A 144179-nucleotide genomic window follows, 5' to 3' on the forward strand; every position below is an offset into this window, starting at 1 on the left:
CAGCAGAATAGGTGACGGCAATAACAGTCACAGCAGCAGGTACTGAGACGGCCAGGCACTAAACGGGCAGTGGGATACATGAGGGTCTGGACGCAGAGTTCTCCTTAGCGTGAACGGACTGTGATGTCTGCAGCGCCATAGAAACCCTGTGGCGACAGATTACCGGTCAGTCAAACATCCCAGGACTATTTATTTTAACAGGCCAACTGATACTTCTATGGGGCGGGGCGGGGGATGGGGTATGGTGGGGTGGGCGAGGAAATGTTTTAAATTAACCTGATTCATTCTGGAATTTTGGTACAAATGAGAAAACCGTAGGAACAGAGAGAAATGCTAAAGAGGTACTTTTGACATAAGGCAGGGTATTATTGTTTTATAAATGATAATTTCCTCTGTTGGAGCAGGCCAGACCTGCTGTAGAGTCCAGTTACTGAGGGAGGCTCAGGCAAGCAAGCACACACACACACACACACAGCGTTTTCCTTACACACCCCCACAGACTACCTTCCCTTATACCCCCCCACACCCCCACAGACTACCTTCCCTTATACCCCCCCACACCCCCACAGACTACCTTCCCTTATACCCCCCCACACCCCCACAGACTACCTTCCCTTATATCCCCCCACACCCCCACAGACTACCTTCCCTTATATCCCCCCACACCCCCACAGACTACCTCTCCTTACACACACCCCCACAGACTACCTTCCCTTCTACCCCCCCACACCCCCACAGACTACCTCTCCTTACACACACCCCCACAGACTACCTTCCCTTATACCCCCCCACACCCCCACAGACTACCTCTCCTTACACACACCCCCACACACACGCCTCCCCCGCAACTCAACAAGATATCACAAATTCACTGCAGCACCAGACATTCAGTTCCAGAAGTTTCTATTTACTTTAGTGTCAGATGTTTCAACTGACTTCTGTTATATGTTTCAGTTGTCTTTACGTCCAGAGTTTTCATTTTGGTTCTGGAAATTTTAATTTACTTCTGTCCAGGTGTTTCAAAGTTTCCAAACATTTCTGTCCAGACGCTTCAATTCACAGGAGTATACATAGCTCTTACAGGGGAAATAAAGACAAAGAGATAATACAATAAATGTATTCCACTGGTAAAGTTAAGGGTTACCAGGTATGCTACCAGGTCGGACTTACTTTACACTGGGATTTCACACCTATACGAATTGCCCATCCAAAACGCCCTAGCAAACTATCAGACTACTTGACTGCTATAGAGATCACCATCGCCGCTCGCGGACACTTTTCAAAGTATATATCATCGTTCTGGCGACCCGAGCAAACATATAATTTTGAAGTGGATCTCTGGTGACTCCGCTGGCACGTCACCAAGCCTATTAGCAGAGCTGCCACAGCCACTCGAACTACCCAACACTCTCTTAACACCAAGGCCGGTGTCAAGAGGACGATAAAGCGAAAAGAAAACGATGAATACAGATGAAAATATGTAATATGTCTGGCTGTTGCTCTGCGGCCGTGAGAGACCTTGTTGGGAGAATGGTTTGTTTTAACGAAAAGTAAATTCTGTAGAGGGAAGGCTCAGGCTGGAGGCTGTTTGTGCTTGTATTGGGTTTCCTCATCTGTGTAATACAATAATGTGGTGCATGGTGTGTGTGTGTGTGTGTGGGGGTGTGTGTGTGTGTGCATTCTACGTCTTGACCCCAAGCGCCTGCATGTGTGTCTGATCTTGTGAACCTGCCTGTTGGTATGTATGTGTTCGAGAGAGAGTGTGTGTGTGCAGAGGAAATGTGGGAATAACTTCGGAGTCAGGTCAGCTCATGCATCACACACCCACATGCTCCTGGCTAAAGGACACACTTCTGTCACGCGCACACCCACCCACACATTTACACACACACACACACATACACACCCACACACACTCACATACACACCCACACTCACACACAGATTGTAAGTGAAGCTGACACAGGATCTGGCAACACATCTGTGACAGGTCCTCTGTCGCCAGCATCATGCACCACCTTACTGTCATAGTGGCACACACAATAAAACATAGACAATAAAACACAATAAAACATAGACAATAAAACATAGACAATAAAACACAATAAAACATAGACAATAAAACACAATAAAACATAGACAATAAAACACAATAAAACATAGACAATAAAACACAATAAAACATAGACAATAAAACACAATAAAACATAGACAATAAAACATAGACAATAAAACATAGACAATAAAACATAGACAATAAAACACAATAAAACATAGACAATAAAACACAATAAAACATAGACAATAAAACATAGACAATAAAACACAATAAAACATAGACAATAAAACACAATAAAACATAGACAATAAAACACAATAAAACATAGACAATAAAACACAAAAAAACATAGACAATAAAACACAATAAAACATAGACAATAAAACACAATAAAACATAGACAATAAAACATAGACAATAAAACATAGACAATAAAACACAATAAAACATAGACAATAAAACACAATAAAACATAGACAATAAAACACAATAAAACATAGACAATAAAACACAATAAAACATAGACAATAAAACACAATAAAACATAGACAATAAAACACAATAAAACATAGACAATAAAACACAATAAAACATAGACAATAAAACACAATAAAACATAGACAATAAAACACAATAAAACATAGACAATAAAACACAATAAAACATAGACAATAAAACACAATAAAACATAGACAATAAAACACAATAAAACATAGACAATAAAACACAATAAAACATAGACAATAAAACACAATAAAACATAGACAATAAAACACAATAAAACATAGACAATAAAACATAGACAATAAAACATAGACAATAAAACACAATAAAACATAGACAATAAAACACAATAAAACATAGACAATAAAACACAATAAAACATAGACAATAAAACACAATAAAACATAGACAATAAAACACAATAAAACATAGACAATAAAACACAATAAAACATAGACAATAAAACACAATAAAACATAGACAATAAAACACAATAAAACATAGACAATAAAACACAATAAAACATAGACAATAAAACACAATAAAACATAGACAATAAAACATAGACAATAAAACACAATAAAACATAGACAATAAAACATAAAAAAACATAGACAATAAAACACAATAAAACATAGACAATAAAACATAAAAAAACATAGACAATAAAACATAATAAAACATAGACAATAAAACATAGACAATAAAACACAATAGAACATTCACAATAAAACACAATAAAACACAATAAGACATTTACTATAAAACACAATAGAACATATACAATGAAGCACAATAAAACACAATATAACATGCACTATAAAACACAACAAGACATTTACTATGAAACACAATAGAACATGTACTTTAAAACACAATAAAACACAGTAAGACATTTACTATAAAACACAATAGAACATATACTAAAAAGGACAATAAAACACAATAAAACATGTACTATAAAACACAATAGTACATATACTATAAAACACAATAGAACATATACTATAAAGCACTATAAAACACAGTAAAAAACAATAAAACATACACTAAAAACACAATAAAACACTATAAAACATTTACTATAAAACACAATTGAACATGCACTATAAAACACAATAAAAAATATACTAAAAAACACAATAAAACAAAGATGAGCTTACACTATAAAGCGCAATAAAGCATATACTATAAAACACAATAAAACATATACTATAAAACACAATAGAAAATGCACTATAAAGCACAATAAAACGTAATAAAACATATACAAAAAAACTCAATAGAACATGCACTATACAGCACAATAAAACACAATAAAACATATACAAAAAAACACAATAGAACATGCACTATAAAGCACAATAAAACAAAATAAAATATATACTAAAAAACACAATAAAACATATACTATAAAACACAATAAAACAATATCGAAGAAGCACTCTAAAGTGCAATAAAACATATACTATAAAACACAATAAAACATATACCATAAAACACAATAAAACATATACCATAAAACACAATAGAACATGCACTATAAAACACAATAAAACCCAATAGAACATGCAATATAAAACACAATAAAACACAATAGAACGTACACTATAAAACACAATAAAACACAATAGAACATGCACTATAAAACACAAAAAAAACACAATAGAACAGGCTACTGAGGGACAGACAGACACACAACAGTGGGACAGACAGACACTCAACAGAGGGACAGACAGACACACAACAGAGGGACAGACAGACAACTGACGGACAGATAGACAACTGAGGGACAGACAGACAGACATCAGAAGGACAGACAGACAGAAAACAGAGGGACAGACAGACAGAAATCAGAGGGACAGAGAAAGACAGACAACAGACTGACAGACAGCTCAGAGACGGACTGACGGACATTCCAGTATCAGGAAGCGTCCCCATTCTGTTCTATGGATCACCTGGGCTACTCTTCCTGCTGATGTGTTCACCAGCCCCTGACTCTTCTGGCCCACCAACTAACAGCTAATAGACAAAACATTACCTGATACCGTGACACACAAGCACACACACACACACACAAACACACACAAGCACACACACACATATCAAATTACCCTGGATTGAAGGACTACCATCCCCATTTTGTTCCTATCTAATTCACGCTGGATCAACCATTAGTATTTCTGCGTCTGTTTCTTTTTCCCCTGCTCGTCCCTTCGCCCTGGTCGTTAAAAACAAACTGCATCCCACTGTGGGTCAAGGCCAGTTAGCTGCCAGCATTCCCCTCCACAGACAAAAGTCATTCATGAGCAATAAACAGGCGACCATGTAGCATAATTGACATTGACAGTCCGCCGGCTGGCCATTAACCAATGGCTGCCGTGATTTAAGTGGGCAGCTGTGTGTGCTATTCCTCGGCTTTGCAGCAATTAGGTTGGGGAACATCCCCCCCATAAAAGGTGACTGCAGACCCCACTCAGTCTATCTGGGATTGCCTCTCTTATGAGCTTAGCGATCTGGTGACGTCAACACACGGTCTCACATTGGTGCTATCATAGATTGGACAGGGGCTTCCAGAATAATATGAGGAGCATGAAAGGCAGGTGTGTGTTGTGGCGTAGTGGGGGGGTTGGGGGGGGGGGGGGGTGAGATGATTTACGTTTCCCCTCTGTCCGTGGTCATTTAAAGGATATTTAGCATGTTAGATCTTATTTTCCACATACTTTTATTGTTGACACAGCACCCAGTTCCATTCTAGTTGCATGAACGAGCCACACACTGCACACACACTGAAAAAAAAAACATTTTCAAAAGACTCCCTGAAAATAGTTTAGTCTTTCGCATTTTACCTGATAGTTCGGAACACATATTGGGGGTGATTCCAAGCAGTAACTTTGACCTAAAGATGTCTGGATGATGCTTCAACACTAAAAGCCTGGGAAAATAATGTCTAACATGCCATAAAACCAAATACACCTTTAAGCTAGAGAGTTTAAGGATTCAACATATTTTTTGTGCACATCCCACAAAAGGTTTTGAGGGAAATAACGAAACTGCTCAAGTAGTTATCTTTTTGGGCCAAAAAGTGGGTGGTTTTGGTGTCCCAAATATCCAGTGGATTGACACTAACCAGACTGCCAAGCAGTAACGATGCGATGGTTAAGGAGTCAGTCAGGGTCTTCCTCTTTATTGACTTACAAGGGGATGAAAGGGCATGGGGTCAAAGACAACGTCCTGGGCATCAGCTGGAAGGTCAACTGGAAGCAGGATATTTGTGGCAGACACAGACTGCCTCACGGACTCAGACACAGACTGACTCACGGACTCAGACACAGACTGACTCACGGACTCAGACACAGACTGACTCACGGACTCAGATACAGACTGACTCACGGACTCAGACACAGACTGACTCACGGACTCAGTCACAGACTGCCTCATATACGCACGCTGTGGACCCTTGTGTGGTCGCGTATCGTTGTGCGGTCACGGTCACTGTCATCCTTGATGGAACATGTCAACGTGGTCCATATTGAGGACAACACGTCTCAGCGTCGGCCACATGCAGCTACAGCATCATTGCATCATGGTGTCAGTGGTATTTTAAAAGAAAAAATGATGTCTGTGTTGGTGTCTGTGGTGTTTTACTGAGCAAAAGATGACAATGTCGGTGTCTGTGGTGTTTTACTGAACAACAGATGACTATGTCGGTGTCTGTGGTGTTTTACTGAACAACAGATGACTATGTCGGTGTCTGTGGTGTTTTACTGAACAACAGATGACTATGTCGGTGTCTGTGGTGTTTTACTGAACAACAGATGACTATGTCGGTGTCTGTGGTGTTTTACTGAACAACAGATGACTATGTCGGTGTCTGTGGTGTTTTACTCGACACTAGATATGTGTTTCGGTGCCTAGAATCAAAACCAAAGTCCTAGTAATCTGGACAAGAAAGGCTGGACAAGAATTGTACTCTCTTCAGGGTTCAGAGAGAGATTCAGTCTACATCTTCACATTTTAAAGTTAATCCAGATTTTATACAGAACATGCATTTTGTTTTCGTTTTCTTGATCTGCTGAAGTGCTGCATTAGACTATTTGTATAAGACTGACTTTATAACAGGTGATTCATAGCCCCCCTTGGGGTTTGTTGGTCATAGATGCTGTAGTTTCATATTTTCTGGTCAGACTATGATTTATTAATCTTAAAGGAATCATGTGTAGAATGAAATCACCAATTTGAAGGAAGATGTGGTGAATTACAGCAACAGCAATTGGCATTCAAAACTACCTTCTCGAATGCACTTTTTTTTTCTCCACGCGCGTGCGTGTCTGTGCATGTGTGCACGTGTGTGTGTGTCTGTGTGTGTGTGCACGTGTGTGTGTGTCTGTGTGTGTGTGCAGCACCAGCGTCAGTCTCTGGAGGTAGGGGTGAAGGCAAGCCACACGTGTCTCAATATGTCCGCGCGTGTATGTGGCCACTGACTCCCCTTTAATTGGGGGAGTTGTTTGAGGGCAGAGGGCCTGAGAGGTGTAAGAGGCAGACAGCGGTCCTCTCCCCCAGCTCCCCCACACCTGCCCTGGACTCAGATTTATGGAGCCCAGGGTGTATACAAACAGCAGCTGGATCACAGGCTGTTCTCTTGGCTTATAGTGATAGTATGTAATACCTCCAATTGGTGTAATAAACCCTTCTCTCTTTCTGTCTCCCTCTCGCTGCCTCCCTCCTTTTCTCTGACTGGGTGTCTCTCTGTAGCTGTCGCTCTCTCTCTCTCTCTCTCTTTCTCAACCACACACACACGCACTTTGTCCATCTAGCACCCCCCCCCACCCCCCCACCCCCCCACCCCCGGCCCAGTCCCTCTCCCTCTCTCACTTCATCACCCATGTCAACTCTGGGGGACCTCATCAACTCTGAACTTTCCTACCAATCAAATGTGCTTTGGGGATTTGGGCCCTGTTTTGTAGGCTTGTATGGGTGGGCTGTTGGACTGGAACAGCGCGGGTCACCTCTCTACTTTTCACCTCTCATTACACCAAACAGCCACATTGGCAGTCAAATCCTGCACAATAGGCGACTCATTCATGTTTAACACATTAGCAGAATCAATTTTATTAAAGTAAACAACTGGGGTTTAATATGATCAGATTTTGAGAGCCAGTCAGACATGTCTCCTGTTTTAGCCTTTGGAAATTACAATGTTATTCTGCAAGACTTCAGACCTTTATGATCCAGCAACTCCAGGGCTTGGCCCAGCCCAACTTTCTCCAAATCCAGCCACAGTGACCTGTCTATAGGGTGGTGAGGATGGGGAGGGGGGTTAAAAGCAAACTAATGTCAGGAGTGGAGGTTGAGGGAGGGGGGGGGCGGGGGGAGAGAGACCTAACGGGTATGCTGTAGGTTGTTGAGACACTTAAGATATGAGCCCCTGGAATGAGATAGTAGAACTGGCAGCCATGTTCCCCAACACAAAACAAGGCCCCTTCAAGTGGACAAGAGCTGAAACGAGTCCTCTTACTTGGGTGGGTGATGGGTGGGCTATAAGAAGGGACGGGCCTTAGGACACATGATGGCTCCAAGAGGGAGCTGTCCATTTGCCCTTATTCTGCTCTTGAAGAAAGCAATGTCAAGATACAGATTAGGTCACTCATTTAGTCCTTCAGGCAGCTCACAGGGCCCTTGACCCCCAGAGCCATCCAGCCCATACCAGGACACCTAGTACCCATCTGTAGAGGCTTCTCAGTTTGGCCCATTGGCCCATTAGTGCTGCGACATTCCTGACATTCAGGAGCAGACCAGCAGCCCAGGGGCCGAGGCACCGCTTATATGCATGGAGACCCCTTCACCTAGCCCCCCCACCCCTACAGCCCACCCCCCATCCACCCACACACAAACTTTGAACAAATTTCCAAATCTTCCAGTTGGAGGATCCCTGAAATGGGCAGGAAACCAACCAGGTTGCCTTGAAAACCAGGAAATGTACAGAAAGTTCCCAGAATCTGACAATCCTAACCTATATGTATTCATTAGTGTTAACAGGCTTCATCCCTAAAGATATCATTTAGATCCACAGAGAATGCAGTCAGTCTTAAGGCTTTGGGTAAATGAAACATTAAGACAAAAAAACAACCATAAAAATTGGTCTTATTTTAGGCTTTGGGGCTTTTTGGGGGGAATGAGGAGCTTATTAAGGCAATGAGAAGGAAAAGAAGAGATTAGTTTGTAACGTTTTCCCATGCTATGCTGGGAGAACTGTTTATCTGCCAAAGGCATGTGCGTGCGCGTGCATGTGCACACACACACACACACACACTGAGCTGACTCCTGGACTACAACTTGCATGTGTTAGTGTGGGTACTAGGTAGAGTTAGTCAGTGTGGGTACTTGGTAGATTTGGTCAGTGTGGGTACTTGGTAGAGTTGGTCAGTGTGGGTACTTGGTAGAGTTGGTCAGTGTGGGTACTTGGTAGAGTTGGACACTCTATGTGCCTGTCCCTCTGTCTGTCTGGGTGTCTGCCCCTCTGTCTGTCTGTCTGTTTGTCTGTCTGTCCCTCTATGTATCTGTCCCTCCGTCTGTCTGTAGGAAGGGATGGGGGGTGAGGGAATGTGGGGGAGAGAGTGAAGTTGAGGGAGTGGGAGAGATTTTTTTATGAGGGGAGAGGGAGGGCTAAAAAAGGGTTGATGGGGGAGTGGGAGGTATGAGGGGGAGGATGGGGGAGAGACGGGGAGGATGGGGGGACAGTGGGTGTACTAATGTTTTTAGACAAATGCGTCTGTCTACATAAGTCCTTTTCTCCCTCTGTACATTCTGTCTCACTCCCTTTCCCTCCCTGTCTCACTCCCTTTCCCTCACTGTCTCACTCCCTTTCCCTCCCTGTCTCACTCCCTTTCCTTCCCTGTCTCACTCCCTTTCCCTCCCTGTCTCACTCCCTTTCCCTCCCTGTCTCACTCCCTTTCCTTCCCTCTCTCACTCCCTTTCCCTCCCTGTCTCACTCCCTTTCCTTCCCTGTCTCACTCCCTTTCCTTCCCTGTCTCACTCCCTTTCCCTCCCTGTCTCACTCCCTTTCCCTCCCTGTCTCACCCCCTTTCCTTCCGTCTCACTCCTTTTCTCTCTCCCTCCCTTCTCTCTAGTCCTCTCCAGATCATGCCAAGTTTACGTCATTTCTTTCTGTTCAACCCCCCATCCATTGTTTCACCAGCTTTTAATAAACTGAAGGGCAGATTCTTCAGGGAGGGGATGGGTATACACACACACACACACACAAACACACACACAAACACACACACATAAAGACACACACACACAATGGTGCATGTCAGGTGCTTAGGCCTGCCACTGTGTGCAAACACCAAGCGCACACATACACACACACTAAGACATAACTAAGTTGATTGCCCTTATAAAATCATACTTTTACTAACCCTAACCTTAATGCATGAACCCAAACTGTAATGCCCAACTCTAACCCTAACCTCAAATGCAAGTACTGCCCTAAACCTTACATTTGAGGCAAATACATTTATTCTTTTAAAAAATAGGGGACGGGGAAAATGTTATATAGTCAGAAACATGCGCACAGAAACACTGACCCATGGGCATGCTTCTCCCACTACACTGACACACTCTTCAAAGCTAAGCCCCGCACTAAATATACACCCTGGTGGAGATAAGACCTACAGTGTTCAGCCAATGACAGGCAGCCTGGTCAGCCTGGCTAAGTTAATGTTAGCTTTAAAATGTAGGCTTCTAAGAAACACAGCTAGCTAGACAGAGACATAGAGAGTGAGAGGTAGGGGGATGAAAGAAACAGACCTGCAAGTGAGTGAGTGTGTGTGTGTGCGCCTTAGGTGGTCCAGAGCACCCCTCTGATCCTGTTGTCCTGTTAACCTTGCTTTGATACGAGTGGACATCCTCATCCTGAGGCTTAGCATCTAAGACCCTCTCTTTGTGATCCCATTTATTGTCTATGATATAAATCCCATGCTGTCACTGTCTGATGATCACATCTATGTACCCAGCTACCTCCCAGAGGCCCTTCGGACTGGACACATACCCTCTGATAATATCAGAGCTAATTAGGTCCAACCTGGACTGAGCTTGGACATGCTGCCCAATTCTGAGGTCATTTGGTTTTTTGACCAATCACAACAGATGTCTTCACCTCAGATGTTTTTCATTTTCTGATTGTCCTGATTTTTCACAAGACCAGTTTCGATACAACATAAGAATGACGATGATCATAACAGATGCGTCATCGTTCATTAGCTAACTTGTTAGAAGTGTTTTTTAAACAAGCATATACAGTATCTCATAAAAGTGCGTACACCCCTCACATTTTTGCTAATATTTGATTATATCTTTTCATGTGACAATACTGAAGAAATGACACAGCTACATTGTAAAGTAGTTTACAGCTTGTATAACAGTGTAAATTTGTTGTCCCCCCAAAATAACTCAACCCACAGCCAGTAATGTATAAACTGCTGGCAACAAAAGTGAGTTACACCCGTAATGTCCAAATTGGGCCCAAAGTGTCAATATTCTGTGTGGCCACCATTATCTCCCAGCACTGCCCTATTGGGCATGGAGTTCACCAGAGCTTCACAGGTTGCCACTGGAGTCCTCTTCCACTCTTCCATGACGACATCACAGAGCTGGTGGATGTTAGAGACCTTGCGCTCCTCCACCTTCCGTTTGAGGATGCCACACAGATGCTCAATTGGGTTTAGGTCTGGGGTATACATTCAGCTTCTTTTGCAAGGCAGTGGTCGTCTTGGAGGTGTGTTTGGGGTCGTTATCATGTTGGAATACTGCCCTGCTACCCAGTCTCCGAAGGGAGGGGATCATGCTCTGCTTCAGTATGTCACAGTACATGTTGGCATTCATGGTTCCCTTAATGAACTGTAGCTCCCCAGTGCCGGCAGAACTCATGCAGCCCCAGACCATGACACTCCCACCACCATGCTTGACTGTAGGCAAGACACACTTGTCTTTGTACTCCTCACCTGGTTGCCTCCACACCCGCTTGACACCATCTGAACAAAATAATTTTATCAGACCACAGGACCTGGTTCCAGTAATCCTTATTCTTAGTCTGCTTGTCTTCAGCAAACTGTTTGCGGGCTTTCTTGTGCAACATCTTTAAAAGAGGCTTCCTTCTGGGACGACAGCCATGCAGACCAATTTGATGTAGTGTGCAGTGTATGGTCTGAGCACTGACAGGCTGACCCCCTACCCCTTCAACCTCTGCAGCAATGCTGACAGCACTCATATGTCTATTTCCCGAAGACAACCTCTGGATATGACACTGAGCACATGCACTCAACTTCTTTGGTCTACCATGGCGAAGCCTGTTCTGAGTGGAACCATTCCTGTTAAACCGCTGTATGGTCTTGGCCACTGTGCTGCAGCTCAGTTTCATGGTCTTGGCAATCTTCTTATAGCCTAGGTCATCTTTTTTCAGAACCTCAGAGAGTTCTTTGCCATGAGGTGCCATGTTGAACTTCCAGTCACCAATATGAGGGAATGTGAGATAACACCAGAGACCTTGTAACACTAACGAGTCACACAACACCAGGGAGGGAAAATGGCTAATTGGGCCCAATTTGGACATTTTCACATAGGGGTGTACTCACTTTTGTTGCCAGCGGTTTAGAAATTAATGGTTTTGTGTTGAGTTATTTTGAGGGCACAGCAAATGTACACTGTTATACAAGCTGTACACTCACTACTTTACATTATAGCAAAGTGTCATTTGTTCAGTGTTGTCACATGAAAAGATATACCCACCCACCCACTCAAAGATGTCAAAAGTTACAACAGAATTCTAACAAATTCGATCTTTGACTAAACATCTTGTAAACAGTGAATTGCATTCTGGGATCAAACCTTTGTTGATAAAACAATAAGCCATTAAGCATGTTGATCTTTGAGAGCTATCACCTGGATTTCATTTAAAGCACAGCGTGTAAATATTGAAAATACCTTGGCACATTTGAATTGTCTAAGACAGAAACATCTTAATTCTATATTTAGCAGAGCAAGACAAAAATAATAAACTAATGACAAACATACACTCATAGTGTATAAACCTGGCCACTAAGACACAGCTTAGGATGGTACTCATTTAAACCATCGGAGATGGCCGGGCCTCATGAGGTGGTATGGTAGTCCACTACTTCACTGTGGGTTGTGTCACTGTGTGACCCGGATGTTCTGATCCTTTCCATGGCATACTGTCTTTCACCAACCCTGCCCCCCCCCCCGCACTGCGATTTTGCCGTGGAGAAAAGGGAAAATACATGGCAATACTTTTAATATTGCAATAGGGCAGATAAAAAATAATAAATGTATAGCTTATTTCCTGCAATTATTTGGAAAAATATCCACCAGCTGTTTTCTGCTACTGCCTCTCAATAGAGCATCATTGTGTCGAAGGAGTCCTGCAAATGGGGGAGGAGATTATCTCAGCCCCCTCCTTGTTGGAGACTGGTAACTCTGGACCGGGGGTCTGCAAGCTGTTGTTGTTAGCTGAAGGACGGCTCTCCTACAAGCATGTTAGTTCCTGGTTCATTAATCACAAATTGGACAGGGGGAAATTAATAATTGGGCTGCCTGTTTGGTTGGAGCAGTAGATGTATCTTTGATTTAATGTTAGTATTTTTGATACTGAATATGTTGGCCAAAAAAACATATGAGCCCAGCTTTAGTATTGGAGGTGTTACAGTGAATTGTGTAAATATGAGCTTGGAGGGTTTATGTGGTCTTGTTGGGTGCAGACATTCACAGTTCGATGTCTCGTTTTTTTTGTGAATGTTCATTGGCAGTAAGACTATTTTTTGTAAGCCTGAACCAAAGGAGACCCTCCTAGAAAGACTTCTAAATCCACCCATTCATCCATCATTCATCCATCCACTCATCCACCACCCACCCACCCACAACCCACCCATCCATAACCCACCCAACCACCCATCCACAACCCACCCAACCACCCCACCCACCCACCAAACCAACCCACAACCCATCCAGCCACCACCTACCCACAACCCACCCACAACCCGTTAACCCACCCACTCACACATTACCCACCGACCCAACCACCCACAACCCACTCACTCACCCACCCACCAACCCACAACCACCCACAACCCACTCACTCACCCACCCACCAACCCACAACCAACCCACAACTCACTCACAATGCACAACCCACCCAACCACCCACCAACCCACAACCCACCAACCCACAATCCTCCCAAACACCCACCCAACCACCCACTAACCCAAAACCCACCAAACCATCCAACCATCCATCCACCCACCCACCCAACCATCCATCCATCCATCCATGTACGTTTTTCATGTTAACCGAAACACACAGACCTGTGAATAGAAGGCAGAAAATACTTAGCTAGTGACACATACAATCACAAAATGTGTGAACACCCAGACACACGCACACACACGCACACACATTCACACACAGAACTGACAGAAGTCTGAGGTAGAGTGTGACTTCAAAAACAACTCTCCTCCTATTCTTCTGTAAACTATTTAAGAACAATCTTTTCAAACCGGAAGAAGACTCACACAATGTTTTTGCACAAGCTGTTTCTTAGGTTGTGTCAGTGGCTTCAAACTGAAGGGAGATGTCTGAATGAATGTATGTGTTGTTCGTTCTCTCTTTAAGTGACTTTCTCTCAATCCATTACCTTCATATCCATCTGTCTTCTCCCTCCACACAACTCCCCCTTCTCTTTTTCTCCCTGTCTTTCTGTCTTCCCTCTCGTCCTCATAGATTATTACTCTGGCTCATCTCTCTACTCCTCAGAGTCCATTATAGCTGTCATCAGCTCTACACAGCATGAGGCCATAACCCAGGTACTAATGAATCCCGACACACATTCATTCACACACACACACACACAAACAAACCCATACATACATGCATGAGTGCAGGTTCGTGCACACACGAAAATATGCACACACTACAAACAACTGTCCCTAGGCTACACACACACACACATTTTCCCTCCACACCAAACACACATTTGGTTTTCTATCCTTGTGTGGACCAGAGAAATGATTCCCCATTTTCTTCATCCGCTGACTCTAATTCTAATCCCCACCCTAACCATAACATGAACCTAACCCTAAAATAAACCTCAATAACATAACCTTCACGTCTAAACTTAACCTAACCCCTAATGCCAAACCAAAAATAGCCCCAATTCTAATACTAAACCACATGGCATGTTTTACCCATACACATAACTTCGTAGAACAATCCATGCTATGCTCAGCTTGGAAAACCTACTTGTTTTAATGGGCTTTTTAGGTTTTTACTACTGCCAACACAGATTTCCTGAATGAGTACACACTTCTCAAAACTCACACCATATTGATCAAACCCAAGACTTAAACAGACTTAAACTTTGAGTATGATTAAACACCAAAGTCCAAATACGTGACACGTTCAGCGTTTGTGGTGAACCATGTGCTTCAATCAAAAGCAAATGAAACCTTTCCTGAGGTAAAATTGTCGTCACTGTGATCATGGCGATATTACAGGGCCAGAAAAGGAGAGATAGGACCAGATGAACAGTACATCTGCATCAAACACGTTCTACACACGTATGTTGAGATTCATTGGCTACTTCATTGGTTAGACCGGTCTTTACACTGGCTTCAGAGGATATAACAGGACCTGTGTGAAATATTGGCACATCAGCGAACATTGCCAGATTATATGCGTTAAAGGTCTAGGAAGTCTGAAGTCCAAACGTTTTTTTTTTAAATACAAGACCTCTCCCAAAGTTACTGCGTTTCAGCCATTCCAGAGGTTGAACTAGCACTAGAATATTTCACTAGTGTTTTTACCTCCATAGCTGATAAACATGCCACTTATACAAGGATAAGAATCAAGTACAGATTCAATCCCTGGTTTAAGTCTGAAATATCAGATGCTTCAAAAAAAGAAATGTGCTAGAAAAACAACTTCTTGCTTGAACCGGAAGATATTAATGTATAAAACGTATTAATACTATGTATTAGAAAAGCAAAAGCAGACTACTATGTAAAAACAGTATCTACCTGTAATGGACATCCTTATTAATTCTGGAAAACAGTGAAAACCGTGAAAAACATTGCTGCCACTGGACACAACAGACACTGTTGGACTCTACCTATTACTGATCAAATGCAATTGCTGACACCTCCAATTGCCACTTTATTTGGGCAGATGTTTTTGAAGAATCCTCCATACCCACCCCGAATGACAGAGCAATACATGATAGAAAAATAAGTAATTATGCGGGAACGGGATTTTAAGAGTTTAGGGTTTTAGTTCAATCAAGAGGTCCTTGATTCATTGATAAAAATCGACATAAAAAAAATCACAGGGGCTGATATGCTGAATCCAGGCTTGTTGGTGAATACAGCTCCCGTTTTACTCTGGCGCTCTAACTTGGTAGCGATTGATGTAGCAGGACACATGCACAGGGAGACTGGAGGACATTTATTAAAAGGGCAATAACTATAACTAAAGGAACACTGAACATCAAGACAAGCCAGAACAACCGTAATGTAAGGAACTAGCCAAACGAAGGCCGACAAGACACACTAGGAAAAGAGGAACTTTAATAGGGACAGTGATTAGGGAAACAGATGAGGGCAATAAACAAAAGAACGAGTGTCCTTGATCCAAATGACAGAGAGAGGGCGTTGGATCTCACTGGACATGACAAATCTATGTATTTTATCCACAACCCCATTTCCAGAAAAGTTGTAAAATGTAAATAAAAACAGAATGCAATGATGTGCAAATCATTTAAACCCTAAATTTATATTTAATAGAAAAAAGTACAAAGGCACCATATCAAATGTTGAAACTGACTAAAGTTATATGTTGTCTTTGTACTGTTTTCAATTAAATATAGGGATACATTATTTGCACATCATTGCATTCTGTTTTTATTTGCATTTTATGCAGCATCCCAACATTTTTGGAAACGGGATTGTAATATTAATTGTAAAAGTGATCCCTAAAGTCTGGAAAAATGTGCTCCCACAGTACAAGTGTGTGGACACTAGTGTCCTTGACAACCACCCCCTGTCTCTAAATTGTCATCCCTGGCTAAAATCCTGGAGGCATTGGTTAAAAAAAACAGTTACATTCCTGTTCATCAGAAAATAGCATTTTGAACATTTCAATCACAGCAAATTATAAAATCACAGCAAATTAAACTGTCAAAGCCTTAGATGAGAAATAAAGATGTCATGCTTTGTTTGTTGACCTGCCGAAGGCTTTTGATACAGTAGATTACCAAATCTTATTGAAAAAGCTGTGTTCATTGGGCCTGGCCAAGGACACTAGCCTCTGGTTTCAAAATTACCTTAGTGACAGAACCCAGGCTATTGTAGCTGATGGAATTACATCTTATATAGTCCACAAAGGAGTTACACTGGGTTACAAATTTCACTATAAATATTAATGAAATATATAACTCTTTAACAAATTGTGCATTACATTTTCATGCTGACAACACAGTACTACTGTATAATTCAGCACCTCTTGAACAAGCTGTTGAACACCCGAAGTGTGATTTCCATCTGTTACATAAATAACTTAGGTTGGTAATAAATGCTAATATAACTAAGTATATGCTATTTTCCAGGTCACAGGACATAACTTTTGATGACCCAAAAATTATTACAAATTTGGTTCTTCTATGGAATGTATTTCTTCTTACAAACCCCTTGGGATTTGGTCAGATGAAAATATGTCTTTAAATTTTTTTGGATGATTTGGTAAAAAAGCTAAAGATTAAATTTGGTTTGTTTTCAAGGAGTAAATCATGTCTGTCACAATAGCATAGAAAATATATTATCCAGGAAACGTTTATGTCGCTGCTATGGGGATGTATTTTATATGCATGCCTCAGCTTCTGTACTTAAATCTCTGGATGCAGTCCATCATTTGGTCTTGCATTTTAACATTGGTGCAAATTTCACAAATTTGCACACTCATCACACTCTGTTTAATGATTCAATTGACTGGAAGTCACTGACCTCTAGAAGGGCCAGACATTGGTTGTTGCTTTTATATAAGACAGTCATACAAAAACCTCCTGACTATCTAACAGAGAAAATGGGTTGGAAGAACAGTAGTTATCAAACACACTCTCAAGACTGGCTGCAGATACTGCAGGCCTATTCAGAACTGGGTTAAACTTATTTAGAATATTTTCCCCCACACTCAGAGAAAGCCGTTCAGAGTGATCTTAATAAGGTGCCTACCATAAAGGACATTTTTATTGTCAATTGTGATTATTTCTCTTAATATATATTTTGTAAAAAAAAAAAATGCATTCTTATTGTTGTAAAACAGACTTTTGGTCTCAGTTGATTTCTCTGTATAAATAAAGGTAAACAAAAATAGAAATAAGTAATTCTAACTGTTTTTTAAAACATATATTTCTAGACTTTCAAGGAGGAGTGACAAGATTTGGAGCTATGGCCTTGCAAGACTAGCCTAAACCTGAATTTAACTAGAAACCTTAACTTTACACTAAGCCAGAAAAGGTATTTTTTCGAGAGGGGGTCCTGTTAATAAAACAGTTTACTATCTTTGTGGGGGACTTATGGTCGCTACATGTGTAGGAAAACCAGGATTGCACAAACACCCACACACAGACACACACACACACACACACACACACACAGACAAACAAACACAAACAGGGAGTGCTCTGCTGTCCCACTATTATTTCTAAGTCCACCTCCAATAACACAAATTGAGTCGTTAACTCCAAAAACAATCCCCCGCATTCACTTTAATATTATATTGTGTTTTAGATAAAAACCTTTCTCTTTTGGGATAATTTTGCCTGACCATACAGAACAATTGAAGCATGTAGAATGTCAATTTTAAAGGCTCTATTATTTCCCAAACGTAAATGCTTAATCTATTGCAACACGCATTTGGAAACAATGCGCAGCTTCAAAACACCTCACTTTCAGTTCATGCATCATCCCTCAGCCTCATCCCTCAGCCTCATGCCTCAGCTCACCACGGTAACTGTGGCGTTGCTCCAGTGGACCAGAACATTGCCTGGGCAAGACGCAGAGAACGGAAATACCTCAGGGGAATCAGAGATCGTGCATACCTGAGATAGCTAATGGCTGGATGACTACGCAACGAGCTGACGCAACCGGGCAGGTTCTACACCCACGTCTGAACCTTCATGTGCTGGCTTTGAATGTATGGAGCCCAGTCTATTGAGGTCAGCTATTCAGCTAATGTTAATATTAAATATTTATAGCCTAGTCCTGTTAAGGTAAGATAAATCTCACTTAACGTGTTGTAAGTATGCTTTGTTCAGTCAAAACGTAGTAATAAACTGCAATAATCTTTTTATTGGAAAATAGGATAACACAGTTACTCCATCTGTATAGTATATGGTTACCGAGAGCGCTTTGGCTTTAAACTAAAATATCGACCACTCTAAACTTAGTTTGAGCGTTATAACCTGCTAATATGGGCAATGAATGCCAGTTTTTAACAATACAACACCCAGAGATTGTGAGTGCCAAATCCATAGAAAGTGCACCAATGCAGGGCTGAGATTCGTAGGAACCCTGGCTCTCCTCCAGATCTCTGGTGGTCCATGGTGGTCTTACCTTCAACCGCCCACCGCAGACAGAAAGGCAGGAATATCCAACAGCTGCTGCCGCTCTAACACAGCCAGTGGAGTCTCTCCTTTCTACAATCGCTTTTCAGTTCCTCTGTCGTCTCTTTCACTTGCTCCTCTCCTCTTTTCGCCTCCCTCTCTCATGCAGACACACGCTGACTGATTGTGTTAGCTCAGGTCTCTCCCCCTCTCTCTTTCATTCGCTCACTTTCTCACTTTGCTCACCCTCCCTCCCTCCCTCCCTCTCTCTCTCTCTCTCACTGTCTGTCTCACTTTCTCTCTCTCTCACTGTCTGTCTCACTTTCTCTCTCTCTCACTGTCTGTCTCACTTTCTCTCTCTCTCACTGTCTGTCTCACTTTCTCTCTAACCAATTTTGGTAATTCTCTCTACCTATGTCTTTATTTCTCTTTCTTTACCTTTGTCTCTCTGTCCATATTTTAGAAGGAACCGAGAAGGGAAGGGGTAGGATGCTGTGCGTTTGAGGATGACCGTCAGGATGTGACATTGCAGTCATACATTACGGACATCACAGCAACCGGCATTGACACTATTTTACTACATATAGTAAATCCTCTCCACACAACCCCGCCTCCACACACCCACCAAACGCGCGCACACACACACACACACACACACACGCATATAACACATACCCTTCCTTCACACACACACACACACACACACGTAACACGTACCCTTCCTTCCTTCAAACACACACAAACTACACACACCCTTCCTTCTCACTCACACACACACACGCATACACCACGCAGCAAACACGCCGACACACTCCCGCAAGGCAAATGGGTATTCCAGGCCCAGTCTGTTGTGCTCTGCTTGCACCATCAGAGAGTTGACCAAAAGCCAGGGCTAGTTTTACGAGGTTGGGGTTATAAAACTGTTAGCAGAATTAGTTTATTTAAAAACAACTGGTCCCTCAGTTTTTGCCTTCACGCGCCTCCAACCGCTATAAGACACCAGGGGGTTGGGTTCTGAGGTGAAGAGCAGCAGGAGGGGCAGGCATTTACCTCGGCTGTATGGGTTGGCAAAAGTCACCGGTCACAAGTTAAGAGTCCTCCTTTCAGTCTCCAACATCAGAAAGAAAGGAAACCTGGTTTGTTTGCTTGGGTCATTCTTGAAATGCAGTGGTAGACTGTTGCTCCTTGACTTCTGCAGCGTGTAAAAACCCTTTAGTAAAAACACATAAACAGGCCAAAAACTACATTTCCATTTTTATTTCAGAATATGCGGCCTCCATTAAGGAACATCCTGTTTTAGCTCAAATGTCTCACTGTAAAGATAATTAATATTACCACCCTTTTCCCCAAAAAAATTATGTTACTGTTTGACCTAAAATGCATTGAATAGATTTTTGTCCTCTTGAATCTTCACACAACCCTTTGCTATGACACTCAAACTTTTGTTCAGCTACATCCTGTTTCCATTGATAATCCTTAAGATGTTTCTATAACTTGATTGCAGTCCATCTGTGGAAAATTAAATTGATTGGACATGATTTGGAAAGGCACTCACCTGTCTACATGAGGTGCATAGTTGACACTACATGTCAGCGCCAAAAACCAAGTTATGAGGTTGAGGGAACTGTCTGCAACTGGGGAGGAAAGGCCTTGGTCAGGAGGTGACCAAGAACCTGATGGTCACTCCAGAGTTCCACAGGACATTGACCCTAAGCACACAGCAAAGACAATGCAGGAGGGGCTTTGGGACAAGTCTGTGAAAGTCCTTGAGTGGCCCTGCCAGAGTCCAGGCTTGAATAAGTTTGAGCATCTCTGGATAAACCTGAAAATAGCTGTGTCTCCCACTCAACCTGCCAGAGCTTGAGAAGATCTGCAGAGAAGAATGGGAGAAACCTCCAAAATACAGGTCTGCCAAGCTTGTTGCACCAAATCCAAGAAGACTTTAACTGAAATTGTTGCCTCAACAAATTACTGAGTGAAGAGGTCTGAATAATAAAGTAAATATGATATTTCTGGTTTGTTTATAAATTTGCAAATATGTCTAAAAACCTGTTTTTGCTTGGTCATCATATTGCATTGTGTGTAGATTGATGATGAACAAATCTAATTCCAGTCATTTTAGAATGAGGCAGTAATGTGACAGAAAGTGGAGATTTGTTTTTTACGAATATGCTGGAATTAAGATACCATATTATGTGATTAAATAAACAAAGACAAATGTCATTCTTCGAAAATGCCACTGTAATTCACAGCGTTGTCGGTGCTTCATGTCATCTTGCAGTGTAACCGGGTTGTTGTCGAAAAAGAGAATTTAGAGCGGAGAAGCACTTTGTTCTTCAGTTTCAAACAGTCTCGATGGGTCGATGGACAGCCTGAAGACACCATGAGATGGCAGACAGTGAACGAATGATAGATGAAAAATGTCTTGAGACATTTTGAAAGAGAGACAGTCTTTATGGTGGTAGTCATACCTCCTCCCAAGGCGTACACAGATGCCGCCAAGAATATTCCATTTTTCACATCTTTTTTCCTATGGCATTTGTGGAATTTTACCACAAAGATCAGTATCATATGACCAGTACTGGCACCAGTAGGGAGAATGTAATCTGTTAAATGAGGTGTGGATCCCATTCAAAAAGACCAGGAATAAAGAGGGAGAGGGAGGGAGAGGTAGAGAGAGGTAGAGAGAGGTAGAGAGAGCGAGAGAGAGAGAAAGATGTCATCTTTGGATTCCACAGACTTTCAAGACTGGTATTTGAAACACTCTTTCACTTTTGGAGACAGCAAAGATAAAGAGAAAAATGATATCATAACAGAAGACGCTTCAAACAATAGGTGCCATAGACTGTGTGGGAATAACAACCAAGCCTAAATAAAGATGAGTATTATAACAAAAACAGCAAATGCCTGATTAGATATTAGAATTAATTATATTGCAGACTGACAGACCGGTATGCAGAATTTGTCTCTAAGGGAAAACTAGGGGGCGAGCCTCACTCACTAAGTATGGCTTAGGGGTCAAAAGCTAAGAAACACAATTATTCCTGAAAGACCTTAGCTGACCTCCAAAATGTCTTGCCTTCTGTCACCATTACACACCCACTTCACAACACACACGCACACATACACATCTCACTCACGCCTCTTTGGCAGGGGTGATTTATAAAGATTGACAGAGTGAAAAGTGACACTTCAGAAACACCTAAAAGATACTTCAGAGACACCTCAGAGATACCCTGGAGACACCCTGGAGAAACCCTGGAGACATCTCTGAGACACCTTGGAGAAACCCCAGAGACACCTCAGAGATACCCCAGAGACACCTTGAAGAAACCCTGGAGACACCTCGGAGACACCTTGGATAAACCCTGGAGACACTTCGGACACACCTTGTAGAAAACCCAATGACATCTCAGAGACACCTGGGAGACACTTTGGAGAAACCCCAGTGATACCTCAGAGACACCTTGGAGAAACCACAGAGACACCTCAGAGACACCTCAGAGAAACTCCAGAGACCCCTCAGAGACACCTTAGAGAAAGCCTGGAGACATCTCAGAGACACCCAAAGACACCACAAGGACACCTCAGAGACACCTTGGAGAAACCCCAGAGACACCTAAGAGACACCACAGAGACACCCCAGAAACACCTCAGAGACACCTCAGAGACACCTTGGAGAAACCCCAGAGACACCTAAGAGACACCACAGGGACACCCCAGAAACACCTCAGAGACACTTTGGAGAAACCCCAGAGACACCTAAGAGACACTACAGAGACACCCCAGAAACACCTCAGAGACACCTTGGAGAAACCCCAGAGACAACTAAGAGACACCTTGGAGAAATCCCAGAGACACCTTAGAGAAACACTGGAGACACCAAAGAGACACCCCAGAAACACCTCAGACACACCTCAGAGACACCTTGGAGAAATCCCAGAGACACCTTAGAGAAACACTGGAGACACCAAAGAGACACCCCAGAAACACCTCAGACACACCTTGGAGAAATCCCAGAGACACCTTAGACACTCCTCAGAGACACCTTGGAGAAACACTGGAGACACCAAAGAGACACCCCAGAAACACCTCAGACACACCTCAGAGACACCTTGGAGAAATCCCAGAGACACCTTAGACACTCCTCAGAGACACCTTGGAGAAATCCCAGAGACACCTCAGACACTCCTCAGACACTCCTTGGAGAAAACCCTGAGTCACCCCAGGGACACCTCAGACACTCCTTGGTGAAACCCGAGAGACCCCTTGGAATCACATCTAAGACACTCCAGGGACTCCTTGGAGAAATCCCAAAGACACCTCAGGGAGCGGGAGGGCAAGTCATGGGCCGCACTGAAGGCCACCAGGGACCGCCATCGGCCAGTAGGCCTTGCAGTGAACAACACTGTGACGAATCAAAATATACATCAAACGGTTTAGTTATGTTGAAAAGAAAATGTTATCCCACATGAAGGAAGTTCGCTACCTCAGAGAATGTGCTTTGGACAATACGTTATAGCAGGAGAGATATTGTGTGTGTGTGACTGTGTCCGTACGTGCACGTTTGCACATGTATCCTGTACAAAGCCTAGAAGAGATAGATGTGCTGTCAGAGGTGTTGACGGCCTGTTTCGTCAGCTGCTCAGTGAAAACTGTTAAAATGTCTGAGCACCGAGATACTCCCAGCACGGCATCCGCTAAAACCCAAACACCATTTTATACGTGCCTGCAGTCCTTCCCTGATCCTCCTTTGACTTTGTTAAGAGAAAATATTAGTCAGGGTGTGTGTGTGGAGGCTGGTTCAGGGCGGTGAGGGAGGGGAAGTTAGATGTTGAAGTGGGCTTCCTGACTCATCACCTTTCATGACTGGGTTTCATGTCGGGGTCACATAGCAGCGGTACCGACACCTGAGTCACTGATAATTTTCTTCGGCTGAGTCTCCCTCTCTTTCTCTCTTTTTTTCCCCCCATCATTCTTTCTCTGTCTTTTTTATTAAATAAATTTGTGTGTTAACTCTCTGTAGCAGCAGTGGGCCCAGGGGCACTTGGTATTGTGTGGGAGGAGCCGCGGCTGGACCTTTAACTCTTGGCCCAGATACACATTCAGTCTTCATTTAGAAGTTTGATTTCCAGCCTTATTTCAAGGTACAAGAAAAAAACAGAAAGGACCATAATTTTAAGAGATTTATGTCAACCGGTGTTCAACAGAAAAACAGGCCTGTTCACCTCCAAAATGGCCTCCACCGGGGAACCAGAGCCCAAATGAAAAAGTCCCCTAGAACTAATTTACAGCTGGTATAGAATAACTTCTTTCAGCTAGAATAATGTCCTGCCTTCACGCTGCCAAAAACAACCTGTGTGTGTGTGTGTGTGTGTGTTTCATGACTGTACCAGGTTCTGTGAAGTGGCGGAGGATGAACTTCTAGTGAACAAGTGTTCATAACATGTTAGGCGGAGGTCCTAAGGATTAAGTCTGTTTCGATAATAAAGTGGACAATATCAAAGGAAAATCTCATTGTCTGAAGTAGGGCATTTTTACGGATTTCCTGAGTGTTTATCCTTCACACTCACACACACACACACACACACACACACGCCTTTTATCCCCACACTCCACTCCATGCAGCTGTCCTGAGGGGAGGAATATTCACATAGAGAATGAACATAGAAGGAGCTTAAAGAGGAGGGAGAGATTGAGAGATAGGACAGAGTAACTGTTTACCCATGTGCACCTGGGGCATCGGTTGACCCTTTGAACATTTGGTTTTAATCCCCCCCCCTCCACTTCTACCAAACTTTCCTCTACACTCTGAGTCCCAATCCCTTATAGGCACTGTGGCAAGGCTGGACTGAAAGATGGTTACCAAGAAGGACAGCAGCTGATCAGGGTCTCTTCATCCTTCATATTTGGTTCGCCCTCATCATCATGCATTAGCTAGGCTGCTCTGATTCATCCTAACAATAAGCAATAACTAAAAGCAGTGTTGTTTCTTCATCTGCAGGGCCTATGTATGGACAATCAGTGCAGGTATTCTTAAGGCTTTCTTTAAGTGCAAATTCCATTGACACGTTTTGTTTTGTGACGTCCTGGTCAGGTTGAAGGCCAGTTGATTTTTACCAGGTTGTAAACTGACATTTTGCATATTTATGTCAGACAGATTAACCTATCACCTATGACCTATCCACAGTTCTCCAGAGGGCAAGGCGGTGTCACACAAATATGAAAATCAGCTGTAGTACAGAATGTCTTTGTACTTGTCGTGTGTATCCTGTTAAATGGTTGCTAAAGACTAGCGAGGGAAACTTTGGTTCACTGGGGTCTGTAACGACTCAGTCCTTACAGCGCAGGCCCTGGCAGCTTCAGTCATGCATTCCTCATGCCTCGCATCACGCTTACATTCTAGTCAGTTAGCTGACGCTTTTATCTAAGGTGACTTACATACATTGGTCACTCCATTCAATTCAGTGAGTAAAATGTTAAAGGGGAGGAGAGGGGAGTAATGAGCCAATTGGAAGCTGGGGATGATTAAACGTGGCACATACCAGACCTGGGATTAATTACAATTTGAAATATCTTAACTACATTCACATACATTAAACTCCAAACACATTTGGAAAGTGACACTTTAGTTTTTTTGGCACTGTATTCCAGCACTTTGGACTTGAAATAATGCAATGACTATAGGTTTAAAGTTCAGACTGTCAACTTTAATTGTAAGGTATTTACATCCCTTTTGAATCAACTATTAACAAATGACAGCTTGTACAAAGCCCCCACCTCACTTAAAGGTACCAAATGTATTCTGAAAGATAATTATTATGTTAAATACATTTGTAATATTAATTTGGTCATATCCTTTGCACATAAAGACAACCTGAACTGGGTGACCCATGAACGTCAAATGCAGCCATCTTCTGGTCCTGCTTACTGGGGGGCCTTTTGGCTTCAGCATGTGAAAGCCATGTTCAATTCAATTCACATCTGGTGATTGACAGTAAACACATTTTAATTTGTTGTCTCTGAAAATCTCCTCCTTGGTAGCTATACCAATATGTTTGGGGTTTTTTGTCCTGCTGAATGATGAATCACTATCCAATTAAACCTTCCATAGCCTGGTTACTTTTATGGCCTAAACCTTTCATAACCTGGTAACTTCTATGTTCTAAACCTTTCAAAGCCTGGTAACGTCTATGGTTTAAACCTTATATAGTCTGGTAACTTCTATGGCCTTAAACATCCATAGCCTGGTAATGTCTATGGCCTAAACCTTTCTTAGCCTGGTAACCTCTATGGTCTAAACATTGGTCTGTCTTTGTCTTTGGTTCGGTCACCGAGCCACATGGTGCACAGAGAGACAGTGGGGGAGGCAGGGGTGTGATCGCTCCTCACACTCTGTTTCGGGAGGCATAAAAGGCCAAGTATGAGCTCAGGCCTCCCCTCTCACCCCCCCCCCCCCCACCAGGGGGCCTGACGTGGAGCCTTTGTTTCAGTGCGGTGGCGGCAGCAGGCAGGAGTGTGTGAGACTCGGGAGGCTAATATTTTAGTATGTGTGAAAGTAGACAGTGAATACCTGACAATGCCCTTGGTGATGTCATGCCCTCTTTCTGTTCCTAGTGTTAGGGGGTGTGTGTGTGTGTGAGCGCACACGTGTGATTGTTCTGTCCTCTTACAGAGGGCAATTGAGTGTGTGTGTTTGTTAGAGGGATGTATTGGGACTTCTCTGTTCTCTGCTTAAGAGGTGGGGGATTGGCCGGTTGATTGGAGAATGTTTCGGTTATCCCCGGACTGGGAAATAGATCAGTGACAGCGTAGATGGAGGCTCTGATTTCAACCAACCTGCTGATCAACCTGTAGCTTTTTATATCCCGCAGTTCACCACCCAGACACACTCTTCAGGTTTAGCTATCCTTACGGGGACTGAACTATTCCCACGGAAAATCCTCTTCGCCCTAACCTCAGTGTCACTCATGGCTAAAATGAAAATGACCTTCAAAAGTCTGTAATGAATCTCAGTGTGGATTCCCCTGCCTTATCGCAAGCACATCTCCAAAGGTTGTTTGTGGGGTCGATGGGTCCATCGTTCCACTGCCTCCGGCACACATGTCCACACTGAAGGGTGGGTTCTAGTCCGGTCCACACATGTCCACACTGAAGGGTGGGTTCTAGTCCGGTCCACACATGTCCACACTGAAGGGTGGGTTCTAGTCCGGTCCACACTTGTCCACACTGAAGGGTGGGTTCTAGTCTGGTCCATACATTTCCAAACGGAAGGATGGGTTCTAGTCCGGTCCATACATTTCCACACTGAAAGGTGGGTTCTAGTCCAGCCCACTTCACTTTCAGCCTAAACTCTCCTCAGTCTTTCCACACTCTCCTATCCAATAAAGCATAGAAACACCTAAAACAATACCTTAAAAAAAATAATAGCATGGTCGATCCCCACTCAGGCTATTTCCACCCTTATCAACTCAGCACAGTGCAATGGAGGTTCTGTGTAATCACAATGAATGTGCGTGCCTGTGGAGGAAATATGTTTCTGGTTTAACGCCTAGTTTCCTAAAAGGAACCTGAGGCCCTCTCCCCGACACACAAGCACCATCACGTGTGAGCATGCGGGGATATGAATACACACACAAACACACACCCCAATGTTTTTAGGACCTTCTTTTTCCTTTTTTACATAACTATATAAATATTTTATTTGCACATGTGCGTTTCTCACACGTAAAAGACGTTAAAAAAAAAAACGCACACAGATGTTTTTCATTACAAATTTACTCCACATTCTTTAATTGAAAGAGGAAAACACATCCGGCAGGCCGGGAACTAATTGAGTTCATGGGCTGATGATCCAGTTGATCCGGCCTCTCTACCCCCGTGTTGGGTCGATTACAGTGTTAGGTTGGTGTTGGTCCCGACACTGCCAAACACATCTTCCAGGAGGACAGAGCAGTTGACGTCCTTTACCTCAGGGCCTCTGGCCTCCCTGCTCCCGTCCAAGTCAAACTGCGAACGATCAATAAAGCTGATTCAATTGAACAACATGACAATTAGCTCGAGAGATCGCGACACACATGACTGGACTAGGCCCATAGCGAGGAAGACAGGTGACTTGCTTGGCTTATGTGAAGCTAGCAACATCAATGAACCTAGAGGCGGCCATGGATCATGCAGAACAAAAGCATTCAAAAAATATTACAGCCTTGTCTTTGAAATAGTTCATTCTTATTGGGTAAATTCAAAAGGCTTTTTCAGTGAGGAATTGCAACTGAGGGTAGATGCCAGGCATTCGCAGAAGAAGCCAATCAACAAAAAACAGACCCTGACCATGGGCCAATCAACCTAAAGCAGTTTTCTGATGTCATCAATCTGAGACAGAAACATGAGGATATGAAGTCAAGACGGTGGCGGCCATTGTTTCTCCTCTCAGCTGTTGCCGTGGAGCTGGTTTAGAAAGGAAGAGTAGGCCAGCAGAGAATCAGTGACTAGTTTGGGCGTCAGACGGCACGAGGGGGTGAGAAGCTGGAGACCAGTGATAGAACACTGTTAGAGAACAAAGACAAAAAAAGAGCAAGCACACACACACACACACACACACGCACACATACACACACACACACACACACACACACGTCTAAACAGATGTCACAAGGCTTTTCCATTCATTCCATTTCCTTCTCTCACCTTCAGCACGTCGTCGGGCAGGATAGGAGGAGTGGGATCCACTCTCCAGTTGATCCCTGCCAGAAAGGCGTGGTAGTCCAGGTCCTCAGAACCCGCAGCAAACCTGGACACCCCACGATAAAACATTGGATTAACAAATTAGTACCCACAACCAGACACTGGATTAACAACACACTGCCCACAACCAGACACTGGATTAACAACACACTACCCACAACCAGACACTGGATTTACAATACACTACCCACAACCAGACACTGGATTAACAACACACTGCCCACAACCAGACACTGGATTAACAACACACTACCCACAAACAGACACTGGATTAACAACACACTACCCACAACCAGACACTGGATTAACAATACACTACCCACAACCAGACACTGGATTAACAACACACTGCCCACAACCAGACACTGGATTAACAACACACTACCCACAACCAGACACTGGATTAACAACACACTACCCACAACCAGACACTGGATTAACAACACACTGCCCACAACCAGACACTGGATTAACAACACACTACCCACAACCAGACACTGGATTAACAATACACTACCCACAACCAGACACTGGATTAACAATACACTACCCACAACCAGACACTGGATAAACAACACACTACCCACAACCAGACACTGGATAAACAACACACTACCCACAACCGGCAATACACTGTCTCTCTGTCTGTCATGTCTTACTTATGCAGGTGGGCCCTGAGTAAGTCATCAGAATACTCCACACCCAGCACAACCCTGTCTGTCTCTCTGTCTCTCTATGTCTGTCTGTTTGTCTCTCTCTCTCACTGTCTGTCTGTCTCTCTCTGTCTGTCTGTCTTACTTATGGATGAGGGCCCTGAGCAGGTCATCAGGAAGTGGCAGCTGGAAGGCCTTACAGATGGTCCTGACCTCCTTGGTGGAGAGACGCCCAGTTCTGCAACAGACCATAACAGGCGAACACAGAGATTAGGCAGGGGAGAATAGACGAACACAGAGATTAGGCATGGGAAAATAGACGAACGCAGAGATTAGACCGGAGCGATCAGACGAACACAGAGATTAGGCATGGGAGAATAGACTAACACAGATTGTTAATGAATGGCTTAAACAAAGATAAGGTTTATGTATGTGTGTGTGTGTGTGCGTGCGCGTGTGTGTGTATTCAGCTACCGTTGTTCTCCCTGTGTTGTCGAGGAGAGGTTCATGTCCAAACCTCTTATGGCACTGTATATTAGAGGGACCTTGAGGAGGGAGGAGGAGGGAGGAGAAGCGCGAGGGGGAGGGACAGTAAGACCCATGCAAAACTAACCTGGGGTAAATACAGTACAAAGCCACATAAACAAGCCCTGATGACTGACCCTGTTGAGTTGAGCCAGCATCCATTACCAACAGCTCTACTGTGTTTCAGTGTGTGCGTGTGTGTGTAGCTGCTGCATGCCACGCTGGTCTGTGGGGATCATCTGGCTCCAATGGTCCTTTCACATCCTGCTGGAACTAATGGCAGCTACTCAGGCTCAGGATCTGTACCCGCTGGCCAGCTGATTGACGGCTGACCGGGGCACTGCCTGTCTGTGTGGCTCTCTGTGTGTGCGTGTGTGTGGGCGCGTGTGTGTGTGTGTGCCTCCTAACTTGGGCTGGTCCTGGTGTGCGAAGGCTCTGCTCATATCAGAGAAGCTCTCAAAGTGTTTCTTGCGTAGGTGGTCCTGGGTCACTGCCAACATGAGGCCCACGTCCTCCTCAGGCTGCCGCCGCTCACAGTAACAACGACCCAGCGTCATCACTTCATGCTCTGATAGGCCGCACTCCAGACCCACCAGCAGACCCCTGGAAAACACACACGACAACTCACAACCAGTTCTGACTGCGTAACTACACAGCTGGTCACAACTACACACGACCGGTCAAACACACAGTTGGTTTATTCGCTTGATTAAATGAGGTCTCTTACCTGGGGTCGTGGGAAATCCGCCCAGTTTTTCCAGGGTCAAAGGTCAGAGGGATGAGAAAAGACAGGGGGAAAGGGGGAGAGGTGACGAGGTGTGACCTACCTAAAAGGTTCATAGGGTATCAGTCCAGTGTTTCCAGGGTCACTGAGGTCGAGGAACTGTTTGATCTCTTTGTGTTTGTCCTCAGGGAGGGAGCGGATCTTGCTGAGGATGGAGCCAATGTTAGCTCTGGGGAACTGGAGAGAGGAGAGATGTTACTGGAGGGAACTGGAGAGAGGAGAGATGTTACTGGAGGGAACTGGAGAGAGGAGAGATGTTACTGGAGGGAACTGGAGAGAGGAGAGATGTTACTGGAGGGAACTGGAGAGAGGAGTAGAGGGGAGAGATGAGAGAAGAGGTAGGGAAAGAAGAAGAAAAAAAATAGAGACCCAAAGAGACACTAGGAGAATGTTAACCAGGACCAAGAATGTTAACCAGGACTAAGAGAACAGAGCACATCACTCTGGTTCTTAAATCTTTGCCCTGGCTTCCAGTCAGTTACAGAATAGATTTCAAAGTGGTGGTTTTAGTTTATAAATCTCTGAATGGTTTAGGACCTGAATACATTTCTGATATGTTTGCAGAATATAAACCGAGCAGGGCTCTTAGATCAATGAACTCAGGTCAGCTAGTAGAGCCCAGAGTCCAAACTAAACATGGAGAAGCTGTGTTTAGCACTTATGTTGTACACAACTGGAATAAACTACCAGAAGATCTTAGACGTGCCCCAAACATATACATTTTCAAATCCAGGTTAAAAACGTTTATCTTCTCACGTGCCTATGACTGAGCACTTAAACTTAACCACACTGTTCAGCCTTATAGCTTCCCACTTTTAATCGTTAGCATTATAGCGTCCCACTTTTAATCTTTATATGTTTTTTTATTGTATTATTATTTTTTTTTATATATTATGATGTATTCATTTGCTTTGATGTTTTCATTTGAGTATTTTTTTTATGTAATTGTTTTCATATATTCTTCTTTGTAAAGCACATTGAATTGCTTCGATGTGTGACTTGTGCTGTATAAAGAAACTTGCTTGCTAGGAGAAGAGGTGAAAGTGTGTCCCACCTCGTCAGAATGCCGCTCCATGTAGTTAAAGACGTACTCATCAGCATCCAGCAACTGGAAATCCTGGTTGTTCAGGGTGATCCTGGCCCCCACGTAAAGGTCCTGTGCACTGAAATACTGGGACATCTCACTCTTGAACAGCTCTTGACCAGGCTTCTTCACCCTACCACGCTCCAGGAACCGTCCCCCCAACACACCTGGAGCACAGGGGAAGAGGTCGAGGACAGAAAGAGGAGTATGAAAGGATCATTTGAAGAGGGAAGCTGTCATCGCCACATGTCCGGTATAAAAAGAAGACACATCACCTTGTAGGGGAGAGTTGTGACTGTGTCTAACTGTGTCTTAACAGTGTTTTAGAGGGGTCTGTGACAGTGTCTAACTGTGTCTTAACAGTGTTTTAGAAGGGTCTGCGACTGTGTCTAACTGTGTCATAACAGTGTTTTAGAGGGGTCTGTGACTGTGTCTAACTGTGTCATAACAGTGTTTTAGAAGGGTCTGCGACTGTGTCTAACTGTGTCTTAACAGTGTTTTAGAAGGGTCTGCGACTCTGTCTAACTGTGTCATAACAGTGTTTTAGAAGGGTCTGTGACTGTGTCTAACTGTGTCATAACAGTGTTTTAGAGGGGTCTGTGACTGTGTCTAACTGTGTCATAACAGTGTTTTAGAAGGGTCTGTGACTGTGTCTAACTGTGTCTTAACAGTGTTTTAGAAGGGTCTGTGACTGTGTCTAACTGTGTCATAACAGTGTTTTAGAAGGGTCTGTGACTGTGTCTAACTGTGTCATAACAGTGTTTTAGAGGGGTCTGTGACTGTGTCTAACTGTGTCATAACAGTGTTTTAGAAGGGTCTGCGACTGTGTCTAACTGTGTCTTAACAGTGTTTTAGAAGGGTCTGTGACTGTGTCTAACTGTGTCATAACAGTGTTTTAGAAGGGTCTGTGACTGTGTCTAACTGTGTCATAACAGTGTTTTAGAGGGGTCTGTGACTGTGTCTAACTGTGTCATAACAGTGTTTTAGAAGGGTCTGCGACTGTGTCTAACTGTGTCTTAACAGTGTTTTAGAGGGGTCTGTGACTTTGTCTAACTGTGTCTTAACAGTGTTTTAGAGGGGTCTGTGACTGTGTCTAACTGTCTTAACAGTGTTTTAGAAGGGTCTGTGACTGTGTCTAACTGTCTTAACAGTGTTTTAGAAGGGTCTGTAACTGTGTCTAACTGTGTCATAACAGTGCTTTAGAGGGGTCTGTGACTGTGTCTAACTGTGTCATAACAGTGTTTTAGAAGGGTCTGTGACAGTGTCTAACTGTGTCTTAACAGTGTTTTAGAAGGGTCTGTGACTGTGTCTAACTGTGTCTTAACAGTGTTTTAGAAGGGTCTGTGACTGTGTCTAACTGTGTCTTAACAGTGTTTTAGAAGGGTCTGTGACTGTGTCTAACTGCGTCTTAACAGTGTTTTAGAAGGGTCTGTGACTGTGTCTAACTGTGTCTTAACAGTGTTTTAGAAGGGTCTGTGACTGTGTCTAACTGTGTCTTAACAGTGTTTTAGAGGGGTCTGTGACTGTGTCTAACTGTGTCTTAACAGTGTTTTAGAAGGGTCTGTGACTGTGTCTAACTGTGTCATAACAGTGTTTTAGAAGGGTCTGCGACTGTGTCTAACTGTGTCTTAACAGTGTTTTAGAAGGGTCTGTGACTGTGTCTAACTGTGTCTTAACAGTGTTTTAGAGGGGTCTGTGACTGTGTCTAACTGTGTCTTAACAGTGTTTTAGAGGGGTCTGTGACTGTGTCTAACTGTCTTAACAGTGTTTTAGAAGGGTCTGTAACTGTGTCTAACTGTGTCATAACAGTGCTTTAGAAGGGTCTGTGACTGTGTCTAACTGTGTCTTAACAGTGTTTTAGAAGGGTCTGTGACTGTGTCTAACTGCGTCTTAACAGTGTTTTAGAAGGGTCTGTGACTGTGTCTAACTGTGTCTTAACAGTGTTTTAGAAGGGTCTGTGACTGTGTCTAACTGTGTCTTAACAGTGTTTTAGAGGGGTCTGTGACTGTGTCTAAATGTGTCTTAACAGTGTTTTAGAAGGGTCTGTAACTGTGTCTAACTGTGTCATAACAGTGTTTTAGAAGGGTCTGTGACTGTGTCTAACTGTGTCTTAACAGTGTTTTAGAAGGGTCTGTGACTGTGTCTAACTGTGTCTTAACAGTGTTTTAGAGGGGTCTGTGACTGTGTCTAACTGTGTCTTAACAGTGTTTTAGAGGGGTCTGTGACTGTGTCTAACTGTCTTAACAGTGTTTTAGAAGGGTCTGTAACTGTGTCTAACTGTGTCTTAACAGTGTTTTAGAAGGGTCTGTGACAGTGTCTAACTGTGTCTTAACAGTGTTTTAGAAGGGTCTGTGACTGTGTCTAACTGTGTTATAACAGTGTTTTAGAAGGGTCTGTCACTGTGTCTAACTGTGTCATAACAGTGTTTTAGAAGGGTCTGCGACTGTGGGTCTGTCAGAGGCCAGGACATTGTACCGCTGTTCCTCTGAGGCGGTTGGAAAACAGAGATGGTGTCGTCACTGAGGTGGAATGAAATGATGAAGACTCGTTCAGCATCGATGGGGTTGTCAGTCACCATCTTCCCCATAAACCTCAGCACGTTGCTCTCCAAACCCTGTCTGGTAGGGACAAACAAACACACACAGAAACACACACAGGGAGAAACACACACACACACACAGGGAGAAACACACACACACACACACAAGGATAAACACACACACCCACACACACACAGGGAGAAACACACACCCACACCCACACAGGGAGAAACACACACACCCACACAGGGAGAAACACACACCCACACCCACACAGGGAGAAACACACACACCCACACAGGGAGAAACACACACACCCACACACACACAGGGAGAAACACACACCCACACACACAGGGAGAAACACACACCCACACACACACAAGGAGAAACACACACACCCACACAGGGAGAAACACACACACCCACACACACACAGGGAGAAACACACACACCCACACACACACAGGGAGAAACACACACCCACACACACACAAGGAGAAACACACACACCCACACAGGGAGAAACACACACACCCACAGGGAGAAACACACACCCACACACACACAGGGAGAAACACTCACACCCACACAGGGAGAAACACACACACCCACACAGGGAGAAACACACACCCACACACACAGGGAGAAACACAAACACCCACACACGGGGAGAAACACACACCCACACAGGGAGAAACACACAGCTAGATTTAGTCGATCCAACATCTAGCACACACTACCGGCTATAAACCCATTCTACACATAACAATAATAACCCCCCCGCCCCTTTAACCACAATGCAACGGTCTGGGAGACTTAAATAAGGGCTTCAGACGCTACACTGGCCTTGCTGTTGCTGGAATTATTCAAGAAAAAGTAATAAGTAAAATAATATTTAAAAAAAATACAAAAATCAAAAGGAAAACAACAACTGTCTTATGAATCATTGGCATGGAAAAACAGAATGAGCCATCCTAAGCGATATTTCTGGAGTGGTGATCACCTGTCTTTCTCCATGAGCTTGCGGAAGTCTTTCTGGGGGGGTTTGGGCAGCAGGCCCTGGCAGGAACACAGCGAGTCCTCCTCAGAGCCAAAGCCATTGTAAGGAGGGACTGGCCTGGGAGGTTCAGGGGTCAGGGGAGCCTTGTACTGAACTGGACTGAAGTCCTCTGAAACACGAAAAAGACATGGACAAATACATAGATGGACAGACATAAACAGACAGAGGAGAAGACTGAATAAGAGAAAGAGGGGGCGCAGAGAGAAAGAGTGAGACATAAACGGACAGACAATGGAGATTGAAAAAGAGAAAGAGGGGGCACAGAGAGACAGAGAGAGAGAGAGAGAGAGAAAAGGAGATTGGAGAAAGTAGAGTGAGACGACAGCAGAGATGTACAGAGAAGGCAACATGGGGTCAAGTGATCCGTCCTTTCAGAGCGGAGCCTCAGTAACCCAACCTAACCTCTGACCCCCTGAGGTCCCCAGCAGGCCCCTCCATCACTGCCTGTGACTAACACACGGAGCTCAGCCTAACCTAAGCAGAGTAGAGTCGGGAGGCCTGGCAGACACGCGCCCACATGTAAGAGTTAGGTTACCCCCCCCACCACCCCCACCCAAAAGAAAAGCTCCCTTCCACGTATAGTGGGCCTCTTTTTGATGGTAGAAGAAAAAAACAAAGGCATGAATCACATTGACGCTGATTGCGGCTTCATATCAAGGCTTCTCCCTCCGAGAGGTCAAGCGGCTGCCTGCGCTGGAGAGGGGTCGCCGGCAGGTGTCTGGTGTCCGCCAGTGACGGGGGGACCGACGGACCTCTTGGGACATATTCTAAATGACACATATCATTCCAGAGAGGCCATTTAGCCGCCCACCACTGATACAACTATGATCAGAGGAGTGGGCGGGACGGATGACATCACTGGGATGTCCGTGCCGAAAAAGAAAAATCTTACCACATCACAAGTCTGTTGATTCAAGCCGGGTTGCCAGATTACTGTAAAGCACTTTGTGACCAAAGCTGTCCCATAAAGGAAACATACTAACAAGGATTAAAAATGATTTAAACAATGTGATTTGTTTAAAAAATAAAAATGATGTTATTATTCATAAATATCATTTGTAATGTTATTATTAATATCCAGCAGGACACACAATCAGCCTTGACTAAATGTGAATGAGAAATTCAGAATCCGGGTTATGGAATATTATGGAATCTAAGGGTCTGTATGCATAACTCTGACTATGGACATACTAGACAGCAACAATGAAAACAGCTAAATATAAATAAGGTGTGAACAGGCACCCACTACGTTTAAGGAAGTGAAGCCTATACTTTACTGACACCTTGTGGCGACAGACTAAAACCGCAGGTGAAGGATTTAGGCATGGGGCCATTTGGTTGTGCGCGTGCATACGTGTTTGTGTCCATGCTAGTGTTTGTGTGCGTGTACGTGTGGTTTTATACTCACCGATGCCGTATTTTGAGCGGTAGTACTCCTTGGTGAAGTTGTCACAGTCACAGATGATGACCCTGCGGCCCCACACATTCATTACACCCCCGAGGGTCAGATCACTGTCCTTATAAAACTGTTGTGCCATCGCACCCGTCTGACATGGAATGAGACAGCGAGGAAAGGGAGAGAGTGTACGGAGGAGGGGGTAGAGAAGGAGAGGGGAGGCAAAAGGACGATAAAGGTAGAGAGAGAGAGGGGGAGACAGAGGGACGACAGAAAAAGCGAGAGAAGAACAAAGTGATATACAACAAACCTCAACCCAAAGTGTTGTCTCTACAACATCCCGTTACAGTCATATAAACCATATAACAGTCAACTTCCACAAATGGGACCATCATCTATCCTCCAGCCACTCCAGCAGGAGGTCACCTTGAGGCTGTCCAGGATGTAGCGTCCTCCCTGACCCATGGGACCAAAGACATTCAGCACAGTGCGGTCGGTGATCTCCCCTGGCTGATGGCTGCAGACAGAAGACTGGTGAGGGTTGGAAAACACAAAGATGGACAAGAGTCAGAATAATCACACACACACACAGACAAGGAAAAAGGTTATTTGAGTTCTTGAGTGATTGATCACCTGTGTTAAACTAATTTTGATGCTACAGCGTGATAATGTTGAATTGCCTTTTATGGTACATACTGTAATTACTGTATCAACAAATGGCAAAGACGTTTGAAGGAGACATACACACCAACAGCCACACACACACACAACACACACAGCAACACAACACCCACACACACGCCAACACAACAGCCATGCACTCACCAACACAACAGCCACATACTCACCAACACAACACACACACACACACACACCAACACAAGACCCACACACACAGCAAAACAACACCCAGACAGACTGTCTGGTACATGAACACAGACAGATCAAATCATTACAAAAGAAAAATGGTTCTTGAGGATTAGATTTAATTTTTATCTGAAGAGAATCATTACATTCCACTGGCTGGGAGGTTCAGCTTCAACCTTTCAGGATGACATTTAGGGAGAGACAACCAAACAAAATGAAAGAAAATGAATGAATGAGCGATGACCATCTTTCATGATAAGTTGGTGTCTGAACAGGAACTATAGGAGGGATGGGAAGAGATGGGCTGAGGGAGATAGACGTTACTACAGAGCTGTCAGAGTGGATGAGGGCTCTGTGAGAGAGGGGGGGTATGAGGGCTCTGTGAGAGAGGGGGGGAATGAGGGCTCTGTGAGAGAGGGGGGGAATGAGGGCTCTGTGAGAGAGGGGGGGAATGAGGGCTCTGTGAGGGGGAATGAGGGCTCTGTGAGAGGGGGGGATGAGGGCTCTGTGAGAGAGGGGGGAAATGAGGGCTCTGTGAGAGAGGGGGGAAATGAGGGCTCTGTGAGTGAGGGGGGAATGAGGGCTCTGTGAGTGAGGGGGGGAATGAGGGCTCGGTGAGAGAGGGGGGAAATGAGGGCTCTGTGAGAGAGGGGGGGAATGAGGGCTCTGTGAGAACGGGGGGGAATGAGTGCTCTGTGAGAGAGGGGGGGAATGAGGGCTCTGTGAGAGGGGGGGAATGAGGGCTCTGTGAGAGGGAGGGAATGAGGGCTCTGTGAGAGGGGGGGAATGAGGGCTCTGTGAGAGGGGGGGAATGAGGGCTCTGTGAGAGGGGGGGATGAGGGCTCTGTGAGAGGGGGGGAATGAGGGCTCTGTGAGAGGGGGGGAATGAGGGCTCTGTGAGTGAGGGGGGGAATGAGGGTTCTGTGAGGGGGAATGAGGGCTCTGTGAGAGGGGGGGGAATGAGGGCTCTGTGAGAGAGGGGGGAAATGAGGGCTCTGTGAGTGAAGGGGGAATGAGGGCTCTGTGAGTGAGGGGGGGAATGAGGGCTCTGTGAGAGAGGGGGGAAATGAGGGCTCTGTGAGAGAGGGGGGGAATGAGGGCTCTGTGAGAGGGGGGGAATGAGGGCTCTGTGAGTGAGGGGGGGAATGAGGGCTCTGTGAGAGAGGGGGGAAATGAGGGCTCTGTGAGAGAGGGGGGAATGAGGGTTCTGTGAGAGAGGGGGGGAATGAGGGTTCTGTGAGAGAGGGGGGGAATGAGGGCTCTGTGAGGGGGGGGTGAGGGCTCTGAGGGTAGGAGGGAAAGCTGGAGGGACGGGCCATCAAAGCATTTCCCATCTTACCTTGGGCAGTTTGCTGCGCCGCAAGAACTTGGGCGCTGCGTCTCGTCCCGAGTTGGGATGGATGACCTCCCTGATCTCTATGGTGTCATCGGCCAGGAAGTAGTGGAGGATGAGCTCTCGCGGATCCCCAAACATGTTGTCCGAGTCGTCCCAAAAGCAGTAGAAGCGCAGCACATTGCGGTCATGGTCCAGGAATTGCTTGAGTGTGTCCTGTCTCTCGTACGGACGCTGTGGCTTCATGTTCTCCTCCATCTGTGGACATAGTCAATGATACACATTACTGATAACACTTCATACTTTAATAACACACAACTTCCACAGTACACCGCGCGATAGTGATAACATCCGATAGATCTCAGTCATCCGTTTCCCAACAACTGGCATCAGTGAAGCTGGCCGATCCCTCTGTCAGTGGGCAACAGAAAGCCCCACCAATCACACCTGCTGTCGTAGGTCACTGTAGGGGTCTGGTGGAGGAGCAGTGGGGGCGTTGAGCCGAACCCCGATCTTCCGGAGAAAGTTCCTGGTGAATGGATCACAGTCCGTAATGGTGAAGGTCCGCGAGTGCAGCACCATGGGCTGGTTGACGTTGAAGTCGTGCACTGTGTAGCAGCGCTCGCCATCCGGAGGGGGCAGTGGGATGCGGTGACGGCGAATCAGCGTTCCTAAAAAAACAAAAGAAATACGAAAAATCTATGTACAGCTCAAGGCTTCATAATGAACAAATGTACAGCTCAAGGCTTCATAATGAACAAATGTACAGATCAAAGCATCATAATGTACAAATGTACAGCTCAAGGCATCATAATGTACAAATGTACAGCTCAAGGCATCATAATGAACAAATGTACAGCTCAAGGCATCAAAATGAACAAATGTACAGCTCAAGGCCTGGGAAAAATACCTCACCTTGTGGGATCCCACTGTTTTTTACCTCGGGCTCTACAACCTGGATGGTGTCATCTTCCAGGTAGAAATAGATCTTACACTTCCTGACACGGTACTTCTCCTCTTGTTTCTGAGGCACAGTTTCCTGAAAGAACGCATCGAAGCACAGCACCTGAGACAGCAGAGAGGTGATGAGAACGGAATAATCTGTTGGCAAATTTGTCTGTAATATGCTGCACATTTCAAAGATTATTTGGGAAGCAAAACTAAATTATTAGGACATACCTGTTTGTCAAAGGCCACCCATGACGGAGTTTCACAGCCTTGACCTTTGGGGAAGACAGAATAGTTTGGTCGAGCCTTTTGACCAAGCAACAACTCCCCTCCAATGCCTGGCTTCTCCAATCCCACCATCATAGGGACTCCGTTGGAATAGTCAAAATGCTGGGATTTGTGGAATTTTTCTTTTCCCAGCTGGAGAAGGAAGTCACAAGACAAAACACAACCGAGACAAAGCAAAATAATATAGATTTTGTGGTTGTAAGAGGTTCATTGGAGCCAACCAAAAGGCATTTTGTAAGGCGTTAACCAATTTCACCAAATGCACAAGAACCGGTGACGTATGCTAGTGATTACTTATTGCCTATGTATGTTGACAATTTTTTTGCTAGCTAAAACAAAGTTAAGTCTGTTAGAAAATATCGGAAGCGTCTGAAATGTATTCAGTAATTTAACATAAAGCGCTGCACAAAACTTACGTTTTTGTTGATATAATTGCCAGGCAGCATCGGAAGGGCCATAGTAGAAATAATTGGGATAAAAAAAAAAATCTGCACTACTTTTGTCTGCCCGTCCTGTTTGAAGTTGCCATGGAGCTTGCTGTTATCGTTCGTTTCCAGGCAACCGTGTAGTGACAGAATCTAGGGTTGAAAAATTCTGTTTAGATTTTTTTTAAATACCTTTACCACATAAGTAGTACTTAAGTAAGTGATATTTAACAAACTTTACGGAAGAGCCAAAACAAAATAGGACCAATACTCTTTTTTAAAGTTAGATCTTTAAGGTTTGTTGTTTTATTGTTTATTGGACATGATTCCACTTCTATTAATACAAAATAGAGCACATCGAGAGCTTTCATTTGATTTTATATATAGAACTCATATTTGTCCAAAATGTCATTTACGCCCCATAGCTTCAAACATAATGTGGCACCACGCGGCGTGGTATACATAGCCAATATATATCAAGATAATTCTTTTCAGAGCTGTCCTTAAGCACGTCGAATCACGGAGTGCCTGTAAACAGCGTGTGGTATTAGCAATATACCACAACACCCAGAGGTACCTTATTTCTTTTCTAAACCAGTTTCCCATCAACTAGAGGCGTAAAAAGTGATGTCATACCCGTTTCATATACCATGGCTATCAGCCAGTCAGCATTCAGGATTCGAAAAACCTGGTTTATAATGGATAACATACAAGCAAAATAGACTTTGTCATATTACTTTGTCTAAAACAAAATGTGTATTTTAGTCATTCATCAGATGCTCTTACCCAACAAAAAGCCATGATTGCTGCATATATTATTTTATTTGGATATACACAAAATAACACAGCAATGTAATTCCTGCAAAAGATAAGACACTCTAAGCAAATATCTCACTAATAATAAAAATAGTACAATATATACAGTCTACAGTTAATCCTGAATAACTCCAAGGAGAGACTGGTCACCTGGAATTCCAGACATATTTCAGATGGGTTGATCTAGTTCGACACTGCTGGCCTGCATAGTTACCTCAGCAACTAAATTACACGACTAGGTCTAGATACTGGCCATGTACGCGGACTAAAGTGACCCGAATACCATAACACAAGGTAAATTACATGTGACATGTCACAAACACAACAGTACACTGTTAATGGTCCACGTGGAAGTTGTTTGTAGACCACAAGGTATATTTCAATACATTCAGGACAGATAACAGGGAGATCGCTACCTATGCTTTTTGTGCAGTGTAATATCCGACACCAGCTCAAGGCTATTGGGTGCAGGAATTGAATATCTTGTCGTATCTTTCAGTTACGATTAATAAATGTAATCAGAGTGAGACAGGACCACTCGAATCAGTGCCCCTGAGTGTCGACGAGAGTCGTGTTTTCCACGAGACCCAACGGCTACTTACGGTACTGTTGGGTGGGGCCCAACTGCCTTGAGTCAGGTCTAAAGCACGGCTAGAAATACAGTTTTGTTGATCTGGTGGAGCAGCAGAAAATCTTGGTTCCAGTATCAGTTAGCATTAAATCATGCATTACATGGTATATACACAGGCTAGCTGTTCAGTAACAGCAGGTAAACATTACAGAGTACTTACAATCGTGTTAACTGTTTGCAGTTTGTTTAATTACACTTTGGCTCATTGTGCTCTGCATGTGTTCCTGTTTTCTTCCACTACCATTTTAAAAGGGCACTTCACAGCCGTAAGAGCAGAGCTCTCAAAAAAATAACAGGTCAAATGCAAGCCTCCACTGGCTGTCTTAGGATGCCAGACCGAGCAAGAAGCCTCCAAAGAATCCACTGGTGACGATAACATTGGTCTTTACAAACTCTGTGGACTATGAGAGATAGATGAATTAGCTTCAGTAATGGGTAATACATGTCATAAAATAACAGGTAAATAATGTCTGTATTCTTTTATTATCTAGTTTAATTCACATGATTTAGCAATGCAGAACCCCCTCAGCCTCTTGAAGAACAAATACACTTTTGTGAAATAAAACGTCTGAAAGTATGTCACCAAGCTAAAGTGGGCTACCTGGTCAATAAAAGAGTTGAGTTCTGGTACGGCCCTGTCAGCTTTCTTCTTCAGGTGCCTCTTCGCATTGTTAACATCTTTCTCCACTTTCTTCCAGTCAACCTGAACATAACCGCTGTGGTTGGCTATCTAGAGAAGACAATATACTAAAACCATTATAATTGTAACAAAGAAAAGACCTTGATAAACAACATTTATCCCAGTAATCCCTGACATTGAGTATTGTAACGATTTTCAGACAGTCCTATGCAGAACCGGCCCTAACCTTTTGGGGGCCTTAAGCCAAGTTTGATTTGGGGACTCCCTCTTCCCTATTGGTCCAGGGCTAGGGGACTGGGGCCCCCTAGAGGTTGGGGGCCCTAAGCAACCGCCTATGTCGCTTATTCCCCCTGGTCCTATGTTTATAAAACCATCAGATTTTAATTTACTACTAATTCCAAGTCCAAGCTTCTCTCTTGGAGTTGAAGCAAGTAATTTAGACATTGGACCTGTATTTAAAGTTACAGTTACAGTTTTATTACACTCAAATAAGAGGGAGACTAAAATCCAAGAGCATCCTAAATATCCTGAATATCAAGAAATAAATATATTAAAGTGTCAACATGGGAGCTAAGTGAAAGATGGCAGTATCTCTTTCAGTCAAAGCTGTTCAATTGGTATCAATATCACCTACCTGTAATAACAGGAATCCGCCACCAACAGCTGTGGCTGCAATCTTCCCTACCTTCTGGAAAAGATATCCAGCACACCTGCCAGCAAGATAACAGAGGCAATTAGATAACACGGCCTTCACATCTACAGAAGAAGCCATTGTATTTTGATGACACCATGAATAAAGTACAGCAGCATCAAGCTGCATGTGAATGAGATATTTTAAGTTCTGAGAATGCATTACTATAACAGTTCAGAGATATTATAAGAACAGTTCTGAGAATGCATAGTTACATTCACCAATACACCCTGGCCCTAAATTCACAACTTACCAGCCACTCACACCACCCAATGCTATTTGAGTAGCCACAGAATATTTCTCAGCAACAGGTTCAAAACTGTTACCAACAAAAAGGCGGCCCCACCACTGTTGACGCCTTGCATATTCGGTTAGGTCCACCACCTCATATCTGTCCTCTTCGTTTTCAGGGTCTTGGTGTAAGAAACAGAGCACTTGGCAATAGCAAAATCATGTTTCTTCCTATCAGACGTTAAGATTAATTGTACTGTATCATGCCATTGACAAGTCTCAAGGTCCAAGAGACATCCTAAACTACACAAAAACAATTGACACATTACAAAGAATGAGTTTTATAAGTATGCAGTTTATTACAGGGTCAGCTTAACAAAAGAATAACTATGCGTGGGTAAAATAATAACTGTCTATAACATAAAATAACGCAACTTTACAACATAAGAACAGTTTTTTAACAGTAGCCAATCTTGATAAAATCTATGACGTTGGATCACTGATAGTAAAACGTTCAGATCCTCGCCTCAAGAAAAGGCAGGCCCGCCACCTAATAACATCAACAGTATTTTTGTTTAATGTTCGGCAACACATATAGTTATAAGTTATTATCAGGTCCAAATATTGCGACATAAAGGTGATCTTTGGTTGAAAGCTACTTACCTTCTTCGCGATCCGCCATTTTGGAGTGTCTCGAGTTGATTGTTGACAAACGCTTGCCCATGCATGCTGGGATTCATCGTTTACGTAGTTTGTCAGACAGTCTGGAATTTCATGCATTATAAACAAAATATCAAGCTTATATAAATTAAGTTATTGGAAAGTCTCAATGTGGCGTGTCATTTAATGCAGCTGTCATGAAAGCAGTGTGTTATCAAATATTTATGGATGTTTAAATGTTCTGTATTGTCCACTGAAATACTTCAACATCATTTATAGACACTACAATTTGTGGTGTTACTGTATGTTTTAGGGGTTATTAATGTCGACAATTAGCTGATGTGTCGCGAACAAACGAATCCTCTTGAAAGGCACTTTTTATTGAACGTTGGAGTCCGAATCGCATTCGTCACGATTTCCTTATATGTTTTGCTAAAAACATTATTTGTAAGTAAGTTACACACATGATCACTAAAAGTTGTAAAACTACAGTTAATAAACAACAAGTCGGGGGGATCCCGTGTTTGTATTATATTAGCAGAGTAAAGTCTGGTGGAACAAAATAGACGAACTTAAAATTCAGATAGGTAAACTAATTGAATGTGCAGTCCATTCTCTAATATAATTCTAACCTACCTTTTCTGCTTCACGTTAGAGATTGGTACTTTTTGCATTGTTCAGGGTATTTTTAAGAATTTTAAATGAAGAGCAGTTCGAGAGCCAAATGAGCCGGCTCACCGAAAAGACCCGGAATACTCATCACGTGGCTGTGAAATAAGACAACAGAATGGGTTCTGGGAGGTGATGAAATTATGTTTCATCCTGTGGCCATATAATACAATCGCAGACAATTGTCAATTTTTATCAGACAGATTCTTATAGGGCAAACATTTATTGGTTTCTACAGGTTTCATGCAATGCTGAATTATTTAAACATCAAGCTTGGGTAAAATAGTACCCATACTGGACTTGCTGCTTTTATGTCTGATAACCACTACCCTTCAACAATTTAACTGAAACAAGGACATTGATTCGAACCAATTCGATCCCTTCCTTTGTGCCTCATACTTCACTGCTTCCTGTTTCGACACAATGACAGGTGGCCGTCAATCTCAGAAGCCATGACAGTGATGGCAGATTGACAGACCAGCCAATCTGTGGCAGCAGAGCAGAGATTGTGTCGGTATTCCAATAAAACTGCAGAGCTACCTTGCTCTGAGAAATCACTATAGAGCCCCATTGTCGGGGGACAACCATAATAACTAGCACATCGGGATCAAGGCTTCCCCTATAAGGTGTCAACGTTTAGCTCTTACAATACCTAAACCTTCAATTTATGCCATTATGGGTTGAACATTGAAATCAGGCCCAAATCCCCATGTCCTGTTTTGGGGTGATGTGCCTGTTTTGAGACCTCCATACGAGTATAACTCTTTCGATGTGTGCCCTTGAGCAAGGTACCTAACCTCTTGGTATGTCGCACTGGTAAGACCATCCGCTATGACAAGTTTTTTAGTTTTGAAAGGCAATAATTTACCTTAGGCTGATTATATATTGGGTATGCTTAATACCATGAGTGGGTATAGTGTGACATGTTTATGACTGAGTAGAACAATGTAAACTATATTACGGACCGTGTTTGATGCACTTTTCAACAAAAAACAAATATATTTGAATGAGATATATAAAACAATAATCCGCAGGATATCATTTAATAATTGCCACAGAGACAAAAATTGTTATAGTGAAGTATTTTTTATAATGCTAGACTTTTGTAACTCGTATACTTACACAGAGCACATTCTTAACAAAGTTATCGCAAAAAGTATCATAACTGCAACAATAGCATTCAGCATAACCCATGGCAACCAAAATCGCTGACCGACACCTCCCATACTAGCAACCCTGGAAAAGGACGTTTGCGTTACCTTAACCAATAAGAAACGTCAAAGTACAGTTACGTAATCATAATAAAACATGAAAAACCAATGAAAAGAATCTGAGGAGCTGCGTGAAGTTGATTTGTTTTTCACCCAACCCTCTAAAAAGTGTATGTGAGGAACGACACCCCACGAAAAATCTGGTCACATGATTACAAAGAAACACAGTCATTGGTCACGGAAAGAAGAGGGCGTTCCTACGGTGGCGGCGTGCGTTCGCTTGTGTGACACAATTACAACAACTTTGAGCTTGTGTGTGGGGGGGAAGTTTATGATATTGCTTAATAACGCTTTATCGTAAACTCTGCGTCTACCCTATTCTATGTATCATTTGGCAGTAGTACAAATGTAGTATTTTGTGTACAAACATGCGAGAAGAAGGATTTTATGGACGGCTCTTGTTTTCCTTGAGGATTTCTCAATCACTCGGATAAGCTACGTTTTCTTATCCTGGATAAGGTGCTGTACTTTCGTTCTCATTATATTCAGGTGGAGTTTCTCGCCCGCTTCCCTGTTGCTTTTCCATGAAATCCTGCGGAGTGTCGCCCAACGCTGCTGCCTCTGCTGCTGCTCGAAGTCTCGGCGCTGCTGGTGATGAGGAAAAGAAAATGGCGGCGGGAAAAGCGAATGAAATCGAAGAGGACTTTCCGAAACTAACAACGCAAGAGAGAGAGAGCTTGGTCGAAATTGACAGGTTAGCAAACTAACATGCGTCTACTTTCTTTCTTTCTTTTTCTATGTTGAGTTTTTATGCAATACATTTAAAAAAACGACATACATGTCTCTAAAGTAATACGGAACCGCCTGTGTTGTCCTCTACTTGCAGTTCACTGTTTGGATTTCAGAGGCTTCATGAAGATGGCGCCAGAACGAAGGCCTTGCTGTTAAAGGTATGTCACAGATAGGACCAACGTCGCCCCTCTCCGCTATCACTTCTGATTCGTCGATCTCTTAAAACCCAGCTTGATTGCTGGATATTTACTAAACTTATCCAAAATCATTGCATAGCTAGAAACCAGTCTTACGTGTGTGAGGATTACATAATTTCCCCTCCCAGTCACTGAATTATAGTTTATTGTTGACAGTATCACCATTCACCAAATCCAAATTTGCATAGACCAGACATGGAAAATGTCACTGTAGTTAGCTAGTTAATATACATATTGCTGGCAATGTGCATTATTTGTAGATATTGCTGGCTGGTGGCTGCACGCGCTGTTTGACAGCTGATCCGGCGAGAACGGTTCTAGCTGGAAGGCAATAAGTTTATCTGTAACTCATTCTTATTTACGCAGTCCACAAGCAGATCACCTAACTGGGTGCTGAAATAGCTGTCCAGGTAGCATGTTGTAATAATACGCACGCACCGCAGTCGATAATAGGTGACCCAGGTCGCGGCAATGTAATATTTCCTGCACCCCAAGTTAGCGTCGCCCATGTCCCGTATAGCGAGACAAGAGGCTGACTGGATAGCCAGTGTCAGTGGATACTTGGCTAACTCCTGTTAGCACAATAAACGGTTTCCCGTGGGTTCTGTGATTGGTTTGTGTAAGTGAGATACGATGTTATGTTAAATGAAAGTAATTAGACACTACTAAGTAAAGTAATGGCTGCGGATCAGCCCAAGATGGCGGGTTTGGAAGGAAAGGAGTTGGCTAACTAACGTTAGCCAGCTAGCCCAGATAAGGCTAGCTAGCTGCGATGTATATCAATAAATGTAATGCAAACGAAATTTAATATTTTTGCATGATATTATTTATGAGGGGCAAGCATACCGCTAAAGACACATGCAACAATACACGTCTTGTTTATCGCTGCTGTATTGAATATGCGTAGGTTAGTAGTTTGTAGAACTAATCTAGCCAACAAAACAACCCAGCTGAGACTGTAGAACGGCTCCTGTGTCATCATCAACATGTGTCTGTCATTACAATACCAAAGTATTCCGCAGACGGTGCAGTCATTTTTGCGCTTTCGATTCATCATATCGTCATGTCCTGCATTTGCAAAACAAACGCACCTGCTAGTTCGACAGCAGATAGGTTTAATGTCACTACTCGATTAGTTTTAGATGGAAACACGGGACCTTCTAGTAGTGCATGCACTGGTTACACAGACAAAGCACTTTGAAACGAGGTCTCTATTTGAAAGACTGGTTGCAGTGTCCGACAGTTTCCCTTTTATCAGGGCTCCGGAGTGGGACTGGTGCTAGTATTTCAGTTGGTAGCACCAGCATATGATGTGGTCACCCCCAAAAATGATATTACACATTAATGAGGGTAAAACATGTTTGGCATATTAATGTATTTTTATGTAATTGAGTAATTTTAGATTTTACGTTTAGACGGTTGTCCTTTACATCTATAATAAGGTAACTTGTGTTGCCATGTAGTTCTGTTTTCGTTAAGAATGCCATCGTGCTTAGACCTAATTGAGCAATTTTAGACAACATTAGATTGTTCTTGGGTTGATTTTTAGGGATGCTCTGATGATAAAATTACTGTCCAGTACGGATGGACAATATTCTTGTAACAGCGTACTAATGTCGATGCATATGTTTAGCCATTTTTGTACATGTATGCCCTAGCATTTAATAAATAACAATAGCTTCTGATGATGCTTCTAATTTCATGAAATTAGATACGAAACGTATCTTTCCATGTTCTAATTAAAAATACAGACACACTAAAATGAATCACAGTTAATGGAATATTTTATAGAAATGATATTATAAATAATGATTTTTTTTCTGTAATTACATTATACTATGCATGGATATACATTTAGTAAATCAGTATTTGACTTTATCAACTGTCCTGCAACATGGAAAAAGTAATAAGCATTCAACAATTGGACATATGACTTGAGCAAAACCAAAGCTTGAAATAATTGTCGGTTAATTTCAAGTAAATAATCGTCTGTAAAGCATCCTGTGACCCAATGACCGCAAAAGATAAACTGAAAACTTAGGTATAATTTTATATACTATCCTCTCTGTCAGAATTGATTAGGTTTTTACTGACATGTTTTAAGTCTTTGACCCTGTTTTTTTATTTTTTTTATTTAGCCCTCCCTGTCTTATAACAGGGAAAATCTCAAATAGTCTGCTATGTGATCAGAGCCAGGGTTTGGGTTTACACTGATGGTTAACTTTATGCTTACTTCTGTCTAGGCTTGTTAGTTGCTTGTCAAATTGTTTTTGTTGTGATATAAAGTAATTGATGGAAACTGGATTATTTACATTAGTGGTGGAGTGCACTTGGAGAAGTGCCTAATCAAGTAATCTTACATGAGATACTTTGGTTTCAAGTCTGTACACTTTTGCATTAAAAAGGTATGTGATGAGGCTGTGATTTCCCTGCTGGGCAGTGTAGTTCAGTACTGGCTGTTTCTCATGCTGCCTAGTGTAGGTCATTAGTCTGTTTGTGTATTCAATCTTGGGGAAATTGATGGAGAGATTGTTCACATGGAAACAGTGTTTTTTTTTCCTTTTGATGCTTTTATATGTAGGGCCATATCAAATTCAGAGAATGCAGATGTTATCTCAGAATCCAGGCATTCAAAATGGAATTCAACTTTAGGGTAAATATAGCTATTAAGCCCTCATACCTATTAAGCAACTATACCCTTTATGCTCACTACTATCTTTGGATTGAAATAGAAAAAAATATTTGCGATACTTAATGTCTTTGCCAAATTATATACACTTGTTACATGTATGGAACTTTCATTTTATGCTACTCAGGTTTGTCATTTAGTTATGGTTGTTCAAATGCTGCTACTTCCTGCTGGTCAATTTAGAAGTTGCACTGTTTTTTTCCCACAATCTTCATATATTTGCTGGGCTTTTTTGTGTTGGTGTACTTTAATAGACTCAAACTCTTGCTTAAACTTCATCAGTTTTACTTGAATGTTTAATATAATTTGCCACTAACTGAAAAGATTGGGTTTGAGCTAGCGCTTGTATCACATGTCACAGCCAAAACAGTAGTTACATTTCTTAGGGTACTGTAACAACATACTAGATGTTGAGCAAAGATCACTCGCATATTCCATTGCATTAGGTCTTATTTTACTGTTACATTTTTATACACTGATCATTTTAAAATAGTTAATTGTTTTTACTAGCTTTGTTCCTCTTCTAAAGGGCACAAATCATCTCCTGAGCAAAGTGTATATGAAAGTATTGCCAATTGTTGTAGTTTCCAGTGTATATAATCTCCAATACACTGTTTTGATATAGCTTAGCCAAACATTGTAATTTGTCTTTTACCATAGTGATCCTATTAAGCCCATTTGGTTACATTGTGCTGAAGCAGATGGAAAAGGTGTTTTATTTTTCCTTTGCATTTAAAAAGCTTACCTTACACAGACCTACGTGATGTTATAATGAGAATAAATGGTTTCTTTGTAGATTTCATGCCTAAAAGAATAAAATACAGTTTGTGCTAGGGGTACAACTTCTAGGTAATCACATTCATAATTAAGTAGAAAAAAATCATTGTAGAGTCCTGATCACAAAAAAGGTTAAATATATCAGGAGCTACACCGGTTGAAAGTCTTATACGACTGAAGTCATGTAAAAATAGGTTTGCTACAAAATGGGCAAAGCTAATTCGTATCTCCTGGCCCTGATTCACGATGCTCCTGAAGAGAAAATACATTGGAGACGTCGTTGTTTTGAAGAAATTGTGACTTACCTATTAGAAATGTCCGAACTTTGGTGGGCTTAGTAGGTATGCTCACCCAATTCAGAAATACATTAGGGAATATTTCTGCCCAAGATTAACACTAAGACACAAAGTTTGTCAGTGATTAGCATTTTCTATCAACCTCCTGAAGAGCAAACCTCAGAATGCCCTATCTGTGTGTTTGCAAAAGGGTGTCTGAAGAGACGATTCATGTCCAATAAATCTGTAGTAATGTTACTGATTCAGAGTTGGCTCTGGCATTCCCAGTGCCAGAGAGCCAAGGACGTCACTTAAGGGGAGTCCGACCACTGGGAATCCAGCAAGCGCCGCGCTAAACTATCAACTCTAGCTAGCTAGTGTAGCTCAAGGCCCACTTCAGAAATGGAGGGGGGGTGATGTCTGGGATTGGAAAACTTTATTCGGTTACTGTAATGTGTGCACTGTGTACTAGTTCCTATTATAGAGAGGAACTTTCAACTTTGGTTCTCCATGCCAAGGAAAGGACTAGCCGACTGGGTAAGCTTTATTTGGGCATGCTTTGGGGAGGTGTTTGTAGGTGCTAAAGTTGCACACTTGGTTTGGACTTTTGACAGACAATGATTTGTCAATCGAGGCATGTATAGTTCTGGGCTTGAACAGAAGCCTCCACACGGCACCAGAGTTTGTTTTCAATGCGATTATCTGATCCTCGGCACCAGTGTCCAGCTTAGGCGCCTTGGCCTGATTTACTTACATTTTCCTGTTATATAACGGAAACATGTCGATAAGGTTTAGGATGTTTGAGAGTTTTCATTGGACCATTGTCTCATAAGTTGTTATTGTGGATGTTTTTACTAGGATGGTTTAAGAGGCCTTCTTGGGTCCTATATGTTGGAACGAGACCGGTGTACAATCAGACTAGACAAAACCCCTCTGCCTTGAGGTCTGTCTGTTCTCCACTCACCCCTCTGCCTTGAGGCCTGTCTGTTCTCCACTCACCCCTCTGCCTTGAGGCCTGTCTGTTCTCCACTCACCCCTCTGCCTTGAGGTCCGTCTGTTCTCCACTCACCCCTCTGCCTTGAGGTCCGTCTGTTCTCCACTCACCCCTCTGCCTTGAGGTCCGTCTGTTCTCCACTCACCCCGCTGCCTTGAGGTCCGTCTGTTCTCCACTCACCCCGCTGCCTTGAGGTCCGTCTGTTCTCCACTCACCCCGCTGCCTTGAGGTCCGTCTGTTCTCCACTCACCCCGCTGCCTTGAGGTCCGTCTGTTCTCCACTCACCCCGCTGCCTTGAGGTCCGTCTGTTCTCCACTCACCCCGCTGCCTTGAGGTCCGTCTGTTCTCCACTCACCCCGCTGCCTTGAGGTCCGTCTGTTCTCCACTCACCCCGCTGCCTTGAGGTCCGTCTGTTCTCCACTCACCCCGCTGCCTTGAGGTCCGTCTGTTCTCCACTCACCCCGCTGCCTTGAGGTCCGTCTGTTCTCCACTCACCCCGCTGCCTTGAGGTCCGTCTGTTCTCCACTCACCCCGCTGCCTTGAGGTCCGTCTGTTCTCCACTCACCCCGCTGCCTTGAGGTCCGTCTGTTCTCCACTCACCCCGCTGCCTTGAGGTCCGTCTGTTCTCCACTCACCCCGTTGCCTTGAGGTCCGTCTGTTCTCCACTCACCCCGCTGCCTTGAGGTCCGTCTGTTCTCCACTCACCCCGCTGCCTTGAGGTCTGTCTCTTCTGAAATTCAACACTACTGTTGTTTGCTCCTTGGTGTTTAAGGCCTGTAAAAGCACTTCGTGACATGTGCTGATGTAAAAATGGCTATATAAATACATTTGGTTGATCTTCTCCACTCACCCCTCTGCCTTGAGGTCTGTCTCTCCTCTGCTCACCCTTTTGCCTTTAGGTCTGTCTGGTCAGCACTGACCTCTCTTGCTCACTATTTGTCTGCTGTCTTTGGGTGCCTGACTGACAGAGTTCTCCCCTTAAGAACAAAATACCTGTTCTGCAGTGTCAGTTGCCACTGGAAACGGAAGTTCAAATGGGTTGCACATGAACACCACTACCCGGATTTCCTGGAGTACCCTGTCTCCTCTGTATTTCTGCCATTGGTCAGGGTGATTTAAACCCAGGATGATTGTCCTTCCTATGTGGCCAGTGAAGCTCCACCCTCTCTTTTAATTCGCTGCCTGTTCCTGGAACAACCTTATCTGGTCTTTGGCCAGACCTCCCAGTACATCCATTGAAACGTTGTGGTTGTAACTATCAGGGGTGATGTGTGTGTGTGTGTGTGGCCGTTATTTAAAACAACTGACTGCCGTGTGAAACTCTCCCCCTTTAGTTGAGTTTTTAGTTTTTATTCTGTCAACTCCTGCAAAAAATAACGTTGCTGAATTGTCCTGTTTTTCTTGCCAAAGCATAAACTCACTGTAGGTACACTGTAATAGTCTCTTGACCAGGCCAATCAGTTTAATAGTGGCAATGTCTAGGTCATATTTTATTGAAACTTAGATACCTGTGTTATTTAAATCCTGCCCAGCTATTAGAGCCAGACAATGCTTAACAGAAAATTATCCGTACAAACCATTATTGTTCATTATCATTAGGTACCATTTACGATTTGTTCCGGAACATGTAAATGGAGCCGGTTAAGGAGAGCGACTGACTGACTGACTGACTGACTGACTGTCTGGCTGACTGACTGCCCGTTAAGTTGCGTTGTGGTTAGAACCGCAGACTGGCACGCAGGATCCCCGGGTATTGAATCTGGTCGGGGACAAGAAAGATTAGCTGTGGGTAAGCTGGCTGCAAGCATCAGTAGCCACATACAGCCAAACCACGCAAACAAGCCAGAAGGAAAACAGTCCACGGAGGCAGGAAGTTCATGACTTACTTCTTTTCTTGTACATAGTTTTTTTGCACGTATAGATTGTCACACTCATTCATAATGCATACATCATAGTGAGTCATCAGTGCGTAGGTAATGATGCCGGGACAGTTGTTGCACACCTGTCATTGGAGGAAAGGCAGCCTACAGAACTTTGGTTGTGGCTTTAAAGGAAGGGATTTAACTCCCAGTCCACTCATCAAGGTAGCTAGTTTATAAACTATGCTGTTGTGCTATTAAATTCCGTTCTGCATTATCATGGTAATGTAGGTTGAAGGGCATGCCTGTGTTGACTGCTCCGTCCATGTTGTCCCCCAGTGACCGTCCATGTTGCCCCCCCCTCCCCCTCCCATTGCCATTTTTGAGCCGGAACCCACAAGGAAGAATTTCCATGTGCTCGTCACGTCTCTTATTGGTTTGAATGTGGTGATGATGATATTGATCATGTTTTCTCATAACATTTTCCTCCGTCTTCCTCAATCCCTGTACCTTCTAGGCTGTTAGCTGCTATGACTCCATCATCCTGAAGGCAGAAGGGAACGTTGAGCCAGAGATGTTTTGCCAGCTGGGCCACTTCAACCTGCTGCTGGAGGATTATCCAAAAGGTGAACTCTCTCAAACTCTCCTTGTCTCACTCTTGCCCACTCTTTCTCGCTCGCTTGCTCGCTGTCTGCATCCGACTTAAGTGGCCGATCACTTCATTAATAAAAGCTGTCTCAATTTGCTGTGAGTGTCTGAACTGCAGCTGACATTCAGCAATGTAGTCTAGGCTACTGAAGCCCTTTTTAGGGTTGTCCTTCTAGGAAAACCCAGGTTTTTGTATTTGTGTGTTTGGCAGAATGTAATTTTTACACTGCTATTTGTTCTTTAAAAGAAGCCTGTGTTTGCTGAAGGACAACCCGCCCTGACCCTGTAAAAGGCATCTGAGAAAAGAGGAATAGTACTAGGCTGTCACTCTGGGGTGTAGGCGACTGTGCTGTGTCACATGATTGTCTGAGCCCCTCTCTCTGCTGTCATTCACCTCCACTACCATTGTCTCTAGATTGCTCTCTTTGGTTCAATTACTAGTTTATTGAAGACTTTGGTGGGTGTGCCTGCCTGCCTGGCTCGCTCTGCCTGCCTGCCTGCCTGCCTGGCTCGCTGTGTCTGTCTGGGTCGGACTGTCGGTCCGGTCCGCGTCTGTCTGTCTGTCTCGCCTGGGTCTGTCGGTTTTTTTTATTTTCTGTATGTCATAAACCCTAGAAACTAGCATTGTGGTAAAACTTAATATGAATATTATGGTGTTCTGTTGTGTGTGTGGTATGATGTCAGGAGATATCAAAATGTTTTGAAGTATTGTCTTTAGTTGTAATATTGCAACATGACATGGCATTTTCACCAATGAATCTCTGCGTTTAAGAACAGTTTCTGTTTTCTGTGTTTTTCTTTTGGCCTGTTTCCAGTGTATGGTAGAGGTAGTGACATTACAACATTGACATCAATTTGTTCTCTCCCTTTTTTTTTTCCTGTCCGTTTGTCTTTGTCTCTCAGCGTTATCTGCATACCAGAGATATTACAGTTTACAGTCAGACTACTGGAAGGTGAGTAGCTAATTTCTTTGAAACTGTTTTCCAGTGTAGGCCTATGGCTGCCTGTGTTGCCCATCGGTTTTCTTGATTTCAAAATTTAAAATGTAGGTTTTAGCTGATAGTTATTAAAAACCACATCCAGAGTCTCCTATTCAGCAGTTGTCTCAGTAATCCAGATATTAATGTTTGGTCACCCATGAACAATTTATTTCCTAAAATAACTATCCCTTGTGGTTGCATTGTAAAGAATGTCAAATGTAAACAGATTTGATAACATCGTTTACCAGAGGGCCATATCGATAGAGGCCAGCATTGGTTGGCGGTGATTAGAAATCCTAAATAAGACAGCGTTGAATGTGTAGTCAGCATTACACACTGGAGGACTAGGTAAGGGATATGCCCACACAGCGGATGGGTAATGTTTATTTCAGTTTTGGAATAAATATGATATGAAACTATATATGAAACTTGCTGTGTATTACATATCTCTAACATATGTAGAGCCTGAAATGTCATATATTTATTCTTTATATTGCTTATAAAACCTCTGTCTACTGCCCTGTTATAAAGAACATAGACCTAAATAAACAATACAAATAACTAATAATAGCAAAAACAATTGAATAAAAAGTTAGATTTTTTTTATTTTTTTTTTTATGTACTAGATTATATTTTACTGAAAACTGTCCTTGTTTTGTTCCTGATTTCGAGTTACTTTGGCCTGCGGGGCAAATCTGCTACTCCATCGTTCAAAATCGATAAATATCATGATATACACTTGGAATTGGAATTACCAGCGCTATAGTTCTGAAACTATTGTCACACACAAGTAAAAAAATATTATAGAAGTAAACAGAAAGCGGGAGAGCACTTCCACAAACCGAGAACTGAGCCGGTTCATGTGTGAATAACGAAGCCTGCAGAGAAGAAACAAATTAGTGATCAGTTGGTGATAACTTAAGGGTTCTCCAACTCATCCCCTAACTGACACAACAAAGCTCATTTTCTGTGTAGGACTTGAGGCTGAATAAAACCTACGAGTTCATCATTGAACTCCTCCATATCCTGATGCCTTAGTGTGTGTATTTTCCCACTTAGACTGTGAACAGCGTTGTTAAACTGGGTCAAAATCGGTCATTAACACTAGAACCGCCAGGATCAGCCAGAGCTGAACGCCGTTTCTCGTCATTAACACTAGAACCGCCAGGATCAGCCAGAGCTGGACGGCGTTCCTCGTTGTTAACACTAGAACCGCCAGGATCAGCCAGAGCTGGACGCCGTTTCTCGTCGTTAACACTAGAACCGCCAGGATCAGCCAGAGCTGGACGCCGTTCCTCGTCATTAACACTAGAACCGCCAGGATCAGCCAGAGCTGGATGCCGTTCCTCGTCATTAACACTAGAACCGCCAGGATCAGCCAGAGCTGGACGCCGTTCCTCGTCATTAACACTAGAACCGCCAGGATCAGCCAGAGCTGGACGCCGTTCCTCGTCATTAGCGTTTGAATCGGCCCTATTAGCATACACATTCTCCTCCGCAGCATCACTCTTCATTCACCTTCATTCGTTTATTAGGCCCTGCAACTGTACAAAATGAAAATTACACAACAATTTAGTTATTCACAATAAATCCATTAGAGTTTAGTTTTTATTTTGGTCTCATTTTGATGATGTACAAGGTAAAATAAGAGACATTATCGACCAGTTTGCGGTGATCAGAGGATATCTTCATTCACGGAACCCCCTTGGGCTCTCAGCTATTCCTCTCACCTGTTCCTCATCACATGACCCGGGACTTCCTGTCATTACACCCACCGCATCCTCAGTACTGCAGCCTATAACTGCCCTTGTGTTTGTCTGAGTCTGCTGGAGGTGGAGTATTGTCTGCTAGTTGTCCGTGTGTGTTTGTTGTTTTTCTGGCTTTGTGTGCTTGTTCCTTGGTATCTGTTCTGGCCATTTCAACCTTAATTTCAGCTTAGTAAACCCTTGTTTTTCCTTGCGTACCACACTGACATACTTGAATAACTAAAATTAAAAATGTAAATTCTATTAGCAGTGTAAAAGGATGTTCAAAGAATGACTTACATTAGTGTCTGGCAGTGGCTTTTGGGGTCGTCGTTTGTTATTTTTATAATTTTTTTGGTGAGGATGCTCAGATATTGGAGGTGAATCTTAATCTTCAGTAATATAAGCAGCGAAAATTCAAGCATATTGAATCCCAGTCAGCCTACACCTGTTGGCTATTGCAGCGCACAGACCAGTGCACTTTACTGAACATTGATTTATAGAAGCAGGTTGAAAACATTTGCAATTTTCTGAACATGATTTAGTAATACAGGTGACTTGTTTTTCTACTGAAATCAGATTCAGTACACAAAAATAACTTAACTACATAGCTGATACCTTATAAGCAGATCATCTGCCTGTGTGTTGCTTGAACGCATCATAGCATGCATACCAGTTTGTCTCTGTGACATGGCTTACATGTGATCGTGTATATTTCACCACAGCGTTACCAGTACATTGACCGGTATTTACCGTGACATTCACTGAGTGACGTGCGATCACGTTCAGGCCCTGACCACAGCGCTGTTTCCTATTTGTCCAGTGTTCGTCTTTGCCTCCGAAAGCTTCACCGCGGTTCCACACCAGTACATAACAAGCTGTTATCGTGAGAGGTCTTGTTGATGTTTTTTGGTGTGCAAAATCTGTGTTTTTCATAGTTTTATCTTCCCGACCTGTCCCTAAGCGGTTTAGTATCAGAGGCAATGAAGAAGGTTCAGACCGCTGCTTAACCCATGTATGTTCTGGCCCTGGTCCAAACCACACAGCTCAAGAGTGTACACAGACTCTGTGGGGCCCATACTAACTCCTTGCAGCAGGGTGTAGTAGGGTGTGCCCTTGGTATAGCAAGTAGCAAGTGTAGCCCAGCAGGCATGGGACTGGACTGCGGGGCTGAAACTGGGGTGTTGGGTTGGGGTCCGATAGCTGTGGGCTTTGGCTGTGCCCCAGATGATTGAGGCTGGGCTTTTGGCCTATGCTGTAGTGAGTGCCGCTGCGCCGTGGATGGGCTGGAAATAAATATTCATTAGAAAAGTGCCTTTAGGATCTTTTGTTGCTACCTTTCAGAAAAAATACATTTCCAGCTTAGCGGTTTTGGGTAAAGAATTGAACGATTTAGGTTAGTCGTAGATGTTAGGGCTTAAGGTTAGTCATTAAGGTCAGATTATTGAGGATGGGGGTTAGAATGAAAGTTATGAATGATCCCGTCTCCAATAATGGTTGCTGTTGTGTCCTAGTTTCACATGCCAAATTGCAGTAATGGTATTAGTCAAACTGAAACCCAGACGGGTTATATCTAACCACAATGCCGAATACTCATACTGGGGCAAAAGAAACATTCAATGCCGGTCAGGTATCAATATCGTAAAGAGAACTGACATTTTCAGTGATTCGCAGACCGTGAGAACTCTGCTCTGCGTGAACTGAGATGTATTGGGTGTGTCCATTCTGACAAAATGTATCAAGACCACACATGGGTAAGGACCTGCCTCCAACAGTAGTGTGAAATGAGAAAATACTGAGAAAATGCATGTCTTTCAATACATTGTTTTTCTGTGCCAGTTAAGAGTTATAGTCATTACAGTGCGAAGTTGGCAGATCAGTACAGCGTCCATGCCTGTATGGAAGGACATATAGGCCCTGCTACAGTCTAATCTATAATGTATAGTGAGGGGATAAAGGTATTTGATCCCCTGCTGATTTTGTACATTTGCCCACTGTCAAAGAAATGATTAGTCTATAATTTTATTGGTAGGTTTATTTGAACAGTGCGAGACAGAATAACAACAAAAAATTCCAGAAAAACACATGTCAAAAATGTTATAAATTGATTTTCATTTTAATGAGTGAAATAAGTATTTGACCCCTCTATAAAACATGACTTAGTACTTGGTGGCAAAACCCTTGTTGGCAATCACAGAGGTCAGACATTTCTTGTAGTTGGCCACCAGGTTTGCACACATCTCAGGAGGGATTTTGTCCCACTCCTCTTTGCAGATCTTCTCCAAGTCATTAAGGTTTTGAGGCTGACTTTTGGCGACTCAAACTTTCAGCTCCCTCCACATATTTTCTATGGGATTAATGTCTGGAGACTGGGTAGGCCCCTCCCGGACCTTAATGTGCTTCTTCTTGAGCCACTCCTTTGTTGCCTTGGCTGTGTGTTTTGGGTCATTGTCATGCTGGAATACCCATCCTCAACCCATTTTCAATGCCCTGGCTGAGAGAAAGAGGTTCTCACCCATGATTTGACGGTAGATGGGCCCCGTCCATTGTCCCTTTGATGCAGTGAAGTTGTCCTGTCCCCTTAGCAGAAAAACACTCCCAAAGCATCATGTTTCCACCTCCATGTTTGACGGTGGGGATGATATCCTTGGGGTCATAGGCAGCATTCCTCCTCCTCCAAACACAGCGAGTTGAGTTGATGCCAAAGAGCTCGATTTTGGTCTCATCTGAACCATTCAGGTGTTCATTGGCAAACTTCAGACATACCTGTACATGTACTTTCTTGAGCAGGGGGACCTTGTGGGCGCTGCAGGATTTCAGTCCTTCACGGTGTAGTGTGTTACCAATTGTTTTCTTGGTGACTGTGGTCCCAGCTACCTTGAGATCATTGACAAGATCCTCCTGTGTAGTTCTGGGCTGATTCCTCACGGCTCTCATGATCATTGACAAGATCCTCCCGTGTCGTTCCAAGAATAGTTCGAGACCGGCTTCTTCTTCAGATTGGTAATAAGTGTAAAATAAACCCTGAACTTTAACTACATTTTTATTCATTTTAATAGCACATTATGTAGGCTATGATCTCTTTTTTAAGTGACATTATCTACGCTGTTTACACCCATGTTTGTAAATTGCTAATCATAACCGTAATTGCAATGTTTGTCGAAGAAATCGCAATTCAATATTTTATCCGTATTGTGCAGCCTGAGTATGTAGCCAGAAAATCTCATTGGTGCAGCTCCCAAGTGGGTCGGGAGACCCAATATTGTGACATGCATTTTAATGAAATGTCTCAGGTTTTGATCTTTTGACTAGGCTAGCAACGTGCTTGAAATAAAGCATGTGCACATTGTATTTCTATATTTTCAATGAACATTTCGAGAGGAACTACTGTGTACATGGTTTCAACAGTCCTGGCTTTCTCTCTACGATGTAGTCCCCAGAGTCACTCCCCAGGGAGAACTCTGTCAGGGCTGTATGTTATTGAACTGTGTTGTTTATTTCAGTAAATTATTTGGTGTGTTTTGTTTGTTGGTTTACTGTCTGAGAATTGTTTTCCTCTAAATGTTTTTCTCCTGTTCTATTTCAGAACGTTGCATTTTTATATGGCCTTGGTCTGGTTTACTTCCACTATAACGCCTTTCAGTGGTAAGTACACCTCCAGATAATTTTCCACTGTAAACTGTTCCTTTCATTATGTGGATAAATCCATCACTTTTGGACTGCTCCCATTTTGATTTCACCTAAACTTTTCTCTAAATATGTGACCATTTTAGTTTGACTTGGGTGCCGTCCTGAAGAAAACCCTGAAATAGAACAAATATATTACCTCAGGTTTTGCACCCCCCCACCACCACCACTAGACACGCTCTGTAAATGATAAATGTTTGAGAGAAACGTTCGAACAACCTTGTTGAAGGAGCAGTCCACCCTTAGAAACAAATCGTAACGATTATTTGGTTAACTCCCGAGTATTCATTTAGATTTATTGAATTGAGGTGGATTCATCCGTACTTTTGACACGTTTTTGTTTTGGCATTTCAGTCTAGGCTTTATGTTTAAGGTGGGACACAAGCTATAGTATTCACATTCTCGTAAGTATTGTATGATCTTCACGGTTTCCATTTAACCTGACTGAAGAGTCGCTGAGTGGGCAATGGGCTATTGCTGTATGGCCTGAAACCCAGCTTAGAGCGGAAACCAAAAGCAGTGGTTATATGCACGCATTGAGTAGAGCCTGATGGCAGTTTGAAGTCATGGGCGGTCAGGGTGTAGTTCAGGGGAAAGCGGCCTTGACTTTTGTGAAGCTTAACTTCTGGAGGTTCAGATTGGTGACAACTTTGCATGCGATGTCATATGTGGTTCATTCAAATGTGACGTTCTTTAGGGTTTTTGAGGTCACTGTGTACGCTTGGAGGTTCAGATCTCTGTACGATTCAAATAAGTCTATTAGCCACAATGTAGAGTAAAGGGAAGCACTGCGTATGTTGCTGTCAGTCCACACACACACACACACACACACACACACACACAACACACACGATGGTTGTCTTAACCATTCACACAACAGGCTTGAGCAAAGGGAAAATGCTCCTGTTTAGTTCTTTTGCCTCAGGCTTTGTGCGATAACAGTCTTGGTAAACATCAAGCCACGCCCCAAAACGTTGACTTTTAAATGTTACCCAGCGGCCTACGTCCATGTTTCAAATTCATGTTGTTATTATCAGCTACATTTCTTGACTTAGAAAAACAACAAATATTGTCAGTTTCTAATAAGAAAATACTTTGTGTAAAATACACAAACTCTGGAAAACACAATTTAGGTCTTAAGAAAATTAAAGCCATGTTATTCTCCAGCACACCAACCCGACTGCTATTACATGAAAATCGAATCGTTTGCATTAAAGTTGCCTGCAAACATGGCCCCTGCAACTAATAACGACAGTGCAGTTAGACCAACTTGTCTGAGTAAGTAAGTAAACACTCACACTGTCCACACGCATCACATTGGAACCCCAGTCTCTGTAATATGTTCATGCATTTTTCCACTGTGCCATAAATCCATGTTGGATCGAGGCGGTTTACAATAAAGCTGTCATTTTGGGTCGAGCAGTTATCAAATAAGCACTTTTTCCTAATTTAATGGGGTGGGTGATTTAATAGCTATTTGAACAATTCAGTTGCTATACAAACCTTTCTGGTTCATGTCAGTTAAGCCACAAAAGTTGCACGCTTACAGAGACTTGATTAACCTTAATATTAGCATTTAAGGAAGAATTAAAGCCCTCTGTGTTCACATAGGATTTTACATCGAACTGCCTCAGCTAATAAGAACTTAGTCAACTTATCGACGAGCGGTATTTGTTTCTGACTGTATGCGGCCCATTTCTTCCAAGCTACTCATCACGTAAAATAAAAAGAGAGAGATTGATCTGTCGTAATTAAAATTGTGTGCTTTTCTAACTGTTTTTGTGAGCCATACTTGGGGGAGGAATCTTCCGTTTTGGCATTTTGGCTTTCCAGTAGACCGCGACGGCGAAACGGTTGTCGACGTAACTGAAAGGGTCAATGCAGCTGCTAGCACCTCGGTCACAAAACCCAAATCAGACTGCCACGACGATGCCGTATTCTCATCTGTCCGAATTCAAATTCAGTCGGTCAACGTCTGAGGCGGTTTTCCATTGCGTTTGCATTCATGTCCAGTGATTAGAGGGTCAGCGGGACACAGACATCGTCACCACTGAGCCGTCGTGATGGGATTTGACCGACGACCCGCTGTTGGGCTGTAATCTGATCACGAGTCCTAATTTACAGCCTTTCCTGACACGTTTGGGCACGTTTATATATAGCGCGTGAGCGGGCCGCGGGTATTTCAGCTGAACCCTGAAAAAAATGAAACCCAAGTCCTTAAGTGCAGCCCAAGTTTAGCAACTATATCCCCCCTCTTTACCTGTACCCCCCCCATGTACCTGAGATGTGGAATGTGTTGCTGTACTTCATAGTTTAAGTGGGGTTACTTGCTGAGTAAGTGCTTTGTTAAGGCTGTGTAGTGGTAGGTGTATTTGGCTTTGCCTGATATTGACTTCTGTAGGTCCCCTCTCTCCCTGTCTAGGCCAGTGCAGCCCTCCTCCACAGAGGCCCAGGCAGGACAGAGAAGGTAGGCTCCCCTACAGTATGTTGGTTTCCATAGGGAGTGATACAACTGGGATGTGCCTCAGGTGCAACTGGATGCCATTTTGGATAAACGTTTTTTCTAGGCAGCCATTGTGAATCCAAATGTTAAGTTGCCACCCCCCATTCTATTTTCATGTAGGAAGTGTTGATGCTCCTATGTTAGATCTTAATGTTCTCTCTGGGCCTACATTTTGTAAAGACTAAAGGAAAGCAGGGGCTGGTTATTTTCTTTTTCTATTTGGCTTTTCTCTAGAGGGTCTTGTCTGTAATGGGTTATGTTCATGAATGCCATGTTTCTGCTGCTATAACTTCCCTGTGGTTCTCCCCCATAGCAAAACGATTGCCACTGCCGAAGTTGTCAGGGGTTTTCCTGGCTCAAAATTAGGTGATGGTGGTACCCCAGCCCCCACTCCCCATGCTCCACCAGATGCCCCTCTAATATACTTTATATAATCTGGCTACATACTTGAAAAAATTCAACTATTATAGTGTTAAATCTGCCCTGTTGTCCACTAGAGTAGCTGATGAACACTACAATGTCCCCCCTAATAGCAAGTAAAATTCAAGAAATATATTCATTATTTTCTTATTAACATTTTCCATATTTATGTGTAGGTTTATATATGTCGTATTTTTTTTTTTACCCTTATTCTCTGCCTGTCCTGGACTAGTAGACATTATATGGGATTTAAGTGCATCCAGCCTGTCGTTTCTGCTGGGCTGTTAAATAAGCCACCCAAACACATTGGTTCCACGATGCTTCTGGCATACCGAGCGTGTCATTCCCTCTTCATTATGTCGGAGCTACTCAAAAAATCTAGCCATTGAATGTCAAAACCACTGTTTTGCTTTATAATCAATCACAGTCAATATTGTCGTCTATTTTCATTGTTATGCTGTGTTCCTGTTACTTAGTCATGTATTGAAAACGCATCAGAGCTGCATATATTACAGCCTTGTCGCTTGTTTCTTCTCCCTCCTTGCTTTGACACTACATAGTTTATCTCCCACTCTCGACCCCCTTCAGCTGTACTTGGCTCTGCTGCTTGCGCTCATCCAGCGTCTTCACTTTCATAGATTTATATTGTTAGTCACTTTTAAATGTGTTAATTGTATATATTGTTTTACAATGTATAGTGTGCGTAGTGTCACATTTCTGGTGACAGTGCACATCCAAATTAAATTTTTTCACCTGTTATCTTCGTCTGCCTTGCGAACTCTATTGAAATAAAATCTGTAATTCTAGGCTACTATAAGTCATCTGAAACATGCAAATGTAGGATGTTTTCAGATGTTTCAGATAACCCTTTAACTACATCCAGGGGTTAAGTTTTACTGAAATATTTTGGCCTGCCTGAGTGCAAAAGAAATCTAAGATCCCCTTGTTATTCTGATGTTACCCACCTCTGTGATGTCAGGATTGGTGAGGTCCTGTATGCAAGGGTGATTGATTTCATTGACAGTAAATCGCATTATCTCCTACGGACGCTCAAACGCTATTCTTTCTTTATTACCCTCTGTATCTGTAAACTGACCCGCCCAAATCTGTTTAAAATAGTCCAGTTCACGGTGGAACTTCCCAATGTGGCCACACTGCCAATATGGGAAAGGTTTCCATCTACTGTCACATTCACTGCACTGATTTGCTGGGATTTTCAGTATGAGCGCAAAGTTATGTTTTACCATGCCGAGACACAGATGCCCTGGTTGTGTGCAAGTGTACTGTAACCATTTGGCATGGACATTAATTGCTTGCTCTGTAAATCTGTCGGCGTACAACTCCATTGTAATTGTTCTGTAGGTGGTTTTCATTTTGATATTTTCCATTTCCCGGCACGCGTACCCCAGGAGTCTCCAGGAGGCATGGCGTGTGGAACCCAAACAGTCCTGTGCTGTGGGGTAATGGATCGTGTGTTATTCGTAACATGTAACACACAGAATGGATCGTGTGTTATTCGTAACATGTAACACACAGAATGGATCGTGTGTTATTCGTCACATGTAACACACAGAATGGATCGTGTGTTATTCGTCACATGTAACACACAGAATGGATCGTGTGTTACTCGTAACATGTAACACACAGAATGGATCGTGTGTTATTCGTAACATGTAACACACAGAATGGATCGTGTGTTATTCGTAACATGTAACACACAGAAGGGCTGTAGAACTTAGGGACTCCGTCAGGCGACTCTTGATCGTGAAAGAAGGGGGATAAACACCACGCCACCTGACATTTCATGCCGGGAAACGGGACGTTCAGAACGTTGCCCTGACGGTCGCTCTCTGGACGGTCGTATGTGCCAGGCTCTGGCCGCAGGGGTCAAGTTCAACTGTATTAAAGTGAATCGCCTTCGATGTTGATAATTCTTCTGCACCAGTTTTTAGCGATTCCGATACTGTGCAGTATTGTTATTGTTGTCACTAGGCATTGCATGTACCTCTTGATCACTGCTGGCCCTGTCTGTGGGCGTAGTTGAGTGGGGATGTACGACTTATAAATGAATACGACTGATGGAACCGAATGACTTAAAGTTCTGAAACTGTTATTTATTCTCCTTTTAATTGCTCCTATAAAGAATGTGCAAATGTTCCCAAATGGAATTTATTAGCAGGAAATCTGCACCGCACATTTCAACAGATTCATGACGCTCTTTCGCAGGCAGAGATAAGTGTCAGTTTGAAGTGAGAGAATGATATGCAACAACTGTCAAGGATGGCTGACATGGCTAGAATGATGCCCTGGGCTGCTAGACAATGGTACAGATATTTAGAAAACCTTTGGAATTAGGGTAGTGCATAATATACTCCCCTCAACGTTTATGGTTGGATTGTGGCTTAGGCCAAATCACTTTTAAAATTTTGCTCGTTTTGCCATTTTGCTTTTGCCCAATACCATCTGAAATTGGTGAGAGTCCCCGGTACACTCGGTGGACTGCCTTTCTCCGGGCATGTGTACAGTGTAGCTTCCTAACTGAATGACCCAATATGTCAGAAGAGCCGCACCAGAAGGTCTTTGTCAGGCCGGACAGGCGTGCACCAGTTCAATGACTTCCAAAGCTGTGTTCCTCTCTACAACACTGAGCCTCGTTCTGCCTCTCCTCCCTTCTCTTCCTAACGCAGGCCTTGCAGGTCTCCGCTGCTGTCACGCTGCCAGGTTTACATAGCCCCTCTCTGTCCCCCTGGGGGTGGGGTGGGGTGGGGTGGGGGAGCGGAGCGGAGCTGAGGGGAGGCACAGAGAAGGAGGTCATCTGGGTTTCTCCCGATTAAGTAGGACATGTTACGTCACTGGCTAGAGGCTACAGAGGAACGGGGAGCTGTCTGATGTGTAATGTTACCTCACAGGGCTGGAGCAGGGCTCTGGTCTCCATTGTAACACTGGTCTTGGTCAGCTGGGAGGCTCGAGCCCACTCCTGGTCCACTGTTGTTGGTCCTGGTCGTCTACTGCAGGGTTCAACATTAACGCTGGCCTGGGGCCCATTGAGACCTAATGTCGGACCAGTGGACAGACTGATAGTCAGACAGGCCAGTGCTCGATTTTTCCCCATTTAAATTCATTGTATCCTGTTAAAACATTTGTCATCTTTGTCAGCCTTCCCGCTTCAATTTTCACTTGTTGTCGCGTTAAAATACATTTTGTGTAGTAGGAGAAACCAATCACGGACTCTGTCCATGGCAGTCTGTGAATATGGATGGTGAAACCATACAGACATGGCGTGTGGACAGTAAGTGTCATGTTCACTATACCTCCCTTAGTGCTTGCTAGCAGTGACACACAAGAAGCCAGTCCACCAACGAGTGCAAGTACTGTATTGTGCCGTATTTGTCACCATAAATATATTACCTGAATTATTTTATTTTCATGCTTTTTGTCACATCAAATAGGCATGTATCTTCATGAAAATATAATTATATTCATAGTAATATTTTGATAACTTTTATTAAAAAGTAATGATGTGTGTTGCAGCTTATTTATGTGAACAACAAATGCTTGTATCAGCTCTCAAGTCAATCAATATTTTGATATGATATTAACATACTATTTATCTGTGCAATGCAACTGAACTGAATTCATTTTCAAATTCAGTTTGGGCCTGTAGATTTCAGACCAACTTGCCAGAGAGGGCCAATGTGGAGAAAAAAAAAGTTAGTAGTTTCCTCTACAGAATTAGAGCAAGGGTCTGGTCTCCAACATTGGTTTTGGTCAGCTACAGTGCTAGAGCAGGGGTCCGGTCTCCAATGAACTGGTCAAAGTCCTATGGATGTGCAGTGTTTCCTTTCACTGTTTGATCATCTGTTTAACTCTCTTTAAAGGCTAAATATGTTCTAGTATGATTATTATCAGTGATGCAAGGTATAACATAACTTCACCCAATACTTCAACGCCGACCACCTCCATTTAGGAATAACTTAAATATTTGCTGTACATTTCCAGAGTTACTACTGGGGATGGTATAGAACCGCTGCGCGGCGTTTATCTGTAGGAAGGATGTTTTCATTGAGCAAAATGCCCTGGTGTTTTGGAGTGCAGTGATCAACTCTTTCTCTGAACAATTTGTCTCTTTCAATTTTCTTGAGGGGAATTATTTATGAAATGTGCGATGCTGCCTGTAAATTTGGCCGTGTCTATATGCAGCCCAATGACTTTACTTTGTGACCTACATACAGAATTCTGCCGCACCAGTGTGCTTAATGAAAGGATACCACATTATCACTGTTTTTAAAAGTCATTTCTACGTGTCTGAAAACTTGGACCCCGCATGTGGTTTGCAGGATGAATGATGGCGTAAATCACAACGGGGTCAGCAAAGCACCAGGACGGTCAGTAACGGCGTTCTGATTGGGCTTCGGTCGGGAGAACTGTACGCCTTGTTTAGTGTTCTCCCACGCTCCTCCCACACGTCCTGACTTGGGAGGGTGTTCTCCGTTAGCTTGTCAGCAGTGCGCTTTGTGTCACCGCCCGTCCATTCCAGCCTAGAGAAGCCGGAGCACTGGGACTCTGGAGGGTAGGAACAAATGAGGGAGGGATGAGATGGGAGCGAGAGGGGGGACTGGAACATAAAGAGGAGGAGGGGGGGGGGGCAGTGGGTTCAGGGTGCGCTGTGTTGCGCGCGTGCTTGAGCTGCACAGGCAGCCTCAGCCGTGAGATCTGTGTTTCTACTGCGTGTTTTCTCGTGCACCGAGTTCATATATCTGTATGTGCCTGCCCTGCTGTGATTGGGTGTCTGTATAGAAGAGGGGTGGAGCAGTAAGGAGAGTTTTCTCTCTTATTTGAAAACATTTTGTTTACGCCAAGCCTATAGAGTTTGTATACACAGGCTGTTCCGAGCTGCTCTCACTTGTCTTTTCAAACGCTCCAGAACGTCCGCTGAGGGGAAACGGGGCGGTCCTTGAGGACCGGTTGAAAGATGGGGAGGGGTTTGGTTCTGGGCACAGCCACTGTCCTTCAGATATGTCACGGGTTGCTTTAAACAGCACCCTGCCACAACCATGGAACAGAAGTCATCCTGATTCAAGTCCATTTCACTACCTGTTGTGGGGAGGTGTAGTTCAGTACCAAAAGTTACCAAATGAACGCATATTTATTTATATCTTATCTGACGTGGGCTGCCTGTGTTACATACAGCTAATTTGTGTTTTATATCGAGGTCGGGAGACGGGCATGTTGCCACGACGACGGCAGCTGTTTCTGCATTATTGACAGGATGTGACCGTGTTAATGTAGCTTGACCGTACATTAGAAGTTAATTTAAAGTGTAACATCCTAATGGTGAAGTAAAAAAACAAACATGGTAATACAATTATGGTAAGTCCCACACGAAGGTCCCATTTGACTAGCATATTATTGGTTTAGAAGACAAAATAAAGAGTTATGTAAAGCTTTAAAAAAAATTAAAATAATCCCGCCATGGGTTTGTTTCAAGTGAAAATCCAATCCCACCCAAATATAGGAGGTGACCTTAAAATGCTGTGTATTGTGGGTGGAGTTTTTTTTTCATGGGATTAGCAGTGCAGTCGTTGACATTGTGTCAGCTAGCTACTGTATGAAGAGTCACTCGTCACTGCATTTCTGCCATAATGAGTTACGGACATGGACCAGCAGTGGGTGAGATGCGTTAGTTATCTGCGCTGATGAGCACATCTCTGCTAGGTTGGAAGACATTGTCAAAAACTGAGGTGTTTTTGTTTTCAGTGAAGAAGTTGGGGACAGGGGATTTCAGCTGACAGGGATGTGTGCTGTGTCAAAGTAAATCAAATAGCCTGTGAACAACAAATGGAAACGCATTGATTATACACTACTGTCTGTCTAGTGATCCCTGGGCCTCTGGAACAGTCCTTTGTCTGAGTATACATGCCTGTTAATTTCCCCCAGAAAATAAGTAGCGTCAATTTCAGTTTTATATCCACACAATCGTTTTTTGTTTCATTCCACTCTTTAACTATCACTCTCTCTGTCTCTCTGTCTCTCTCACTCTCTAGGGCGATAAAAGCATTTCAGGACGTGCTCTATATTGACCCAGGTTTTTCCAGGGCCACCGAGATCCACATGAGACTGGGCCTCATGTTTAAAGGCAACACAGATTACGAGTCCAGTCTAAAGGTATGTTCTGCTGATGCCTCTGCTAGTTTCCCCCCTTCCTTCCTGGTCAAGCAGTGCCTTTTTAACAATACTGTTTGTGTATCTCCAACCAGTTCCTGTACTACTGGATGTTAGTGAAAAAGAAGCCAGAATCAGGGTTACACTTTCATCTGACACTTTAATTCAATTGCTCATAAAAACAGCGCTGAGGGGGTCCACGTCTTTTCACGTTCGGGACTTTGTGTTGTTCGGTGTTGCCAAGTCGGGGGCTTCCTAGCTCTTTGAATGTGTTAATGATGTGTTAAGTTCAGTTAACTTAATAACACGTTTGGTTTTGTGCGAGTTTGAAGCTGTGAAACTTTGGTCATATTTTTTTAGCAGCCGTGTCGTAATCACTTGACCGACGAGCAACATCAGCTTTGGAGCTTGATTTGCTTGCTCGGTCTCGTAAAACAGAGTTTCGAGACCGAGCAAGAGTCCCAGTGGCTCCTTGACTGACTGCTGCCTTTGTGTCGGTATGCCGCTCGAGGGGGCGGAGCCTGCGGTGTTCTTAGGAAGCTCATTGGTTATCTGTTGTCATGTGGTATACATATGACATTTTATCCACACCCTTGGTATGAGATCTTGTTGATGCTTGCACATGTCAATGTGACCCAGTAGGGCCTAACAGATTTCCCCGAGACCCTCATGGAGGGCAGGCTCCCCAGATGTCGGACCATGACACGGTCTTCAGATAACATGTTGGCGTCCTGCTGGAACTCTAAATAGGTGTCTCCTCTCTTCACTGCGTGTTCACAGCCAACCGGCTCAAACTCTTGTTTTGCCTGCAGTGTGTTTATGGAATGGTAATAGTCCCACGAGATCTGTCCAAATAAGGTGGCGTTAGCTTCAGGGTGGACGGACGGACGGAGGCACGTGGCCGTGTCCGGTCGGGAGGAAGCCGTGACTCATAACCGGTGTGGTTGTCATGGAGGTAAGGGCCAGACAACCGGTAACTGAACGGTAGCACCGGTGAATCCCTGAGCTGTCGGTGTTAAATCTGCCTTGTCCTCAATCAACACCGTGAACTGTAATGGTTCCCGTAAGTTGCTCTTCAAAGTGTGTGTGTGTGTGTGTTGAACTGAACAGACTGCACGTCCTCCCTCTGTTTTTCAATTGCGCTGACAGGCGCACGCTCTTGCGCACCCACAGTTATCTGGATGGAGGGAGATGAGCATGGACAGAAAATGAATTATCCGAACAGGGAATGAGGGAGGGGTGATGGAGAGGGTTTGAGCCATTGGATGGAAAGAAAATGGAGGGAGGGAGATGCAAACCTCCCAGAAAAGACACTTAGTTGTGCTTTTGCTTCCTTCCAGGAAGGTGGGGAGGGAACAGTCCCCTGGCTGGGGGGGGGGGGGGGGGGGGGAATACTCTGGAACAGTTTATAAATGTTTTGTCAAAGGGATCGATGAGCCAACCAATGGAAGTGCTCTACTGTTTTCCCTAACGTTTGTCTTCTATCCAACACCTTTACAGAACCACACACACACACTGACTCCATTTCAATTATACCTTTTAAACTTTAATTGCTTTGAAAAATTGTCTAATTAAACTTTTCTTTCTCACACCATTTGAAAACGTTTAAGTTCACATAATGATTTGGCTAATTACATGAATGATCCTATAGGAGACAATTACTCCAAGTATAAATAAAGGTTTTGAAGTTTAGCATTAAATATATGCATCTAATTACCCCCCGGTTGTTCTGCACTATGATTGATGAAGAGATGGCTAAAACGTAAGTCCACAGATTTTACTTGTCTAATAAGTCTATGTAGTTAACTAGTCATCGGGCCCTAATCAGATACACATAGCTATTTAGCTTGCGATTTACAGCTGCGATAGTTACTGAGCCACTTGTGAACCGAATATTGTCATGTCACAACAAAAGGAAAAAGGACTAACATTCCTATTGACTAATGCCTGGTGTCCATTCAATGGATTTGGGGAGAAGCCTGCTCTTTTATGGCAGCAATGGGCCAAAAGCAACTGTATCTGCCTGAAAATCTATTGTGTCCAAAGTAGGTGCATCCCAATGTGGATGGGGTCGAGTAATCTGTAGGCGTTAAATGCTGAGGCAGAAAAAGTCTGCTTAGAAGCGCAGTTCATGGCTGGTGGCTCGCATTCCTCCCCTCAAGCAGCTAGCTTGCTAGCGAATCGTTTATTTATAAATCTTCAGCAAGCTATTGTTGCCTAGCTCAGAGGGGTACTGTTGAACATATGAACCATATGAACGTGACAGATGAGTTGATGTGTAACCAGGTTGGACACCTAGTAGCAATGACTTTTGCCTCTCAGCTTAGTTACTTGTTTTAAATAATAAATGAAATTTTGTTTTGAGAAGATTCAATCTTTAAAATGAGTTGTAATACATGTAATATGTTAGTTGTAATATGAATACAATAAATGCTGCAGCAATAGGCTGTCTAGCATTATATGATTATTTTAAGCCTAATTGTTTTTTCCCCGGCGTTAGCTTCTGGGAAAAGGCGGGTGTTTGCTGAAGTGGGGGTAGTCCGATGGAGCGTGTTTAATGGAAAGTTCTCTGTCAGATCTTTTGGGGACGATCTTTGAGGACACAGCAACATAAACTGCATCATGCGATGTCTGCAAAATTCAAATCCACTTTTCATCAGGGAACCCAAGCAAACCCAGAAATAACGTCATTATTTAGTGCATGTGGTGTTTTATGTAGTCCAAAACCTATATGTTTTTCTGATACTCAAATTGAAGCCTAATTGACCTAAAAAGCTAACTAATCCCTCCTCAGCTGGTGCCAGTTTAGGCAGTGAGAGAGGTCCAGTTTAGGCAGTGAGAGAGGTCCAGTTTAGGCAGTGAGAGAGGTCCAGTTTAGGCAGTGAGAGAGGTCCAGTTTAGGCAGTGAGAGAGGTCCAGTTTAGGCAGTGAGAGAGCTGGGTCGGTCGAAGGACGAGTAATTGACTGGTGCTGAGCATGCTCCTTCCTGTGTGACCATAGAGATGATTCACAGCTAAATGTGTTGGAGAGAGGGCGGGAGAGGGGTCTGGGAGACGGGGGGGTGTCTGCCTGCTTGCCTGCTTGCCTGTAGGTATTGTGTGTCATGTCTTTGTACTGCAGCAGTCTGCTGAATAGTAATCAGTGGCACAGAACCGAGAGAGGGAGAGCAGGGAGAGCAGGGAGAGAGGGAGAGCAGGGAGAAGAGTGTGGTGGGAGGAAGGCAAGACGCATTATCTGCCTGGTAGTGGAGCGATAGAGCTCTGGAGAGTGAGAGGGAGGGAGGGAGAAGAGACGGTCGCTGGAGGATGTCACGGTGTCTCCGGGAGGTCCTTCGCCGCGCCGAACGCTTGTTAGTATGTACAGCTGTGTGTTTTATATATATATATATATATATATATATATGATCTGTGTGTTTGAATTTCAATTAGATGTGTTGATTTGTATTATCATTGGCAATGCTTGGTGTTGGGTAGGTGTGAGTGGCTCGATGTGTGCGTTTGACCCACGTACATCTCGTGTGTGTGTGTGTGTGTGTGTGTGTGTGTGTGTGCTTGTGGTGTATTTTTGGTCTGTTTGCCTGTGAATCTGTGGTTCTACCTCTGCCGGCCCTGATTGAACCCTGAGATGGAGGGCATTATGTTTAGCTCCGCCGCTCTGATGTGACCCGTCTCCCGTTGACTGCTTCAGCTGCCTGGCAAATCGCTCTCGGTTTTGTGCGTGTCACCGTTTAAGATCTTTTAGAGCGGCGAGCCTGTACGCGAAAGCATTTCCTCCTCTGTGAGTTGTTGAATTAGCTTTGGTTGCGTTCCCTTGCCGCCGTCTTCTGGTGTTCCATTACCGCTACAGATTTAATGTCAGGGTCATATGAGAGAATGTCTCCTTCCTAATGCAGTGGGCTGCTCCATTGTCGTTGGGGCCTAGTCAGGGATACAACACCTGCAGAATGGTTGCTTTTCTGGTGAGCCAGATGTTTTGGCCTGGCTGAGGTGTGTTGTACACCTGCCACATTAGCTAATACACCGGAGAATAAGCAGAATGACTAATGTAAAAAATAATGTTCATGTAAATGGGCATGTTTGCTGCAGATGTTTTAAAGAGAGAATATAAACCTTATTGTCATATTGTTGAAAGTAGATTATGCCATGGCTTGTAATAGTGTTGCTGGCTGCCCTGAGTACAGTGGTCTTCCCTCTGTGTTCTGAAGAACAACAGGCAATGTGGTTTTCATTCTTGCCCATCACTACAACCTGTTGCCTAATTAAGGTTGTGATCGACCTCTGTGACCAGGGTTTGATATGTTACAGCGCACATCCTCCTTCACACGCTTCCTGGAAAAACCAGCAGGACAAAAACAAAAATATGTCATGGCTGGTGAAATTGCACTTCGGAGCGATACTGAAAGTCTCGGAATGGCCCAGGCAGCATGTTGAGACCCGAACATGCCCGAGGTACCGGTTGGGGCGTACTGTTCTAAAACCGGCTCGCTGGTCGCCTGGCTGAGCTGACTAACTGGTCAGATAAAGTCTGCTGCAGTTGTCTTTCTTCTCCGCTGCTTCACTGACAGGCAGGGATTATAAATGGGGATGGGGCTGTTTGTTGTTAAGGTGTGTCAGACAGGGCAGGATCAAAGGGATTCAAAATCAACACTCCGTTTTCCTGCGAGGAACCTTGGTGGCTCCGACCCACCACCTGGCTCTATATTCTGTGGTAATCTCTCTTTGAGCCCTGGGTAGGGTTAGCGGTTAGCCACACATCAACATTTGCACTGGCATCCAGGCTAGCTAAGCTCCCATCTGCCAAGCTTGAGCGTTAGCATGTAGGCTGCTCCTAAAGTCCTAAAAAGAAAACCGTGCAGGAGGTCAACAGAAGCAGATCTGCCTGTGGCAAGGTTGCCCAAAACTGAGGGTTTTGAATTTTGACTCCAAACTGGAGTTTAAATATTAAGACTTTATGAGAACGTGCTTATTTGAAGCAGGTGTGCCAGTTTAATTAAAGCGAGAACACATTTGAAATGTCTGTGGATGCCCAGGGCCAGATGTGTGAAACCCTGGTATGTGGTAAGCTGCAGGACACTGCAATGCTGCCTGGGGAAGACTTCACTGGTTGTGATGCGCTTGTGCCCCATGCAGTTCAGTGTAGGATGGCTTGGGGATGAGCTTCCTGTTAATGTATTTATGCTGCAATTTCGGGTAAAACATCTGGAACAAGCCATTACACTGTCGTTAACCTTGACGTGAAGGTTTATTTATATTTCTAAAACATTCTGATTAACTTCCAAGCAATAAACCTGTTGTAACGAAGTCTGACGTTTACCACCATTTATTCAAAATATTTGGGTAAATAGTCAGAAATTGCTGGTCAAAAATGTCCCTTTTAATCTGATCTAGAATCATGAAGTAATTTTTTTAGTTTGACTATATTCCACATTGTAGAATAATAGTGAAGGTTTGACAACTATCAAATGACACATGGAATCAAATAACCAAAAAAGTAATGCTCTAGATTCTTTGCCACTCTGTTTTGATGACAGCTTTGCACACTTTGCAGTTTCTCTTCGGCTTCATGAGGTCACCTAGAATGCATTTCAATTAACAGGTGGCCATGTTAAAAGTTAGTTTTTCTTATTGCGTTTGAGCCATTCTTTTGTGTTGTGCAAAGGTAGGGTTGGTATACGGAAGTCCATCATTATGTCTGTATTATGGTAAGAACAGCTCAAATGAGAGGGAGAAAGGGAGACTATAATCCATCATTACTTTAAGACATGAAGGTTAGTCAATCTGGAAGATGTTGAACTTTGTACTCAAGTACAGTTGTAAAAACCATTAAGATCAATGAAAAAGCTGGCCATCATGTGGACCGCCCCATGAGGAAGACCCAGAGTTACCTCTGCTTCAGAAGTTCATTAAAATAATCTGTCTCAGAAATGGTCTATTAACTGTTCTTCAGATTGCAACCCAATTAAATGCTTCGGTGTTAGTATGTAACAGACAAATCTCAACATTAGCTATTCAGTGGAGACTGCGTGAATCAGGCTCGTTTCCAGTTGCTGTGTCTTTGTCAGCCATGAAGTGGGTGAACGGATGATCTCTGTGAGTGTGGTTCCCACTGTGAAGCATGGCGGAGAAGGTGTGATGGTCTGGGGGTGACACTGATTTATTTTATAAATCAAGGCACACTCAACCAGTGTGGCCACCACAGCATCCCATCTGGGGTGCGTTTAGTAGGGCTACCAAGAAGGAGAGTGATGGTGCCGATTCCCTGGCATCCACAATCACCTGACCTCAACCCAGTTGAGATGGTTTGGGATAGGTTGGACCGCAGCGTAAAGGGAAAGCAACGAACAAGAGCTCAGCATATGTGGGAACTCCTAAAAGACTGTTGGCAAAGCATTCCCAGAGACTACCTTGTGCAGCTGGTTTAGAGAGTGTGGAGAGAGTGTGCAAATCTGTAATAAAGATAAAGGCTGGCTACTTGGAACAATTTAAAATGTGAATGTATGTAACACAAAAAAAAAAAAAAGATCTTAATGATTCCATGTGTGTTCATAAATTAGATTTCTTTACTATTTTCTACAATGTAGAAAATGGCGATAACAAGTGGCAGTGGCCAACAGAGAGTTGGTGCTCTGTTTAGGTAGCTAGTCCTATTGTCACCCTTGTTTTGTTGAGGCCTTCTTAGCGTCCTGCCCTGGTTCTCTGCCCTCACATGTATTTCCACAGATGTTTTATAAGTGTCCAGTCATGCTGATAAGTCATTTGCCTGATGTTGGTCTGTGTGATGTTATTCACACATTTTGGATTGGCACTGTGTTTTAAAAACAAGTCTATTGTCTTAGTTTCCCTGGAAACCTAATGAAAAACGTTTCAGACTTTTTGATCAATGTTGGGATAACTTTCCAAGAATTTCATAAGCAAAAAAAAAGACATGAAAGTCAATTTTTTTGTTATACAGGGAATATCTTTTTCTGTGAAGGTATCCCGTTAGTTGGGTAGTTTTTGTTGCAGGGCTCATTGTTTTAGCATAACAATACTACAGCCCAGTCTGAAAATCCTTTGGGTCTATTTCCATGTTGGATGTCTGAGTGACCAGACAGGTTTGTATCCTTCATTAAATATAATGAACCTTCGTTATAATGGCAACCATCCTTCATGACAAATTTTCTCTTTTTTTCTCCCTTCAGCATTTTCAGCTGGCTTTGATTGACTCCAACCCCTGCACTTTGTCCAAAGCTGAAAGTAAGTACCTTTACTTACATATTTCTCCTCTACGCCTGCGGGCACGGTTGCGTATCATCACAGTTCCTATCCTGTACCTACGCTGAAACCCCAATTAATGTCCTGTCTCTCTTGCTTTCCTGGAAATGTTAGGTACTTACTGGCTTGCTGAGTAAATCTGGGCTGCTGCACAGTCAAATATGACATTGTCAAGTTGACTCGCTCATTTCTCTGTATTTTCCACATAAAGGCCACAGAATGCCTGGTATTTAAAAAATATATATATATTTTTAAATTATTTCCTCGCGGTTGCCATTGCATTTCCCCTTGGCATCTCTCTGAGCCTGGGGTTTGCACACACACACACACACACACACACACACACACACACACACGCACACGCATGCTTTCCTGAGATCGTGTTGCCTAGGAGACAGCATTATGTGGGATCGGCAAAGAGCTGCATGCTAGATCTGAGAGACACACACTGGGGAGCTAGCCTCCCCCTCCCATCTGTAGTCACCATGCTTTACAGACTCCTTCTACCTGTCTTTTTCCCACTGGGAGACAGAAGCACTTACATGTATTTTTGCTTTTGCTCTCCCTGTAAATTAAAATAGTTTATAAATTCTTGCTGACGCTTCTGTTTTAGTTTCGTCACAGAGGTCTAAATGCTCTGTGTGGAGGCTCCCATTCTAGGTCTTAATTCTTCTGTCCTGTTTATGCGATTTAACTTTCACCCTGTTTCTTTTCACAGTCCGGTTCCATATTGCTCATTTATATGAGATTCAGGTAAGGAATCTAACCTTTATTCTCTTATTTTCACTTTTTCTTGTGATGATCTACATGCTATTGTTACCATGGTTTCCCCCAGATGGGGATTACATTTTGATTGAATATCTCTGTTTTTATATATCATTATAATCATTGTGACGGCTCCTGAAGGGAATTGGTTTGTTTTTGTTAAAGGGGTAGTTCACCCACGTCACAAAATGAATATTGATTTGTTATTCATATCCATTGCTTTTTCTCAGAGAATAGATCTGTCGACATACAAGACAACTCCAAAGGGGTTGTATAGGTATTATAGTTTTGAAATTCAAAACGTGTTTTCTCAGAGGAAGCAGTGATGTAGGGGAAGCAGACCCACTTGGTATTTGTTTGTTTTGTCCGTTTGTCTCTCAGTGTAGCTAAGTGAGGATAGAGATAAGCGAGGAGTCATTTATCTTGCGTGCGCTGCCCCCTGACACACAGCACTGGTGCCTCTTGTCTTTATGTGGATGGGGTTGTAAATAATGACCACTCCAGAGACCACCCTAGGCCCCGAAATGTGTCTGTGTTGGATGGTCTGTTGCTGTCTTCCTCTCACTTCTCAAATCCTTGCATGTTCAGAATCAGAGTACAGGAGTAAGGAGAATCCATTCCCACGATTCCACTTTATAAAAGGGCTGGGGATTGCAAGGGATGTTCATATAGGATATTTTCACAATTTCTTTGTAATGCATTTAATGCAATTCCTGCGATTCATGCATCATGATGAGTGCAATACCAAGTAGTTTCTCTCCCTAACCTGCGCTAGTTGGCAAATAACGGCAGGAGTGCACACAAGAAGCCCTTCAATCCTCCAGATATGTCAGTGTTATATTAGCCAAATGTAACTGTCCTCTGGATATGTCAGTGTTATATTAGCCAAATGTAACTGTCCTCTGGATATGTCAGTGTTATATTAGCCAAATGTAACTGTCCTCTGGATATGTCAGTGTTATATTAGCCAAATGTAACTGTCCTCTGGATATGTCAGTGTTATATTAGCCAAATGTAACTGTCCTCTGGATATGTCAGTGTTATATTGACCAGTGTAACTGTCCTCTGGATATGTCGGTGTTATATTGACCAGTGTAACTGTCCTCTGGATATGTCGGTGTTATATTGACCAGTGTAACTGTCCTCTGGATATGTCGGTGTAATATTGACCAGTGTAACTGTCCTCTGAATATGTCGGTGTTATATTGACCAGTGTAACTGTCCTCTGGATATGTCGGTGTTATATTGACCAGTGTAACTGTCCTCTGGATATGTCTGTGTTATATTGACCAGTGTAACTGTCCTCTGGATATGTCGGAGTTATATTGACCAGTGTAACTGTCCTCTGGATATGTCGGTGTTATATTGACCGGTGTAACTGTCCTCTGGATATGTCTGTGTTATATTGACCAGTGTAACTGTCCTCTGGATATGTCGGTGTTATATTGACCAGTGTTACTGTCCTCGGAGTAAGCAATGTCGTGGTAGCTAACTTTTTGGGATGAGCTGGTGTTATTTCTAGCGGTCTATTTAGGATCATGTCAATTGTCATATTATCAACCTACAGATGGGGTAGAAACAGGGTCCATAATTATGAAATAATGAATTGGTGTTTTTGACCTCATGGAGGAGTGACTATGAAAACGTAAGTAGATTTCAGGGTAGAATTCCCCTTCAGTGAGACAGTCTTTGGGAACACTGAGCCACGAGAGTGCTGCTGCTCCCGTCAAAGTGCCCTCCTGATCTGCTGCGGTTTGCCCCGCCCCCCACCTCCTCATCCAATCAGCCTGTCTCTACCAAGCCTAGTAGTTTGTCTCTGACACTGCAATTTTTCCCCTATTCACGCTGTGGGTACAGCAAGTCGGTATTGGCTGGTGTCTGCCCGTCTGCTTGCTGTTGTGCTTGTTGTGCTTATCTGCCCGTCTGCTTGCTGTTGTGCTTGTCTGCTTGCTGTTGTGCTTGTCTGCTTGCTGTTGTGCTTGTCTGCTTGCTGTTGTGCTTGTGCTTATCTGCCCGTCTGCTTGCTGTTGTGCTTGTGCTTATCTGCCCGTCTGCTTGCTGTTGTGCTTGTTGTGCTTATCTGCCCGTCTGCTTGCTGTTGTGCTTGGTGTGCTTGTTACCTGCCCGTCTGCTTGCTGTTGTGCTTGGTGTGCTTGTTATCTGCCTGTCTGCTTGCTGTTGTGCTTGGTGTGCTTGTTACCTGCCCGTCTGCTTGCTGTTGTGCTTGGTGTGCTTGTTATCTGCCCGTCTGCTTGCTGGTGTGCGTGCGTGCGTGCGTGCGTGCGTGCGCGCGCGTTTCTTTGCGCATGTGTGTTCACCCTGCTGTGGGTTTTATAGTAGCCAGACAGGAAGAGCCCAGGGCTAAACACACTTAAGGGTCCGTCAGACTTGTTGAGTCTAGCCTGTCCTGTCCCAGACTGACCATGTGAGAAAAAGATCCCACCTTTAGCACTGTTTGTTTGGGGAAACCTGAGAAGGCCGCTCTGGGCAAAGGCCTGTGTTTATTCTCTGATTGTGTGTGTGTGTGTGTGTGTGTGTGTGTGTGTGTGTGGGGCTGATTGAAGGCCTCACATTGTTGCTGGTCTGGTCTGAGGAGGTGTCCAGACTTCTTTGTGTCTGACCAGGGAGGCCATAAAACACCCCAACCCTTCTGTCCGGCTGAGACGACCGGTGTCTCCCTCCCTCACACACTGTTCCTCTCTCCCTCACCCCTTCCCTGACTCTTTTTGTTCTGCAGAAGAGGTTCAGAGCTGCAAAAGAAGCGTATGAGAGTTTACTACAGACAGATCATTTACCTGCACAGGTGAAGGCCACAACTCTGCAGCACCTGGGTGAGTTCTTCTTTCATTCGCTACGACATCTGCTGCTCTGTACCGATGTATGTTTACTCTCTGCAGTGGTTGAAGGCCTTGCGATGGCATGAGGTCGCTGGCACGCCTCCTGCTGCGCTCGTGCTGTATTTCCCATGGCTAGCGCTCAGCCTTTTGTTATTGGCCTTGCTCCCGAGCCAGTTAGAGAGCAGGAGGAGAAACCACTAGTGAGAGGCAACGAGAGAGTCAATGAGTGTAGAACCCTATATGTGTAGGACCCTTTAGAACCCATGCGTCACGTTTGAGAACATTAGAAGTTTATCTATTCTGTGTTGTCACACACACTTATTGTATGAAATCTGGCATAAAGAAGTCTTGCTTACCATGGGTTTGCCCCAGTCAGGATTCCATCCACCTGGTTATAATTGTATTTCGCCCCAACTTTAACCTATATGTTTTTTTTCCTTGTTGTGTAGAATGTCGGAGAATGTATCCTAGTTGGTTTCGGTAAGGTTAGAAATGGTGTACTTGGTCTCCTGAGTTGCCAGATATTCCACTACATTGTGTATGTCAAGCTTGAAAGGGGGGTTGTGGTTTATTCCCAATGCACCACAGCTCAGGCACCATGCAATGTGGAGGGGCTTGGAAACCGCTCTTACCTGAGGGTTATTGATGATATCCCTCCCCCAGTCAGATGTTTAAAAACATTCAATACCTTGTTGCACGGATCGTAAGCCACAGCATTCAGCCAATCAGCTTTCAGGATTAAAACAGCCCCGTTTCATGGGTTTGAGCTGAGGTCAGGGGCACTATTTACACGTCCAATCAGTTTCTTTTACACATGAGTGTACCGTGAGTTAATGATGTGTTGATGTCATCAAAGAACCACCGGTCTAAACCCTGACCCCATCAATAATACGCTCAAGGGCAATTTAAGTCACCCCGCTTTTGGGGGTGAGTTTTAGCCGCGTCGGGGGGAGGGGGGCTACGGTAAATCACGATGCGGCACGGTGCCTGGATACAGCAGTTAGCCGTGTTATACTGACCACAACACACTCCAAGGCCCTGTGGGTGCGTTGTGGTGAAAACAACCCGGTTACCTCTTTGTGTTTAGGGCAGCCTGACTGGAGGGTCTGACACACCGCCGCTCTCAGCCGGTCAGGAACCCGGGGCTTGAGCCGCCCGGTGGAGGCGGGGGGATGGGCGGACTTGGGCTGGCTAACGATGTTGGGATTGGAAATTCAAATGATTGGACAGGGTCTTAACGATATGTTAGAACTATTTGTTGTGTTGAAATGTGTTCAGTTGCACATTCCCCACGGCCGTATATCAATACAGATATGTCTCCTGTAGATACATGGTTTCGATCCTATACGGTGTTCAAGGAGGTGTTTTGTTCCTTATTGTGCATGTGATTTCCAACTGGACGGTGTTCCCAGATCCCTAACCTCTTCCCTGCTCTCCTCCTGGTTTTCCCAAGCCGATCCCTATCCTCCAATCTCACAGGGCTGTGGCTGTGGGTGCTCGTTTGTGTACCTCGACCCCCATTGCGCGCGCACACATGACATGGTCCTCTCTAAACACAGACGGCTCTTCTTTTTTTTTTTGCTTTGCGTTCCTCCCTGGTATAGAATGTTCCCTCGACCGTAAAACCATTCCCTCATTCTGACGGCCGTTCGGCAGGGTTGTCATGGCGACCTCTCTGCAAGTCTCACCACAGGTGTTGAGGGGGGTGTGGGTGTGTGTCCTCAGGGGTGGGTGGGTGTGTGTGTGTGTCCTGGGGGGGGGGGGCTGTTTGTCCTGGGGTGGGCAGGTGGGTGTTTTTTCCTCAGGAGTGTGTATGTGTGTGTGTCCTCAGGAGTCTGTATGTGTGTGTATGTCAGGGGTGGGTGGGTGTGTGTGTCCTCAGGGAGTGGGTGTTTGTGTGAGTGTCTGTGTGTGTGTCCTCAGGGGTTGGGGAGTGTGTGGGGGGTGGGGGGGTGAGTTGTTTAGACCTTTTGAAGGTGTGTGTGTGTGTGTGTGTGTGTGTGTGTGTGTGTGTGTGTGTGTGTGTGTGTGTGTGTGTGTGTGTGTGTGTGTGTGTGTGTGTGTGTGTGTGTGTGTGTGTGTGTGTGTGTGTGTGTGTGTGTGTGTGTGTGTGTGTGTGTGTGTGTGTGTGTGTGTGTGTGTGTGTGTGTGTGTGTGTGTGTGTGTGTGTGTGTGTGTGTGTGTGTGTGTGTGTGAACCAACGTCCCGCTAAACCCATAGTGTCCTCTTTGTTCAGGGTCCTGTCACGTCTGTGTTTGTGTGAAACAACGTCCAGCTAAACCCATAGTGTCCTCTTTGTTCAGGGTCCTGTCGTGTGTGTGTGTGTGTGTGAACCAACGTCCCGCTAAACCCATAGTGTCCTCTTTGTTCAGGGTCCTGTCGTGTGTGTGTGTGTGTGAACCAACGTCCCGCTAAACCCATAGTGTCCTCTTTGTTCAGGGTCCTGTCACGTCTGTGTTTGTGTGAACCAACGTCCAGCTAAACCCATAGTGTCCTCTTTGTTCAGGGTCCTGTCACATCTGTGTTTGTGTGAACCAACGTCCACCTAAATCCATAGTGTCCTCTTTGTTCAGGGTCCTGTCACGTCTGTGTTTGTGTGAAACAACGTCCAGCTAAACCCATAGTGTCCTCTTTGTTCAGGGTCCTGTCACGTCTGTGTTTGTGTGAACCAACGTCCAGCTAAACCCATAGTGTCCTCTTTGTTCAGGGTCCTGTCACGTCTGTGTGTGTGTAAACCAACGTCCAGCTAAACCCATAGTGTCCTCTTTGTTCAGGGTCCTGACATGTCTGTGTTTGTGTGTAAGGCAATGTCCAGCCAAACCAGGGAGGTCCCATTAAACCATATTTCTGCTTGTCCCGCCCCGTCCCCATAAGCCTGTGAAATGTCAGGTTGTCACTTTAACATAAACAATTTTTTTTAATGAAAATTTGAAGTGAGATTGTTGTTACTACAATCAAAAACAGTTGTTTGATGTTTCTCTTTAGTCTTTAGGACCATCAGAATCAATAGTCCCCTTAAACCACCAAAGCACCTATTTTTGAAAAATGTCCTTCTAAACCATATAAACCAGTATGTGTGTGTGTGTGTGTGTGTGTGTGTGTGTGTGTGTGTGTGTGTGTGTGTGTGTGTGTGTGTGTGTGTGTGTGTGTGTGTGTGTGTGTGTGTGTGTGTGTGTGTGTGTGTGTGTGTGTGTGTGTGTGTGTGTGTGTGTGTGTGTGTGTGTGTAAAGACCCTCCCTTGACTCGGTCTCTTCTGAGCGCTCTAGACAGACGAGCCATTTGGTGCTTTCCCACACCAGACAGACTCATTGTAGAGCTGGACCGTACCAGTGTGCAGTGTTAGCCACTGGATATAAACCAGTGTTTGCAGAACTACCTGGCTTTGGTAATAGACTGGCTGCGTGGGGCGTGACCACTGCAGACGGGGCTAGTCCTGAGGACCCCCCAGGCAAGCCAGCAACGTGCTGTCAGCCAGCGTGCAGAAGGCCGGCCCTGGACTCCGATAGCTTCACTCTCCACTAACCGGTTTGGTCTCTCTGTAGGCTGGATGCATCACACAGTGGAGCAGCTTGGCGACAGAGGCACCAAGGACAGCTATGCCATCCAGTGTCTGCAGAAGTCGCTAGAAGCAGACCCTAACTCTGGCCAGTCCTGGTACTTCCTTGGAAGGTAAAGCGGCTTCTTTTGTTGTAATTTTTGTGTTTTTCTTTCGAAGTTACTGGGTTTCCATTTAGCGGGTGCGCGTGCGTGCGCATGCTTAGTAGGACTTTGCCCTGTTTTGTCAGTTCAACTCCCGTCTCAACTGTTTCTGTTCTCCTATAGACCTGGGCACTCAGTGTTTTAGGGCTTCCTTGTCTGCCCTGCTCACTTTCATTTTGGATCCAAGTTAGTACTCGAACTTGAAATATTTCTTCTGGGCATTTGTACTATGACTCTGTGGCCTGTTTTTAGGGCGCTTTTGACATGGTTGGGGTGGTTCGGAGTGCCACAGTGGATAGACAGCCTCCTGTCTGCGCCCCCTTCACCCCAGGAGCCTGGGCGGGGCTACGTCTAGCTAAGCATACTCAGCCTGCTGGCCTTTGACCTCCATTTGAGTAACCCAGTCTCCAGGCTATGGCGCACGTGAGCCAGGAGGAGCAACCAATCAGAGTTGCTTTTGAGGAAGTTCAGTTCTCTGGGAGCGTAACGTATTTGCCATACGTTTCCTCGTGCGAACGCACACTTTGATTGCGTCCACGCTATTCGTAGCCAGCATTTTCATACTACCAGATTATAACCTGCAACACTTCATCATTAAGGAACTTATCTTAAGTTTTAAGAAAGCAATCATTGCTTTGTTTTGTCAGGGTAAGCAACAGAGCACAGCTTTGCCGTACAGCGCTCCGCGGAGCACACGCCTGTTCCACAGCAAAGTTACGATTAGTAATTGGTGCCTGGGTCTACAGAACCCATGCGTTAATGTGTTCTGGGAGATGATTTGGCGGTGGACTAAGCCGATTAAACCCACACCAATCTCCCTGGGAATTATTCACAGCTTTCCTTTTGGCTGATGAAGGCCACATTGGTCGACGTCTTCCACTGGACCTTCTGCCAATTTGGGTGGAAGTGTCTGGGAACCGAGTTCCTGGGAGTACTGATCAATGTTAGCGGGATTTGCAATTAGCAACGCTGAATCGGCAACAGCCCAGACTTTTAATATCTGGGCTCTGGCTTGGCTGTTTCATAACCCATTTATTTATTTTGCACCATTCTTTTGGCATCTTCTGCCGAGCAACTCCACCTTTAACTAATTTGTATTGAAGAACATTGTTCGAGTAGTTTTGGTCTTTAGCCAGGTGTTGTCTGGCAAATGTCAGTGTTTTAATATTATTATTATTTTTTGATCTCTGATGTCGTACCCTGGGGTTCTTAGTGATTTCTATGAGCATCTTATGGGCTGAATTTGGTGAAACGACCTGTCCTATGTAGGATGCCAGTGTTCTGGAATTTTCAAAATAATTTGTCTGTCTTAGCCTCCGATAGGTCTTTGGATCTTAGCGTGATGTGTTACCGCACACCAATATGGTGAAGTCCAAAAGTTAGTCATTTTTATGGAAGGCAGAACATCGAAGGTTAACTGATAATTTTCTTATAAGTTGCGTCTGACTAATTTCAGCCATTTCTTGTGATTGAAGAAGTGGGGATGTACCGACTTATTCAGCCATCATTTTCAGTTCACAGTTTTTGTGCGTGACTCATTAAATTGGGTTACCTTTGTCAGGTTATAATTGTCAATAGCAGGCCAACTAATGTCTGAGACAGATACAAATACTGTACAGCCAACATCTAAATAGAAGAGCAATGTGCTCTGTCTGTTTGTCACTTGGACGATCATTGTTGGTGTTTTTCTACTTGTGTTGATAACAACAGTTTTCCTCTCCAGGTGCTACTCCAGTATTGGGAAAGTCCAAGATGCCTTCATCTCCTACAGACAGTCGATTGACAAATCAGAGGCCAGCGCTGACACCTGGTGCTCCATTGGGTAAGACAGCAGTCATTTAGCAGATGGTCTTGTCCAAAGCTACCTACAGAAGCGATCTGGGTTAAGTGCTTTGCTCAAGGGCACAACGACATTTATAATGTTTTCCCCTTGTGGGCCTGAATTAGAATAAGCAGTTGTGGGTGTGAGTGTTGAAGTCCTGTCCTATTAAAGGAGAACAGCTGGGGGGCATTATGACAGAAGGGGGGGGTGGAGCCAGGGAGGGGTGCTGTCCCCAGAGGTTGAAGCATGTTAGTCTTGGATTGTATCCACCCTAGGGAGTGTTCACTAAAAACTCTGCCCTACCCGCTTCCAGATCATTAACACGTCTGTAAATCCTCTCCCCCTCTCTGCCTCTCCCCCTCTCTGCCTCTCCCCCTCTCTGCCTCTCCCCCTCTCTGCCTCTCCCCCTCTCTGCCTCTCCCCCTCTCTGCCTCTCCCCCTCTCTGCCTCTCCCCCTCTCTGCCTCTCCCCCTCTCTGCCTCTCCCCCTCTCTGCCTCCCCCTCAGTGTTCTCTACCAGCAGCAGAACCAGCCCATGGACGCCCTGCAGGCCTACATCTGCGCGGTGCAGTTGGACCACGGCCACGCGGCTGCCTGGATGGACCTGGGCACGCTGTACGAGTCCTGTGGGCAGCCGCACGACGCCATCAAGTGCTACATCAACGCCACGCGCAGCAAGGCCTGCACCAACACCCCCACCCTCACACAACGCATCAAGCTGCTGCAGGTAGGTGGGGGGTGGGGGGCAGAACCTCACACACCAAGCACTAGCAAACATGTTTTGGTACATTTGTGTGGTACCGTGATGCAATCCGGTCATTTTGATTTCTCTTTTTTTGCCCTCATTGAGATATGAACACGGATTCATATTGATGCGATACTATTACATTCTCTAGTAATCGTAAAGACATAATCCCATGTCATTGTTTTCAGTGTTTCTTTTCTTTTTTTTCTTCAAAACCCCCACCCGTTTCTCTCATCCTCCGGCGAGGCTGTGTTTCATGTCCCTATAATCACGGCCAATGGACCTGTTAGCGGATCGTCCAGCAGCGCTCCGGCCCGCTAGGTCTGACGTGTCTCTGACATCACTTCCTCTTCCTGTAGGCTCAGTTGTGTAACACGCAGCCAGGTAGTGCTGCTGGGGGGAAGGGCGCTAGAATGCTTCCTAGTATTGAGGAGGCGTGGAGCCTTCCCATCCCAGCGGAACTCACGTCCAGACAGGGGGTCCCGAGCACGGCGGCATGCAGCCCAGAGACCCCGCAGCCGCAGGTGAGACCCCCGGGTGCCCCCCTCCCCCCCCCGAGACGAACGGCACCTCAGGGCTGCATATTTACACGGTTGGAAGGTGGATGGACGCCACGTTAGTGCCCTTGAGGACTTGGTCTGTTCACGGCGGGAGATGACGCTGTTGTGTGTTGCATTACTTTAAAAAAAATAATAATAAGAGTCAAGTGAGCTGTTATTGGTCAGGGTTGGCTGTGGGGTGGGGGGGCAACGTGGCTGCTATTGGATGTAGCGTCATTCACTGCACACACCTCAGTGTCCCAGCTGTTTAAATGTGTAGCTCTGACGGCACCCTCCTTACCGACCCCTGGTGCTTCCTGTCCTGACCCACTGATCCTCCCTTCTCCTGTAACTGGGCCTGGGGAAATCCCATGGACGCCCATCCACAATGATTGCATTCACCTGTGTAGAAATGTTTTTATCAGCGCCGATGAAATAATTGAGTCGAGATACTAGAATAAACGCCCCCTCCCCCAACAGTAACATAATTGAGTATATTATTCCAAATTATTGCACCCCCCCCCCCTCCAAGCCAGCTGCCAATGCTACTCACTCATCCATTTCCTTAACCCGAGCCACTGTTTGCTATGACACTACTAATGTTTTCAGTGCGTTTTGCAGCAACTTATATCTGCTGCATCATGTCTCAACTTGCTTGTCTTGTCTATTTTTTTTTTCGTCTTGGATAGCCGTTTGACATTAAATGTTTCATGACAAACGGCGTTAACCCTAAATATTTCAGTTGTTTTTCTTTCATTTCAAATTCATCTCATTCCTCCTGCCAAGAAAAAAAAAAAAAAAACAGACAAGACTTTGACACTGTCTCAGAGGTTCCTGGTCAGAGGTGGTCATTCAGGTTGCCATCAGGGGTTGTGGGATCTGTTTTGACGGACAGGGGTCCCCCTCCACACACGTTAACTTCCTTTGCCCCACCCCCTCCATCCCCAGGCGTGTAAACAGCCCCAAGCAGGTGAGGCTGGTCAGTCCCAGGCACATGTATCCCCCCACGCTGATGGCCAGGCCAGCCCCGCCAAGAGGAAACGCATCGCAAGTCCCTCTAAGGTACGCTGCTGTCCTAAACCCCGCCCACCTATGGTCTGGTTCAGCCCTAAACCCGATCCATCTAACATCTGGTTCAACCCTAAAACAGAATCGTCTAATATCTGGTTCAGACATAAACCCAGACCATCTAAGATCTGGTTGAACCATAATGGAGGCCATGTCTGTGAGGTTAGGTAAAATGAAAAGCTGTTGCCTGTTTTTTCAGTCCTTGTCGTAGTGTTTTCTGCATATTGAATAACAACCAGCAACTGGTTCTAAAACAGGGCTGCCCAACCCTGTCGCTGGACACCTACAGTTATGACTAACCTGATGTCACCTTCTCATTTAGCTGTTTTATCCTAATCAGGTGTGCAAGATTAGGGTTGGAGACAACCAACAGGTTGTTAGCTCTCCAGAAACAGGATTGGGCAGTGCTGTTCTGAAGTACAGGTGTCAAACCAGTTACAGGGAGGGCTGATGGTCGGCTGGTTTTTACTGTTTGTCTTGGTCATCATTAGGCACCAAAAGAAAAGGCAAAACCCAGCCTAAAGTAGGCTCTTAGTGGAATCTATTTAACGTGTGTGTAAAGCCTGGACCCTGCTCCATTACAGAACTGAGGCACATTCATTCCCCCAAAATGCCCCAGTAGACCCCAGTCGCGTGGCGGATCAAACCGTTTCTCTTGCACAGTGGATTATTTCTCATCTTTCTCTTAAATGAAGCACAATTTATGCAATGCACAAATGGTGACTACGCCGGCATTTTTAAGTGGAAGTATGTATTCATCTTAAGTGTTTTAATGTTTTGGTATTTGACACATTCAGGTAGGGACCTTCCCGGGTTTTCATATGTTTTGACATGAGTGGGTTTAGTTGAAACTGTGTAGAAATGCAATTTGCATGAGCACAATCGTCAAAAAACAGTTGTATTTATTACCAGTTTCATTTAGTCAAACAGGCACGTGAATCATTCTTGTCCTGATGTCAAGCACTCTACCTGTCTGTTTTGCATGTTTCTAGTCTGCTGTTCAGTTTGCGACCTGTGTGCTCGTCACCTTCACAGCTTTCAGGCAAAACACTTCAGTCTGATGGCGTTGGAGTTGCAACTAGACCCACTGTAGTCACTGTTTTTGTTTGCCTACGTGTGTCCACATCTGAAGCACTGTCGGTAATGACCCCCTATTTTGAACCAGAGGCTTGTATTTAGAAGCCTGACTCGAGTTTTCAGTTTGTTTGCCCGAAGTGAGCCATCGTGTTCTCTGGGTTCCTGATTTAAAATGAAATGAATCAGTTGAAAGAGCAGTTCATGTCTCTGAACGACTTAGCGTGACTTCCTGTCACTGGTCCTTATTCTCCACGTTGAAATCTCGCACGCGAAAGAAAGCGCAAGGTATTCGCTATAATGTAAGATTATAATGGCTGAATCAACCCAGGAAAAATCTCATGTTCTCTAAATGGTGTTTGCTGTAAATTAGGATGTGTTATTGGGCTACTTACCTGGTAAAGTAACGGTAACAAAGTGCTCCAATGGAAAGGCTAGCAGTCTAACCATAGATGTCAAGGAACTCATTCTAAACATGCCATCGAATTAAATTACTGAGATAATCTTAATGTGGATATAAACCAACGTGCCAGCCAAATCTTCATGCAACCAAATAATGCCCTGGTGTGACCAACTAAAAGATTCTGTGGCGCAGGTGGAAACGGTTTGTCTGGAGTCCTGGAATTACACCCTTGATGAATGCCAGTATGAATGAAGCTTTGTTCACGAGCCTCCCTCTTCGTTTCTCGTGTCCCGCAGAGTGCTGTGGAGTCTTGGACCAGCAACAACCCTGTGCAACAGCAGATCCCCAGCTGGTACCTTACGCCACAGAAACTGCAGGTTGGTTGTGCTGGTCCTTTCTTCGCTGTGCCAGAGTCGGTTTCTAATCCCGCGAGTCAGACCTGAACTGTATTTGTTATATGTGAGTCGTTTTACAGACTCTACCGGCCTTGTCCAAAACAACTCGCACTACTGTATAGAGCTCCTTGAGTGCAGAATAGTAAGCATAAGCCGCGAGCAAAACACTTCAGGCTTGGGATGGCTAGCTGTGGTTCTCATGGCACCTGACCATTCCCTTGTCCTACAGCTTCTCGATCACCTCCGCGCCAACCGGGCCAGTCTGAAACCACCTCAAGTACTGATGCTGGACCAGCTGGAGAACCAGTTCTGCCTCATGCAACAGCATCAACAGCAGGTAGGCCCACACAGCTGACCTGAGACATTGCTCACTCCCTTCTGGCAGAATTTCTGCCCTGTTTCCCCTCCAGTGGTTAAATACATTTGGATTGATATAAACCAAGCCTCAAATAGATGTAGACTGTGGCTTATATATCTTTTTCTGTCACCCACCAGGTTTCCCAGGTCTGAATAAGACCCTGAGTAGGGGGTTGCAGTGAAACATTGTAGTGTATCATGCCTCAAGGCTCAGCATTGAGTCTAAATCTGTCTTAATGGTTGGTGACATTAATAATCCGATAAAACAGAAACAGAGCGGGCTCCTGACTTTTTAGGCTTAGAGTTGTGTTCCCCTAATCTATTTCTAATCAGGAACTAGTTTAGACCTGTGACAGCCGGTGAGGATATTTATTGCTAGGTGGACAGAAACAAAAACCAGACGTGTTCCGGCCCTCCAGGACTGGAGTTGAAGACCCCCGATAAAGTTAATCAAACACCACGGGTCTTATATGAATGTTACTCTAACTGGGACCTTACTGGTGCGCTTCTGTTTTTCTTTCCTTTGATTGGTCAGGCGAGACAGCAAGCGGCAGGACAGTTGCGGCCGACCCTACCAAACGGCCCCTCGCTGTCCCCAAACTCCCTCCCCTCGCCTCACCCGCTGTCCCGGACTTCACCCATTGGTCACAACCCAGCCCACCCCCCCTGCACTCCTCGGCCGACGGCCAACGGCCCTTTATCTTCGAGTCCCCCGGGGCAGCTGGGTAATCCGGATGTGGGGACCGCGGGCAATAATCACACTGCCGGTCTGCTGGGCGCAGGGACATTACTGGGCGGTTTAACGGGAGGTGGCGGGAGTAACGGAAACGTGCCTTACCTGCAGCAGAACTGTCTACCTCACAACTGCACAGTTACCAGTGGTACCAGTACCAGTCACAGCATTAACAATATTAGTAATGAAGAAGAGGCCGGGGACAGCCAGCAGCGCACCAACTCCACTCAGGTACTGGACTCAATAGGTTACTGTCCCCCCCGTCTGTCTGGGGGGCCCCCCCCGTCTGTCTGGGGGCCCCCCCCTGTCTGTCTGGGGGGCCCCCCCCGTCTGTCTGGGGGCCCCCCCCTGTCTGTCTGGGGGCCCCCCCCCCGTCTGTCTGTCGTTCTCAGTAACTGTCTTGGTCGTCACTGATCCATCTTTGTTTTCATTCTCCTTCCAGGGGTTTCACAAAGGTCACGGTTCACATTCGGCGGGTCCCAATGGAGAACAGCCTTTCTGTCCTTTCTCCCCCACCTCCACCCCACCCCAGATCACTTGCTCTGGTGCTCAAAGTCTAAATCAGGTCGGACATTCCACCGGGCCCTGCCCTTCCTCATCTTCCTCCTCCTCTTCCTCCCTCTCCTCCTTCTCCTCTTCACCACAGAGGGTCGGTGCCCCAAGTCACCCGTCCTCCTCGCCACTCCATTTCCCCGCCACTACCTCAGGGGCCCAAACCAAAGAGATCACGCCTTCAGGAAACATCAGCGGCCCTTGTGCCGCCACGGGGACGCCCCTCAGTCCCGGTGCCACCGTCCCTACCCAGGGATCGGCTACCCACGTCCAGCGCGGGGCGGTGACCGCCGCCACGGATAGCTCGGCGGGGGGGCCCTCGTGGACCGGCCCTCCTCATCCGGGCGCGCTCAGTTCAGACAATCCTCGGCTCTCAGCCTTGCTCCTGGGAAAAGCCAATAATATGGAAACCACCAACCAGGACGGCCGCAATAATCACGGTGGTGTTCGTCAAGGAGTGGACGTTAATGTCAAGGTCAACAACATCCACCACAGGCGCCCCCTGCCGGACCACTCCGCGGCATCCTCGGCTCACTCCGCCCTGTCCGCGACCTCGCCCTGTCGACCCACCGGGCCCTTCCCCTCCACAGCCAGCGGCCTGGTCAGCCTTAGCGCTGCCTCGCGGGTCAACGGTAAGGAGCCGGAGGACTCTCGGACCCCGGCGAAGGCAGGGTCCGCTGGGTTGTTTCACAGCCGGCCGGCCCTCTCCTCATGGTCCTCGGTTTCCATCTACCCCAGCTCCAGCCAGGTGCTCCGGGCATGCAGGTAGGACGTCTGTTCTTTGTTGCACCCTCCTACACATCTCATTGGGAGGTTGGCAGGGCTTTCCAATGCTTCCATTTTTTTTTTTACCCTAACCTTACATAGCTGATTCTGAGTCAGGTTAAGGTTCAATCCTTTGGGTCGACTGATGTTTTTTTTTTCAGGGCTGATGCCGGTACCGATTATTAGTGATAATAAGGAGACCAATGACTGACATTTGGGGCCGATCTAAAAACACCAACACCAACGCATACATTTGAAAATCTTTGAATACATATTTGGTGGAGTAAAGTTAGTCCTTTAACTGGGTATTAGCGTCACAGAAAATATCATCATGATTGCAATGTTTGTTCTTGAGGTGTATTGCAATGTCCGCACTCTTACCTTTGAGAAAACAGCAAGGCATCTCTCTGTGTTCCTCTTTCCCACATCTCTCTCACAAATATGACGTAGTGTTGATTGGCTATTTACTCCTTATGTATAACCAATCTCATAATTCTGTGGGCGGGTCATTGAGCCATTCAAGTGGAAAACTTCCAGAGAGATGTGGCTGCCAGGAAAGCGCATTTATGGATGTAATGTAAAGTGTTTTACCGCCAATCATACCAGACGGTTATAGTAAAAGGTATGATAGGCTGATAATCGCCCCCCCCCCAGTCAAATCAAAAACATTTGGGATGTCTGGGAGGAAAGGCTTGGCACTCAGGGGGCCATGGATGTTTTAAATGCTGTGTTCTTAATCTGTTTATCTTGTTTTCCTTTTAAATGCTGCCTGGGGTCAACCAGAGGTCACTATCGGCCACACAGGTTGTACCAGGCTGGCTTTCAGAATGGCCTCTGGCTCGCTGTTTGGAGTTGGGGTGGATGCCACCTGGAGCTCTGTGCTGTAGCTGCCCAGACTGCCTCTATTGGCCTGCTTGGTGGTCCTCTGGTCTGGCAGCTAGGCTGACCCACTGTGTTATTTGTCATCTGTGACATTAAGACAGTGCTCTGATCTAGGTCAAGCCGTGTCCTTATTTATACTTTACTAATTTGTTTTTCCTTTTCTGATGGATTGGGGTGGGGAGGGGCAGTTCTGTGGACAAATAAGACAACTCATTGTTGAATATTGTCTGAGTGTTGTGGCTAGAGGATCATTTTTTTTACTATTGTAGGATAGAGTGTGTGCCCGGAGCAATTGTCGGGATTAACGTAGATTAAACTATTTGAATCATACATTGAAGTCATCATACGTTAGATAAGAAATGCCGCTACACTTCAGTTTTATTGCAACAGACCATCACGTTGTGGGTGCACAAGGCACTGCTTGGAGGCGCCAATTAGTTTATTGGTTTTCGGAGTGGACGAAACGTGCAGGTATGAGGAGCGCATTTGACATTCTAAAGGCACTGACATTCTGCATCCCTGGCTTTTGCAACTCATGTTGCACCCTAGCCTGAATAATGATATTTTACAGGGCTTGACATTAACGCTTGTCTGGAACATTAAAAAGTAAGAAGTAAAAAAACATGTTGTCGTACAAGAAGAACGTAGACTGCTATTGTCCGAATTGAGAGGTGAAATACAGCTCTGGAAATAATTGGGACCACTGCAAAATTATCAGTTTCTCTGGTTTTACTATTCATAGGTATGTATTTTCAGACCTTAAATAATGCAGAGAAAACACATTCATATTCATTTTTCAACAACAAAATACTAATGTTTAAACTTAGGAGGAGTTCAGAAGTCAATATTTGGTGGAATAACTTTGCCTTTCGTGGCACAGAAATTTAAGTAGCTCGGCCTTGTTTGATGGGTTGTGACCATCCATCTTCCTCTTGAGCAAATTCCAGAGGTTTTCAATGGGGTTCAGATCTGGAGATCGGGCGGGCTGGCCATGACAGGGTCTTGATCTGGTGGTCCTCCATCCACACCTTGATTGACCTGGCTGTGTGGCATGGAGCATTGTCCTGCTGGAAACACCAATTTTCAGAGTTGGGGAACATTGTCAGAGCAGAAGGAAGCAGGTGTTCTTCCAAGATAACCTTGTACTTGGCTGGATTCATGCGTCCTTCACAAAGACAAATCTGCCCCGATTCCAACCTTGCTGAAGCATCCCCAGATCATCACCGATCCTCCACCAAACCGATCCTCCTTCACAGTGGGTGTGAGACACTGGCTTATAGGCCTCTCCAGGTCTCCGTCTAACCATTAGACGAGCAGGTGTTGGGGAAAGCTGAAAATTTGACTCGTCCGAGAAGATGGCCTTACTCCATTCTTCTATGGTCCAATCCTCATGGTCTTTTGCAAAATTCAGCCTAATTCTTTCTAGCTTTGCACAACTTCAGCCCTGCCCATAGGAGCCTGTTTTAAACCGTCCTCACTGAGCACTTCACCCCAGCTGCTGTTTGCCATTCTTTTTGTAGGTCACTTGATGTCGTCCTACGGTTGTTGAGTGACATTCGAATCGAGTTGACGGTCATGTCGGTCAGTGGACAGTCGTTTTTGCCCTCTGCCAGTCTGTAGCTTTGTTGTCCCCAATGTCTGTTGCTTGACCTTGTTCTTATGAACCACCGTCTTTGACATTTTCAGGATGGAAGCCACCTGACGCTCACTGTATCCCTCTTCCAGTAAAACCAGAATTGAAACCTTCTTTTCCTCACTCAAAGCTTTTCTTTTCAACTCTTTTGTTATGCTGAATAGTTAGATTTCTATTCAAATTACCTTTGAGGTACTGCTTGCACTGTTTTTGCCATCCAGCTGGTCCTATTGCAAGAGGATAGTGATGACCACAGCAGTGGTTTTTCTACTTTTCCTCGTTAAATTAGATCTGGTACCTCATTAAGTAAAATGAGGTGTGCCTTTGGTGGAATTTCACAGACACTGGAATGGAATGGCTGCCATACATGTAGACATGCTGATGTAAGAAAAATTAGGAGTGGTCTTTTAGGAGCTGTACATACTTATTTAGCATCTAGAGATTTCATGGCCTAAATTAATTCAATGGCTCTTAGTCAATTCATTTGTCACAGAATGTGTGTGCGCGCAATGTGTCTGACTGTAATTTTACCCATTTGAATTCTCAAACATTGTGTTGCGTGCCAGATGGCTAACGCTGTTCCTCCATCCAATCACAGAGGCAGCCAGACTGGTTAAGGAAATGTTCTCCCATGTCATGATGGGAGAACATTTCCCTAAATTACACACAATCCTACGTTTCATTGTTTCTGAAGTTGTTTTGTGGTTTTTCAATGTTCGAGTTCAAACTGCAATGCTGGCAAAGACTACTCGGAAGTGAAATGTGACCGACACAACAGAGGCAAGTGATGGGACCCCCTTTACCATGGCGTGACTGTCTTCAATTGAAGGTTTTAGTTGTAAATGTTGAAGTTTACCTGCATTCAATGTGACACAGAGGGAGAGACATACTACTTGTTATTGCAGACATGCAAATTAATCAATCTTTAGAATTTTCTTTTATTCAACAAGTAATTAACCTGACCCACTTGTCCAAAGCCCAAGTGGCCAATGAGTTTTATGTGAAGCCCTGTTTATATATCATGTACATTTGCTTACCTTTTCAAAACAAATAGACTTAACAATATATGTTTTAATCATATGGGTAAACAATTTGCACATTTGGAAAATGTTGATGTGCAACATGCAAGGGATATGAAAATAATGTTGGTACTGTTGTCTTAAACCAGCAAAAGAGAGCAATTTGGTGTTCATTGTCAGTAACCTTTAGCAAGAGTGGTTGTAAAAATGAGCAGCTAGTTTTCAGTTTTGTTTAATGTTTAAGTTAGAAAAAAATGCATAAATATCCTAATCATATGTATATGATGCTGTTGTTGCCAAGAAGTATTTAAGCTTTTTACCTGCCCTGATTGCTGGTGGAATTAAATGAATAGTCTACACTCATGCATGTAATAAGATCTGTGACTGTTCATAAGATAATCAGTGAGGTAAAGTAATTTTGAGGTAAAATAATTTTGGCTTGCGTCCTTCATTAGTTCAAAAATTGTCATTCCAATTCATGGCAAACATTTTGGTACATTCCTTGCAAGTGTGAAAGCCTTGCATTGTCTCTCTGAATAACAGTATCTGCATAATGACTAAACTGTAATTTGAGAACTTCCAGGCTCTGTGCAGAAACTGCTTTGTGGAAGTGTTCACCAACAGCTTTATCTACATAACTGTAGTCACCTTCCTCTTCTGATTGGCTCGGGTTCTTTTATCTACATGACTGTAGTCACCTTCCTCTTCTGATTGGCTCGGGTTCTTTTATCTACATGACTGTAGTCACCTTCCTCTTCTGATTGGCTCGGGTTCTTTTATCTACATGACTGTAGTCACCTTCCTCTTCTGATTGGCTCGGGTTCTTTTATCTACATGACTGTAGTCACCTTCCTCTGATTGGCTCGGGTTCTTTTATCTACATGACTGTAGTCACCTTCCTCTTCTGATTGGCTCGGGTTCTTTTATCTACATGACTGTAGTCACCTTCCTCTTCTGATTGGCTAGGGTTCTTTTATCTACATGACTGTAGTCACCTTCCTCTTCTGATTGGCTAGGGTTCTTTTATCTACATGATGGTTCCCTAACCCTTTCTCCTCTTTCCAGGGAGACTATCTGTCCTTTCAGGTCTGGGGGCTGTCTGTATATTATAGGTTGACACGGCTTTTCATTCCTGGCCTCTCTGGTCCTGTATGTTTTCAGTACTGTCCCGATTACACAAGTTACAGTACTGGAACTTTCCTTTTCTGTCCCAGTTCGTGCTTAATTGAAATGCTGCATTTCTTTTTATTTATTCGGTTTGTTCATTCTTTAATTCAACTCTACAAAATGTTCCCAACACCTGTCGCTCTTTCCTTTTAATTGGTTCATCAAGTCCTCTCGTCAATGTTTCACTCCACATTGTATACTAGCCAGCTCAGCAGCACTAATGATAGCTGGCGTTGGTGGGCTGGTGGCTGTCCTGGTTGCTCCCTAACTCAAACTGGGACCATTTCACTGTAGTTAGCCCTCTTAAGTGTTTAATTAATGCATGCAGTTATTTAAAAAAATAATCCACGCATTAAATTTGAATTTGACTTGACTCTAAATTCACTCCCGTAGGTGTCCGGTTCCCATGTCAACCTTAAATGTCCCCGTTCTGTTCTCCAGTGTGTCTGCAGGGTGTGGCCGGTAACCGTCAGGGTGGCAGTGATCCTGACCAGTTAAGCCCTGTGTACACACAGGTTAGGTGACAGATGCACTGGGCGTTGTTTCGTGTGTGGGACTGCTAGCTGTGCTGAGCCGCTTTGGACTGGCTCCAGCCAGTCAGTTTTAACGTGGATGTGTTGTTTTTAGTACAGTGAGGGTCTGTACCTTTAAAAACCCTCCCGTTGCTGTTAGCTGAATGTGTATTTAGACTACCTGTGATTGAGCATCCAGACCTGATATCTCTCTCTGTCTCTCTCTCGCTCTCTCTCTCGCTCTCGCTCTCGCTCTCTCTCCCCCCCCCCCCCAATCTCTCTCTCCACCCATCTCTGTCTCCCTCCCTCCATGCACTGCGTTTCTTAGGAACCTCGGGAAGAACGGCCTGTCTGGCAGCAGCGTCCTCCTGGACAGGTGTCCCCCGCCCCGGCCCCCTCCGCCGCCATCCCCCTCGCTGCCAAAGAATAAGCTGAACCCCCCCACGCCCAGCATCTATGTGAGTGTTCAGCCATGCGGGGGTCCACCTCACCGTGTGGGGATCCCACTGACTCAAACACGCCACCGTGTTTGCGTTCATGTCCCGTCGTGCGTGTTCATTTCGGTCGGTGCTTTTGACGGGACAGCTGCCGGCTACGGCAGAGCGAATAGATTCAGGCACCCATAATGCACTAGACAAAACAGAAGGGGGGAAAAGCAGCCAATGTGTATTTCGGCAAAGAGAACAAATGGTGACCGAATCGTTTGCAATGACAGGCTAGGTTTCCCACATAGCGCTGAATGTTAATGTCATGCCCTGAGGTGAATGGTCTCCATGGCTTCAGCTGCTAGTTAATGTGACGAGGGCCGGGTGGGGCTGGATGGGAGTGTCTTCTAAATGCCTGGGACGGGTGTGTGTGTGTGTGTGTGTGTGTGTGTGTGTGTGTGTGTGTGTGTGTGTGTGTGTGTGTGTCTCTGTGGTGTGTAGCTGGAGAACAAGAGGGACGCCTTCTTCCCGCCACTGCATCAGTTCTGCACCAACCCCTACAACCCTGTCACCGTCATCAGAGGGCTGGCCGGGGCGCTCAAACTGGGTGAGCACGCACACACGCATGCACACACGCACACGCATGCGCACACACGCGCACACACGCACGCACGCACACGCACGCACGCACACGCACGCACGCACACACACACACGCACACGCATGCACACACGCACACGCATGCGCACGCACGCGCACACGCACGCGCACGCACGCACGCACACGCACGCACACACACACGCACACGCACGCACACACTACATTGGTGGACTTGATCCTTTAGATAGCGGATGTGACAGGACAAATATAAATGATGGGCTTTCCTCTTTCTGAAACATGGGCTTTGTGTGTCACTGGCTGCGTGCGGGTGAGAGACAGGGTGTGTGCGTGTTCTTGCAGACATTAACTTGCTCACGTTCGTGTGTGTGGTGTGTGAGTGTGTGTGTGTGTGTGTTGAACAACTCTACATGTATGACAACAGCACCACCTGCACACAGAGTGTGTCATTACACGCACCACGACATCTGTGGGATGTAGGCGTCAAACTCCGAGCCTCTACATCTCCTCACTCCTCCCCTGTTCAGTGCCTTGTTGATGAACTAGGGTTACTAATTAAGAACCTGCCCCACCTGATTGTCCAGGTCTTCATTTGAACAGCAGTTGTGAAAGGGGAAAGTCACTAATTAACATTGATGCTAAATGGAAAGAGTTTGACACCAACATACCAGACTGGACTGGTTGCTAGCTACTGGTTGGTGACTACTGCCCAGACATGCTAGTGGCTTCTGCCATGTCGCTTCTGCAACGTGATGCTGTGTTTTGAGCTGGCAATGGTTTATACTTGGTCTAATGACATGTCTGGGAACAACTGGATGGCGACCGTTGTCACTGGTTCAAAGAGCGTTTCATTTACATTTCAGTGGAGACCGCTGTTGCAATGCTTGTTTTCCTGGTCACAGGGAGCAAAGCCACGAATTGTGTTGACAAAAGGCACACGATTACTGAATTTCATAGATGTATGATGTTTTTGATTTTTTTTTGAGGTAACATACTGCACATTTTCTTAGTGTCTCGTCTCATGCCCTAGCTTTCAAACAAGTGGCTTTGGAGCGCATTTAGAAACTCTAAAAATATATATTTTCTTCCCCATTTAAAGTGTTTCTGTTTTACTGTTACTGGAAATATATGCATTTCTGTGCCAGATGATTTCCAGTCAGAGATGTGATTTTGCTGGTGGTAATAAACACCACCTCTCCTTTGACCCCTCTTTCTCTCACTCACCCTCTTCTCTCTCGTAATGTCCCCCCACCTCCACTGTTCTCCCCTCCGTCAGACCTGGGCCTGTTCTCCACCAAGACGCTGGTGGAGGCCAACCCTGACCACCTGGTGGAGGTGCGGACCCAGTTGGCTCAGCCCACCGACGAGAACTGGGACCTCAGTGGCACCAGGAAGTTGTGGCGCTGCCAAAGCAGCCAGTCACACACCACCATTGCCAAGTATGCCCAGTACCAGGCCTCATCCTTTCAGGAGTCTCTGCGGGTTAGTATGTACCAACAGCGGGTGCACGGACACACACACACACACACACACGGGGACAGACAATAAGATTAAAACCAAAAGACGTTCAAGGTGTAGCCTCTGTGCGAGGCATTGGTGAATTTGAGTGCTGTGTTTTAGGCTGGGGTCACGTAAGGTTGCACACACACACCCTGGTTTCTTTGTCCGAGGGGTGTGTGCTGTAATACTCACTGTATATTCACATTAGGGACGGCTGCTATAGATTATATAAATTGGGTTTTGGAGTGATATGCAACGTACATTCATTATTGATTGCATACATTTAGTATACATGGTGCTTTTACTTCAGGGGGGAGGAGAGGGGATGCATTATCCAATTGGAAGCTGGGGTTGATTGGGTGGCCATGGTAACATGAGGGGCACCTTTGAAATGTCCCCAGGGCGAACACCCCTGTTCCTCTGAGTGTCTGCTCCTGTCCAGGGACACACCGGGACCCACCCTGCTTACTGCCAGAACCAGGCCAGCAGTGGGATGCAGCGCTCTGTACTGCTGGCGTTCACCTCTTTCACTTTAAACCACGGCCTACCTTCTGCTGTTTGTAGAACACTACTTATGGCAGTTACTTTCAGTTCAGCTAATTTCACACTTTGACTGGATGCAGTTTAGCTAGCTACACATGTACAGGTGCTACTGACGTAGGTCTGCCACTCACAGGACTGCTTGTCATCCATGTGTCTGCTTACTGAGAGCACTCAACCTACATATACGCAAATAAACCCAAAGGTTTGTTATTTTTACATTATTATTAATAATGATAATATTAAACTTTTACTAACTCTATTTTTCAGGAAGAGAATGAAAGGAAGAAAGAGCTGGAAGCAGAGGCAGCCAATGCCGAGAAGTAAGGTTGATGGCTGCGTCTGTCTGTGGCTGCGTCTGTCTGTGGCTGCGTCTGTCTGTGGCTGCGTCTGTCTGTGGCTGCGTCTGTCTGTGGCTGCGTCTGTCTGTGGCTGCGTCTGTCTGTGGCTGCGTCTGTCTGTCACTGTGCATTGTCTGAACTACATCTCACATGATCCTGCAGTGTGTTGCGTCGGAGGAGAGGGCCCTTCAAACACATCAAGTTTGGCACCAACATCGACCTGTCTGATGAGAGGAAGTAAGTGTTTCAAACAACTCTCACTGATAAGTGTTGTGGTTCTCTTCATGTAGTAGAGATCAGGAGTTTCACTTCTCACCATGTCTGTTACCATTTCATATAGACCAGATTATAGCCTGAACCACGCTCAAAATGCATCAATTTCTAGGCCGGAAGGTCGGTTGTTTTTGGACCGGCCAATGATGCCCCACATTGGCAGCGGTGTGTTTGTAATGTTGACATCTCTGACCTTCAACCTGTGACCTGGTCCCAGGTGGAAGCTGCAGCTCCAGGAACTCAGCAAGCTGCCGGCCTTCTCCAGGGTGGTGTCTGCCGGGAACTTGCTGAGCCATGTGGGTCACACCATCCTGGGCATGAATACCGTCCAGCTCTACATGAAAGTCCCTGGGAGTCGGACGCCAGGTACAAACACACATGTAAACAGGATTAGACATACCTGTATATTTCATAGGAAATACGTCAAGTAAGGCATCTTTGCCATAACGATATCTGACAATATCCTCATATCTTTCGTCTCTAGACTATAGTGCGTGAACATACCAGACGTAGCTAATAGCATGGCCGTCGAGTGTAGCTGGTCCGTGAATACTGTAGTGTTGGCGTTCCATGGTACAGTATTTGTCTCTGTCTTTTCAGGTCACCAGGAGAACAACAACTTCTGTTCGGTGAACATCAACATCGGCCCAGGGGACTGCGAATGGTTTGCTGTGCCAGAGCCTTACTGGGGAATCATCAACGACTTCTGTGAAAAGTATGCCGACCAGAAGGTCCCGTTGGGGCTAGTATTGTCGGGTGAACTGATGTCAGGGCATTGATGTGCTCTCTGTTTCTAGTATTGTCGGTTTAACTGATGTCAGGGCGTTGATGTGCTCTATGTTTCTAGTATTGTCGGTTGAACTGATGTTCCAGGGCGTTGATGTGCTCTATGTTTCTAGTATTGTCGGTTTAACTGATGTTCCAGGGCGTTGATGTGCTCTATGTTTCTAGTATTGTCGGTTGAACTGATGTTCCAGGGCGTTGATGTGCTCTATGTTTCTAGTATTGTCGGTTGAACTGATGTTCCAGGGCGTTGATGTGCTCTGTTTCTAGTATTGTCGGTTTAACTGATGTTCCAGGGCGTTGATGTGCTCTATGTTTCTAGTATTGTCGGTTGAACTGATGTTCCAGGGCGTTGATGTGCTCTATGTTTCTAGTATTGTCGGTTTAACTGATGTTCCAGGGCGTTAAGGCCACTTTGTTATACCAAAAACCTTCTCTGCTATAACTCAATGCTGGAGAACACTAGCTCTTGATAAAACATTGTTGAGATACCTGGAACAAACCCCACCTGGTCCAGATGTATTAAGGATTGTATAGTCTTTTGAAGGCAAATATTTATTTCATCAACTTAAAGGCTGAAAGTTGCACCATTTGCATCCCGGCTGGTTTTTGCTGGATAATGGCTGAGCGTGTGCTCATTGGTGTTGACTGTCCCTCAGGGATGTCAGCTGAACATGTCCTCTAGAAACAGTCTGTAGTGTACCTGTCCCCTTGGATTCATTGGAGACATTATTTCTATATTCAGCAAATGCCTTCATTGTATGCATATCTTCATTTATTGTTGATCAGGCATTCCAGGCATTTACACATTACGTTAAACCTGAGGCCACGACGGATAACTCCTATATTTGTAGCTCAGGAACTGAAATGAATCGGTACCGAGTTGTTTCTCTGACAGCGCCCTTGTTCCCAGGAACAACATCAACTTCCTGATGGGCTCGTGGTGGCCCAACCTGGAGGACCTCTATGAAGCAGACGTCCCGGTGTACCGGTTCATCCAGCGCCCGGGCGACCTGGTGTGGCTCAACACGGGCACGGTCCACTGGGTCCAGGCCGTTGGCTGGTGCAACAACATCGCCTGGAACGTGGGGCCCCTAACCGGTACGGAGGGGCGCTGGGGGAACACCCGGGTTCAGTTAGTTAGGGGACAACATCTGTCACTGAAATGGATTGACGTGTGCAGGTCTCAGGATGCACCTGTATATTTACAAAGAACTGCCTTTTTTCCCCCTCCCCTCTGCTCGGGAGCTAGTGTTTGATAAAATATTTTGGTGGACACAAATTGTGAGCCAAAATTTTTGTTTCATGTTTCCTGAGTGGGCGGGAGTGGAAAGCTGCAGATTTGGCGTTGAGATTGACAGAGACGTAGCTATGACGACTTGTGGTTAATTCCTCTCCTCCTTCATCCCTCTCTCCGTCCCCCTGCCTCCCTCCAGCGTACCAGTATAAGCTGGCAGTGGAGCGTTATGAGTGGAACAAGCTGCAGAGTGTCAAGTCCATCGTTCCCATGATACACCTCTCCTGGAACATGGCCAGGAACATCAAAGTGTCTGACAGCAAGCTCTTCCAGATGATCAAGTGTGTAATATGTATTTCGTTTGCTCTCTTGCTCATTCACGCGCGCACGCAGAGCTAACCTTTCAGTGTGTTTATGTGTGTGTGTGTGTGTGTGTGTGTGTGTGCGTGCACTAGGTACTGTCTGCTGCGGACGTTGAAGCAGTGTCAGATGATGCGGGAGCTACTGCAGGCAGCAGGCAAGGAGCTGGTTTGGCATGGCAGGACCAGAGATGAACCTGCACACTACTGCAGCATCTGTGAGGTAAGGACACACACACACACACACACACACAACCAGGTCCACACTCAGTCATACACACTCTGACCCTTGGTCTGTCCCCAGGTGGAGGTGTTTGACCTTCTGTTTGTGACCAGTGAGAGTAACACCAGTAAGACCTATGTGGTGCACTGTCAGGACTGTGCCTGCAGGGGGAGCTCTAACCTGGACAACTTTGTGGTGCTGGAGCAGTACAAGATGGACGACCTCACGCAGGTCTATGACCAGTTCACACTCGTAAGTCAACACACCGGGGACTTTATGATGACCAGGACATCCATGTCCCCATCACATTTGTCAGTAATAGATGGCTCTTGGGTGATAAATACAAAAATGCATAAAAGCCAACAAATAACTGGAGGTTTTTCCAGCAGAAGATATCCTGTTGGCTTAGGTTCTTTCAGTCGCCTGATCTTGCCTTCATGCTGCTTTTCAACATTGTATTAACTCAGTTCAGCCTGGAAATGACCCTGCACCATTGAGTTCATCACAGACACCGCTGATTGCACGTAGGGGACATTTTGCTACTGTAGATCGAGCTCAGTAAAAGATAATTTACAGAAACAAGTAGCAGTGTTTAACATTAGAACCGCCAGGCCTTTGAATCTTGTAATTCATTTGTAAGTTCATTGAAATTCAACCAAGGCACTGTCATTCATCTGGGAGTTTTATCGCATTCATCCATTGACATCATGCATTCAGTGAGGGGTGATTAGCGCCTGGGTACCATTTGGGTACCAACGCTAAGTGGTGTAGGCTATTGGCGATTAAGTCAGAAAACAGGGTTTAAAAAACGGGTGAATAGTCTGTAGGGAAGGTAATGGAAGGAGGAGGGTGTAGCTTTCAAAATGGCAGTTTTATTTTAATTACAAACTCAAAAGCCAATTGGTGTAGGCATTTGGCGGTTCTAGTGTTAAATTAAGTCAAGATTAGATCCTCTAATCTCATGCCTTAATGAGTATTTAACTTAGGAGTGATTAAAACAATGCACATCAAACTAGCTAGTTATCTAACCAAAAAATGAATCAGTACTAAAAAGAGGATATTGACAAAGCAGATGGAAAAAGGAAGAGGTGCCCTGTGAAAGTGCCAACAGTCTCTTGGTAGGCCATCATTCCCCCTTTCATAATGTTTGCAGTGGTTTCCATGTGGTGTCATTGAATGGGCTGTGAAATAAAAAGCATTACATCGGGGGGGACAACACTTAGTCGTTTGAAGCTCACTAGTACAGGTTGAGGAAAAAAATGTAAGGCTTTCATAGTTTTGATGAGTTTTAACATTGAAAAATGAATCTCATCCTTCTCTGTTCCCCCCCACAGGCTCCACCCCTGCCTTCCTCCTCTTGACGACAACATTCTGTTGTCCTGACGACAGATAGAATCATCCCTTGACTTCCGGAACACACCGGAAGCCCTTTTTCTGATATTCAGGAAGTGAGCTAGCAGTTTACTGCTCTTTGTAGCTATCCCACAAGGCAGCTGTGTGAAAAGCTATGTGTCTATGCAACCTGCCCTGAGCAGAGGTTAGGGTTGCAGAATTCCGTGATTCTTTTTCTAGAAAACCTGGGAATTTTTGGAAAGTTACCGGAATTTTACATCCCTTCTGCCACCGCCATCAGGCTGTTCAAATGCTGCCTGGCTCAGCTGTAACTTCTCTAGAAAAATATGAAAATAATGATTTTAAAAAATTGACTGAAAGTGTTTTTGTATATATTATGTTAGAACTGGCAACAATGTCACACAGACTACTAACTTGATGAATTCCTCTTTTTTGTTTTCTGTACCAAGCCCCTCCCTCCCTAGTACACACACACTTTATCTTGTTCTTGAGTCCTAGCTAGTGTAGCTGGCCTTGTATGTTAGATAGTTGTCTTTCGGCAAGAAAGGAAGAAAACCATGTCCTAATGTGACAACTTTGTGAGAATATTTTTTTACAGCTTTTATTGTTAATTTTTGAACCATAATGTTTTTCTTTTTTACGTTAAAAAGAGGAATACAATGAGCAAAGATAACCAGCCAAGTCACCAAGAAAAATGGGTTGCACACAGACTTTTAAGGAATACACTTTTCATTTTTTAATCTTGTAAATTTACACTATTTATAAAATGCATATTTATTGCTTGAACAAAATATTTGTTGATGGAATGCTGTAAATTTGTTCCCCCAGAGTACCTGCCATTAAATTTGAAGGAGTTGTGTCATTTTGCACACAGCCCCTCATACGTTTTCTATAATAAAACGGCTTTAGCAAAGCATTGTATAGAGACCCTTCTTCAAATAATTGCATCATTTTCATGGAACAGATGTTTTTAATATGTACTCGTTGAACCCATGGTTCTACTTTTCATTTTCATAATTTCTCTGGAGCAGAGAAGCTACTACCTGGAAAGTAATTAGCCGAGGACTGAGGGAGGCATGAACTGCTATTACATACATTCTTTTAGAAACATTTACATACATACTTTTAGATGTATGCAGTTGTTCACTCATACCACTCTGGCAGCTGGGCTTTTCCGTAAAAGGTTTCAGGATCCCTGGTCATTTCTTCACTGCCTATCTTTTGCCGGGCAGTATGGGTAATGTGGTTCTGCCGCCTCTTAGTATTTGTGGTTGTATGTGCACTCGGGGTACCTGTATGCAAAATATGGGTTGCAGGGCCTCAGGGGCTTAAGGAGGTCTATCAGAGAGCCTACGGCTGCCATGATCTTCCAGTCAGGCTGGCTAGGGTTAGCACACACTCCCAGCATTAGGGGCACATCTTCGGGTAGCCTGGCTGCCTTTCCCTCCCCCTTCTCACTGGGGGTGAGCAACAGTCGGGGCAGGAGGACCGTGCAGAGCAGCGTGAAGCTCTGGGTGGGTCGGACGGAGCTACAGGGAGGGGGGCGATGACAGGTGGACAAACCCTGACCCAGGCAGGAGAAGATGTCCTTTCCAGAGCCTGAGTGGGAGGGGGTGTCAGGGGGAAGCCCTGGAAGAGAGTGGGGTATGGTCTGACTATACAAACATTTTGCCATTAACTACTAGACACTCAGGACAAAAGTATTTTGCTTCTATACATCTTAATACGGTCAAATGTATTGTTTCTGTTTCATAAAAAAACAAATCTATTGTCTTATTTACAGTTTCACCTGTTGTAGGTATTTACCATTGTTTCACAGCACGTCTCTGTAAACTGTCCTCTCTGGAACAGGAGTGGGTTTGTTGGCCCTGTCAGGATTTTGAAATTCAAGAGGGCTGGACATTTGATTTGTAATGTAAGATTTGTACATAAAAGAAAAGTGCTGTTATTAATACACCAACAGGCCAAGTTGATTTTGCTATCGGGCCTTATTTTGCCTACCACTGCTCTAGTACAAAGCCAGCGCCAGTCACAATAGCAAACATTCTTGGTGATAAATTCTGTGCAAAATTGATCGAGTCCCATTATGCGCCAGCACATATGCATCCATGCACGCACTCGCCACGGCAAGGTCCTTTGGATCACAGTATCTGCTAAGTAATATACCTCTCAAACAGGGAGACAACTTTTTGAAACATGGAGGTGTTGCCTGAAGTTGCAATGTGATTTTCTAGTTGGTGAACATAAGACAGATGTAAACCATCTGCTTCCACAGAAACAGGAACTGTTGATGAACGGTTTTTAAAAAGAGGAACCTGTAGAAAAGATCCTTCCTGTTTGATGTTTATAAATACCACTACTATCAGTTACATCCTGCTGATTATGATGAGATTTTACTGGCTTAAAAAAGATTGAACCTCAATATTTCTGGAAAATCCCTGGCTTCTGTGTTTGTATGTATGTGTTAATGTATGTGTAGTGGGTCATACTCGTGGAAGCATAAATAGCTTCATAATTACATTTGTTTATTTGTTACTGCAGTGTGTTTAATAGAAAAAATTATGCATCTGATGCATCTGACTTGTAACAACAAAATATTTAGTAGTGTTACTGGTTTAATTTATTTCAAATGGACAGAATTAGACACATGGGACCTAGCACTTGGTTTCAAAGCTTTTAAGATAACTGCCCAAAGATTCTTACTGAATGCATTAATGAACTTCCTCCTGATTTGTATTTCAAATATTTACCAATCCTCAGCAGCAAACTCCTCTAATTCTTCCATGTTAGCGCGGGACCTTTCACTAACTGCTATTTTCATCTGCAAATAGAATTCTGGGATTACAATTTGGGGCCTCCATTGGCCAACCCTGGAAACGTTAAGAATTTCTTCTTGTCCGTTCCAGACTGTTGTTGGTGTTTGGGCTTGTTCTAATGAAATCCACACAACCTTCAACAAAGAGTTTGTATTTGGACATTTAAACATGCTGTTTCCTGCTGTCTTGTACAGTCAAGGACCCACGTACCAGAACAAGTGCCACAGTGTTCTTGAACCTCACCCATAATTGATGGTAGGCTGGGTGTTCTTTAAACACTTTTTCAGACATTTGGTGGTTTGCAAACAAATGGATGACTCCTGCTGAAGAAACAAATTTCCCAGATGGGGCGATTTGTTGAATCCGTCAGGTTGAATGTGGTCCAGTAAACAAATGGTCGCCGGTTCTAATCCCTGAGCCGAACTGGTGAAAGCCCCTGTTGTTCGGTCTATAAGCAAGACTATTAACCTTTGATAAAATAACTAAAGAAAAATGGGTTCTCCATTAAAGAATGTCAGGCTGTCAACTAGACAACCAGTCTGATGGTACTTGGAAAGACCCTCCGATGAGGAAGAGATGCAGGACTACTCTAGAGTGCCCAACAAAGGCTCCTTAACAGAATTACGTTCAAAACCTAGGAGATATGAAAATGGCACCCGTGAAGTTTGCAGTGGGTAAGTGGTTGAAATTGCCAGTAGAAGGGAGGCTTCAAGAAGGGATTCTTTGCCATTACCTTTGGCAAAGTTGGGGCCGTTTTAAGTAATAGCTCTGGGATCTCTAAGAGTTTTGTCCATGTGAACACCCTAAGTTTATAATTGTCATTTAAAAAATTTACAAATATTAAGTGGCTCTCAAAGGTATTCAACCCCTTAGAATTCACATTTTATTATTACAACATGATATCCAAATGGATTTAATTGGGGTTCTGCCACTGATCAGCAATAAATGAATAATTGAATGCACAAGTATTTTCCTAATTACATTTATTTTGATTCATCCTTTTTGACTTTTGTGTGCAAATGTCCAAGAGGATGAACACTTGAAAGCAACTCTAAAATGGGTTCTCAATGTTTTAAATTCAATGTATACACACGTGTGTAATTTTCAATTTAGTTTAATTATTTTAAAGTGCTATTAATTATATTTGGCCGTAACTATGTGACGTTTTAGTTTCTCCATTCCACTCACCCTGCTCCAGGTCAATGACACCTAGGCTGCTAGCATCAGAGATAAACACTCTCTGGTCATCCAGCAGGCCAAACATGTCTTCTTCCAGCCTGGTGTAGTAGATTTGGAAGCCCAGGCTGTTGTGACCCAGACCCTGGGTGATCTGGAGCAGTTGGTAGGCCACGTCTACCCTCTGGAAGAACTCTTCAGATGAACCATACAGGCCCCACAGAGGCCTGGAGCTCGCCCACACCATCAGCCTGCCACACGAGCCCTGGTACCTGGGGAATGGCCAGCCCTCCGTGCCAGGGAACATCTGGGGAGGGGTGTGCGGGACAGTAGAGGAGTCGACAGCAGAGGAGAAAATTGAAGAGAATGAAAGACTAAGCTTGATACGGGAAAGCTGGGCTGTGTCACTTTTTTCACATATTCATAATTTGAATGATTTAGTTAAATAATTGTCAAAAAAGCTAAAATAGAGGAAAACATTTTAGAAATTACATCAAGTGCAATGTAATCACATTTGCAATTGTCAGCTGTGAAGAAGATATAGCGCAATGCTCAAACTCTACATCCCCACCCAGTCTGGTTGTTCTCCCTCCCCTGGTGTCTTGGCAGTCCCCCTCTCAGCCCAGTCCAAACACTCCTCTGTCCTTGTACCCCAGTGGTTGAACCAGCTTCCCCTTGAAGATAAGACAGAGTTCCTGCCCATTTTTTAGTATCTAAAATGACTCCATAGCCTCATGCCTTTAACTAAGTGTTCAGGAAGGCACAATAAAGGGAGTAAGGGTCTAGTAAAAAGTTAAACCATTCACTAAGGACAGTTCAGGTGGTACGGGTGGGGGGGGCAAGTGAGAATGTTTTGCCCCCAAAAAATTGTTTGGGCAAGACGCTTCCCAATACTGTACTTAACTAATTACTGTTGGGAATGTAGCTCTCTTGCTGTTATCTGCAAATGCGGTTGAATATGTGCTTTATTAAGTGATATGATCAATGACCTAAAAGAATGTGTAACTACTGCAGTTACTAAAAGCTTGCCCATTTGACACCTACGTATTTTGCTATTATATTGCCTCAGTAAGCCATGCACACAAAAAATATTGGCTTTCCGTCCCTCGTGCTTAGGTCACTATTCTACATATAATAAACGTGCCCGTCCATGGAAATCAAATGCCTGTCCATCACTTTTCTTCAAGTGCCGGGCCTGACAAAGGAGAACAAGTTTGCTAAGAAGAACATGGATGATATGGAGTTCAACTTTTTCCGGCAACATAGAGCCATTATGTCCATCACAAACCAAACACTGCATTCCAGAGCAATACCGTCAGTCAATACCGTCGGTCAAGCATGCTGGTTTTGCCATGGTCTTAAGGATGTTCTTCTACATCAGAACCTGGAAACCTTCCCATTATTGAAGATACAATGTATTTTCTATCAGGGAATTCAACCGAATGTCATTACATACATCTTTGATACAGCAAGACAATGATCGAAACACAAGCAAGTCTACATCGGAATAGTTGAGGAACAAGAAATTTGACCTTTATGAATGGTCTAGTAAAAGTCCTGATGTAAGCCACATAGAGATGTTGTGGCAGAATCTGAAAGTAGCAGGTCATGCTTGAAATCCCATAAATGTCGCTGAGCTAAAGCAGTTCTGCATTAAGGAGTTGGCCATAACTTGGAATCATTCTTTAATTAAAGGGGAATTTGACCATAGCTCACCTATTTAATGTACTTATTACTAAAATAAGCAATGCTACATTAGTGTCATAAAAATACAACATTTCTTCTACATAATCTAGAAAAGCAGAATTTAAATGTTGTTTTATAATCCCGAAGTATCGACTTCCTCTGTTTTGGCTGTTCTGTTTGTTTTAGAATTCGCACTTCGGAGGACTATGTCAGAGCAGGAAGTACTGGATGTTGAATGTTGACTCTTGTATATTTATCAGTATCTGCTGATAGGAACAGTCATCTAACAATTTTTTTTTCATAAGCACTTGTGCTTATCTAGATAACCAATCTTACTGCAAAGAGCAAGCAATAAGATGTTAAAATACAGTGGCAAGAAAAAACTCCCTAGGAAGAAACTTAAAGAAGAGCCAGGCTCTGGGGGTGTGGCCAATCCTCTTTTGGGTGTGCTGGGTGGAAATTGTAGGAGTATGTGACTAATTCAGTTATTAGTCTTTGAACTTTGTTCAAATAATTTTATATAATCTAGTTTGAGTCAATTGAAATATAAAACATAGTCATCTGAGTGGCTTCGCTGCTTTCATGGTCTTCATTCCCTCTTTAAACGTAACTTTTTTCTATTGACTTCACAAACTGCAAGTAGTCAGCTGAAGTAATTTGCAGACCAAACCACACTTCGAGGCATCCTACAGAGAGTAGGTAAGAAAACGACCATTGTGTTGCCAGGACATTAACCTTTCCCCGCAATGTCAGCAAAACAAAGCAGATGATGATTAACTTTAGGAAACAGGAGGGAACGCCCAAATCCACATCAGGGTCAGCAGTTTTAAGATCCTCAGTGCGAAGTGGTTCCCGCTCAAATACCTCTGGCAGCCGATCTGGCAGCCGAATAATGTTTGTTGTCCAATCTCAAAGCTCTGCAGTCCCAACAGGTTTCCGTTAAAGGAGCCTTCTGTCACCCTGATCCTTCAGGCAGAGGATGTCCATGGTTAGAGTTTATGGGATAACTCGACTCCTTACGTCCTCCTTCATTGCAGGCAAGATCATACCGATTGGAGCTCGTCAGGTGTAGGGCGTTTGGGCAGTATGGGTCAATCACATTCTGCTACCTTAACAGTTTCGCTACCTCTCTCTCCCAGTGTGGACATCTGGGCTACCCAACCTTGTTCGTGGATCAACTTTAAGGGGATATGAATAGCATAACCGTTCATATCCCATCTCCTTATGTCCCAACCTATTGTATATAACGTTTTGTTGAGTAAGTGTGTAATTCTTTGTCTTCTGTCCTTAAGTGTTGTCTACCACTAGGAGTACCTATTATGTACCATTTAAGTTATGTTAGTTATGTTTAAATGTACTTAACAAATATAGGTGATTCTGACACCAATAGCTAAAGCCCCTCTCCTCTCAGTGTGTTTCTTGTATAACTGCCGTATATAACCTTTAATCATTCCAAATGCATCCGTGCTTCAACCCAAAGCTGTTACACAAACATATCCAAAAGGTTGCTGATTTTGCGCCTCTAGTACACCACAGTCTTCTAATGCCTAATTCAAAGGTTAGGTCCTTGCAAAAATTAAAAAATATTTGTACTTTTAATTCTGAATTGAACATGCTTTCAAAGTTCACTGGCTGTGAGTATCTAGGGTGCGTACTGGTCCCTGGCCCACCTGCAGCATGAGAGGCTGTTGATTGATGGCCAGCGTGTGGAGCAGCCGTAGTTTGTCTCGCTCTGAGAAGTGCTTCATCTGAACGCTCCCCACGTCCACCACCTCGGCGTAGCGCCTCACGATGCGGTCCAACAGCCTCTGGGACGGGCAGCGCAGCAGGGGAGTCCTCAGACCCTGGACAGAGAACCAGAGAAAATTTCCAAATTGGGCCCAAAGTGTCAATATTTTGTGTGGCCACCATTAGATGCCCCACAGATGCTCAATAGGGTTTAGGTCTGGAGACATGCTTGGCCAGTCCATCACCTTTACCCTCAGCTTCTTTATCTTGGTCTCATCAGGCCACAGGACATGGTTCCCATGAACCATGTCCTTAATCTGCTTGTCTTCAGCAAACTGTTTGCAGGCTTTCTTGTGCATCTTCTTTAGGAGAGGCTTCCTTCTGGGACGACAGCCATGCCGACCAATTTGATGCAGTGTGCGGCGTATGGTCGGAGCACTGACAGGCTGACCCCCCACCCCTTCAACCTCTGCAGCAATGCTGGCCAGTATGAGGGAGTTTGAGAGAGATAACAACAAATTTAACACACCTGCTCCCCATTCACACCTGAGACCTTGTAACACTAACGAGTCACATGACACCGGGGAGGGAAAATGGCTAATTGGGCCCAATTTGGACATTTTCACTTAGGGATGTACTCAGTTTTGTTGCCAGTGGTTTAGGCATTAATGGCTGTGTTCAGTTATTTTGAGGGGACAGCAAATTTACACAGTTATACAAGATGTTCACTCACTACTTTATATTGTAGCAAAGTGTCATTTCTTCAGTGTTGTCACATGAATAGATATAATCAAATATTAGCAAAATTGTGAGGGGTCTACTTACTTTTGTGAGACACTATACATACCTATTCATAACTTTACCTGTGACCTGGCAACACCTCCTTACCTCTACATACATGTATAAGAGTCTCTACTTACACCGATCAACCATAACATTATGACCTGCCTAATATTGTGTAGGTTCCCCTTTTGCCGCCAGAACATCTGACCCGTCAAGGCATGGACTCCACTAGACCTCTGAAGGTGTGCTTTGGTATCTGGCACCAAGCTGTTAGCAGCAAATCCTTTAAGACGTGTAAGGTGCGATGTGGGGCCTCCATGGATTGGACCTGTTTGTCCAGCACATCCCACAGATGCTCGATTGGATTGAGGTCTGTGCAATTTTGTGGCAGGGCACATTATCCTGCTAAAAGAGGCCAATGCCATCAGGGAATACTGTTGCCATGAAAGGGTGCACATGGTCTGCAACAATGCTCAGGTACAGTGGGGAGAACAAGTATTTGATACACTGCCGATTTTGCAGGTTTTCCTACTTACAAAGCATGTAGAGGTCTGTAATTTTTTTTATCATGGGCACACTTCAACGGTGAGAGACGAAATCTTAAACAAAAATCCAGAAAATGACATTGTATGATTTTTAAATAATTAATTTGCATTTTATTGCATGACATAAGTATTTGACCACCTACCAACCAGTAAGAATTCCGGCTCTCACAGACCTATTAGTTTTTCTTTAAGAAGCCCTCCTGTTCTCCACTCATTACCTGTATTAACTGCACCTGTTTGAACTCATTACCTGTATAAAAGACACCTGTCCACACACTCAATCAAACAGACTCCACCCTCTCCACAATGGCCAAGACCAGAGAGCTGTGTAAGGACATCAGGGATAAAATTGTAGACCTGCACAAGGCTGGGACGGGGTACAGTACAATAGGCAAGCAGCTTGGTGAGAAGGCAACAACTGTTGGCGCAATTATTAGAAAATGGAACAAGTTCAAGATGACGGTGAGTGTCCCTCGGTCTGGGGCTCCATGCAAGATCTCAACTCGTGGGGCATCAATGATCATGAGGAAGGTGAGGGATCAGTCCAGAACTACACATTAGGTCCTGGTCAATGACCTGAAGAGAGCTGGGACCACAGTCTCAAAGAAAACCATTATAGTAACATACTACGCTGTCATGGATTAAAATCCTGCAGCGCACGCAAGGTCCCCCTGCTCAAGCCAGCGCATATCCAGGCCCATCTGAAGTTTGCCAATGACGATCTGATTGATCCAGAGGAGGAATGGGAGAAGGTCATGTGGTCTGATGAGAAAAACAGAGCTTTTTGCTCTAAACTCCACTCGCCATGTTTGGAGGAAGAAGAAGGATGAGTACAACCCCAAGAACACCATATTGAGGGGAGGATGGATGGGGCCATGTATCGCGAGATCTTGGCCAACAACCTCCTTCCCTCAGTAAGAGCATTGAAGATGGGTCGTGGCTGGGTCTTCCAGCATGACAATGACCCGAAACACACAGCCAGGGCAACTAAGGAGTGGCTCCGTAAGAAGCATCTCAAGGTCCTGGAGTGGTCTAGCCAGTCTCCAGACCTGAACCCAATAGAAAATCTTTGGAGGGAGCTGAAAGTCTGTATTGGATCTGGTGAAGGTTTTATGGAGGAGTGGGCCAAAATCCCTGCTGCAGTGTGTGAAAACCTGGTCAAGAACTACAGAAAACATATGATCTCTGTAATTGAAAAGGTTTCTGTACCAAATATTAAGTTCTGCTTTTCTGATGTATCCAATACTTATGTCATGCAATGAAATGAATTAATTAATAAAAAATCATACAATGTGATTCTCTGGATTTTCCAGATTTGCTTTTTGTTTTAGATTCCGTCACTCAGAGTTGAGTACCTATGATAAAAATTACAGACTTCTACATGCTTTGTAAGTGGGAAAACCTGCAAAATCGGCAGTGTATCAAATACTTGTTCTCCCCACTGTAGGTGGTACGTGTCAAAGTAACATCCACATGAATGGCAGGACCCAAGGTCTTCCAGCAGAACATTAGCCAAAGCATCACACTGCCTCCGCCGGCTTGCCTTTTTCCCATAGTGCATCCTGGTGCCATGTGTTCTCCAGGTAAGTGACGCACCCAGCCATTCACGTGATGCAAAAGAAAACGTGATTCATCAGACCAGGCCACCTTCTTCCATTGCTCCGTGGTCCAGTTCTGATGCTCACTTGCCCATTGTAGGAGCTTTTGGCAGTGGACAGGGGTCAACATGGGCACCCTGACTGGTCTGTGGCTACCCAGACCCATACGCAACAAACTGCATAGCACTGTGTGTTCTGACAACTTTTATCAGTACCAGCATTAACTTTTTTAGCAGTTTGAGCTTCAGTAGCTCATTTGTTGGATAGAACTACACGGGCCAGCCTTCGCTCCCCACGTGCATCAATGAGCCTGAAATGCCCATGACCCTGTCGCCGGTTCACTGCTTTTCCTTCCTTGAACCACTTTTGATACTGATCACTGCAGACCGGGAACACCCCACAAGGACTGCAGTTTTGGAGAAGCTCTGACCCAGTTGTCTAGCCATCACAATTTGTCCCTTGTCAAAGTCGCTCAGACCCCTATGCTTGCCCATTTTTCATGCTTCTAACACATCAACTTTGAGGACAGAGTGTTCACTTGCAGCCTAATATATCCCACCCATTGACAGGCGCCATGATAACAAGATTACCAGTGTTATTCACTTCACCTGTCAGTGGTCATAATGTTATGCCTGATCAGTGTATATCTACCTCCACCATATGGGGCAGCAAGATATGCGATTGGTTGAGGCTCTTGAATCTTCTGGTGGCCTTTAGGACCACCTCAATGCTGCAGGGACTCTGCCGTCCTGCCGAGCGACAGATGGAGCGGTCGGAAGGTGCGTGCAGGTCAGGGGAGGAGAGAAAGGATAACGCCACCAGACGCCAGCTCGATGAATCATCTGTAAGGTTAGCCATGAAACTCTGTTTCTGAGCCAACGCAGCAGTAGCAGCAGCATGTGGGGAGATCCACCAGTCAAACCTGAGTAGAGGAATATAGTATGCATTATCTATAAGAAATTAAGTATTCCCTGAAATATGTTAGTGGGGGACAGTTCTGTGGAGAATGTAACTAAATCAAACCTGGAGTTGGACATTTAAACAGTTGTGTAACATTTTGATAAGGCCAAAACTGCATTATTATCTGATGTTTATCTGAGTGTGTCACGGAACACATTTTGCCCTCAATTGGTCTTTCCAAGCCATTGAGTGACATGCATTTTAAACAATCCCCTGTCAGCAAAATAATTAGAAAAATGTCTTCTAAACGTCTTGTGCTTTGTAAGGATGGAAGTGGAGCTATTTTCACCGCCAAATGTGTCCTGTGTCTTAGGACAACACTTGCTGTATGTTTGGGTGCATGATTGCTTACACCTCATGAAGGGAGGGCCAGATAACCAGGGTGTAAAGGTCACAGTGATGAGTGTTGAAGGGGGCAGAGGTCACAAAGCGAACATCAGAATGGTAAGTTACGTGTCATTTCTGGAGAAGCTTTTCTATCTGCAAAAGATTACATCACCGCAGTCAAGGATTGGTGGGATGGTTATTTTAATGAGTGTATACTTACAGTAGCAGTATGTGTGAATTATTCCTCACTGCAGAACAAGAAACCAATTCTGGATTTAACTTAAGACTGCAGATGGGCAATGTGGGTATTGAATGAGAGTGAACAGTCGTGGCGAATAACAACGTAAGTAGGTAAGTGTTATGGTACGAGTGTGCGTTGATCAGTTGATACAGTTTAAAGCTATTGTGTTTTGCCCATAGTAAGGATTTAAGGCTTTATTCTTGAAGACTTTGCATGTTATTGTATCATTGGTAGCCAAAGAACTAAATGCACAGGAGATAGGTTTGGAGGTTTATTCCTCTCAAGTACCATGAGCATCGGGGGTGCTGGATACACAGAAAACACTTCAGACATTACCAGACATCCTTCTGTCAGGTCAACCCCAGATCCACATAGGTTTTCATTGTCTCATTCCAGGTCAGATTCAGACCTCGGACCCCATTGAAGGGCAATTAACTCAACCAGAACCGTTTTGGCCCTGCAGGACCCCAGACCTGTCATAACAATGTCAACTCAATAAGATGATGATATATTCATGCGCGCCAACCTGAGAAAGCCACTGCTATTTCACTGTACTACTAAAATCCCAATGTGTGTGTTTCAATCTGATTGGCAGTTTGCCGGAGCAAGGCAGGCTGGGAGGAAGACGAGCCGTGACGCCAGTACGTACATGATCTGGTTCCTGAAGAGCTTCTTGCAGACGGACGTCCCCACGCAGGCGTTGCACTTGTCGAGCCCCAGGAAGGCTCTCCGCAGGCTGAGGTCGCTCTGCTGGGGCGCAGGGGGGGGGGCGCCAGCAACACGCCCCACCGCCGGAGCCCACCACACCCACCACACACACACTGTCAGCCTCAGGCGCTCTGCTCGCCCAGCAGCTCTCCGGTCGGGACGCGTCGGGGGCATGGCGGGGGTCGACCTGGAGATTGGGCCGCGGACTCTTGTACGTGTGTCGCGAAAACACTTGCACGTTCTTTCTGTCCGTTGCTTTCTCCCCTCCCTGTTCAACATAGCTGCACCTCCACAGGAAACCCAGAGAGGATGCAGATTTCCCCGTTGTCATGGATATACTTCCTCAGCCGTCCAACCTCAGCCACAACCATGAGCATTTCCCTAATAACATGTGACCACTAAGCCCCACCCTTTCCAAACCAGACCCAGGAGCCTTGTCCCGGTTCTGTTTGTACTAACATGGGATCTGAGACCCTGCTAAGGTCTGACACCAGGCTAAGGTCGGACACCAGGCTAAGATCTGACACCAGGCTAAGGTCGGACACCAGGCTAAGATCTGACACCAGGCTAAGGATTAAGTGATCGAGAGCTGTTGGCTTCTACTGCAGGGTAGACGGAATGCAGAAAACAGTTCCCTAGTATGAATCACTGCCATTTGAAGGTTTAAAGGTCAATAATGAAGCAAGGCTAGTCTTGCAAGTTACTATGACCCTGCAGTTCATGCTTTAGCCCTAGTTAAACTGAATGGCTGCAGGAGCACCCCTCTAAAAATAAGTCCTCCTTGCCCCAACACCCAACATGTTCACGTTTGTTCTACACAACTGATTAACACCTGAATGTGGTACAACATTGCAGCCTAGTGAAGAGAGCCCTGGGCCTTTAAAGTCAGCATCTCAGTAGCGCTGATCTAGGATCTGTCCACAAGCTCTTATTCAATATTATCTAGGAACACAAACTGATGCCAAGCCAGGGTCCGGGCACAGGTCCCCTTGGCTTCAGTCTTGAACCAGACAAGCGGAAGACAGACTGTTGTTAAGGGGCGTGGTCACCATGACAAGGACAGTGGAACTACCACCTGCTCTGTGCATGGCGAAGGACTTCTATATTCACAAAAGGGGAAGCAAAGCCCGACACGCATCCATGCCCATCAAACACACGTCTCTGTAGCCACCTGAGTGGAGGGGTGGCGTTGTATTGCCTCACTAATCCCTGTCAGACATTCATTTCATCTTCAGATCTTCAGTTGGGCGGACACATTCTGGCCTTGTAGAGATATAATGCAGAACCAATGCTGAACCAGTAGGTGTCATTCCGGCTGAATTTGAACAATAATTTTACCCGGTGATATGTCAAGAGAGGACACACAAACACCCCAACCCACTCCTGTCAACACACACCTACCCATACCAGAAAGCGGTGGTTCTGTGTGTGTTAGTCACAAAGTGACTCAGTAGGAGAGCACGTTCCATTCCAGTTTGTTCTACACTTATATCCCGTGAGTCACATACTCACACTCTTGTACACTGCACATAGCACACATGTAAATGTTTTGGAAGAGGAAACTGGATGTAGCTACGGGAGGGTAGAATTACATTTCTGAGATCAAGTGTTTTCACCAACCGGGACGGAACCGCTGTAATTTGTGGAAGTTGTGTGTGGAATGAAAAATGTGACCGACAAGGTTTTGGTGCAGAGCAGGGTTTGAAGCCATGGCGGAGATGCTGTTTTTCAACCAAAACAAGCTAATAATTTTAAGGTTTTACTCTTAACCTATAAATCAGTACATGGACTTGCTCCTATTTACCTTGCTGAAATGATCCAGCCATACCTACCTACACGTAACCTACGATCGCAAGAAGCAGGCCTTTTAATTGTACCTAGAATTTCTAAACAAACAGCTGGCGGCAGAGCCTTTTCTCATAGAGCTCCACTACTGTGGAATGATCTGCCAATTAAGGTTAGAAATGCAAAGTCAATGCAAACTTTCAAGTGTCTACTAAAAACTCATCTCTACAGCACAGTATATAATTAGGTGTAGCCTGGCCCGGGGGCGTGAAGGTGACCAGTAGGCTTGATACTGTCCACCCTTGCTGTCTTGCCAGGTGGGCTCTCGTCGCCACTGGGATGCCCTCCCTCCAATGCCTTTCGGGGTAAGAGTCACTGGCTTGTTGTTGACTCTCTGTTGCGCACTTGTGCAATTGGGCTGTACGCTGCTGGCAATACTCGGCCCTCATTCAGGGGGGTTGCGGTTGGTGGGTGTCCCTTTGGTTGATGCCTGGCAATGTGGGTGGATTGATTTCCTGCCTGTTGGGCCCTGTCCGGGGCCTCCCCCAGGTAGGGCTACAGTGTCACCGCACCCCCCCGTCTCAGTTCCAAGGTGTTACGCTGCTATATTATTGTGCTGGGGGATATGAGGAATGCACTTTCTAACTTTTCTCAGTCTCCTCCAGTTTGAAATTTTAGGAGGAGATGAGGTCCTGGTTCACACCTGCGGAGTACCTGGTTTGGGGGGCCCGTTGCTGTCCCTGTCCTTGTCCACCTGGTCATCCATTTGACCTAGTCTAGAATCAAATAGGCTCTGGATTTAGCCAAGATAAATGTATTTATTATTCTAATTGGACTCTTAATATCTCACCCGGCACAGCCAGAAGAGGACTGGTCACCCCTCTGAGCCTGGGTCCTCTCTAGGTTTCTTCCTAAAATTCGGCCTTCTTATGGAGTTTTTCCTAGCCACTGAAATCCAACACTACTGCTGTTTGCTCCTTGGTGTTTAAGGCTGGGTGTCTCTGTAAAGCACTTTGGGACAACTGCTGTTGTAAAAAGGGCTTTATAAATACATTTGATTGATTGAATAGCTGGAAGTTGCATTTCATTAAGCTGAACAGAATTTCTGGACTGATGTGCTTCAATGATCGGCAGTCTTTATCACATGCATTCAGGAGCACCACAGGGCAAATGGATCCTAGGGCACTATTCCCATTCTGCTTATGTTTAAAAAAACATGTTTACAACAGCATCCTTATTCACCACATTTAAAGACTGTGACAGTCTGAATGGACTAAATAAATATGTATATGACAGTTAATAAAGCAGCCATTTGAAATGAATTATTATCTAGCACCTTTCACCATAGGGCAAGTATAATTAGCCGCTATAGAAAAGGTCTTATAATGACACCAACACATTTAAATTCAGCTTTTCAACAGATCGTTCATCAAGACGGTAACGAACATGAACAATGCAATGGAGAGGATGCAGAGCTCTGCCTTCCAGAATGTGATGCCCACTGCGCCGGAGTCTGACCACACTGCACAGTCTATCCTTTTGGTTCTTAATGTTTTGGATGTCTGTGTCTCCCCAATGCTCATGTGCGCGATGCTCTATATATACCGCCCATAAATAGGTTCCTCGTTCGCCCTAGTGAGTCACTGCGCGCTCATACCCTTTGGTTGCAGCGGAAGCGGCAAGTTTATAGCCCAATCAAGTAAACTTCATCCCGCGAAATTAAAACAATCGTGACACAGCGGATGTTCATATTTTACACGTTTCGTTGCCAGTGAATGGGGGATAACAGGAATATTTTTAATATGAATTCTAGATATTTCTAGAGAAAAACAAAAACAACGCTTGAGAATACTGTAAATCACAAGTGCTAAACTAGGCCTACAGTTTTAAATACAGCTGTCGCATGCAGAATATCTAACCAAAGCCTATAACATACAGAGGGTTAGATATCGGTTAGGATACACATATAAAGCCACGATTTCAGTAGAATACCCCTGGATTCCTGTCAGGTTAGTGTCTGTCCTCTATTGCAGTGACTCATCGGATGTCCTGGGTAATGTTTCAATGAGGTTAGCGTTGTTACACATCGAGTCACCGGACAGAATTAATATACAAGGTGTAAAATAAACGCCCTCACTTTTATGTCAAACCGCAAACCATAGCCATGTTGTGAAGACTGGAGGACTCCTTGTCCACTTACGTTATAGTGTCAACACACTCCAGTGCGTCCATTGATGTTTAAGTGAGAGAAAAAAAATTAGTTCATTATAGGACCTTGATCCGTCGCGTCATTGCAGTGAGTCATGTATGTTAAATTAGTTTAGGCAAATTTTTTAGGGTTACAGATTTTTTTCTCCTGCTAAATTACGGAGGGATTATTTTCCATTGTGACTAAGACTAGCGTTAGGTACTTTTCTTGTTTGCAACCCACGGGACATACTGGCCTGGTGCTACGAGACCCAAACCTTTACCATTGAACTACCGACGTGAACAACTAGATAATATCCACTAATGTGGTCCCATACGCTGTGTCTGTGGTCACCTGATGCATGAAGTTGATCAGATGACAAAGAAATGCCACGTGGTGGCAGTGTCCACAAGAAATTAACATCAACACGGTGTTATTTTTGAGAGGTTTGCTAGTCATGCAGGTAAGGAGCTTTCCCGTTCATCCGTCATTAAGTTGGTAGGCGGCCTGTTTTCCAACAATTGGACAATCACCTTTTCCTTCCAAAAGATGCGTCAGTAGGTTGCAACATGTCTGTTGTATCACGTTGGTCCTTTTGAAACCATCACGTTCCTTTCATGCTGGCGAACTTCGATCTGCTCATATTTGGATTTGTTTCCGTGATATGGGTCAGATTACGAGTTGGTGTATGTCGTATCTTCTTAACAGATTGGGTGTACATATACAGAGCCTTTAAGCACAAAATGAAAAAAAAAAACGTGTTTAATTAATTCTCGAAATCGGTTCTTCAGCCGATGATTTGTTGAATAAATATAATAGAGATCTGTTTAGACCCGTGCCTCACTGTCAAAATAGCTGGTTTATATTGGACCGTGCTAACGTATTAAGGCCACCTGAGAAAATTGTTTAGTGGTATTTATCCAAGCCGTGTTTTTGTTCAAAAGCTCTATACATCATGATGTAAACACAAATAAACGTGATTACAATGAAAACTAAACGTACTTTGTTTTTAAAAAATTTATGCTGTGAGTTTCGCATTTATAGACCGCTGTCTTTGTAGTGTGTTCAAGGTCATTATTGAGCCAAATGCCAGTCATTCAAATATGGACATTTCTCGACGTCTTTTCATTGTAGGCCTACTAGGTGCCAGGTAACACTGCCAGATGCTGAGCAACCACTCTCCTGCTGTCCCTCAAGGACGACACCTTCAAGTACTGTTAATCAGATGCAGACTTCCTTTTGGGTCTTGCACTGGCTTATCTGTCTTCAACTTGACAGTTTCTTCAAAAATGTTTACCATCATTATAATATATTAATAATTTTTCTGGACAATGCAAAACATTGTTGTTCCCTTTCTTTGTATTTATGTTTCTTTGTATTTAATTGTTGGTGCCCCAGCCTTAATATAATTGATTTTGTGGAGGATCACATGCACAGGGAAAATAACTTTAAGGTGCCACGTCTTGCCATGTATGGAAATCCTGCAAGAAGCACGGCTTCGGAGGGCGTTTCGATTTTTGTCTCTTCTGCATCTGCTTTAAAGGTGTTGCAATAACATTGATGAAATTGGGAATGTAAAATAGAATTGGGTGGGACTGTAATTGCACCTTGCGTTTCATCATCACATACTCACATATCAATTTGGTTGGTATTTAAGCTCTAATCACAACAAGTTCAAGGGGAATTTTACTTTTTTCCAAGTTGATACTCCTCATATGTCATGCAATAAAATGCTAATTAATTACTTAAAAATCATACAATGTGATTTCTGGATTTTTGTTTTAGATTCCGTCACTCACAGTTGAAGAGTACCTATGATAAAAATGACAGACTTCTACATGCTTTGTAAGTGGGAAAACCTGCAAAATCGGCAGTGTATCAAATACTTGTTCTCCCCACTGTATATAGTCATTTTATTTAACTCAAACACTGTTCATAGTTTAGTATATAAACTGTAGTTTAATTTATAAACTACAATTTACTATATGTTATTTAAACCAAAAAAAAATCCTATTTTGGGACACCAATTGTGATTAACTACAGAAGGTTATGTGTATCATTCTTTTAATCGTTTGACAGCACTATAAGTTGTTTTTGCTAAGTGATTATACAGATGGATTACTAATTTCGCTTTTATCCATATCTCTGAATACAGTGGTTTCAAAACCTTTTCAGTTACTGTGTCCCTAGTCTCACGAGTCCACGCCTCCAATCTCACCTGGGCTCATGGAAGGTCTGGAAAAGTACCTTTTAAAAAAAGTTGCAGCTGACTTTCAGTCTCTTCTCTGCTTAAATGCGGTTCTGAAAAAAAAAACATTTTTTGGCGTGCTTTCCTAGAGGCTGTCGTTCGTTAGGCAAAATTATTTTGGTACATCTCGGGGTTGAGACTGCTGTGCCACCTCTTTTCATTCGTAGTTTAGAATGAACTTTTTCCCTTAAAGAAATTGTAATTATTTTTACCTCAGCTACATACTGCTTCAGAAAACCCATAATTTAGTGTTACCTGTCCTATTATATCTTCCAAAGTGAGTGTGTAGTCCGGTCCCAATTATGACAATTTACCTAGGGAAAAGGTTATGTTTGTTTCTCAAAGACTGATGAAGGTTCACCAAAAAAAGCGACATACATCCACAGATTTCAGTGGGTCTTTATTTGGTGAATTTGCTGCATTTTGCTTTTTTTTTTGTGTGTTTCACTGAAGGCATTATTCTCATTAGCACTTGTATAAGCCCCTCCCAAGCAAATGTTTTTTAATGTTAATATAAGGTGTTTTTAGTGCCACGCATATTTGAATTTCGGACACAAAACATAAGACAGGCTAACCTACTATACCTTCCCCTGAGATTGGGCCTGGGATATGAGGAGAAGAATATTGATCTAAGAATTAGAATGGCAGAATAACGCACCCCCCCCCCCCCCCCCCCCCCCCCCCCCCCCCCCCCCCCCACCCCCCCCCCCCCCCCCCCCCACCCCCCCCCCCCCCCCCCCCCCCCCCCCCCCCCCCCCCCCCCCCCCCCCCCCCCCCCCCCCCCCCCCCCCCCCCCCCCCCCATCCTTACCCTGCCCTGACATCCTCTAATCCACTGCTTCTGGTCTGGATTTTACCTCGCTTCTCAACCCCTTCTCAACCCCCCCTCTACCCCTGACCTGGAGCTCCCGACCTCACTGTCATTCTCACTGCTCTGTACCTCTCTGAGAGAAACAAGAACTGACCTCTTGGGGGACCTCTTTGGGAAGTACCAGGCGTATTGCACTGGTTGTTCTGTGTCAACAGCTATACTGTAGGTCTGTTTTCTATTCACAACACCATAGAGGGATAAATAGAAGACAAAGTGTGTGTGAAGTAAGAGGGAAGTAAGGGGTTTTTGGGCTGAGTCCCTTGGCTCAAGCCCAGGATACTTGGAGACGGACTTGGGTGAATCATAGTTCTCATTTTAGCAGTTATCACAGTGATGAAGTGGATTGGATTGTATGAAAGTACCAGAAAAATAACTGTTATTAAACTGAACTGTAAAAAATGTCACCGTCACACCAGTCAGTGCTACCGGCTTAAAGGTCAAATGACAGAAGTTAACCCTTGACCAATAGCATCAACAAATGACATTTTGGCCTTTTTTCGTCTCTCAGTGAACATAGACACTTTTGGAAAGGACTTCGGAAGAGGGCAAATCCAGTGAACCACATCTCTGTCCAACAGCCTCAGTTTTATGTAGTCTAGGCTATGGTTCTTCTTCTGGTCTGTAAAGCTGTAAAGTCTGTAAGTTGTAAAGTTCTGTCATAAAGCGTTCCCAGCTGGCACATAATGTCCTGAGGACCATCTGTTTGTTAGAACTTGGTGGCTTGTGGTTGGCCTGTGATTATTTTCTAACTGTTCCTCAACATTCTGACATTGTCCAATTTAGGGAACTTAAAACAAAAACATAATATTTTCTTGGTATTTCAGTACTGTGACGGAACACTTTCGAAAAGGTTTAGATGTGGCAACATTTAATAAAATGTTTGTTTATGCTCAACATAAAGAAGCATTGTTTATGATCAACAACGATGTCGCAAATAAACCAAAAATTTGTTTTCATGATTGCATGACCATCCATGTTGACCATGTGGTAAAATGTCCATGAATAGGCCTAATGAAACTGTCTCTGGTGTTATTGCAGTGCAAATCAATTTAATAAATTGACAATTATATGCAAGGCCTGGAACCTGTACAGCATTTGCAGCCGTCTCATGTTAGACATCTTTATGTGTGCCAATTCCAATAGGGTCTGTCCAACCTTATAACCTGCTGAGCCAAGGACGTTGTAAAGATGTCTTTCTGGTCATCAAGGATGTTGTAAAGATGTCTTTCTGGTCATCAAGGACGTTGTAAAGATGTCTTTCTTGTCATCAAAGACGTTGTAAAGATGTCTTTCTGGTCATCAAGGATGTTGTAAAGATGTCTTTCTGGTCATCAAAGACGTTGTAAAGATGTCTTTCTGGTCATCAAGGATGTTGTAAAGATGTCTTTCTGGTCATCAAAGACGTTGTAAAGATGTCTTTCTGGTCATCAAGGATGTTGTAAAGATGTCTTTCTGGTCATCAAGGACGTTGTAAAGATGTCTTTCTGGTCATCAAAGACGTTGTAAAGATGTCTTTCTGGTCATCAAGGACGTTGTAAAGATGTCTTTCTGGTCATCAAGGACGTTGTAAAGATGTCTTTCTGGTCATCAAAGACGTTGTAAAGATGTCTTTCTGGTCATCAAGGATGTTGTAAAGATGTCTTTCTGGACGTAAAGACGTCTTTCTGATTCTTTTGCTCATTGGGATGGGTATAATTGTTAGCACATGGTTAACATATAGGTGGTATCATAATGAATTGCCTCATTTACAGGCTATAGCAGAGGAACGAAAAGTGTTACACTTCATGAATGTGTCTTCACTGAGAAACACGTTTGATAGCGGTTGGTCTCTTTTAAACCATTTAAATTTTCATACTCAACATTGCACTTTTAAGCATACTGCATCCATTTCTTTCTACAAATTGTAGTACTTCACGTCCTGCTAATATCTTTCCAATAGCAGTTGATTCAGCACAAGCTGGAGGACAAATTTTGTCCATGACACAGGCGTCAGTCACGAGTCGACAGGCCCCAGTCGTTGACCCTGTCAGAAGTTTGCCTACAGGGAAGAGCAGTTGGTTGAAGGTGTCGTGGGAAGCCAGTTGATGTGTGGGGGGGGGGGGCAGGGCAGTGCCAAGCATCAACATTTTGCCTAACATGGTACCGCTTGCCAGAGCTCTGAGAGAAATGACTTGGAGAATCAGAGATTCACACACACAACCACATTTTTAGCCGTATTTAGAATCCACTCTAAATGTATCTGGTTTAACTTTGATTCCAGGCAAATGTGACCAGAATGTAATGTTCTATTTTTATCTGATGGGACTGAATGTACGTTTGCAAATGTTTCTTATGTCATAACAGATTGAATGTAAATGTATAAATGCTTGTTAGCTCTGGACTGACTCAGACTTTACCCTGCTAAGCGAGTGAAGTTAAGGTTCTGTCGCGAAACAGTGATGCACAACAGTGTAGATCCCTTCACCATGGAACTGTTGTGTGAAAACACCTTTAACTTCACCACCAAGCACACGCACGCACGCACGCACGCACACGCACCCACACACACACACACACACACACACACACACACACACACACACATGGGTACACCATTACACTGACCCCAGCATGTGCGCTCACACACACACACACATAGGTACACCGTTACACTGACCCCAGCATGTGCGCTCACACACACACACACACGGGTACACCGTTACACTGACCCCAGCATGTGCGCTCACACACACACACACACACACACACACACACACACACGGGTACACTGTTACACTGACCCCAGCATGTGCGCTCACACACACACACACACACACACACACATGGGTACACCGTTACACTGACCCCAGCATGTGCGCTCACACACACACACACACACATGGGTACACCGTTACACTGATCCCAGCATGCATGCACACACACACACACACACAGGTACATTGACCCCTGGAAGCGCACACAGACACACACACTCAAAGTTTGCTAAATCTGCTGAAGCACCTGTTGCCTCCCCTTGGTGAAATCTGGTGTGTGTGTGTGTGTGTGTGTGTGTGTTTGTGTGGGTGTGTGTGTGTGTGTGTTTGTGTGGGTGTGTGTGCAGGCTGCCTTGGGATGTTTGCACAATCAGGTCGGCAGCACACCTTGGTCACAAGGTAAACTTTCCACTGTGCTCGTAGAAAAAGACCTCCGCTTCACACTTGAGTAACCAGGGAATGGCCTACATTTACTGAAAAGTCCCCGAAGCCAATCAGTTACAGACAGGTGTGTGTGTGTGTGTGTGTGTGTGTGTGTGCGTGTGCGTTGCGTGAATCTGTGTGTATTCATGTGCTGTGTGTGTGTGTGTGTGTGCTTATAACGACTGTATCTGTAGCATCCTGTTAAACACTACTAGAGCCACTTTAGCCGGTTGTGACTGGGAAACATGACGAATCCTTTCAGAATTAGAACTGACTTTATTTGCTTAGCTGTCTTCAAGCAACCTGAAAACTGTAGCCTACTTTAGCCACTGCTAGTAGAAAGATGCGTTGTCTGAGCATGTTTATTTTCGTAAGTGATTTAGAGAAAAAAAATGTAACACTGGCATGAAAAATATATATATAAATAAATAGTTCTGTGACTTTCCAAATGACTGAGATATCTGTAGTCCCGAACTATAGATTGACTGCACATGCAAAACCGATGCCTATCCACTGTGTCTGCCAATAACACTCACCTAACCAATTTAAACAGCATGCATTAACCAAATGAATTCACCAAATGACTCGAACTCTGGACACCCAGATGATCGCCAAGTGATGATGTATGACTGGTCGAGTCAATTTGTCAGCAACCTCTTTTCTCCAACACACACACACTCCCAGAGAGAGAGAGAGAGAGAGAGTTCTCTCAGTTGTTCCACTTTCTTTCCCCTTACTTATTGTAACTATGAGAGGAAGTAAGTTGGGAGGAGGGAGGGAGGGAGGGACGGGGGGAGAGAGGGAGGGAAGGCAGGGTTTCATAAAAAGCAGTGTGGAGGAGAGGAAGTGCTGTCATATCCAGGAGGAAGTGTGAGTCAGCTCTGGTACATTCCTATGGGATGAATCAGCCGGGAGCAGGACGGGGGACAGCGCATCAGGGGTTCACCGCCAGGAGTGACAGAGCACCGCCTCTGGGGGCGCGACGCTAAACGTGGTCCCCCTCTGTGGTTTCCTGACCAGCCCAGCTTTTGTCAGGACAGAGACAATCCTGTAGGGGCGGAGCCAACACTCAACAGGGGGAGGGATGGACAGAAAGAAAAAGAGGAAGGGATGGAGCGAGTTCTGTCAGAAAAGCAGAGGAACACCCCAGAATCATTTGGAGCAGTTCTCCCTATTTTCTTCAATCTACCAAAATCCGCCAATCCCCACTCCCCCAATCCCCACACTCTCTCCCTCTGTTTCTTTCTCTCCTTTTCTGTTTCCTTTAAGTTCTCATGTTTCAGTCTGCTATGTGAGGGTAACCCTTTACTTCCCAGAGCCGTCAGACAATTTGGTTTCCTTCGTGACATCCCTGACATTAACACCTGAGCGCAACTGAAGTCAGTTGAAAAACTCACCCGTTCATGACAGATTACCTCAGCTCTCACCCTTTCACCATCTCCACCCTCTCACTTGTTCAGCTCTGTCTGTCTCTGGGCCTCACTGTGTCTGTTCCGTTACGACATCATCTCTGCCCAGGGAGGAAGTGCTGGCTGCTGTGTGTGAGAGATGTGTGGTGCGGAACAGGTTCCCACCTGTGTCCTCTAGACTGGGAAAAAGTCAATCAATCAAATGTATTTATAAAGGCCTTTTTACAACAGCAGTTGTCACAAAGTGCTTTACAGAGACACCTGGCCTTAAACCCCAAGGAGCAAACAACAGTAGTGTTGAATTTCAGGAAAAACTCCTTAAAACCTTTTCACGCGTGAGTTTCAAATATTCCTTACCGACCCCCCAGCGTGAGTTTTTTTGCACGTGACTTCAGTACTCTCCAGCATTTGAACTCACGCCAGCATTTGAACAGTCACCTTGCTAGGTAAGGAACACTACATGCATTGCATTGCAAGCTTCTCTCGTTGACTCAAATTCTAAGAGCTGCAAAAGTTGGTTGATTTATAACTGTAGCTAGCTAGAAAACATCAGCTAACCGCTAGCAAACGTCAGCTGCCCGCTAGCTAACAAATCGTGACCAGTAATTCAGTGCAGTGAAAATGAATAAACTATATAAAATGCATACAACGGGGAATGTAACTTCTAGAAAGTTTTTGTAATGGTTTTGTTTGGTAGTAGTCGCTAATATAATTCGTTTTTGTTTATTAGTGTTGGCTGTCTGTTGGTACGTAAGTAACACTTCTTGTCCCGATTTGAATGCTTTCTACCTGGTTAATATCATAGTATGGTCTTGAAACAATTACAATCAGGAAATAAAGTTATAAACACTGTTTGAGCTAAATGTGAGTAAATAATAGCGCGGTTTTACCAGCCATTGTTACGTTACTTGTAGCTAGGTATGCTAATGGTGCGTTCTAAACATGACGTTCTAATCACAGCGCTTCAGGGACCACTCTAGATTGATCACACCGGTGTGATCGTACGCGCCAAAGGGTTAAGAAGGCCGAAATTTAGGAAGAAACCTAGAGAGGACCCAGGCTCAGAGGGGTGACCAGTCCTCTTCTGGCTGAGCCGGGTGAGATATTAAGAGTCCAATTGGAATAATTTATAAATGCATGTGGGCTAAATCCAGAATCTATTTAAATGTAGACTAGGTCAGAAGTATGACCAGATGGACAAGGACAGGGACAGCAATGGGCCCCCCAAACCAGGTACTCCGCAGGAGTGAACCAGGATCTCATGTCCTCCTAAAGTTTAAAACGGAAGGAGACTGGGAAAATTCAGAAAATGCATTCCGTATATCAACAACGATTTATAGTGGAGAAGGAGAACTTAGTGGGGAAGGAGAACTGACCCAATCCCCCAGCACAATAGTATAGCAGCGTAAGACCTTGGAACTGAGACGAGGGGGTCCGGCGACACTGTGGCCCTACCCGGGGGAGGCCCCGGACAGGGCCCAAGAGGCAGGAAATCAATCCACCCACATTGCCAGGCATCAACCAAAGGGACACCCACCAACCGCAACGCCCATGAAAAAACTGATTACTAAGCATGTTGAACACGCACACACACACATGCACAGATTCATACATACGAATGTACCGGCAACGGTAACACACATGCATACGCATGCACACGTACACTCACACTGTCTCCAACATAAAAAACATGTATTGTGGGACTGTTGCTAGGAGACAAGCTAATTCCAAACCTCTCGAAAGAGAAGGACTTGCACCAGACTGGCTCTAAAGCCACGGAGACAAAGAGGCAGAGAGAAACAAGGGGAGAGAGAGGCAGGAGAAAGGACAATGTTGAGTGAGAACAAAAGGGTACGACAGAGAGAGAGAGATGAAGAGGAGCTATGACAGCTGTTAAAATCCACAGCTCTATAGGACAGGGGTCCTCAAAATGGGATTCACTGGCTTTTAAGGGGCGCAGAGGCACTGAAGCCAGCAGTTCTTTTACCACAACATTTATTTCACTGATTTTGGCCAAGGCATCTGAGGAATGAGTTTATTAACATTTATTTCATTATCAAATAGAATGTCACGTTAGACAAAACAGAGATTTCACTTCTTGTATTCACTTCTTGTATTCACCTCAAGATTTTTTTTAAAGATAAAATCATTGCAATTTAAGCTTTACAAACTACAAAGGTTTCTTTCTGACTTGTGCCTAATGCAAGAAATCTGGAAAAAACGTCCCCCCTGTTGCAAAGGCTGAGCTTTTCAAAGGGTAAAATGTGGAAGTCATAGTAAAACTCAGTTTTATACAATTCTGTATTGAGTTAGGTTCTGATTAAGAAGGAGGACACAGACAAATTTGCGATCACGAAAAGCGTTCTTGGCTTCCAAATTTTGAGAAAGACAGTTAAACTGTAGGAAATCCAGTTGCATCCATATGGGAATGCAGTTTAGTACAATAACATGCATAACCACGCCATTCAATACCTCACATCACCACAGACTGTCATGTGCTCTTCATTTTCGACATACCCTCGCTTCTTCCTCTTTATCTTTCCTCCCAGTCTATCTCCCCCTCTCTTCCTTCCTCTCTCTCTCTCTCTCTCTATCTCTCTCCCCATCCTCCCCTCTGTCTTTCTCACAGGGTCAGCCAATAGAAGTACGTAGTCACACGGTGTGGTCACATTGCATTGTCACATGGCGCTAGTCTGTGAGGTCAGACACTTCCATCTCTGTGACAGGTTCTGCACAGTCAGGGTTTCCCTGCATGGAGACTCCATGGGTCAGAACGAGTCGAGTGGACAGTCTGCTACACCACATGGTGACAGGCCTGAAAGTAGCTGAAGCCGAAAATTATGTCACAAGACCAAACAGGCAGTTGGTTTCGGTTTCCCGTCCCACCGTCAATCCTCAAGGCCTCACGTTCTCAAAAGTGGAGCTCTAGAGTGTTGCTTTGGGAAGATCTGCGGATGACGTCATGAAAAACACAGAAGGCTTCTGGCGGTCGTCCGTTAATGTTAGGCGTCAGAAGTGAGTACAGCATATCATCCCAATATCCAGCACTTTAAAAGTGTGTAGCTTACTGGCCTGATTCAAACCACATCCCAGGCCAGTGACGGAGTAGTCTGAAAGCAGACATTACCTTGGTGTCTTTTGGATAGTTATCCTCTGACACCTGACCCCTGGTAACAATATCCCAGGGGTTAAATTGAGGTTGATGACATCATCTGATCACTGTATCCAGTGCCACACAGCAGCGACAGCGTAGCTGGATGTGACCGATGGAAAGACAGGTATTTTTAGTTGAATATCGTTTAGCTAAAGTTGACACAGTCATCAACACGCATCAACACGCATCAACACGCATGACTGATTTATTCCATTCAGGCCGGGGATTTAAAGACAGGAGGTGGGGGGTGTTGGGGTTGTGTGTGTGTGTGTGTGTGTGTGTGTGTGTGTGTGTGTGCGTGTGTCACTGTGTGAGAGAGTGTGAGAGAGAGGAACTAAAAAGGGCACTGTACACTCGTTGACCTGTGAGTTAACTCTAAAACCACACGGGCTTATGAAGATAATGGACATGTTTGTTGAAGGACAACTTCATCTTTGTTGTTTGCTGCAGTTGAAGTATTTTCTTTTATAGTTTATTTTGTTACAGAGGAATTTTATTGTCACACATAGTGATATTAATTAGGCTATATTGATATTAATTAGGTTTCTTGCTTTATTTTTGTCCTATTTAAACATCCTATTTTTTTTTCATATCTATACTTTCATGAGAGTGGGGTCACTGCCAGAGAATCAGCAATGATTGATTGTGACCCTAGAGCAACTGCCTTGCTCAAAGGCAGGACAACATATTTTCCGTCTGGGATGCACAGGGATTCAATCCAGCAACCTTTTAAACCAACTGGGTACCTACCGTTCATGTAATTAAACGTTTTCATTTCATATTATAGTCACCTGACATGCTTACACGGAGCAAGTTCCAGTTAGTGTGTTCATAAGTAAACATTACTCACAGAAGTAGCTAAAGTCATTATGCTATTATGAAGAGAAAAACAAGTAATACTAAATTGCAAGCATTAGTTCAAAAAAGGCATCTCTGCACAGGCGGGCAACACAATCTTTTAGTGGAGGCGAGCTCCAAGTGGAAGCCAGTGGAGTGGGCAGAGAGAGAGATGACATGGGAGAACTGTGGACGGTTGAACACCAGGTGGGCTGCGGCATTCTGGGAATTTACAGGGGTTTAATGGAAGCAATGGTTAGTACCAGCATTGCATCCGAAAACTGGGAGCAAGAGTGAGTAGCCACAGTCCAGACATTAGATGGCAAGAGCCTGGATTAATATTTGCTCCACCTCCTGGATGAGTATGATTTTATTCTAGAGAGTTCTGTCTGGTTGAGGTTGATCTTGAGGTTGGTGGACGCCAGCCCCCCCAAAAATGCTGGCTAGACACAGGGTAATGTGTCTCACCACCTGGTTGTCCAAAAAAGAGTTATCCATGTAGTAAAGAGAATTATTCCTTGCCGTTGTGTATTTTATGGCTTTCAGTGGTCAATGAAGCACAACTGGCTTCTGCATGACTAGATTTCAGATACATTTTATAGAGATCATAGTCCTGTTTCAAATAGAGGTCTTAGATGTCTTCTAAAATACTAGTCAGAATAGGAGAGGGCCTAGAATAAAACCCTGGGGGACACCAGCAGTAAGAGCCCGTGGTGCAGACACCAATACTGTGTCTGCACCACAGGCTCTTGATCTAGGAGAAAGAGAACAGAGGAGCAAGTCAGAATGGGCAGCGTAAAGTGCCTCTGTGATACATAGGAAAGCAATCTTGGTTGAACGACCAGTCTTGAAGCAGTCTCCAGTGTTTTGGAAAGGAAAGAAAGAATAGATACTGGTCTGTTTTTGCCCTGAATTCTTTCCTATGTTTCTTGAGGATGGGAGCAACTCTGGCTATCTTGAGAGGACACAATGTGTAGACAGGGGTAAGCTGATGAGGGGAAGTGTGGTCTCTTAAAATGATCTGCAGAAGACCGGAGTCAATAAGGTGGGCGGGGCCAGTTGTCAGGCCATCACTATTTTCATTATTTAACCTGTAGAGACCAATTCATAAACAATGGCGTTGTCTGAGGGACCAGTTGACCAATGGAAATTAGATTATTACGGTCATTGAGGAAGTCTCCCAGAACGCCTCCTGGATGATACATGACAAACCATATGAAGCTTCAGTGGACAAGTGACATTGACAGCAGGGAAATAAACAGAGGACATAGAGGTCAGTCCAACTACAACCAGTATTTGAAACACGAGCAAACCAAACGTTCTTCTTTTTAAATGTTTACTTATAAAACCCTAAATTATACATGGCACGCACAGTCAAAAAACTGTGTTGCTTCCAGTGTCTCTAACTTCAAACTAAAACTATCTACATCCAATCAATTACGCTATGAAGTAGTGCTATCTGACTGGAAGCTCAAATTACTGAAATATTATCAAACCTAAACATTACTAAATCATGCATTTCAAACCAATACATTTATGAGTTTTCATGAAATAGTTTATTTTTTTTTTTACCATTTTAACTGTTTTTAAACTAAATTATTATTTCAGATTAACTAGTCCCTATTTGGCTCTTACAGACATAGACAAGTGAGCAAAGGAGAAGAGTGAAAATGTCCAAATTGGAGGGAGGAGTGGTCCTGTGCTGTCACCTCGACCAGACAATCCGGGACCCTGAGAAGACAGCATCAGATGGGGGGAGAACAGCTGAGGTAGCAGTGTTTTCTAGGGTCATTCATGTCTCTTGTCAGGGCCAAGAAGACAAGGGCTGGAAGAGCAGCTGAACTTGCCCAATTCATATTACACTGTCGTGTATGGAAGTCTGTGACTCAGCAAAATGTGACAATCACTTTTCTCTCCTCTCTGTCTTTCTGTTTGTCTCTGTCTCCCGCACCCTCTCTTAAAGTTAGAGTTAATAACATAACGTGTTGAGTTTCTAATACAATTTGTTAGTATGTGATATACAGCATTAGTAGTTTTCTAATATATTTATTTATGATCCTTATATATGTTTTAATGTTTCAAAATACAATGTCAGTGTTCCCCATACAATATAATCAAATACTATATTTTAGTGTTGCATAAATGCAAAAAATAAACCTGCCCTGCCGCTTATCATGTCAGTGCCAAAATGTCTGGTGTCACGTTTTGTAACTACCTTCATTGTTCACATGTTGGTGTTATAAACTGTGGGCGCGCTGCATTGTTTTCTGATCAATCTTGCAATACAGATGTTTAAAGTGTCTCTTAACCATGGATCAGAACAGGCGCCACACGACAACATCTGAGCAGATGTCAGTGTGTCAACTAAATAACCCAAATAAATGGCTGCTATTTTGCCTTTCTGGGTTCTAGTCATTACATCTCTACAGGCTCCTCAATCACTTTAGCTTCTATCTACAGTCCTCCAGGGTCACATACTGAGTTCTCTGAGTTCCCTTTCCTTTCCCCCCGACAAGGCAGTTACTCCTGATTGCTCCCCTGGTTGCTCTTACGTTAGAACGTATTCTCAGCAAACATACCTGATGTTTGTATTTACATGGACTGCTGACCTTCTCCAAAAAGTATTTGGAGGCGTGTAATTCATTAGATATTGTTTGTCATTGTCTTTTGACCTAAAAATCATACAGTGAGTCAGGTTTTGTCCTATGGATGGATTTCTTTTGGGTCATAACCCTGTACTGTGCAATGGCTCTCAAAAATACTTCCCTTTGGACATTTTATTGTGTTATAACATGAAATCAAAATGTATTTTGTTAGGACTTTTAGTCGCTTATGAACACACAAAAAGTATATAATGTCAAAGTGAAAGATAATGTTTACAAATTGTTCTTATTTAATTTCAGTTACAAAACATAAAATGATCGATTGCTTAAGTGTCCACCGCTTTCCGTCAATACTTTGAACACCTTTGGCAGCAATTACAGGTATGAATCTATTTGGATAAGTCTCTACCAGCTTTGTATGTGGACACAGCAACTTGTGCCCATTCTTTGCAAAATCTCTCAAGCAGGATTTCTCTGTACTTCGCTGTATCTATTTTGCCCTCTATATTCAGTTTCCAGGCCCTGATTCAGAGAAGGATCCCCATAGCATGATACTGCCCCAACAAGGCTTCATGGTTGGGATTGTGTTCTCAGGATGATGTACAGTGTTAGGCGTGTGCTAAATAAAGCACTTAGCATTGAGGACAAAAAGCTCAACAGATCATAGAATACTCTTCCACTTGTTCTCGGAGTGTCCCATGTGCATTCTAGTCAAATCTAGCCAAAATTTCATGTGAGCTGTCTTTGTTTTGTCACTCCCATGAATGCCACTTTTGTGAAGCACCTGGGCTATTACAGCAATATGCAATATTTCTAAATAATTTTGAACAATTGGCAGATTTTCTCTTTCACTTTGACACTATAGACTTTTTTTGTGTTTGGCAGCAACCTCTAATTAAATCCATTTGGAACACAATAAAATCTGGAAAAGTCCAAAAAGACTAAATAGTTTTGAGATTCACTCTATGAGCACCATTTTGTTATGTTTAAAGTCCCAAGAACAAATTCACCTGGACCTCAACCAATGGCTTTCAAAGCCTGAGCTGTAAATTGTCCGATAACCCAGAGATTCATTGATGCCCTTTTAGAGTCCACCATCTACAACAGCAATTCCACAGTACACAGAAAACATCAGAACCACAAAACAATCTTCCTTCAAATGGGATCAGAAATATCACTCTGCCAATTTAGAAGTATTTTGACTGGCCTGGTAACACAGTAAAGAGCAATATCGAAAAGCACTCAGCACTCACTGCTGCCTGCTTTTCAACCTGGTTGAGGAGAATGCTAAAAATCTCAAATATATATTTTTAACAGTTGCCAAGCCAACCTAAGAAGCCGAAGTAAAGTAAAGTTGGTCCTCACTTTGGTGACGTTAATACGAACAAAATAAATAATGGGCTCCTCTCAAAATGTTAAAATTCTTCAGTTGTCAAAACTCAGTTGTGCTGAGACTACACAGAACTATGAGAACCTCACATAAATGTTGCATAAAGGAACCCTTTAATTCTGTTTCAATCTACCAATTCACTAAAAGACCTTCTAGCAGCCTACTGGACCATATTCTAACAACACTACCAAAGGTACAACTTCCTGTGCTTGCCCCTCCTAAGGTAAACATAATAAATGTCTCACTATTCTCTGGATATTCACCAAGATCACTATAATTTGCACTTTATTAATTTGGTGAAATTTGAACTGATCTCACTTAGTCTTACATTCAGAACAAATTATTGTGTTTCATTTTGGTTTTTTAATACCTTTCACCACAAGATCATTGATTCAACCACTACATTTTCTGTTAAATATAATGTGGACATTGAATAAGTCATTAAAACAATATAAAGCAATCCTCTCAATTTAGTCATTGTGACAGCCAGTTAATCCAAGGGAAAACAATGCAAGACATTTAGAAATTGCTCATTTAAAATGCTGAAAGTTATCTGATACTGTTGTTACATTAGGCAAAACTCTTACCCATCACAAGTGTCTGAAAATTATTTCCTAATAATCTAATAATCGAGTCTTATCAATGAAGGAATGTTATCAAAAGTCAGGACCTGACAGCAGAGGTGCCTCTTGGCATATCTGCGCTTATGTTTCATTATCCCCAATCAGAGGCTGCTGCTCCCTATTGCCTCTGATTGGGGATCCTATTTAAGTTGCTTTAGTTCTGCTCTCATTTGTTGGTCATTGTTTGGAGTTAGTTTTGTGTTTTAGCGGTTAGTTTGTGGTGTGCCTCTTCTTTGGAGAGAAATAATAAAAGGATGATGCCCTCTTGCTCTGCTCCAGGTGTCCTGCCTCACCTGCACCGTGATGGAAGCCTTCTTCATCATGGTTCCTTAGACCATAGTTATGAGGGGTTCACAGTAGCATCAGGCTATCAATCTCTATCACTCTCTAAATAAGACAGCGGTTACAATAGATGTTTTCAACAACGAAAGATTGGCATGTGCATCAAACAGCAGTCTTCTTGCAGTACATAATGTTGTGCCGAACATATTTGTGTGTATTTATACACTGCTCGAAAAAAATTAAGGAAACACTTAAGTCACACATCAGGTCTCGATGAATGAAATGTGTTAAAGATTCAAATCTTTACTGTGCATTGTGTAATTCATTGGAAACTAAAATCACCAAAAGATTGAGGGCTGGATTCAAACTCACACCGAAAATCAAAGTAAACAATTGAAATCACAGGCTGTTCCAACTCATAATGTGACTCAGTAGTGTGAATGCGGGTGGTGTCCTGGGCCTGGGGATCTCCTCTCAGACCTGGATTTGGGCATCACTGAGCTCCTGGACAGTCTGTGGTGCTACTTGGCGTCGTCAGATGCACTGATGCATAATGTCCCAGAGGTTCGCAGTTGGATTCAGGTCTAAGGAACGTGAGAGCCAGTCAATGGCATCAATGCCTTCGTCATCCAGGAACTGCCTACAATCAATGGCATCAGTGCCTTCGTCATCCAGGAACTGCCTACACATTCTGGTCACATGAGGCCGGGCATTGTCCTGCACCAGGAGGAACCCAGGGCCCACTGCACCAGCGTAATGTCTGACAATGGGTCTGAAGATTTCATCCCGGTAACTTGCAGCATTCAGGGTACCATTGACTAGCACGTGGAGATCTGTGTGACCCTCCAAGGATATGCCTCCCCAGACCATCACTGACCTACCGCCAAACTGGTGGATGATGTTGCAGGCAGCATAACTTTCCCCACGGCGTCTCCAGACTCTTACACGCCTGTCACATGTGCTCAGTGTGAACCTGTTCTCATCTGTGAAGAGAACGGGGCATCAACGGTGGACCTGCCAATTCTGGTGTTCTCTGGCGAATGACAATCAAGCTGCACGGTGCTGGGCTGTGAGCACAGGTCCAAATAGAGGACGTCGGGCCCTAATGCCACCCTCATGGAGTCTGTTTCTGAAAGTATGGTCAGAAAAATGCAAACTAGTAGCCCGCTGGAGGTCATTTTGTAGATCCTGCTCCTCCTCGCACAAAGGAGCAGATACCTGTCCTGCTGCTGGGTTGATGTCCTTATATGGCCCTGTCCAGCTCTCCTCGTGTAATGGCCCGTCTCCTGGTCTATCTTCTACATGCTCTTGAGACTGTGCTGGGAGACACAGCAAACCTTCTTGTGACGGCACGTATGGATGTGCCATCCCGGAGGACCTGGACTACTTGTGCAACCATATATATATAGGGATGGATCTTGAGGATTTTTGGCACTAAACAAAGCTAGTAGGCCAATATTTCTACTAGCCTGGGTAACATTTTTGTAACTATTTACAGAGTAATGAACAGGGCTAGTAATTTATAAATGGATGTATATTTTTCAAGTATTCATGTTAAATGAGTCTGTGCACAATATTATATAACCACTTAGAATGAGAGGACAGTTTTTAAACAGCAACTCACCCAAAAATATCCAACCAAGTGTAATTAGCTAAAAAAGTACATTGTTTAATGAGGCCAATATATTAGAATACTATACAGTTGTAGCTACGGTAAAAAAGGGGCGGATCTTAGCGAAGGTTCCGTCTCTTTAGTTCTAAAATTAGACTTGCCCGAAATGTAAACTACTCAGGCGAGCGGGCGAGCTTAATTCTAAGCCCTGTATATATATTATACACTACTGTTCAAATGTTTGGGGTCACAAGCTATTTTTTGTTCATTAAAGAAAATATTTATTTTAACATGGTTAAGCTTCAGGTATTTTAATCATGAAAAATGAAAAATCAACACAAAGCTTAACCTGGTTAGAATAAATATCCATAGGCCTGCATCCAATCTACCCCTCAAACCATTTAGAAAAAGCTGTTTCCCTTTAACTTCATCCAGAAGAAAATATATACAAAATTAAGTATTGTTTCAAATCGTACATATTTCAAAATGCAAACCTAAAATATCAAATCTGTTGGTAATCTCCAACCGCCCTGAGTTAATACATCTACTGTTTGTCTACTGGGACAGGTCTCAACCAAATATTAGACCAGTCTCCTTTTCAATTCTTGTTCAAGCTCTGTCAAGTTCCTTGGGAAGTGTGAATAAACAACAATCTTTGAGATTTTTTATTGTATTTTGGTTAGGGTTCAGTTAGACTGTGCAGTTCAAGGACATTCAACTTTTTATTCCTTTGCCACTCTGTAGTAGCTTTTCCTTATTGCTGCCGGTCATTGTCACAATGAAAGGTGACAAGCAATTTCTTGCTTAGTTTAGGGTTATGTTTAGAAAGAGGTTCAGGGTACCAGGTTTAGGTTAAGATAATGGTTAGGTTTAAGGGTTAGGGTTAGCAGATAGTCAAGTAAAACCTTACTGATAGTTAGTAGATAATCTGCAGAGCATCTACAGACACTTATTGGGAGATCAAATGTGGCGGTTGTCTTTGATGTCATGTGGAATCTTCACTGCCTTCACTGATCCTGGGACCTTGTTAAGGTCCAAAGCATTCTGACATTTATAGAGTTCCAGCATGTTCCATCCAAAAACCTGGCTGGATCTGCCAGTAGGTGGAAACATGTCAATACTAGGACCTGCAAGTCATAAAACGACACTTTGAAATCCACAAATAATTGGTTAATTGACCAAAAAAATCTACAATTTGCAGGGGCAACAGCAGGCTCAGGACATACAGTGGGGAGAACAAGTATTTGATACACTGCTGATTTTGCAGGTTTTCCTACTTACAAAGCATGTAGAATTTTTCACATTGTATGATTTTTAAATAATTAATTTGCATTTTATTGCATGACATAAGTATTTGATCACCTACCAACCAATTAGAATTCCGGCTCTCACAGACCTGTTAGTTTTTTTTTAAGAAGCCCTCCTGTTCTCCACTCATTACCTGTATTAACTGCACTTGTTTGAACTTGTTACCTGTATAAAAGACACCTGTCCACACACTCAATCAAACAGACTCCAACCTCTCCAAAATGGCCAAGACCAGAGAGCTGTGTAAGGACATCAGGGATACAATTTTAGACCTGCACAAGGCTGGGATGGGCTACAGGACAATAGGCAAGCAGCTTGGTGAGAAGGCAACAACTGTTGGCGCAATTATTAGAAAATGGAAGAAGTTCAAAATGACGGTCAATCTCCCTCGGTCTGGGGCTCCATGCAAGATCTCACCTCGTGGGGCATCAATGATCATGAGGAAGGTGATGGCTCCGCCCAGAACTACACGGCAGGACCTGGTCAATGACCTGAAGAGAGCTGGGACCACAGTCTCAAAGAAAAACCATTAGTAACACATTACGCAGTCATGGATTAAAATCCTGCAGCGCACGCAAGGTCCCCCCGCTCATGTCCAAGCCCGTCTGAAGTTTGCCAATGACCATCTGGATGATGCAGAGGAGGAATGGGAGAAGGTCATGTGGTCTGATGAGATATAAATAGAGCTTTTTGGTCTAAACTCCACTCGCCATGTTTGGAGGAAGTAGAAGGATGAGTACAACCCCAAGAACACCATCCCAACTGTGAAGCATGGAGGTAAGAGCATTGAAGATGGGTCGTGGCTGGGTCTTCCAGCATGACAACGACCCCAAACACACAGCCATGGCAACAAAGGAGTGGCTCCGTAAGAAGCATCTCAAGGTCCTGGAGTGGCCTAGCCAGTCTCCAGACCTGAACCCAATAGAAAATCTTTGGAGGGAGCTGAAAGTCCATATTGCCCAGCGACAGCCCCGAAACCTGAAGGATCTGGAGAAGGTCTGTATGGAGGAGTGGGCCAAAATCCCTGCCGCAGTGTGTGCAAACCTGGTCATGAACTACAGGAAACAAATGATCTCAGTAATTGCAAACAAAGGTTTCTGTACCAAATTTTAAGTTCTGCTTTTCTGATGTATCAAATATTTATGTCATGCATTAAAATGCTAATTAATTACTTAAAAATCATACAATGTTATTTTCAGAATTTTTGTTTTAGATTCGGTCACTCACAGTTGAACAGTACCTTTGATAAATTATAGACGTCTACATGCTTAGTAAGTGGTAAAACCTGCAAAATTGGCAGTGTATCAAATACTCGCTCATTTACCATTTTGGATGTGACACCACGTGGACATGTCCATCCGTGCTTATGTGTGTGGACGTGTGTGGACGTGTGTGTGTAAACTGGTTGCCTTGTGTGAGTCTGACAGTGAGATTTTGGTGTTCGCTTCACCACAACCACCCGACATGTCAGTTTGTCTGAGTAATCTAGTGGGAATGCATTTCGCCACCTACACACCCAGGGATTCACAGGCATGCCAAAACCATCTCACCAAATTGGACTGGATAAACCATTCCCAATGACTCACTGTGGGACTGGTGAAGTGAAACCCTACTGCGTGCATGCACAAGTACATGCACACACACACACACACACACACTGTCATGCAAATGTGTGTGTGCGCACAAACGGATGCATTCATTCACAAAGAGCATGTACATAATGAAACACATAACGTACATACACACGTGTGTGTGTGTGTGTGTGTGTGTGGGTGGGTGGAAGGATGTGTGTGTGTATATGTAAATGTCAACTTTATTTATAAAGCACATTTAAAACAACTGTCGTTGACCAAAGTGCTTTACAGGATAAAATAACAAAGTATACAATGTGTGTGTGTGTGTGTGTGTGTGTGTGTGTGTGTGTGTGTGTGTGTGTGTGTGTGTGGGTGTGTGGGTGTGTGGGTGTGTGGGTGTGTGGGTGTGTGGGTGTGTGGGTGTGTGGGTGGGTGGGTGGGTGGGTTTTGCTGTTGAGTGAAGGCATACCAATTCTGTCGTGAAATACATTATCTTTGTTCAGTTTTTTTAAGTTAATGTG

The 144179-nt window shown here is 44.2% G+C and overlaps 5 protein-coding genes across 15 annotated transcripts in view; 1 reads left to right on the forward strand and 4 right to left on the reverse strand.

Annotated features, from left to right (window-relative positions):
• The window catches only part of ndp (norrin cystine knot growth factor NDP), a 24458-nt gene extending 5055 nt beyond the window's left edge, over positions 1-19403 (reverse strand). The window contains exon 1 of one of the 2 annotated variants that reach the window (XM_010889957.5): positions 19244-19403. The gene's annotated coding sequence lies outside the window, so the exon portion shown is untranslated. Of the gene's footprint in view, positions 31-19243 lie in introns of those variants that run through there. The other variant, XM_034289115.1, reaches the window with a different exon arrangement.
• An 8592-nt stretch (positions 19404-27995) lies between these two features.
• Positions 27996-42386, reverse strand: efhc2 (EF-hand domain (C-terminal) containing 2). Of its 2 annotated transcripts, XM_034289049.1 has the most exons (16): positions 41520-42386; positions 40875-41036; positions 40402-40590; positions 40138-40288; positions 39670-39893; positions 39229-39480; positions 37449-37553; positions 37035-37173; positions 35570-35735; positions 34499-34641; positions 31994-32190; positions 30983-31116; positions 30564-30758; positions 29776-29868; positions 28921-29023; positions 27996-28242 (listed from the first exon to the last, which is right to left on the reverse strand). In XM_034289049.1, exons 1-16 carry the CDS (start codon positions 41526-41528, stop codon positions 28126-28128), a joined length of 2379 nt encoding a protein of 792 aa, XP_034144940.1. In that variant the 5' UTR covers positions 41529-42386; the 3' UTR covers positions 27996-28125. The 2 variants fall into 2 exon arrangements, with proteins under 2 accessions (XP_034144940.1, XP_034144941.1); XM_034289050.1 differs by having other exon boundaries at positions 40875-42386.
• Positions 41692-44587, reverse strand: fundc1 (FUN14 domain containing 1). The gene is given in 5 exon segments (NM_001304195.1): positions 41692-42731; positions 42932-43060; positions 43605-43680; positions 43915-44074; positions 44556-44587. Coding segments are annotated over 5 exon segments (462 nt in total). The 5' UTR covers positions 44575-44587; the 3' UTR covers positions 41692-42653.
• A 2093-nt stretch (positions 44588-46680) lies between these two features.
• On the forward strand, positions 46681-106950 carry kdm6a (lysine (K)-specific demethylase 6A). Of its 7 annotated transcripts, none has more exons than XM_029115800.2 (31): positions 46681-47186; positions 47319-47382; positions 54533-54641; positions 55567-55616; positions 60975-61033; positions 63477-63542; positions 70043-70163; positions 77341-77395; positions 78132-78166; positions 80916-81009; positions 84558-84684; positions 86438-86536; positions 87043-87262; positions 87640-87804; positions 88768-88881; positions 90661-90741; positions 90989-91096; positions 91652-92080; positions 92292-93166; positions 98708-98837; positions 99306-99411; positions 100699-100904; positions 101733-101785; positions 101966-102040; positions 102294-102442; positions 102677-102791; positions 103773-103960; positions 104296-104437; positions 104552-104678; positions 104760-104930; positions 106013-106950. In XM_029115800.2, exons 1-31 carry the CDS (start codon positions 47017-47019, stop codon positions 106037-106039), a joined length of 4530 nt encoding a protein of 1509 aa, XP_028971633.2. In that variant the 5' UTR covers positions 46681-47016; the 3' UTR covers positions 106040-106950. The 7 variants fall into 7 exon arrangements, with proteins under 7 accessions (XP_028971633.2, XP_028971634.2, XP_028971636.2 ...); XM_029115801.2 differs by having other exon boundaries at positions 63498-63542; XM_029115803.2 differs by lacking the exon at positions 87640-87804.
• Positions 106951-107049: 99 nt separating this feature from the next.
• dipk2b (divergent protein kinase domain 2B) lies at positions 107050-119084 on the reverse strand. 3 transcript variants are annotated; one of them, XM_010889954.4, is made up of 6 exons: positions 118541-119084; positions 117015-117285; positions 113380-113553; positions 110036-110330; positions 107838-107899; positions 107347-107660 (listed from the first exon to the last, which is right to left on the reverse strand). In XM_010889954.4, exons 1-6 carry the CDS (start codon positions 118876-118878, stop codon positions 107439-107441), a joined length of 1362 nt encoding a protein of 453 aa, XP_010888256.2. In that variant the 5' UTR covers positions 118879-119084; the 3' UTR covers positions 107347-107438. The 3 variants fall into 3 exon arrangements, with proteins under 3 accessions (XP_010888255.2, XP_019896667.2, XP_010888256.2); XM_010889953.4 differs by lacking the exon at positions 107838-107899 and having other exon boundaries at positions 107050-107660; positions 118541-119079; XM_020041108.2 differs by lacking the exons at positions 107838-107899; positions 113380-113553 and having other exon boundaries at positions 107050-107660; positions 118541-119078.
• Between the last annotated feature and the right edge of the window lie 25095 nt (positions 119085-144179).

The sequence above is a fragment of the Esox lucius genome, chromosome 20 (genome assembly GCF_011004845.1).
Source record: "Esox lucius isolate fEsoLuc1 chromosome 20, fEsoLuc1.pri, whole genome shotgun sequence".
In the NCBI taxonomy this organism is placed as follows: Eukaryota; Metazoa; Chordata; class Actinopteri; order Esociformes; family Esocidae; genus Esox; species Esox lucius.

Bases quoted from the DNA above. Each gene is read 5' to 3' on its own strand.
- kdm6a (XM_029115800.2), top strand. From the start codon at position 47,017: ATGAAATCCTGCGGAGTGTCGCCCAACGCTGCTGCCTCTGCTGCTGCT. The intron at 54,642-55,566 runs GTGAACTCTCTC...TTTGTCTCTCAG, and splicing joins GCTGGAGGATTATCCAAAAG to CGTTATCTGCATACCAGAGA. The intron at 77,396-78,131 runs GTAAGTACCTTT...TTCTTTTCACAG, and splicing joins CACTTTGTCCAAAGCTGAAA to TCCGGTTCCATATTGCTCAT.
- efhc2 (XM_034289049.1), bottom strand. The intron at 37,554-39,228 runs GTAAGATGGGAA...AACCCTCACCAG, and splicing joins GGCGCAGCAAACTGCCCAAG to TCTTCTGTCTGCAGCCATCA. The intron at 28,243-28,920 runs GTGAGAGAAGGA...GATCGTTCGCAG, and splicing joins TGCCCGACGACGTGCTGAAG to TTTGACTTGGACGGGAGCAG.
- dipk2b (XM_010889953.4), bottom strand. From the start codon at position 118,878: ATGTTGAACAGGGAGGGGAGAAAGCAACGGACAGAAAGAACGTGCAAG. The intron at 117,286-118,540 runs GTACGTACTGGC...TCCTCTACTCAG, and splicing joins CTCTTCAGGAACCAGATCAT to GTTTGACTGGTGGATCTCCC. The intron at 107,661-110,035 runs GTGAGTGGAATG...ACTCTCTTCCAG, and splicing joins TGTCATTGACCTGGAGCAGG to GGCTTCCCCCTGACACCCCC.